Raw genomic sequence first — 144179 nt, forward strand, 5'->3', positions numbered from 1 at the left:
GGAGGAACAAAGGCCAGAGCACGACAGCAACACGGACACAGCCGTGAACTCTTCTGTTATGGATGTTTGGAACGAAGCGGAGGAGGAAGGAGACAAATTCCATCTGGTCATTAGATGCAGGACAAACACAAAGAATGGTTATGTGTGACACAAAAGAACTTGATATGTTAGGTACATACAACACCAATGCTAACATATCGGTGATGTGGAAACAGTATGGGATGTGGAGGAAGGACAATAGAGTCCTCCCCCTCATCTAGTGATGGGTCAAAGTGCCCCTGCTGATCAGTGTGGGGATAATGTAAGTCAGGGAGGATAGAAACGCGATGTAAGAGCCAAACCACTGTTGGGCAAGAGTCCCTACAGAACTAACCCTGTGGTGGGATCCACACACAATGGCTCGTAAAAGTGTGGCCTTTAAGCCAAGATAAAGCCAGCTAAAGTCTCCCTCTAAGTTCCAGCATGGAGATTGTATCTTCTGGTGGTAACTTAATCCCTGGGGTCTCCCAAGAAACCCCAGCTCTGCTCCTGGCCGCTCCCACTCTCCTTTGACCTCTGACACTCAATTGGCTAAAAGCAAGCATCATCCTATGACCAGCACCTCAAGGAGGCTGGACCTCTCAGGTAGAATAAAACCACTGAGACATCAATAACCACTGCTCTTTCTCCCTGCTGAGGACTTTGACCAGGGCCCTCCGGGGCCTCCCAGATGTTCCAGCTCTAATGGGGGTGACATCCACAAAAGTTTGTTTTAGCTTCTCTTTTCTTTTATCTTAAGTCAACACTTATTTTGAAAGACTATTTTTGTTTTAACTTGAAAAGGCCGCGCAACAGGAAGCTTATTCGCCGGCCGAGACAAAGACTTTTCTTTTCCATCAGGGTTTCCCCCAGTGCTTTATAGGCCTGGCGGGCCGCCAGGCTTTTCTCCCCCCTCCGCCAGGCTAAGCGTTGCTTGTTTATTTATAAAAAAATTAAAAAAATTGTTATGCACCAGAAATATGGTACCAAAGACGGCATTGCGCTTTCAACCGCATCTGGTGATATGTTTGAAACCACAATGGCGACATCTTATGGTCAGTATGTGAACACATAAGGTGAGAGGTCCGGTGTATTTTCCATCACCTGAACCTCCAAAAAACCACGACCTGTCTCTACCACGCAACAACTTTCGCAACAACTTTCACGCGACATGTCACGGAGAAACGGTCAAAAAACCTTGGACTCTTTCTTTTCCCGGAGTCGGGGGAGCACTGGAGGAGGCGATGAGGCCGCTCGTTCAACCCCAGGCCAAGCGGAGAGCATCGCCGGCGAGCCGACCGAGCCGCGGCTCGATGATGAGGCAGAGCCGGAGCTAGTTAGCACGGATGTTAGCGCGTCGGATGTCGAGTCGGAGCAGACTGCTGCGAGCCGCGATGGGAAACATCAAAGTAACCCAAAGTGGTTTGGTGACCCTAAATTTAGAGGATGGCTCTACAAGACCGCGTTGTTAAGCATGTTTTGTACTATTAAAATATCAACAATATTATGCTCGCTAATTTCATATTGGTTTTTAATTTTGCTAGGGTTAGCATTAGATACGCTTTGTTTTAGCTTTTTGTGTGTGTCGTTCTTGGGTATGTTTTGCCGGGTGTGTCGTAGTCAGCGGGCAACACAAGGATGCTCAACGAGAACTTTCATCGAAGCTCCTTGTACTACGTACAGGCAAGATGTGCTAAACGCACATATTGGGTCTCTACACCATCGGACAAGCATTGAGATGGCAGCAAGCAAAAGTAAACATAAATAATGTAATTATATTACTAATATGAATAACTACAGCATACCTCTTCAGGCCCTGAGTTCCCTGTTCCCCCTTGGCCATGTTTGCACTTTTTTATTTATGTTAATTTATTTTACTTTTAAATGTGACCAGAAATGGCTTGTTTTTTTTGATTCCCTTAGATTTTACTTGAAAACGAATTGATAATATTTATTTTTATTTTATGTGTTTGTAAACTGTATTATGTAATGTTAATAAGTATTGTTAATACATTTCTTACAATAACACATAATTGTCATAATTTCAAAATTCCTGTCAACTTTCAGCCGTCGGTCGGCTTCTCTAGCGGCCCTACCACCAGGCTTAGCAGAAGAACGACGTCATCCCGTTGAGGAGCAAGACGAATCCGCTCCTATTCGGCCCAGCCGACGCCGCTGCGACAGAGGAACCAGCCACACCAAGTTTGAGCGGCCACGATTATTCACTGGACTTCCGGAATATCCGCGCAACACGCGCATGCAAAACCGTGAAGGTCACAGTAAGAGGATTATTAATTGTCTGGGCAGAGAACTAGTTTAAATACTAAGCGTGTCATTTTATTTGAGTGTGTTTGTTTGTAGATAGCTGATCTGTTTTTTTAACCGTGCTACACGGCGGGCCGAGACGTCACGTCCGGTTCCTTTGTCTACTGTGTTTTGAGAAGCGCGCGGTACAGAGCCGGCGCTTCCTTTTTACGTGTTACCGTCAGAGATATTGTGCGGAGATTTACATCTGTTAAAAGATAAGTCTCACGTAACTGGACTGTCTGCTTCGCTGGAAGTTTGTCTCTGATGATGTTTTGAGAGCTTTCCTGATCTCTCTCTCTCTCTCTCTCTTTTCTCCTAAACCTGTTTTTACACACGTCCCGACCTACATTTATACACTTCATGTTACATGGGGAAATCTAGATTTAAGGAGCCTTTATACATCTCGACGCCATTCGGTGCCAAAACCACGAGATATGAAATCTCTTTGTCTTAAAGATCCCCTTTGTTAAGGTCAGTGACCGGCAGCCATTTTGCTTTTCGCAACGTGGCTTCACTTAGGTAACCTCCATCTTGAAAGTACGTGAATGTAACATCACCTTGAATTCGGCCAGACGAATTCATCACGTGAACTCGTCATTCCGCCATAGCCAGTTCCCCCTTTTCTTTCTCACACACTCACAGACAGCCAACACATTCTTTCTCCTTTTTTTCTTCAGAGGCATACTGTACTTCAGAGATGGCATCGACTACTGAAAGCCTCTTCCCTAACGAAGATACTCCATTAAGAAAGCTGGCCACCCTTCGATGAGGTGGAAGGATGATCAGGATCTGGACCCGCAGGCTGATGAAAGTGATGAATACAAATGGAGGAGGCAAAGTTACAATAAAGCAGACTCGGCCATGAGTAGCAAACAGAGCCATACACATTGGATCCAACTTTTAAAACACAAAACAGGTTGAGAGGGGGTCCTTCAGCAATGCAATGCTGAATACTATTCCTTGGTACAAAACAGTGGTGCATTTTCACCCACAGATATAGACCTGCATTAACAGACAGACACTCTGACTTCCGTCTTCTGCTTTAGAGATAAAACTTAGAAATATCGCCAATGCATCCAAGTTGCCATGCATGCAACAAAAGGAAAAGAGAACAGACAGGCAATTAGGAATGCATTGTGGGTATGCTCCCCCCAGAGAGGATTCCTAAAGGTGCGTCTTCTGAAGGCCATCAGAACAAGTGACTCATCAGGTGTTGCTTTTGTATTCCCTAAGAAATGCTAATCATTTGTAATCATTTTGTGTCCAGAGCTGGAACCATTTAGATTTTTTATGACGATCGTGTTATCTAATTGGTCCTTTGGATATTTTGGGTTTCATGACTTCAGGAATCTGTGATAGCACCAGCTTTTCTGCTCTTTCAAGTTAAGATGCATTTATTTGTCCCAAACACATGCACAGACATGCAAAGGCACACTCATGCAGGTAGGGAAATGTAATCTCTGCTTTTGACCCATCTGGTGCAGGACACACAGAGCAGTGAGTGACCATGTACGGCGCTCTAGGAGCAGATGTTGGGGGAGTAAGGTGCCTTGCTCAGGGGCACTAGACAGGGTAGGGAGACTCTTGGATTTTTGGACAGATCAATCCAGGTTTGTCTTTTAATGTCTCTCTGTGGAGTCGAACCAGAGACGAACCAGAGACCTTCTCTGCCCATAGTCCAAGTTTCTGCCACTAGACCACCGCCTCTCGAGTGCTGTGGTGACATGTTTGATATTATTTTCCCATCTGGGACAAAGAGAGCCGGGCAAGAATGCAGAGAGAAGGAGCTTCAGCAGTTGTGAGTACAAAGTCAACTTGCATCTGTCATCCAAGATGCTTCACCTTTTTGTGCTTTAGGAACTGCCGAAGAAGAAGAAACCCTCACCTGTGTGATTGAGTTAAGGACATTTGTACTAACTTCCTGCCTGTCTTTTGTTGCCCCAGCTCTATTTTCTGTCTTTTGCCTGCTTGCTTTGAATTTGGATCTGTGTCGTCCTAATCAAACTGTGATCTTTTGAGATGTTAAATAATACAAGGCTCAACTGTGATGTATGAGGAGGGTCTGTATGGCAATTGACGATGCCACCTGAAGTCTCCAACACATAGCCAGAGACTAAAGAGTTGCTCTTCAGCATTTTACTTCTTCCTCAAACGGATCTAACATAAATTAACTAAATTTAAAGTTGCCAGCTATTTCTGCTGGTGCCTCTGCGTTAGAGCTCAGCTTGGCTCAGACTCTTTCAGTCTCTCTTCCAGTGTGTGTCCATGTGTCTCTCCGAGCCACCTCCATGCCCACAGTCTGGTAAGCTGTTCGTTAACATTTGCACTAATAGCAGTTGATGGAGTACTCGAGTCTGTTAATTATCTAATTATGGATAGTTATTGGGTGGCAGCAGAGACAACACTAGATTATGGGTCTGCCGAGTTGATGATTGTCAGGTCTTGTACCCAGAGGCAAACATCCATCACAAGAGGTTAAAGGACACTTGATGATCCGTCTCTGTTAATCGACAGGAAGTCAAATAGAATACCGAGATCCAGAGGGGCAAAGCAGGCAGGCAGGCAGATTGTCAATTAGTCAAAGCAGGTACAGGTTGGCACACACAGGGAAATAACTTAAATCCAGCCGCTGCAAAAAACAGAAAGTCTTTCCTCACATGTTCTACTTTCTATTTCATTGACCTCAGACATAATCGTTACATGTACAAAGTTTGGGTGACCCAACTGGCTAAGTACATGGTGGCACATCACAGCTTGCAAATGCTTTGTATAGCCAGCTAAGAATAAGTGTATTTTCAATTTCCACCCATTCCTCCTGCAGATCACAGATATTCTGAGATTGTCTTCCAAGCACAGCATGTTTAGGATCAATCTACAGATTTTCAGTGACGTACAGATTACTGGGACTGGGAGTGATGTGCCAAAAGCCCCAGCTGCCACAACACCTCACATCTGAAGGGTTTAAATTCTCATCATTCTAAAAATCAACAAAATAAAAATTTCCCTAAACTTTTGCATACAGCTAAAAACAACTTGAAACAAATAACCAATAGGAAATTGATTGGAATAGTCTCTCTAAATTCATGTCATATAGTTTATAATCATTTTGCTCACTATATTTGCACCAGCCTAACCTCTTTGCTTCACAGTTCTCCCTTAAGCATGTGTATCAAGGCATTGAGGTTAAAGTGTCAATTTGTCTTCTGTGCCAAATTAATTTTTTTGGGCAACAATGCCAAACTGCAGGACTTATCCATGCTCATTATCCACTCTTCTATTTAAACACTATGCATAATTTATTTGATATCTTATTGGGGAGCTTTTTTTTTTTTTTTTAACGCCTTCTCCAGAGCGTTCACCTCCTCGACTCATCCATGGCGTTCTCCAACCACTCTGCCACCTCGCCCTCCCCTCGCTCCCCTCTGACTCACCTGTCTGCTCCGCCATAATTCCTGTCACCCTTGCCACAGTAACTGCATGGATCAGGGGGACAGCAGCTGTCACATGTAATTGAAAAGAGAGTTACACCCTGTGTGTGTGTGTGTGTGTCTCTGTATGTGTGTGTGTGTAGTGTGTGTGCGGTTGTGTGAGTTTGAGAGCACCACCAAGCAAATCTCTGATTTTAAAGCCACTTTCCCCCTCCACCGTTCTCCCTCCCCAGCCATCGTAGCAGTCCTTCTCTCATCCCTCCATCCTCTATCAGTCATATACACAGCACCTCCCCTCCTACCTCACCTCCTACTTTCCTCCTCTGCCATATAGTCCAACGCTCCCGCCACCAATCTCTCTAAGCTTCCCTCCACCTGTAATGCCCTGGTCGTGCTCTATTGCTCGATTCCTCTTGGTTTATCTTGCCTCCATTTCTGAATCCCTCTATTTCTCCCTTCTTCCTTCACAGTATCTTTACTCCTTCTCCTCCAGTGTCCTCCCCTGCCCTTCTCCTTGCCTCTTCTATCTTCCTCCTCTCTCATCCATTCTTATATTTGAGTTACTCCTCCTTTCCGCCCTACCTCCCTCTTGCCCTGCCTCCTTTCCGAGCTGCTGTGATTTGATAACCGCTTTGTCATGGACTCCCAGTCTCTGTGTCATCTGGCAAGACAGATAGCACCTTTAGCCTTGGGCTGGGGGCCCTCTGACAGATGGACTAAGCTCACCAGCTATAGCCAATCCCTGCTGTCAAAACACACGCACTCACCCAGACACGCACACACATAAAGGATGGGTATCACGGTGTAATATATATCACCTTTGCTGTTACTCCCATTTCCCCCCACCCTCTGGCAGTGCCCACAGTACCAATTTAGGTGATTTAATTGGTGGATTTAGAGTCCCCATCAAGGTGAAAGGCTGTCCGGGAAACAATTTAAAGGACCGTCAGAAGAGAGTGAAGAAAGGGTGAAGGGAGAGCAGGCCACAGTTTTCATAATGACAATTACTTCTGCCTTCATTTGGATCTGAGACACAGTCGCGGAGAGGGGAAAGTGAGATGGAAACTTGGGGGACAAAAGAGAAAACCAGGGTTAGGCTGGGTTAAATGAAAAAAAATTAAAAGGAGGAGAAGAAAACAATCAACAAGAAAGGGAGAGGGAGAGACAGCTGAGAAAAAAGGGCATCAGATTTGTATTAATCCCCCCACACCCCGCCTCTCTTCTTGTCTCCTGCTTTTCCTGTTTTGCAGCAGCCAAATAAAATCAGGCAGCTGCCCTGTCTGACAGGGAAGAGACTAGATGAGGGACAGAGCTCAACACAGACAGGATTAAGAGCCAAAACTGAGGGATTTGTGTACAAAAACAACTTGTCAATCGCTTTAAAGTCTCGATATTGACTTGCACAGAGGCGCTGTGAGCGCTCTCACCTTATTTCGAGACTTTGAGAAACCACAGCCCCTCAGCATCTGTCAATAAAAAGAACACAATAGGAGCTTTCAAACAAGCCTTCTTTAGATAGAGTCGAGACAAAAATACAACTTCTTTTTTTAACACTTTACAAACAGGAAGTCAGGTGAGGTTCAGCCTTTCGTGCAGCGAGTAGAAGCAAGAGGTTGGACTCAAACTGTTGATGCGGCATAGATGTCCTGTGTAATGTCGTCACTGCACTGAGACAGCTTAATGTAAGAACCACTGGGAGGTTGAGTGACAGCTGTCATTCTCTTGTAAAAGCTGACACACACACACACACACACACACACACAACCAGCTCTTTGTGTTGAGGAAGTCACACTAAAGCCATTTTTGCAACACCAAGAACTAACCATCTCATCTGTGATACAATTTACTGGCATCTTTGTGTAAATTACTCTTATTCACTGTAAAATGTTTGTATTTTTATTTGTTAGTTGCTTAATATGAAACATCATAAACAACTCCCTCGCTGTGGAGTGGTCGGACATTATTAAATGTAATATAAATTGGATATTACATGGATTTGGTTCTAGAGAGCTAGTTGGCTGAGGTAAAGTCCATCTGTGTTTGTCCTCACTCTCCATTGCCATGTATATTTCATGCCTCAGCGTGGGTGACAGCCAGAAGCCGGTATAATTACCTCTTTTGGTTGTCTGTCCGGCCCATTCTTGTAAACACAATATCTCAAGAATACGTTGAGGGAATCTCTTTAAATTGAATACAAATATTAATTTGGACTCAAACATGAACTGGGAAGATTTTGGTGGTCAAAGATCACAGTGATTGCATGTTCTTGTGAAGGAGATATATCGGGAACACCCCCAGTGAATTCCATTACATCATTTTGCTTAATGTTTACTTATACACAGGGATTGATTCATTTTCTAGTTTTTTTTAAACAATATAGTTTTCTGACCTATAAATAACCTTACTGGTATTCAACACAGTAACATGGGACCCTACTAGATACTAGATACACAAGTTTCAACTAAGTGTCCATCATGTTTTGAAATGGCAGACAGCTCAGACTACTGAAATACCCATGAGCTGTGGCTGTAAATTAGGAGGCATATGGGCTGAGTTAGAGCAGTAGCTCATTATACCAGTAACTAGCGACCTGAGAGTGGGGAGGGTTAACATTAATACACTCTACATTTTAAAGGTCGACAAGTGAGTAATACATAACGAGTTCCCAAATCAAACATAGGGCTTATGTAGAGCGATGTTTAGTGGTCATTGGAAAATAAGTGATATTGCACATTCATATTGAAACAATTAAATTACCAGATCAGTTTTCATCAGTAGGGATCAGAAGTCCCCCCCCCCCGGATAGAGAAGACACTACACACAGTTCCAAATTAATTTAATTTTGACTTGAACTGTGCAGTTAACAGCTCCGATGTCCAACTCTTACTTTCTTTCTTGCAGGCTGATCAGATTAATTTTTTCAAATCATATTTTTTTGGACAGACAGGGATCAGATCTGACTTGTGCAGGCATTTATGTAACCACCGTCACACTGGATTTGAAGTCGCTAGTGCCTTGTGACTCTAAAGAGACTTAAAAGCCAGTGTGATACATTTGTAGAGATTCAAAATTGCAACCACCTCAAAATGTTTTTTGGATCTGATTTGCAGAAATTGCATTTTATTTGGAGTTTTATTGCGCAGACTTTTTCAAAATTAATCTGGGAATTATCTGGATATTCTAAAAAAGATTGATTTGGGCTGGTAGTCTGAAGAAGAATTTATCCTGCCATGTCCTTGATTTTGTGACTTTGTTCTCTTTGGTCTCATTGGCTCGACCATTTCCATCTAGTTTCACATCCATCTATGCGTTCTCATTCTCCCTACACTTTTGCTTTCTCATGCACCTCCTCTCCGCAGCTTGTCTTGGTTCCCTGTGAAGATTCATTCACTGAGTTACTCAAGCTATGTCCCAAAGACAAGTGGCTGTTTATCAAATACCCTGGCAAAAAGGAAATTAATCTTAGCCTCTTATCCTTCTTGCCAAGAGAAAGAGAGTGAGAGAGTGGGGAGCAGAAAGGAAGGAAGGGAGGGGGCGAAGTAGCAAAACATCCTTCAGCTTTTGATTCTAGGAATTGGATTAATGCAAAACAGTGTGGGAGGCAGCAGATGTGCCTGTAAGCAGCTCTGTGCAATGTGTGCGTACGAACATAGCTGCATCATGTCAGACCAGCAGCCGTTTAATATCAACAACTCTTTCCCAATTTCACCTCTCCACTTTTCTCCTTCCTCTTCCTCCATCTCTTCATCCCTCAACGCGTATTTGGCCTGTTTTCAAACTGCTGCAGGATGAAATTAGACTGAGTGCAGCGTAATGAAGAGCATGCCAGGGAGAGCCATGATATTACATGTCACACAAACACACACGTATGCACGTGCACACTCGACACACACAAACACAAACGCTCACAGTCAACGCACTAAACATAATAAAAGAGGGTGCATGAAAGTTCTGGAAGCATGACAATAGCTTGTTTGTGTGTTCGCTGCGTTGCCCAAATGGAAACCCACTGATTGTCCAAGACGGACTGTGCTCCTGAACACTCGCTCCATTAATCTGATTGACTAAGAGAATCCAGGTGAAAGCCCTGATCCAGTATTGATTTCCCTACCTAAAGATCCATATCAAATCCAAATCACTAGTTGAATTAAAGTCAAGATTGATGAAGATGAACTGGAGTGGAGTGGATTCTGAAACGCTAACACAATCCAAAACAGGATTTGCGGCCAAATTGGGCGAGCTCAATAAAGTAAGCTTCTGAATAATGAAAGTAATCAGGAGTATGGCTGGAATACATCTCAGAGGAACTACTCATGAATGTGGTACGATGCAGGTCTGATCTCCAGGACATGATCACATCACAAAACAACAATGGCTGCAAGAGCATGGAAAAAAAAAGGCAGACACAGACAAAGGAGAAAGAAGTAAGAGGATTCAAAGCAACATGCTGGAAAAGGCTAGAGAGTGCTCGGTGAGGGAGAAGCTCTGCAATTGAAGATGAGAAGCGGACTTGGAGGAAGATAAATGGAGAGGACAGAGAAGCAAGCAGACTGACAGGGCTGAGAGGATCATTTTAGGGAGACGGAGCAGATTGGGAGGGAGAGCAGAAGGGGAACAACGTGGTGAAGATGGATCGAGAGCGCAGTGTTCAAAGGCAGAGGCTAGCTCAAGGGTTAGTGGGGATGAGACGAGCAAGAGCATAAAGGAGAGAGGTGGAGAGAGATGACAGAGGTAGGGGGAGGGCATGAGGCAAAGCAAGAGAGAGAGAGAGAAGGAGAGAATAGAATGATGGATGGATAGACAGTGGCAAAATGGAGAGGTGGGCTTAGTGGTGATGGATGAAACCTCAACCTGCAGACCCTATGTGTCTCCCTGGGTCCCTTTGGATCCTTCTGTGTGTGTGTATGTGTGTGTGCGTTTTTGTGTGTCCAAATGCATGTGCATTTACAGTGTACCGTATAGTGTGTGAATGCCCATGCACAGTGTGGCAATTTAAAGAAGACTAACAGCGAAGAAGGGCCGGTGTGTGGGACAGGGTGAGGAAAAGAGAGATGATGTGTGACATGGTCAGTGGATAGTAAAGGTCACCTTGTCTAAGTGGTCGCTCTAGAACCTTCTTCCAAGTTGTGCTTGTATTGGGCTTCCTGTCTCTCTATGACAGGGTTATGAATGTGAAGTTGAAATGCCACTGAGGGAACTAAACTGAGTTCAACATTAACACTAAGGCTCTCATTGGCTCCATTCAGACCTGCTATTACTATCAGTCCTAAGAGATCCAATCACAAGTCGTCATCTGTTCACACCTCCGATCTCACTTTCCCTCTCTTTATGCAATTAAACACGACTGTCATTTGACTTTACAGATGTGTCTGATGTCACTGTGTTTGTGTGGTTCGTATGTGAGAGAGAGTGAGAAAGAGAGCGAGCGTTACTGAATTAATTAATGTAAGCAGCTGTGAAGAAAGGTGTTTACCACTGTCAGTCATTTTGTGATGTTCAATAAACATATGGACAGTGGGAAGAATAAAATATGTGAATGAAAGTGAAATGGGTTCATACGTCCCAGAACACAATTTCACACCTGTACTTGCTCACCACTTGTGATCACATCAGATCTGAACGGGGTTGTCATGTTCACTCCCCTGTACAGGCAGGACAGCTTGATTATTAACATGCTTCCACGAATCACGTCAACAGTGTTAATAATGATTAAGGAAATATGTACGATTTAGCTTTTGCTCCATACCATTGCACGGTTCACTATACCAGCATCAGACTTCACTCCTTTACCCTCCAACTGTCTACAGCACCACATCTGCTTTTGTTTTTTCTATAGTTTGATCATTTCTTTGCTGAATGGTGAGGCTTGGTCAAAAAGCCTTTGAAACACAAACTGTCTCACACTTTTTTTCCAACTTCTGTTATCAGAGAACGTTCTCTGAAACGAACGTGTTTTGATTTTTAACTGGATTTAGTCTAATTATTTTGCAACAGTATCACCAAATTAAATCACAGCACTTGAGATAGATATGGCATGTCTGACTCTGCTGTGGTCCCATGTGATGCGTGTAGTGCTGAGCAGAGTAGATCTGTAATTTAATATCACATCGTTTTCCACATAATAGAGTTTGCTGTTGCTGAACAGGATACAAGCTCTGTTAACCAAAAGACAACAATGAGTGGGACACAGTCAACTTTTTGCTGTTTGTTGGGTTTGCAGTGTGTCACTCAGTGATCAAGAGTCTCACAGATCCTGTGTCGAAAGTAGAACTGTCAAATGTCAAACAGACGGCAGACACATGGCCGCCAGGGAGAGACAGTGATCAGTGAAGGAACGGGGGAGATGCTAAAGACTGTGAAGGTAAAAAGTCAATTAGTTTTTAGAGCATCAACTTATCAAAATCCAACTTAAAATAGCACTTGAAAAGAAATCCCTGTGGTAAGAACTACCTCAGATGACAAAAACCATCTTGGAGAAAAAGTTAAGACACATACTTTGATTTTTTAGTTTGTTTCATGTCCCATCCAGTAACATGGATGAGGCAGGATCTCTGTCCTATACTGCAGCCAGCCACCAGGTGGCTTCCCTTTTGGGATGTGTCCTGTCGTCCATATGCTATGTGAGCCATTCTTTATTGATCTAACTCATTTATGAACTGTAAGGAGCTATATCATCTAGTTGCCATCACTTGTAATTTCAGTGATATTTATACATTTTTTCTATAAACATGATCGATTAATCACACAATTTGATTTTAATCGAAGGTCCTACAATGAATTTTTAATTATGTCGATTTTTGCACCTCTTTGGCCAAAAGTGGTAGTGTTTCCACTGTCACCTGTCATAAGAGCCTCGGTCCAGACAGCAGGTGCAGGAATGTCCAAACTTTTTTTCCCAAGAGCCACATGCAGAAAAATATAGGAAGGACTGGGCCACTCACTAGACGAGAGGTACACTGCCACACTTCTGATGCAGTACTATTCGCAAGATCGATGAAAAGCAGCTAAAGCCCCCCCCCCCCCCCCCCCCACCCTGGACGGGGTCGCGACCGATGACCAGGGCGGGCTACTGTCAGTATGTCTCAGGCTTCACTCAAGGCAGGGGGGGGGGGGGGCATGGTGGCGGTGTCGCCGGCAGTCTGAGGGACAGCTGGCAGGTCAGGAGTAAGTTAGGCGCCACCTAGTGTTTAAACTAAGTGTGCAATACATTGGGCCATAGTCAATTATAGTTTTAGACTTTGATAGGCCCAATTAAAAATGGATGGCGGGCCGCAGTTGGCCCGCAAGCCGTAGTTTGGACACCCCTGATTAAAATGCTCAACATATCCATATAAAAATAAAGTCACACAAAGACAATTTTTTTTAGAAAAATAACAACTTATTTTACATAACCTTTGAGTATTAAGTACATTTACACAGGTAGTGGAAATACATACTTACCCCCCACTGTTATTTTTAGGCAAATGGAACATCCCACCTGAGAAAATACCAAGTCACTCAATGTGTATTATTCTGATCTCATCAATCTTGTTTGTAGGAGACGTGTAATTGGCGAGGTAAAGGCTCGGGAGCGGTGATCTTTAAGGTTTACCCCTCACCCTAGCCTAGCATGCTTCCCTCGCTTCTCTTGCTCTCTCCGCCTAAACAAAAAGGCTTTTCCAGTCTGACTGTCGTAAATCTTTGCTCTGACCCCTCGGGTAATCCAACCCGACCACAGACATTGGGAAAAGTTTATAGAAAAAGACAATTTTCTCCAGAATTTTCTCATTTGCTGTTGTAGGTCATAAAGAGGCAGCAATATTAAGATAAGAACATTTCATAACCAGTTTCATATGTCCTTGGTGGGACTTAAATCAGTTTGCTGTTTGGTCTACAAAATAATTTATCTATTTGGGCTTGACTAATGACTAACGCTTAATCGACGGTGATTATGAAAATAGTTACAATCTGCTTATCAACCTGTAAATGAATGTAGTAATTGTTTCAGCTCTTGTATAGGTGTGGACCACAAACCTCGTCCAAGCAAAAGATGAACATATTATACATGATTGCGATTGTCTCAGCGGAATATGTAAATATTTAGTTCTGATTTGGACTTCACAAAGCCCTAACAAACAGTGCAGTGGTCTGAATGCAGGTTTGGATAGAAGGGGAGAGGTAACAAATAGCGGAGTAAAGGATGTCAAATTAGAGGGAGTGTCAAGGTAGGTGGTTCAAATGAATGCCATTACATAGGTGGAGCCGGTGCTGAATTACGGGGTCAGCTTGAAAGCTGCTGCGAGAGAAACCAGAGAAAGGGAAGCGAGGCATTAAACAGTGTGGACAAAGGCACCGAGCGGAGAGAGAAGCCTGCCTCTTGTCTGGCTTCCTCAGTGCGGACAGCTGATAGAGATTAATGTCTTGAGTGTGTGGGCGGAGGGGGGGAGAGAGGTCCAGACTGGCAGCGCGTGAACTGGATGCATGATTGATGGAGGGAAGCAACTAAGGGCAAGGAATGACAAAAAAGATGGTGAGAAAAAGGGGTAGTGAGCGGGAAAGGGAAGAGTTGAGAAGTTCAGTATGCGGAGTGGTGGAGTGGGCCGGGAGAGAGAGATGCGAGCGGGGCGAAGGCATCACCGTAAAAAGAGCATCGCAATCCAGCTCTCGATTTTCATGCAGAGCGGCAAAACATCTTGCTGCTGAGTGCGTGCTGGGTTATGAATTTACTCCAGTTAAGAGGAAGCCAGAACACCACACGCACTTCATCAAATTCTTACCATTCCCCTCATATTAGGGTTGGTGAAATGTAAATGTTGTGAGTGTGTGTCTGTGTCTGTGTGTGTAGGTGTGTCTCTCTCACACATACTATTTCCCCCACGCCATGGAGATAAGCAGTAATGAGCTCTGCCGCCACCTTCTACACACCTGTCACAGTCCTGCAGCGGTGTATCTCTCCATTGCCACATTCTGTCCATTCTCTTATCTTCGGGCCTTTCACCTCCATTACTCCTCTCCTCTTTGTCTTTTCCACCCCTCCCTTCCTCTGCTTTTGCCCCTTCTCATCAACTCTCTCCGTTTCTTTTCCTCCTCCCTCTGCTCTTTATCTCCGGTTCAGTTTTCTTTGCCATTTTTCTCCGTTAATATGCATTCCTTTTAATCAACTGAGATACAACCGGAAGGAGACATTCCTCTACACACACATCCCGAAACTGTGCAAGAGATTGACTTAAAGTGGAACATAAGAGAAAAAGTATTAACATAAAGTTCTGTAATTATGTACGATTTTTAACTCAGGTATATAGAGAATCACACTAACTCTCGTCTTCTTATATAAGGGGAAATGGGGAATTATTTTAAATCCTTGTTCGTGAACTAGTTTGCTGGAATATCTCTACAGATCCAATCTTTGTCTTGGCACCATGGACACATGACCCCATGGATGTGAGCTCAGATTGTATGGTTATGAGGCTGCCTGACCTATGCAGGTAAAGTTTGATCAGGAATCTAATGGATTGCTCTTTAGGATGAGACCAAAGTACTGCTGCCTAAATGAACTAGAATTGGGAGGGGTCAATGCATTTAATTGTTTATCTGACAGTTCATACGCATATCCTGATAATAATTGTGTGTACAATATTTGGGAATATTTGCCCTTCTAATTAAGTGTGGGATAAGGAGACTGACACCAGTTTCTGTCTGTGTTTACCTCTTTTACACTGAAATAAGCAGGTATATGCAGGTTTTTTTAAATGCAAGAAAAGGATACTGAAAAAAAAATTGCTGCTGCACGTCTCAATGCTGTAAAAAAAACTGTCCATCGCTATTTAGGCACCAACACCTGGAAGTTCAATGTGAATCGTAACCCATTTCCATCAGAGCAGATATAAGCCTGTGTCAAATTCTGGATGTTAGTGGGTGTTAATGTTTTTTTTGACCAGTGGAAAAGAGGTTTAAGTGCGAAGCTACAACCTGCAGACAGAGAAGGAAATAAATTGAAGTCACGGAGACCTTTCTTAGTGAATCACTATTCCTCCCATATTACCATTAAAGTGTTTTGTTTACAATAAAAAACATGTACATAAATGTAGATGTGAAAAAAAAGTTGTGTCTTCCGTTGCAAGAGCACAGTGTTACTGCAGCTTGCAAGAAACCTACTCATATAAGTTGATGAATAAATCCATCTTCAGAAACAGGAGAGAAAACGTTGCACTAAAATGCAAAGGGGCTGCTGAACACTGTGAACCTGCAAGATGTTCAATAGCATTTTTCATGCGCTAACTATATAAATAAGAAACTTGCACAGACTAAATGTGTGCTTGCAGTGATGCCTGATCTGTGTGCAGCAGTTCGGCACAGGCTGACATTTGCTAATGTAAATGTTAGTTAACTCTGGTCACATAGAATACTGTATGAGTGAAGTCTGCCATTTGATATTTGGTTTATTTGGTGCTCAGGGAGAAGTAGAGTGAGTTTATAGAGCAAAATAAATTAAGACAACTGAGGGTCTGGCTTGCGGCTGGTCAGAGGAATGTTGAAGGCTCCGTCTCTTTGCTTTTAATGTTAGGAGATAAGATGTGCCGAAACCAAGATAAGGTCAGCGCCTTTAGAAAGGTAACCCCCTCTCGCCTCTTTGAGTTGTGTTTGAATTTTGAATGTTTTTCTTAACATTGGTAAAATGTGAATTTGTGAGATTAAAGCATTACAATTAATCATTAAATGAGCCGTATCAAAATGCTGAACTAAATTGCCACAAGAAAATGGCTCAAACCTTGATGTGATGCTTTTGATGAAATGTTTTTTATTAAAAATGACATAGTTCTGTCCTGGGAGCAGGAGCACTGGGATAGACCTGTTACCAAGGTAAGACTTCAGCTTCCATTGATCATATTTTTAACAAGACTGACTGCAACAAGGATAAATATGACTACAGTGAACTTTTGGTTCCCAATCTGCCTGCTGTGATGAATTATCTGGGGGCTTCAATGAAGATTAAGGCAGAAGAACAGAATTTATTTTAATAGACATGAGAATGAACATAGAAAATTTTATTTTCATTATCTCTGATATTGCTCGAGTTGTGAGCAGGAATATGGATATTAAGATGCAACCTATACGTTTCACATTCCCAGGTCAGATGACCCTGCGATAGTCTGGTGTAGTATATTGTTCAGGTATTCATTAACATGCTGACTCTCCAACAAAACACACAGACTCACACAGAGTCTTTAAAATTGACAGAAGCAACAACCCGAGGATGAGACCCGATGGATCAATTTGACCGGTCTGCATGGCAGCTCAGTCTACGTAGGGCTGGCCCTCAATGTTGACGTCCAACTGTCAATAAGAAACAATGATTCTCAGAAGGTTGTGCTCACCACACAAGTGGTTCACTACAGCCAGTAGAAACATCTAAAGTCAGAGCTTCCTGTTGCATTAGTCTGTAGGGTTGTTTCAGGTAGTAATACGTGGAATCTGATCACCTGTTTAGTAGGTTTAGTTATCTTCAGAAAAATCAGCGTATATAAGTCTGACAATTGGATCCAGGTGATGGGACATAAGGGCAATTATGTATTTCTGTATGGAGTTTGGATGCTGTATTTTGAATATCAGGCAATTAGATGTCCTTCTTCATGGCCCATTTGTTATCTCTTTTGGTTTGGAGAGATTTGTTTTCTGTGGACCATCTTTTCGAAAACATCATCCAAAGCTGAAGCAAACGAGAGCATGAAAGTTATGAGGCTCATCAGTCTTCAAAAGACACCACCCAATTGTATCTAGAAACAGACCTTTCACAAATTGTTTAAAAAGTGCTCGTATACCATCTGATGGTATACGAGGTTAAGGTTCGACACAACTTAAAGTGTTTCTCTCATCAGATGGAATTAAAAGCAGCAACAGGGACTTCAGTCTCCTGAGTCTCTACTTCCACTGGCGGCTCAGACGAAAGCCCAGAGCCACTTGAAGTGCTAAAGGTAGCTTGGTTGACGTGATATAATTGTTGTAATTCAAGGGTGGAGGGTCTTAGGTCTTTGTGGAGGTTGAGTGGACTGAACGACTCGATTGACTGATTGTAAAGTTGATTGTGGAGTGGCCATAATGTGCAGTTACTGAAATGTATTGTTATTTGTAAAATGTGTTTGATTGATATAATGAGCTCAGAAGAAACTGAGTGAGTGACTATATGAAGGCCACTTGCATTTTAAAGTGAACAAAATCCTTAAGACTGAAGCAGATTGATGAAAAACAGAGGCAGATTTAGTTACCACTCTTTATGTGTATACTGTCAAATATACATCACTAGTTTTGTCTGAAAAAAACCCATTCATAATTACCTTAGCTACCTCACCTACATAGAGTTTGAATGTAGCTTTAGTTATTGGTGTCCGTGCTGTTTATATGATTCTTTCTGTCCTACTTTTTATATCTGCCTCGTAAAAGAGATTTTCAATTGAAATGAGATCAAGCTATGCGTACATAAAATTAAACCAATAATGACAACGTTAAGGGCAGGGTTTCGAAAGATGGCGCTGTACCATCCGGCAACATTATGCATTTTAATCCAAGTAATCCTCCTTTTCTGTTTGTTCTCCACTCTGCCCCTTTTATTCTTTCCTATCATTATTTTTCCATCTGCTACTTCTACAAAACCTCCTATCACACTCACACTTCCACTGGTCTTTATGCTCTCATCAATCCCACTTACAGCTCGGCTCTCGCTTCACTTCAACCATTTCTGCATACATCCATATCCTCCTTTCATTTCCATTGCCTCCCACTTTTTCTCTTTTTCGTCTAGCCCCTCATTTTTTTACATTCCACTTCAACCCCATCTCCCTCTGCTTGTGTTTCTTTGTGTGTGTGTGTGTGTGTGTGTGTGAGAGAGTGTGGTAGCAGGGAGCTTGTGGTTATTTTTCAGGCAGCAGCCCAGAAGATTGGACTGTCATAATCTATGGTCCTGAGTTATAAGTGTTTCTAACCCAAACCTGGGGACAGGACCATTTTTCCTCTCTTCCTCTTCGCCAACACGCTCTCGTCCTGTTCTCTCTCTCTCTCTTCACCTCCCTCCCTTTCATCCCACAACTCACATCATCCCTCACTCTTCCTCCCATTCCTTGTCACTGCGCGTCATCAATCCATTTTCCGCGGTGACTGCAATTCATTCTCTTGCTATTGATCACCACTCATGTGGACACAGCATCTCACCTAATTTGGAGTTTACTTTTTCAGTATGTGATTGGATAGTCTCTTTCATAGTGGTTTGATGATTAACCCTTTAATGGTCTTCTCAAGAGAATACTTTGTATTCACAGAGTGATAATAGTTAATATTGGCAGTAATGATTCAGCAGATGAATGAAGTCTGATTAACAGCTGACATTGACAGTCCTCACTAATAACTGGAGGCAGGAGACCACACACTTTATCTATTTTCAACATGTGGATGAAACAAGTTATGGATTGGTTGGAAACCATGAAAAGATTTTGACAGCCAAAATCTGCAGGTGTCCCATTCACAGGTTGTTGTCGCTGTTTTACCTGGCTTTATCGCCGGCTGTGCCAGACTAGCCGACAGGCGTTCAGTGTGTGTCATGTGACTAGAAAAACCCTGATGAGGGGAGAGGAGCTCCGTTTACTGCAGGCTTGGGCTTTTTAAATGCCGACCTTTTACATTCAAAAAAATCAATGAAAAAACTGAAAAAAAGCACAGTACGTCTATAATATTTCATCTCTATGGTCTACATCTATCTCTCTGTCCTGCAGTCATTAAGGATTGGGACTGACCACGCCCCTTTACTTGTTCATGGTCATTTGTCAAGCTCTGCCGATGTGGGACTTTTTTATTTTATATCCAATATTAACTATTACCTATTACTGTATGCTTTATTTTAAGCATACAGAGTGAGCAACATGATGTACTGTGCCAGAACGTAGAAGTTCACACTCTGCAGGCTCAGAGATAGTGTGTAAGTGTAAAGCTACAGCCATCGGAAACAGAAGCACCGGAGCCGACTTGTTGTGTTTGAACATTGCAAAGAAATAGAGACAAGTAGCCAGTGAATAAGTCATAAATAGTCCAAGCCACTCGTATCTCTTCCCCTTTTTTTCTTACTCCTTTATTGAAATGGGTTCCTTGCATTGTCTTTTCTTAACCTCTGGATCCCCTGCATCCCTACACCTGCAACCACACACGACCAAACACAAACACACAAAGCCAGAGAGCTTTCAGCTCCTTTCAGGTGATCAGTTCATTAGAAAGATGAGGTGCGTTCCCTCTATTGGGCACTGGAATGGCAACATTGCCTCCCAAAAGGGAAGGGACGTAGAGAGAGAGAGAGAGAGAGAGAGAGAGAGAGAGAGAGAGAGAGAGAGAGAGAGATTTGATTTTTGAAATCTTTATTTTCAAAATTTAAACAAAACTACTGTCAAAGTTTCAACGGCTCTGTACAGTTTCAGCAAGTAATATTAAAAATTAAAACATCAACAACCACAGAATACACTACATCATTAAAACACCACTGTTTGGTGAAGCCATCCATGTCCTTCATTCCTTTAAAAAACCTAAAATCTACCCACACTCTTGTTTTCAGCAGCGAGATAAAAACAGGAAGAGCCTCTTGTCCTGCCCTGTCCTCCACTTTGTTCTTCCTGCTGCTGTAAATTGACATCTTTGCTTCTCCTACAATCCAATTTAAAAGTTTCCATTTGCACTCATTTGTTTTCCTATACCAAACTCCTAAAATGAAGACACTCTTAGACCATGTCTCACCAAACTGTTTAAAAACCTTTGGCATTGTATTAAAAAGGAAACATAGTCTTTCGCAATCATAAAAAGCATGGAAAACTGTCTCTGCTTCTCCACAAAGCGGGCAATTGTTCATGACTGTTGGGTTGATGATGGATATAAAACTGTTAACCGCAATGGCTCCGTGTAAAATCCTCCACTGCAGGTCCCCAGTCCTCTTCCTTAGAGGTGGTTTGTATAAAACCCTCCACACTGGTTTGTCATTGATGTCCAGATCCAGTGTCCTCCTCCACACCCTGTCAGGCCTCAAATCCAGCTTGCTCCTGTTCAAGGTTAAAACACAGCATTCATACATGGCTCTCCCTTTTGCTGTGTACAAGTCCACTTGCTTCCAGTCTGTTTTATTTAAAAAAGGTCCTGAGAGCCCATCCAGATTCGGGTTAAAACCTAGCTCCGGAAAAAGGTTTCGCTGTCATCAGGGGTTTCAATTCCATCTGAGTATTCCTTCAGCATTTCGACCTCCTCGTCCGTGAGTCTTTTAATCCATTCATTCCGAATGCGTTCTACCTGACGCCTGGACCTCTGCCTGATGAGGGTCGCCACCGCTGGGATGTTGGTTAGTCCAGGACCTGCTGCATCGACGATCGTCCTCAGGGTAACAGCTCCGGCGGTGCACAGCATGCTGGTGAGGCCTGGTGTGGAGCTGCCCTGGACATCCAGCCTGGCTCCGTTGACCAGCGGCTCTTCTAAAAGCCAGTGCAGAGAGTTTGTAGGTTCCAGCCTCTTCCATTTAAAAAGGCTCCATGCCTTAAAAAGTGACTGGTAAGAAGGAGATAATCCATACAGTCTTAAAATCCATTAAAAACAGTGCCATGTCTAAAACCAGCCCGGTTGCCCCCCTCAGGATGCTGCTTGTAACCTGTCTCCACACAACATCCTGCGGACCTACGAGATATTTCTGTAAAAACTGTAATCTAAAAGTGGCTATTCTACTCTGAATGTGCACCAACCCTTGCCCCCCTCCTCTTTTGGTAAAAACAACACACACTGGGGCACCCAGTGCAACCTGTCCCAAAAGAAGTCTGTTAAAATGGCTTGTAATTTTTGTACTAAGCCTTTCGGTGGTTCCATGCAGGCCAGTCGATGCCACAGAGCAGAAGCCACCAGGTTATTTAAAATCATTGTTCTGCCTCTGTAGGATAATTGTGGCTTCAGCCATTTCCATTTGCTGAGCCTCCCTTGCATTTTCTCAGCCACTCCCTCCCAGTTCTTCTGGACCATGGACTCATTGCCTACATAAACCCTGTGGTATTTGAGACCGTCTCTCCTCCATGTTAACCCCCCCGGCAGACTTGGTAGACCCCCTTCCCACCTTCCAACTGCCAGCGCCTCACTTTTCCCCCAGTTCACCCTAGCCGCTGACATGGTTTTAAAATCATCGACAATTTGTCCAAGTTCCTGGACGTCCTCCTGATTTTTTACAAAGACGATGATGTCATCCGCATATGCCGATAAAATGTGACTTTTTTTAAAATCACTTAAAATTAACCCTTCAATCTTAGCTCTTATCTTCTTTAGCATGGGTTCAATAGAAAGTGCGTATAACATCCCTGAGAGCGAGCAGCCCTGTCTCACCCCCCTGTATACTTTAAAAGGTGCACTCAGGCCTCCATTTATCTTTAGTACACTCTCAATGTCCTGATACAAAACCTTGATCATTGTTATGAGACCTGGGCTGAGGCCAAACCTCTCCAGAGTCTTCCAGAGGTAAAGGTGCTCAACCCGGTCAAAAGCCTTTTCCTGGTCCAGAGAAATCAGACCAGTTTTTATGCCTAAAGAACTAGAGAAGTCCACAATATCACAAATCTCAAAATTTGTCAAGTCGAGTCTAAAGTCATCAAATTCATGACTCGAGTCTGACTCGAGTCCAAGTCATGTGACTCGAGTCCACACCTCTGGTGTAAATTCCTGCATCGACAGGGGGCCGTCCAACCCAGCGTTCACGTCTTGAGGGACCTTGGGCAGCTCTCCACAGAAGGAGTCAAACAGGCCATTGTTCTCAGTGTATTCAGTTTCATACAGATCCTTTTAAAAACTCACGGCTCTCTTCCGGATGTCTTTGCTGTCGCTGAGTTCCTCTCCTTCAGGAGATCGCAGAGTGTGGATGATTCTGCTTTGTCCATTCTTCTTTTCCAGTCCAAAGAAGAATTTAGTCGGTGCATCCATAAGCGCTGCCGTCTGGAACCGTGACCTGACCAGCGCCCCCTGGGCCTTCGTGCCCAGTAGGTCTGTAAGAGCAGATTTTTTAGACTTGAGATCCTTAATATGATCTCGATTTCCAGTGGAATCTATTAAATTCAGCACCACCACAATTTCCGACTCTAGATCCTCCATAGATCTGGTTATGTCTCTTGTAACATTGAGGGTTTACTGTTGACAGAGCTGCTTTATCTCATTTTTACATTTACATTTTTTTTACATCTCAACCTTACCACAGCTTTAAAGAAATAAAATCATTCTTTCTTTCTTTAAAACCGCTCCAAAAAAACTTAAAAACATCCTTAAAATGAGCATCACATAAAAGAGACGTGTTAAAATGCCAATATGCGCTTCTAGACTTTAGCTTTGAAATATAAACGTTGCACACAACCAGCGCGTGATCTGTAAAACCAACTGGGAGTATACTGCACTTTCTGAAGATGCTAAAATTGTGTTTAAAACAATAAAACCGGTCCAACCTCGCCATGGAAATGAGATTCCCTCTGAAATGAGTCCAGGTGAATTGTCTCTTACTATCATTCCTCCTTCTCCACACATCACACAGATCGTGGGCCTGCAGCAGCTGCCTCAGTGCATTCTGTGAAGCTCTGTGGGGCTCCAGGTGGTTCCTGTCTAAAACATCATCTTCAGTACAATTAAAATCACTTCCTAGAAATAAAAAATCATCAGTTTTTATTTTGCTTAACGCAGTGTCTAAAACCCTTAAAAAACAGACTCTGTCGGGTCCTGAGACCGGAGCATACACATTTATAAAAACAAAATAAAACTGCTCGACCTTTGCCCTCACCACCAGGAGTCTGCCCTCCACCACCTCCTTCACTTCTAAGGACTCCGGTGCGAAGCTCCTGGAGAAGATGATGCCCACCCCCCCACTGGTTGTGCTTAGGTGGCTCAGGAACACCTGCCCCCCCCACTCTCTTTTCCAGTCGTTCTCATTATTAGTGTCACTATGTGTTTCCTGTAGGAAAATGACTTCAGTCCCTTTCAGTTTTAATTCCTGGAACATCAGAGACCTCTTTACAGCATCTCTGGCTCTGTTTACATTCAAAGAACTGATTTTTAATAGACTCATATTGAAAAATATAAAAACCCCACAAAAAAACAGGACTGATTTGTAATCAGGATGCACTTTATTCATCATAATCATCATCGTCATTGTTTTTCTGTTGTCTAATTCTCTGAACAATTTTCTTGAGTCTGTATATCTCCTGGTCGGTGAATCCTCCTCTGCCTTTGCTGCTCATGTGCAGCCGGGCCGAGTTTGAAAACTGCTCTTTATAAGAGAAATAATCCTCTAATTTCAAACCCTTCATATTCTTTGTTTTTTGGAGAAACACTTTCATCTTCCCTGCACTGTAGCTTCTTGAGCTCTTCTGGCTTCCTGTCTTGAAGTCGGAGGATTCACTGTCAGCAGAGTCGGTCTCCATGTTAGACTCGGACTCTGCTGCTCCTCTCCCTCCTTTCTTCACTGTCCCTTTCTTGGCTTTGGAGGTTCCACTGTCGCTTCTGGTCTTTCTTTTAAGACGAGGAACTTTAAGCACCTCCTCGTCTCTCTCCATGTCAATAACACTGACTTGGCCTGTCTCCTCCTGTCTTTCCTCACTCACCTGATCTGCCTGTTGGACCCCCCCTGTCCCCTTCTGTCTTTCCTCGCTCACCTGCTCTGCCTGTTGGACCACCTCTGTCCCCTCTTGTCCCTCCTCACTCACCAGACACTCCTTCGGGATCCCCCCCTGTCCCTTCCTCATTCAACTGAACCTCCTTTGGGATCTCCCCTGTCCCCTCCTCACTCACCGGAACCTCCTTCGGGATCTCCCCTGTCCCCTCCTCATTCACCTGACCCTCCTGTTGGACTCCACTTGTCCCCTCCTGTCCCTCCTCACTCACCTGACGCTCCTGCTGAACCCCCCCTGTCCCCTCCTCACTCACCTGCCTCTCCTGCTGAACCCTCCCTGTCCCCTCCTGTTGTTCCTGAGTGTCAGCTGTTTTATTTCTCTGAGGACACCCTTTAGCTTGGTGTCCTTCTTTCCCACAGCTGAAACGCTTTGTGTTGTTTGAAGACACAAAAATCACATAATCAAACTCCTCCACCCTGATCCTGAACACCAGGTTCAGATCCTTAGTCCTATTATTAAGAATCATAAACAGATGTCTTCTGTGGGACACCACGTGTTTTAACAGCGGGGACTTGCATCCTGAGGAGACTTTCTTAACCTGCGACACGATCTTACCGTGTCTCGCTAATTCTCTTAACAACGTCTCATCTCTTATGAACGGAGGGACGTTGGACAGAGTCACTTTTACCGCCGGTGTGGCGGGGGGGCAGAATAGACACGAACGTATCGCTCACTTCAATCCCGTTCGCCACCACCGTGTTCACCTTATCTACGCTGTCCAGAAAAATGACAACCGCTTTGTTCATCCTCGCAGCGGACTTCACGCTGCTGTTGCCGACTACCCTCCCCACGGCCAGACTACACTCCTCCACGGAGCACGGGAAAGCCGTAGCAATCTTAATACCGTGCTTCCGGGTTAATCTGGCGAGGTCCATGGCGTTTAGCACGCCGGCCCGCGGCCGACTGCAAACACTCACACACACACACACCACCTAACACCTCCTCCGTGTACACCCTAACACCACCAACACTATAATCAACAATACACTATATAACTATAATCAGAATTATCAATAAAGATATCAAAATCGCACAAACCGCTCATTTACCGCCACCGCTCTGAACTCGCACGCACTACACCACCACACAGAGAGAGAGAGAGAGAGAGAGAGGTTGTGTTTATGTGTGTGTCAAGGGAGAAAAAAAAAGACTAAACAATTTATTCAGAGGTGTGGCGAGTACATTGAAATGGTGTAGAAAGAGCTGGGATGTGTTTGAGAGAGTATGCAGCTCTGACATTGCCCAAACACAAGGTAAGTGCATCTTTTAAAGCTCCTCAATTCACCCAAGTGAGTCAAGGTCATGCTCACTTCAAAAAATAAAATCTTAAAAACACTAATAAACAAATAAAATAGAGACTGGATCCGCGGGAGGAAAACAGAAATGGAGAGGAGAGTTTAAAAGCATCTCCCTCCCTTTATTCTTTTATTCTGCTATTCCATCAAGGGTCTTTTTTCTATCTCCAATATTGAGTGTATCTCTTGGTCATTATTTACATAACCTAGGGTTCTGTCTTTCATAGAAGATATTGGTAAACCAGACATTTTTCAGCTTGCAAAGCAAAACAGTTTTTTTTCCCTATCACAAAACAGAAGGTAAAGCAGGCATAATATAGAAAGAGGAATGGGGGATCACCTGGCCCGGAGTAGACTGCACAAACACAACCAGACCCTTTGTCGCTGTCTATCAAATCCAGATTGATAGCGATAAAGACGTGAGGGACATCATAACTCCACTGCACTTGGACATTCAAAGTCCCTGCCCCCTATTAAACCCTGTCAGTGTGACATGATTGTGGAGGGTCCAAATCCAGCTAAACACCAGCCGAGCCCACAACTCTTATCTTACACAAATCAGAACAAGCAACAGATTGGATTCGGCTCTGTTTGTCTGGGCTCTGAGCTCAGCGCAGGCTGGAAGTCTTTTCTTTGACATGCACACATGGGCTCCTAGACACCCCCGAATCTGTCCTACCAATCAAATGTGGAAACATCAGTCAGCAGCACAGGGAGGAGCTGAGAGACACCGTCGCCTCAAAAGTTTTGGTCTTCATTCAGGAAGCAATAAGTGATTATTTTTCTTAGCCCTTATATACTCTTTTAGTAAAGAGTTAGAGATGATATCGGCTAATCTCAAACTCTAATCCCTGCACCTTCATAACAAAAGTGCATGTGCTTGAAAAAAATCCCGCCGGCCATGACTTATCTAGACAATAAAGAGGCGCAAGGGATCCGAAAGGGAGGGATAGGGTCACAAAGACAGAAAACAAAGACCGAAAGGATAAAGCAGGTAAAAAAAAAAACACTGATTTATGAAAGGTTAGAGGGTTTATGAGATTCGGGAGCCACATTTGCTGGGAGAGAGAATATGATTTGCTTTATCTGTGGCAAACAAGATGTTATTTATGATATAAGGTGGTTGTCGTGCTTTGTTATTAGGGCCAGGCGAAAACATGTAGAGATGAGCACTTCTTACACCGGTCTGTGCCACACACTTTCTTTTCTTTCTCCCTTCTCTTCTTTGCTTTGATTCATTACCTGTGTGGCAATACTGTTCAAGGTCAATGTTAAGTCATGCTTTTAATTTTAAAAGCAAAGCGTTTGCAGTCATGTGAAATGTGCTCTAAGACTGGCCGGGACTAGACTTCACTCATTTCAATGCTCATATTTCCTGAATTCCCTATTAACAGATTATCTATGTGAATGTTTGGAAACTGTAGGTGAGGTGCATGCTTCCGCTTCTAGTTTGACCAAATCACGTTTGAACAGGCTTTGGCTGGCCGCAGGTCAGTGTGGAGAACAAAAGAGCTGGAAGACATGGACTGAAATGCTTCAGCTGTCAGCTTGTTAGTGGAGATCAGCCAAAATATCGCCTGGACCTCAAAAAGTATTGTGCTTTGTGTTTTGTGTGGAGAAAGATTTGATTTGCCTCAAAAGGAACTACTTAGAAGTTAACAGTTTACAAAGAGAGTTGGATGGAGGGTTGGACCAGATGTATTGTAGACCGTGTTTTTCATCTCTAAGAATTTGTGGGACCTGTTCTGAACAGCACTCGCATCGGCAGTCTATGGCATGACTCCAAATGACTAAATAATGTCTTGTTTTTTTGTTGTGTAGTACTTGCATGAGCATACTAGCAGATATTTTCTATTGCCTCTGACAAGGTTATGATTTTGTGGTATTAACATTCCTCCCTCTGCCTTATCAGTTTCTGAATATTGATCACTGTGTTTCCTCTGTGCTTGGGATCATCTACATGACCTTACTTCCTGCTACATTCAGCCATCTCTCATTACACTCCCTAGTTAGACACCTGCCAGCCGTCGCCTCAGACTAAACCTCTCTGAACTGCAAATTTGCCTGAAGGACTCTTGTCTACTGTTCCCTGAGGGAAAGCTGTTATTAGTCCCCAATCCTGCGCTCTATAGTTTCTCATGGGAGTGATCGGGTCACAGTTTGGGCTAAACGTTTCATTTCCACCCAAGGCAAAACATATTTTTCGAAAGTTGCAGCATATGGTGTTATTTAAGTCAACAGTTTCAAGAAAGACCTTTCACTTTTTAACATGACGAGCTCCCTGTGCACAAAGCGAAGTCTGAAAGAAATGTTTTTCTCATATTGGTGTAGAGCCCTGACCTCAACCCCATCCAATGATGACAGCCAGTTGGGCTTTGTCACCCACTCTGCCTCACTAATGGTCTGAACACTGAAGCAGTGAGTCTCCCCAGTCTGGTGCAAGAGGCTAAAGCTGTCAGAATATTATATCAAGTCTAACTGTTTATCTTGTGTAGATGTTTGTGCTCTGTATTGGTTGTATATGTGTTTTTCTGCTGACTTTTGTGTATTTGATGGCCCATCTGATGATAGATGTCGCAGATTAGCTAAGGCTCTGAATGTTGCATCATTGGACCCTATAAAATTCTGAAGAATATGTGCAGTAATCTCATTTGCGTGAAATATTTGACTGTCTGCATACTTTATATCAATGAGGAGAGACCTACTTAGACCCATGCAGGAAGTAGATGACCACAGGAGGTGGACTTATGAATAATGGATGTGGGAAACTTCCCCTGGAGCCTAAAACCCCGATGCTGATGAAGGAGACCCGAGCCTGCAACACCTTGATGAGAGAGTAAATTCTGATCAGAAGGGTTTGATGGACACACCGTATATCCATACACAGACGTGGCTCACAATGGTGCTGAAACGACAGCTGAATGACAGCAGAGCAAGCGAACACTTACATTTGACAGCCTGCGAGTTATTGGCTATACAGGAGCTTGTCACATTGTGATTGGAAGAAGACGTGAGTGAACTGGCGGAGAGAGAGACAGCAGGAAAACCGTGCTAAGCCTACCTGCTTGTGTTTTGCAAGGCAGGCATTTGATCATCCACGCACGTTTATCCATAAAGTGTATTTCTTTGAGATTTATAATCTAAACCTTTATCTAGAAAATTACCTAAATTCCAAATCCTCTGTGTGTTCAACTGTGATCAAAAGAACAGGCATCTCTGTCTGTTAGAGTCAAGATAATTCTCACTTTGAACTACATGACGCAACTCAATGAACCCTTCGACACCATCTGTCAGTTTTTATTATAATTTCCGTGAAATTCGCACAGAAAGCTCTACAATGAAATCATCCACATGAGTTGAAAAAGATCCATAAAAAAAATTACACGCACACAGTGTTTGTAGCAAATGCATTCTTACTGCACAACCTTGTGTGCAGCCAAGCAAGAGAGATGTGATCCTTCCTCTCACATTACTGACGACTGCTTCTCGTCTCGTCTCATCTCGTCTTTCCCTCTCTGTCTCCTCTCCACAATCCTTTCCTCTACCCGTGTCTCATGTCTAGCAAACATCAAATGTCGTCCTGTTTGTGAAAGAGAGACATGGCCGTTTTCTCCCTGATTACTCCTCTCTGCCAGGAAGCATCAGGACTAGAGTGTCAGTCAGAGATGGAATAAGGAAAAGAAATGCCACCATGGCTGATGGTAGCATATTATTGAAACTGGCAGAAAATGAAGTGGAACAAACCTCCAGTTTGAAAACGGGCCAGAGGCACGGAGGTGCTTGACATTTAATCTGTGCGTGAATGAGAGCGAGTGCATCATGTTTGCTTGTGCAAAGTCAAAGAAATAGAAAATGCTGACCTCCGCGCTCATCCCTGTCAGTGTCGCCTGTCAGGCGACACTGACAGGGAGTTTCCTCACATTTCCCTGGCAACTAATTCACCTGGAAAACATGCTGACGGACAGGAAAGAATGGGAACTTTTTGATAAAAAATACAACACCAGGGCAAAAAAAGTTAATAGCAGCATGATGGAGCAGATAAAATAATATACATATTGTTATCCTATTCAGCAGGAGCTTGTGCAATAAACATATACAGAGTGAGTTTTTCATCTCCTGCAGCTGTCCTGCATGCTTTAACCCAGATACAGACAAGTGAATAAATAAACTGCATTTAAAGCTGTACAGCACTCAGAAGCTAATAGCAAGAATATCCCTTGACTCTGCAGTTCATCACAGCTCTATGGGGCATTTCAACATCTTTCCGCCCCTTAGTTCTGATTTGTTCAGTCCTACCATTCACATGAGTCTTGTTTTTGCTGAAAGTAACAAGTGAATGTACTTTAAGTTTTGCTACATTCAGTTCGACGTACATAATCCATTGTGTGTTCTTATGCAAATTCCGTTTAAATCAGTTCCAATGGTTAAGGCAGTTTTGTTTTGAACAAAAACACTGGTCTGACGGGATCCGGCTAAATCGCAAGTTCTCTTTAGATCTTTAAAAGTATTTAAAATTAAGACACATTCAATTACAAACTTTTGTCTCACCCTCAATAAACCCAACTAGTGTTTACCCTTTAGAGATGGTTTTCAAAAAATTTGGGACGTAGTTATGCAGTTTCAACCTTCTACTTTATCATCCCTAAGGCTTTGAATTGTCACTCAATGGACTCCGATTAGAATCTGTTTTATGGCCAAGTAGGTTTACACCTACATGGAATTTGCTTTCGGTGAGTTTGTGCAATCTTAAATATAGAAAATATAAAACATTTAAATAACTGTCACCCAGTTAATGTATTTTGGTTGACCACTCTGCATTGAGTTACGCGCCGTTGTATTAGTTTGAAGTTTTAGAGATGTTATATATAGAGCGTCCGATGGTGTGTCTGTCTACCACGAACATCCTTGAAATACTACATTAAATGTGAATAACTGTGTACTATGTATCAGCATGTCTTCTTTGCTTACTTTTGTTCTATTTCTGTAAAATGACTTGATAAACTGAACTGAGGGTAAAGAAACTTTAGCTGATAGATAAAGAGTGGCAGAAAGCTCCACTGTTGATATTACACAAAAATCCACACAGCTGCTGAGGAGATATTGTGTGTGTGTCTGTGTGTGTGTGTGTGTGTGTGCATGTGTCGTCTTAGTGTGTATGAGTGTTTGTGTATCTTCGTAGTGTTCATGCATGCGTGCATTCAAAAGGCATGGAACCCAGCCAATTGAGTCACAGTGTTAAAAGCTTGTACGCATTTGGCAGCCTTTGCTGGCAGGTAATCCAGTCAAGTGAAGTACTGAGCCCGAGAAACGGATTGGCTCAGTATAAAAGGATGAGTAAGGAAGGAAAAGAAGAGAGAAAATGTCAGCGACATAAGTGTTAGTCTAAGCAGAAGGAGTCATTATGCTAATCTGCATACAACGCTGTAGCATGTTTCATTATCTAATATGATATGTTGCTGTAATTTAAAGAACAAACCAGATGCCGCGACACAACATCAAGGCAAACACAAGGTATAATCGGAGGCTATTCGGAGAACTGCCAATGCAGCTTATTTGTCACAGAGATAACAATACAAAATATACAAGACACCTTTATCGGCAAGGTCAATTATTACTCCAAATACTATTTTAATCCATGAAGGTTTTTTACTTTACTTGTATTACCCTCACAGAGGTGAGAAAAGCTACTGTTATTCACATGCTGTCATTCTAATGTAAAGTCTATGGGCCGAGTTGAAACATGCATGTGGAGCCAGCAGGACAAACATCAGTGTTTGGAGTACACTAATAACAACGTTAGAACGTCTAGCACTCAGCCAATGTGTCTGAGACAGGCGGGGGGCAGCAGAGGATTGGGGACGTCTCTGATTGGTTGAGGATGTGATGTTTCAGAGTTTTATTTTCAGCATGAATAGGAAAATGGCCGCAGCTTTCCATATTACCACTCAGGAGCCCACCTTTGATTACTGATTGAATATGTGTGGTGACGTCCAGACATCCCAAACACTTGACTCTAGGTAAGAATTGGCCCTGCAAGGTTCGAGACAGTTTGAAAGACTAGGAGGCGTTTTGAGCCATGTTTAACCCGTACATGTACATTGTTAATTATTTATTTGGTAATAAATGTGATAGTAAAAACTGCATTTATGTATTTCATCAAACAACAGTCATATGATGTCGTTTATAGCTAAAAAAAAACAACCATTTAAGTGTGCATCTGTTAAAACTTCCTCGGCAATCCCTGTAACAATTATTAAGATACTTCTGTCTGGACCATTACAGCTTAGTGTTATATTCCTATAAACATGTTTATGAAGTCATTACATTCAGAATTATTACATGTGTCACATTGTTCCAGTTGCCATCACCTGTTCTGTCTGATCTACCACAGACTGATTACGATTCTTATTCAAACACCGCACCATTTCATTTTCTCCTGATTATAACCCAACTGGGCTAAAATAATTGGAAACTGCGGTCACAATCAACTCTATCATTGACGTTACAGCAAATGGCAGAACTTTCAGAGTGGTTGTGGGCTGCTCGGAGAGTTGCAGTTGTTCGTGGTGTATGTGGACACTTTTCTAATTTGGTCTGAAAATAACAGACATTTACTTTCCTGAGCATTCATTTATTTTGCAGATCACAGCTTGTCATTTCACTTAAACACAGGGTCACAGGGATGCATTAAGCCAAGTGCTCTCTTGCTGGAAATTAGTTAATAGCTAGTTGATGTAATAATGGTTTCTAACATTTGATTTGACATTCTGAAACATTATGTGACATTGTACAGACATGGCCACTGCAAAAAATCTCCATTACCCAACCATTCAGCTGTCTCAGCCTCTTATTCTCTTTATCAGTGCTCATGGATTTCCTCTCGTCACATTTACAATGAGTCATTTTCTTTCTGACTTTAATTTATTTTCTTTAAATAAATCCCATGTGTGTGAGCAAGTGGACATTTTTTAAGATTATAAAACTTGCCAAAGTGAGAAAGAAGGAGCAGGAATGTAAACTTGAGGACGTGTGTGATTGTGTTAACTTGCCATTTGTTTGTTTGACATGCACAAGAAGACTGGGTTGACTCTGTGTTAAGATGGTGACAGAGTAAGGCTTATTTCCTCCAAGTCTGAGTGTTACACAACTTTTTAAAGTCCTGAAACTAATGTGGTGCTGATGAGCCAAAAGATTAATTTTGGGGTCCTTTGTGAAACCTATACCAAAGTTGAACAAGGAGCTCCACATTCCTCATCTAAACGCAGGAGACAGATCTGATATCCCCCCTCTCAAATGACACTTAGCCTACAACTATGACGTTATTCTCTAAATAAAATGTACTTTCTTTGCACAGTACTACAGCTTTATCCTCAACAGATAAGGGGAGTCATTCTAGTCCGTATTTTTCTACATTTACAGTGTGACATGTGGAACCCTTGTGATACTGCAAGTAGATAGCAGCCTAAGAGAAACACCTATGTGTCTACTGCTATTATGTCTGCCAAAGACATTCCCTGCTTCTCGTCCATGAGTTATAATAGCGTCCACAGTTCACAGGAAAACTACTCCCTCTGTAAATGTAAATACTTTTACATTTTTACTCATCAATGATGACGGGTTGCTCCTTGCACTTTAGACATTTGTAGTTAATCTAGCCGGGTGGCTGTTCGGGGTGGCAAAGTCAATCGCTCCACCGTTTTGAATGAGAAGGCTGAGGAACTAAAACTAGGATCGTGACAGGTGGAGGAATCTTGAAATGACTCTGATGATCCCCTCTCCCTGTCACCAAACCTCCAACGGCTGTTTGCTGCAGCCTTAGAGAACATAGCTCTGAGACTGAGTGTGACATAAAGCTGCAGAACAGACAGCAAAATAACAAGCCGAAACTTACTCCAGGAAAAACAAATCATCTGTAGTTAGCACTGTTTACATTTAGGTTTTGTCAGATAAGCTGAGAAAGATATGGCAGCGCTCATTTTCTCCACATAAATGCATTGTGCTGATATAAAATGGTTTCATATCTATGTAATTTGCTAACAATGCAGTGTAGGTTAACGTGCATGATAGTGTGGAGCAGGGTGGGAAGACTTGATTCTTGGTGTGGTATGAAAGCAATCTGACACAGATTGGAACTGTATCTGTGAGATCAACCCTCCTATCCAGAGAGAAACACTGGCCCTGCTACGTATTGCTTTTGTAATAGCCTATCATCAGTTTCGTTGTTTTTATTATTATTTTTTTGTCTCGGAACTGATTGTAATCTCACATAAACGTGATTTATTCAACACAGCAGCAGTTTTCTTTTGGCGGGCCAGGTACTGTGTACAGAACAATAAAAATCATGATAACAAAAGTACATTTGTCATTTTGGCCAAACCTTAAACAACCCCATCACCATGTATTACACTTCTTCTCTATCTTCACACGCACTTACATGCACACACACACAGAGCTATTGTATTCTATAATTTGTGTTACGTGAGATCAAAAAAACATAAATATGGGGGAAGGTTCTGTGGACAGCCCAAATGATGAATGTGTGTTACTGTGGCTTTCTGTCTGATGTATCTCAGGTGAAGAAAGGCACCTTAACTCAGCAGCCAGACCTATTACTTTCAAACTGTACTGCTGTATCTCAAGCTGCGTTGTATCACACTTCTATTAATTTACTAGCTGTCGGTGAGATAATCAATAGGATTGTCCACGTCTGACAGAAGTAGACACTTGCATCAAAAGACAGCGTGACATAGAGTACACTTCCACAGCAATGGGGTGAGAGCGTTGCATGAAACAATTATTTTCTTTTAAATGCCAGAAAACATCAATGCTCCGATTCCAGTTAATCTTCTTGGGCTTCAATACATGTATTGCTGGTTCGACTTGTTATGACAAACTGTTCAATATTCTTTGTTGAAACATGCTCTCCTAGCAAGCCATTAAACCATTAAAGGGAAAGTAGAATTGATGTATCTCTTCGCTTGCCTTAAATCACTACAGGAGTCAAACTGTGGGGGTGACTATCGCACACTACTAGTCAAAGTCAGGTACCCGATGGGCAACCCACAAATAAGTTGTGTAACATACAATATTTATATAAATTCAAGGGTATGGGCAGAGGTAAAACATTTAATGAGTGCAGGCTAGCAGTTGGTGAGAACTAAAGAATCATATGTTTATTTCCTGGAAAAATCCAAACTTCATATGATTGGTATGTAAATAAGTTAATATGAAGCCTGGTAAACTGTGCATGTCTATGACATCATCTTTGACCCCTCTACTCTGCTCAAACAATGGTCACTACTGACACTAAACAAGCTGCAAAATCGATATGTATCATATAAAGTGGAAAACAGCCAGTGGCTGGGCTGCTTGTAAAAAATGGCACAATGTATTAGCTTTTGATACCCACAAGCTACAAGCACGTCAGTGCTGAGGAGACACATTAACAGCTGCAGGAGCACAGGTGCTGCAACAATTCACAGATACTTTAACAAGAACACAACTCATCCACGAGAGGACAAGGCCATAACCCAGTTGATTTGAGCGACTGTGTTTGTAGCATGTGTGTTTAATGACTTGTGACGCAGGTTGTCATATGTTAACAGGTCCGGATTTGACTTGGAGATAACAGCAGTAAAGGGCTTAGGTCCATTATTGAGCTTTGTCCTTCAAAGTTCAAATCTCAAGAAACCCTAAAGGCCCCTGAAATGTATACTTGACCAAACTAAAATCTCCTCAAGCAGATGTTGGTGCCTGTTCTCCAGCTTTCATAAAGCTCCCTAATTGTTTTACCGTGCCAGGAAATATTTGTCCTTTGCTGCATTCATATGTCTTCAAAATGTTGTCAATATTGCACCAGGAGTTCAAGTACCAGAGAGCTATACAAATTACTTACTGAGGCAAGGCAAGGATAAGTGATTAGAATGGGACAAGCATTAGATTAAGATAGGTAAGTTCCTCTAAAGGTCTCGCCTTGTTGCACTGAAGCATCGGGTTTCAACAAGGAGATGGAAACAGCAACTTTCTCTACTGAGAGTCTTTAAGCATCCGAGCTTCTGTGACACATTCAAGCTGCAAATGACCATTTCTGAGTGAGCACTCAAAGTGTCCTTTTAGCCTCTTGTCACACCGCCCACTAAAGAGAAACCACACACATTCAGTAAATGTCTCCTGCTGCCATAGCCAATGTTCAGTAAATGCTGGCAGGGAATTTGATAAAATACAGGTCTCGGACAACACAGCGGTTCGGCCTTAAAAGTCAAACAGTCCAGGACGGATATGTGCTGTTGATCTCCAGAGCCATAACCCAATATAACTTTAAAAGAGGAGAAGAAATGCTGGCCAAGTTGAACAAACCTCTTCCTATGTTTCCTACCATTATATATCAAGTCTACAGCGTCCACAATCTGACCCCTATTAAACAACCGCACATAAGTTACTTTCTTCATGGGCTCTGCACCGTTAGGGGAATCCCTATTCCTGTGCTGCACCAGAGTCACGTCTGTTCAATTTGGCCCCCTCCAGGGCTCGCCTTGCTGTCACAAGCTGTGTCCAAATTCAGACCTCGGACGACACAGTCTATGTGGACCATGAAGAAGGCGGTGTTCATGGGGTGCGTAGGTGGAACCAAAATGAGATGGTTTGGTCCACAGAGGATTTCAGTGATCTGCTTCAGCAGCCTGTTCTGCCCTTAGTGCTGTCTGGGGTGTAGTTGGACATATCGTGAATGTTTGAATGCCTCTTGATGTGTTTAGCATGTGTACTGCTGAGTTGAGCAGGTTAAGCGTGATACTCTACTGTAGTCATCTTGTCACTTAACAGCACCATTATTTTTGTCTTAGCTGCAATGACTCCTTGGTTTGCTTTGGGTTAGGAGGATTCCACCCATTTGAGCCCTTGTTCCTTGGGGATGGATGGACACACTTGTCGGCCTCTTTTGAAGAGCCTTTGAAATGGAACTGTCCCTTAATTAAGAAAATTGTGTGTTTGCCACTTTTCTGTTACCAATTTGAAGCAGTTTACTTACAATGTAATAGAAGCCGATGCAGCGGCAGCATGTAGTTCAACCTCAACAATAATAGTAGAATCATTATCTCTCGGATACATCAATGAAATTAACTTGGTGTTTATTACACGTGTGTTACTGGACAGCATTTACAATGTGGCTGTTCTATTTACTGTTGCTCTGTCACTGAGGGGGCTTGTCGAGTTGCTGTCCATGGTGCTGATAGTGAATGAGCCAGCTGTTCACATGAGAAAGGAACCACCTAATTATTCAATCATATTCTCTACCATACTTCTTTATCTGGGCTCTCAGAGGCAGGCTCTGCATGAGACTGTAAACTATTTTCATAGTGTTTGTCTTCCTTCAGTAAAGAACTACTTGAATGAATAATGCACAGTTTCTCTGCTTGTTAGTCGCCAAGTGTTAGAGTCAGTTAGTCAGTTAGTCCAGCCTGTCTTGTTTGGCAGAAATACTTGTTGTTTTGTCTGCTGTATCCGGTCCATGTTTAAAAAATATTTTATTACAAATTTTAATAAAACATGTGCTACAGTGTGTATTTGTACCTGGGGGCAATTTCCTTTTCCGTGGCTGCAATTACAAGGATTATGCAGTTTTGAGTCATTCTAGCTAAATGGCTCTAAAGATGGCAATATCCGTCTGTTGGAGAACAACTCTACACAGGAACAAGTCAACAAATAATAGAAAACCTGCCAGAGAGAGTTCACTTTCCCCAGGGGATGAATCCCACTGACATAGATGTTCTGCTGACTTTCTCTGATGCCTCTACGTGACTAGTGGATGATTGCCAATAACATTTGGTGTAGATGTTAATAGCACCAATATGAGGAGTTTGAATGACTTTATTGCTCCCCTTTGCCAATTTTTCAATTATTTTTTTTAGCAAATTCGGTCTCAATCTCCTCTAGATGGACTGGAAGATCATTTCCAACTGACGATGATTGTTTGTTAGGGTCTTGTTTACGAGTTAGGAGGAGGAGATTGAAGGTAAGATTGACAGGTGGTTCTAAACGCTGTTATTATTCATCTGGGCGTTGGACCAGACCATTGTGGTAAGGAGGGAGCAGGGCCACAAGCCGATCTCTGCCACAAGCTAAAGTGGCCAATATGAGTTTTGTCCGTCGGCTGGACTCTGTTTTAGAGATAGGATGAGGAGTTCAGCAACCTGGAGGGAGTTCAGAATAGATTCGCTCTTCCCTCACGTCAAACGGGGACAGTTTGGCCATCTATGCCTCTTCAGTTGGAGGGTTACTGAGCACATCCAACCGGAAGGAGACCCCAGGGTTGACCCAGGACTCGCTGGAGGGCTTCCGATCCCATCTTGAGAATCAGGTGTTGGACAGCATGGCTAGGGAGAGGGACGTCTGGGAAACCCTCCTTGGCTTTAGTCCTAATGGTGAGTATGGGAAGTGTTTAACCTTTTTAACATCGGTATTGTCATTGTAATCAACCTTCAAAACTGACTTCCTCAAGTCACAGCTTGGTCCAGCCACTTGCATTGCAATATATACACTTAGCTTTGTTAATATTGTCACATAGACCTAAAGAGTTGTTGATGGCCTCATCGGAATTTGAATGAAGTTTGAAAGTCTAGAAACTGTGAGAACAAAACTATCCAATGATGATAGAGGTGATAGAGACATTATGTTCCAGTAAAAATGTAATTGTATATTTTTTTCTGTCTATTTCAACTTCCATTTCTATTCACATGTGATTTATTCAGCTCCGTCCCTCAAGTGCTGAAGTTCTAATCATACCCCTGATATAAAATGGAGTTTGATCATGACTGATGGATGTGGAATGAACATTGCTAGCTGTCTCTTCTGCTGATGAAAACAGGTGCTTAGGTGCCGAGAACGGACATACAAACAGGCACCCCTCCCCCCCACACACTGATCAGATTCACTTTTTTAATTAGAGGCAGAGCCGCCCTTCGTTGTTTTGTCTCGCGCGGCCTCCACTTGCGACTCCTGGCAATCTGTTCATTGTGCCATGATATTAGTTGATTAAAAATCACCATATTGGAAGATGAGGAGAGGAGAATGAAAAAAAATACATAAAAGAGAAAGAAATGCCGTGGTTGTTTGACCGGCACCTGAGATGAATACTGAATGTGCCAAACACATCTTGCCTGCTATTGATATTCTAAGCAGCTCGCATGTGGTGAAAAACCCTCCATAAAAATAAGAGAGCAAACAGATAAACAAAAATCACAATAACAAGCCCCATGTTCTAATCTATTGCTTAGAACAAGCACAAGATTAGCTGGTAGCCACTTTGAAGCCTGGTGAATGGGTATTCCTCCTGTGTGGACGCACTAACAAAACCCCTCTCCTGCTCACATTGCACAAACAACAGTGGGGACTCAAAGGATACAAACAGTCAGACTTTGACGCTAAAGAAAGGGTGGCGAAGTGTGTAAATTGATAGGATTCAGCAGGTGTTACTTCCAAATTGGCAAAGGAGAAATAATTTATTTCCTGTCGTCGGCGGATAATGAATTCGCTATCATCCACAGCAGTAATGTGTATCCTAATGGACTCAGAGAAAATAAGTCACAGTGGTGAGCCTGCATCTGTACAAGACCACAAATACAACAGACCCTGCACAGTGGGGACAGCGAGCGCTTGTTAGCGTTCACGTAAACACACATGCGATGAGGATGATGATGATGGCGATGATTGCTATTCTAGTCGCTGTGAGTCAATTATCCTGAGTGTGTTTCCTGTGAGGACGGCAGGCAGGAAATTGATGAAAGCCTAAGCCCGACCCAGGTTCCTCAATTTGCATTATACTATCAGTGCACTGTAAGCAACACAAAAGTATACACATTGAGTTTTAACAGACAACACACAACACACACTGTATATCATTCTTATCTTTTTCAAGCAATTGCTAACATATACTGTTGATTCATACCAACTGGTTAATTAAGTTGTATTGACGGAGGCTATTAGTTACAGCAGGAGACCTGAAATATAAAATCAAATGACAACCAATGTTTTTCAATACTCATTCATGAAATATTAAAACTGCCTCTACAGTTGTATGACTTCAGATTGAAATGAGCTGTAATGTTAAAACGGTGATATGGCTCCACACATTCAATTCAGAAGTAACATGCCTGTGTATTAATTCAGATGCAGTGCTAAATTAAGTCAAGGTGACCGAAATAGTGATTTAATAAATTGTATCCCTCCATAGGATATGTGTAATAATACATTTTACTTTTACTTATTACCTCTGCGTAAGAAGCTTTTGTTTTTGCTCTTGTCTGCTTGTTTGTTTTTTAAGCGAGATTTCCCCAAACACGACTGTAAAGAAATACCCATGAGACCTGCAGCCTGATTGAATTTAAGAGGACAGCTGAGCCTTGGTGGGGAGATGTTACACTTTGTTTAGGAAACAGACATAACTTAAAACTGACACCACAGATAAGTATGTTGATGTGCAGCCACTCCATACTTTAGCCTGCAGTAGTGATAAGCACTTTGCATTGTCTTTATTGGCCAATTTGGAGGAGCACAGAATTAAGTAATAACAGCACTGACATATAATCACCTAATTAAGTTGTTCATTTTATTAGCTGCCTATTAATTCAACAGACATGCTCCACAATGTTCACTGAGAAGTACTAAGTGTGTATGTCTGCTGTTTGGTGCTGGGCAGCTAGCTAGTGGGTTTTTACATTGTTCAAGCTTTTCGTGAAAAGAATCCCCTCCAGCATCTGGAAGTGGGGTTGATGAAAATAAGAGGGACTAAACCAAAACGGTTAAGTTATGTTGTTATAAAATCAATACACTCAAATCAAAGCGGTGACAGATGCTTAAGAGGGGCCTGCAGCCCTCAAGGATGACCCTGTCACACTGCAGAGCATTATCAACTGAACCATAAGGGGAGGGGGAACCATTGTTTAGTACACTAGTATTTTCAAAAGATGATGATCAAATAGACCTTAGTTTGAGGTCTATTACATTTATTAATAGAAAAATATTTAAGTTGAACTAATCATAGACTGTAAATAAAGGTGAACGTGACAGCTCCCCAAAAGTGAGGCTTCATGCTACTTGCTCAATGCTATAAAAACAGGCTTCAGTTGACGTCACCAGTTTGTATGACAGGATGAGGACATCCATAGTTTCACACAGTCTGTAGCTAGTAATATTCTTGTTTAACCTCAAATTATTTAAATGTATTAATGAGTGATCAAATGACTAAACCGTGTCAACGATAACACATCTTCCAAGAGGGTTTTGGCTTCTTTTAGCTCATTGTTTTGATTTAGTGGCTCATAACTTTACTGACTTGGTTCAGTATCTTTCATATCGACGTCACTTTCAGCAGCCGCAGGTATTTATTTTAAGAGTTGTGATAAACCCACGTTATGCTAAATATCACAGCACTTAACCAGTCAGTTAACATCTAGGTGGTGAAGAAAGACTGGATAAGAGAAGAGGCAAAACAAGAGAGGACAGAAAAAAAGATTAAACCAAGTCAAAATAGAAACCCAAGTAAACTTGTCGTGTTTGTGTGTGTGTGGTGGCGGTGGTGGTGGTAGTGGTGGTGGCGGCGGGGGGGGGGGGGGGGGGGGGGGGGGTATTGTATCACATTAAGAAGAACAAAGAACAAAGACAGAGTGGAAATATGCCTGTTCCTCTGACAGCCATGTTCCCATGACAACTGTTGTTCTGGGTGACATAGGCGGAGACATACTCACAAGTCATATAAACACCCATGCACGTGCACGCACACATGCACACAAGTACAATCCCTCACTCACAGCTTGACTCTACGCGTTTTGCACAAAATAAAAAAGTATTCCAGTCGTCCCCCTGCAGCCCACCTCAACCCTCCACCCGTGTTTGTTCCTTCTCCTCTTTCAACTCTGAGGGGTGGGGGCGGGGCAGGGGTGTTGTCATTTCTAAAATTCCCACAAGTAACCTTTGTGATTTTTCAAACAGCTTTTTGTCTCAGAGGCGGCCTCCTTCTGTCTCCCAGCCTGCTCTTTCATGCCCCCTTTTTCTGTGAGTTGCTCACTTTCTATCCTGCTTTCCTTCCTTCTCTCTCTCTCTCGCTCGCTCTCTCTCTCTCGCTCTCTCCCTCTTCATCTTCTCCAAACACTGAAAGGGATTTAATCGACAAGCGGTGCTCAATCAGCCAACAAATCAGCTCATTTGTCTGTTTGCGACTTTGCCCTGAGTCTTTCTCCTCGGCTGCTTCAAACTCGATGTGGTGCTTTTCTGAAAGCCCAGTCTTGAGACCCCTTCACACAAACACACGCGCGTGCAGCACGTTCCATAAACCGCTCGCAGGCAGAGGAGAAAGACAGTTTATAAAGTCAGTGATCTGCTGCTTTTTTTTTTCAAAAGGATTATGACAGCTTTCAAATCTGCAACCATTAGCACTGTAAGCATTTGAACTACCATTAGGAGATTCACAAAAGAGTGGAGAAGAGTCTCTTCTCAAAGGATTCATCAGGTAGAAAAAAGGGTCTGTTGGCACATCTGATTCTGGCTTATTGCAGGTTCAAAAGTGATTCTGTATCTGTGGGAAAAACTGCTTAGTAAATAAATCAGTGCATATTCTCTGGCTTCTCTTCCAATGAATCTCGTCTAAGTTCAGTTATTTTTAAATTTTTTTTGCTGTGTGCATAACTTTGCTGAGAATTTCCCTCCAGTTAGGGTAAAAGTTTTGTCTGGCGATAGTGACGCCATATGTTATTACTGGATAACAGCAGTAAAATAAGTGTTTGTTTTTCAGCAAATATTTATATTTGTATTCATTGGCTTATATTGTCAAGAGATCACAGCTTCGTGAAGAGAAAACCACTTGCAACTAGGATTAAGGTTGTTTTCCTCGGCAAGCGTGGTGATGCAAATATAAAAACTAAAGGATGAATAATCAGAATCTTGTCATGCTAACATATGCCAAGAGCACAGCAATCCAAAGTAGGGTTGTTTTTTTCCCAGGAAAGAAATTCATGGCTCTGGTTGAACAAATCCGACATATTTGGGGAACTGATATCTATGAATGTGTGAAATGTGGTGCAGTCATGGCAATGCTAGCTTACTGAGGTTCTGCCACAAAAGACAAACATTCAATACACATTGCATCAGCTTGAAGGATGTTTTTGCTTTGATGTATCAAATGTTGAAAATGTTACCAGGCAGGAAGTGGAAAGAAAGAACATATAAACAGGTTGTCAGTGACAGTCTTATTTGCAGCCAACATCCTATGAGTCAGACCAGTATGGTGATCATAGACTGTGAATAAAGATGAATGACGCATCTCTACTTCCTCCTACTATCCAGATAATAAGTCCAAATATCTCTGACATGAACGCTCTCAGTTTGCACCTTTGAAGCTACAGTCTGCACAGTCGTGATCAGGGGATGGAGCTGTGGTGGCGAAGTCCCAACGATATATGCACTCAACCGATTGCCATCTTAGTTATAAATCATGACGTCTCAACAGGTTTTTATAGCATCAGAACATCTATGACATTTTAGTTTTGGGCCATGTACCATCCACATGGAGGAGGCGGGAATTATTACCTATCCTGCAGCCAGCCACCAGAGGGCGATGAAAACACATTGGCTGCACTTTTGGGAGGCCTTCATTTCATCTATTTGTGAAGGCTGAAACGTCATGATCGAGAGCTGAGACTGACGCCTGATTGGTCTGGCATGAGTATCTGCATGAAGGTGCCCTAATGGCTGTGGGGTTTAAGGTCAATTTGAGCATCTGTTTGCTTTCCCGCCTACTCAACTTTGTGTGCTGACAGAGAGAAAAACAAACCTGGCTCGAGATCCAGTCTGTTTGAGAGCTGCACATGAGGACCAGGAAGTCATTCTAAAAGATAATCCAATAAGCCGGTGCCATCCTGTTCCTGGCAGGGCTGCGTGCAGTGTAACCCGGTGAATGAGAATAGTAGCTGGGGGGGCTGGGGGGGGGTGACAGGAAGAGCGTCTCCTCACCTCTCCAAGCCTTACTGGCTCCCCACAGCCACAGCTACCGCCTCCTGCCAAGTCATTCATTAACCTCAGCAGAGGGACTGCGGGAAGGGAGAGGAAGATGGGGAGCGGAAGATGAGGATAGCAGTGTCTCTGTGGGAGAGAATGAATAAATAGATAGAGGAGATAAAGAGAGAGCGAGAGAGAGAGAGACGCTTAAGTAACCAATCTGTCCAAACACAGTTAAACAAATACTATTCTTATTTATACATCTTGTTGCCACTGTCATCAATCACAGTTTCTCAGTTCTTCCTTAAATCAACTAATATTTGAGTCACATTGTCGAACAGACTTGAGCACAAAGTCAGGCTGGAAAGGCACTCGCAGCACTGCAGTGAAGAGAATTCAAATGACTGGTCAAAATACTATTCAAAGTTTCTCAGTGAGAGCTGTATTTATGTGGGTGAGTCTGGATGGAAGCTGCATCTTATAATTCAAGCTAACAGTGGAGATACGAGAAGAGAGGCAGAGTGCAGAGAAGAGGAGTGTCAGTCCCAAAAGAAAAGCTGAGAAGGATGTTGAAGTACGGGAGGAGAACGAAACTTCTGGGCCGGCAGTGACTTTGGAGGGGAGAGCAGAGAAAAGGGGCAGTCACGGAGGAGGAGGGGAAGGAGGAGGGTGGGAGAGCAGGGGAGAGGAGGCTGCAGGGGAAGAGAAAAGGCCATGTCTGTTCGACAGGAGAAGTATGGTATTTTAGGTGTCGGCCAGAGAAGTGAAAAGCCAAAAGAGCACACATGCATGCAAAGGCACAAACACAAGGCTACCCCCCCCCCCCCCCCGCATCGTCTCACCTTTATGGTGTGTCTATTGTGCTTCTACACACACAGACACACGCACACACAAGCACACACGCTCAGAGGAAACTCTCTGATCACTGTTTGTTTCTGGCCAACTGCTCTGTGCTGCTCTACTCCCGAGTAAGAGCGGGCTGTAGATGGCACTGTAGTACTGCAGAAAAAAAACGTGTGTTGTCATGCAAACACACACACGTTCAAATCCAAGCACACACACAGAGGAACAGACACACTGTGCGTGGAAATGTGCACCCACGATCATGCGTGTTTGTGAAAAAGAGCTTCCAGATACAGACAGAAGATGTTCCAGTACTCAGAAACAGCAGTGTGTGTGCGATCAAACCCAGCATGTGTGTGTCTGTGTGTGTGAGTGTGGATGGTTCATGTTTCATGTCTGCATTCTTCTCTGGAGATACAGAGAAGGTACAGTATACAAGCTCATTGGCTGTTTTGAAATGTCACGGGACAATATTGCAGAAATTATCTTCTTCGTTTCTCTCCGTGAGTTCTGACATCAGGGGATGGGACACGGAGATCCATGCACACACACACACATGCAAACTTGAGTGCATCAGAAACGCATGCTTGTGTTACCAGTTCCACTTTCTGATCGTTGTCGCAAGGGGTATATTAAATTACACTTTATCTGTCTACAGCGTCACTATCTGCAAAATGTCACTCATGCCGTTGGAAGCAGACACACAGTCAGCGTCCCGCTCTTCCTCCCTCGCCTTCTGTTTCACGAGCAGACGCGCTCAACACTCACGTTGATACAACATTGAGATTAACAGGAAAAGAAGAGAAAAAAACAGAGGGATAGATGGACAGATTCTGAGAACAAGTGTAAGAAAGTGTGAAATGCAGATAATGTGAGAGAGAAATCTACACTGAGACATGCTGAAATACGAGGCCTGTCCCTCTCCTGCCTGGAGAGCTGTGTTCAGAGGCGCTGAGTGTTCTGTGGCGTTGACTAGAGGAGAGGGGAAGGTTGCTGAAATAGATGACTCGCTCAGGGCTGTACACACACTCAGAGCAGATGCAACCGCAGCACTTCCTTAATAGTGTTCCTCGCACAGTAATAGTGGGAATACATCTGCAGGGTGAGCGTGCGTGCATGTGCGTGTGTGTGTGTGTGTGTCTGGGTGAGTGACTGCATTTGTGGATATTCAAGCTCTTTGAACTCTTAACTTCTGAGCCCAAAAGGAAGTTGGAGTTTTCTGATGTGCAGGTTAAAGGATTGAGGACATTTAGGGAAAACCTGAACACTATGTGTGTGTGTGTATGCGTACTGTGCACATTCATATTTAAAGAAGGTTTGGCATTGAGGGATAATTGAAAATCTCTTTGACAAGGGATAAAGTACAGCAAAGCCTGTTGGGTAGGTCCTCTTTACCTGTGATACTTTAATACCCACTTGAGCACATAACATACTACAAATATAAAAATGCGAAAAACACATTTATTATACTCACTACTTACTTATATAGTATATGGTACACCATACCTTTAACTCCTCTGATTGGTTGATTTTGTGGCTCAAAGGTAAAGCAACGCCATGCTGAGTTGTGTTTCCATATAGTGGAGCCATTGAGAGGGAGAGGTGAGAGAGTGTCTGTCTGTCTAACAGCACAAAGCATTTGTGTAAGTGTTTATGAGTAAAACATTCATCCTCGCATGTTATATGGATAACTGTAAACATGCATAGAATAGTTTTTCTGTGCATTTTTTCTTTCTGCGTGCTAATCATTTATCTTCAAAATATAATTTATGTGCTCGAAAAATATATCATTCCCTCCACCAAATCTTAAATTGCATAATGAGGAATGAGGCAGGAATATAATTCCGTATCTAAAAGGCTGCCTCTACCAACCAGGTCCCAAAACATCACTACAACATGTTGTGCCTCCTCTGTTAAGCATGTTCAGAAAGGGAAGAATGAATTTAGTATTGGTGAACTGACTTTGTGAAACCTCATTGTCATCAAAGTGATTTTGCAGTGTCACACAATTGTGCCTCACATCACTATTTAATGTGAGTTGATGTAGTACCTTGTGTGTGTGTGTGTTCAAAAAGCCACACATATAAAGGTGACCAGTATCTATCTTTTCATATCAATTCAAAATAGAATGACAGTCCATCCAATGGTTGCCGGCCAATTATGACTGACAAGTGCGTTTAAACATATACACAATACACACACTTGACTACAGATCCATAAACAGACAAAATGTGTCAGACAATGATGATGATGATGATGCTGATGATGATGATGATGATGAAGAACCTTCTTCTTGTCTTATTCTGAGATTGTGGCAAACAGCAATACCTTTTTATGATGTATAGCTTTTCCTCCAAGCAGTGAGTTTAAATTCTATTAAACAATTCAAAACATCGATTAGCTGACGAGGTTTGGTTGAGAATGATTGTGAAGAGGTCGGTTTCCCTGCATATCAAGGCCACCATATGCTTTTGAAATAATCATATACAATAGCATGGTGCCAAATGAGGGTCCTTTCCTCACAATGACCCATTAGTTAAAGTCTCTGATTCGAAAAAAGGATGCATGATTCATGAGCGGGCTGGAGAGCCGATCCTATTTTTAAGTCCACACTGGACCAGTCATTTCCATAAATTTCCTTGGTTTGAATATGAGTGCAGACTGTTGTGAGCCTTTGCCAAAGGGCCAGGGGTGGAAGTGGTCCACTTGTATTGAAAGACTCTCGATGTGAAAATGGCTCCTCTTTTCTTTTTTTTTCATCCATTTCTCCATCACATCCCTGTCTCCCATTCCAAACCTTGGCCCCCGATTTGCCCTTCCACCTGCACATTCTCCACCTGCCCCCTCTTCCCTCCCTCCTGCTGTTACACCTCTATCAAACACCACTCTCCTTTTTCACCTCCTTCCACCTTTCAATCTGTCCATCCTCATTCCACTGCATCTTTTTCTCACTGCCCTCACTTTCCCCCTCCGAATACTTCTTCATCCTCAGCTCCTCTCCCTCACTCGATCCTTCCCTCTTTCTCTCGTTCCTCTCGTTCCTCTCCTTCCTCTCCTTCCATTTTTATTTTTAGTCCATATTCATGTACTTTCTATATGGCAGCATGGGGCTGCTGTTAGGGACTGTTACTTTGTGTTAAAGGTCTTGAAAGCCTGCCTGATTTACAGTAATAACTTGGGATATATCCAGAAATACCATTATCGCAGCATGAGTGCACACACACACACGCACACAGAGAGAGAGAGAGAAAGAGAGAGAGAGAAGGAGAGAATGAGAGAATGAGAGAATGAGAGAATGAGAGAGAGGGAGAGCGAGAGCTATTTCCTACCTCCTACCGCCTTCTGTCTTCAACCTTAGTTGCAATTTCCACTGTACTTCTAAGGCTGAGTCCATGTAACAATCAAGCATACAATTCAACACAAAAATGACTTTTGATATATTCCCAGCAGAGGTCTGTCGGTTTGTGTTTGTGCATGGCTTTGTGTATTTCTTTTGTGTCTGTGTGTGTATCCGTTTTCTTTGCACTGCGACGTTTGAAGCTGTGAGGTAAATGGGAAATGTTGATGTTAAAGAGCCATCAATTCACGAAGCAAAGAGGGAGAATTGATTGAATTGTTTCTCAGAGTTACAGGAACTACACAGATACTGAGGGATAAAAAATCAAAGCTGGTTTGATGCACGAGGTGTCACTGCCTAAGTCGTGTAGTGAGCCACAGGGAGTTGATACAAATGAAGAAATTGGTTCTGAACAGCACAATTAACTGTTATCACCGGGGATCTCATGATTCAAGTGATCATCGCCACTGAGGCCAAACAGCTGTCACACCAAACCATTTAATCAATAATGTATCTGCAGTTTATGCACACATACTGTATACATTACACAGTATGCATGTGAGTCGGAGAGGAAGACAGAAATAAGATGTACAGTTTCCTCTGTTAACCTGTCCTCATGGGCGAAACCTTTAACACTCAGTCACTGCTGTGTGGCTCCATCTGTCACCTGCAGTCATCTCATCATTTAGAAGTTTTCTTTGTAATTTGACAGAACCTTACTATTTCATACTGGCTTGCTAAATCACAAACCAAGGTGTAGGTGTAGGTGTGCATGTTCCCATCAGGTGTTCTCATGATTCAACCACTTAAACACCAAGTTTACTTTATACACGACTCAGGTTGAAACCACAAGCTCATGAGTTCCATTTAAGGCTGCTTGTCAAGTTAAACAAACCTTTTTTTATAATCGCGTACAATGAAAGCTACTTCCTCATTAAAGAGTGCGGCCCCACTAACCAAACACAAAAAAAGCCATTGCTGACCAGTGAAGTTTTGGCAGTCCTCCATGCCAAATTTGCATCCGAACACAGAGAAGCCCCAGTTCATTAGCAAACTAGTGTGTTTCCTTTTGAAAAAGTTAGCATTAAAATGTATAACATGAGATTAATACAGTGTGTATATCAGTCTTAAAAAATATATGCACACTTACACTTAAATTCCACACTTAAATAAAGTATGAAGTAAAGGACAGGGTTGGGATTGGTACATGACGATGCCTCAAATCTCATGGTAACAGTCAGCCTCAAGCTCTTCTAAGCAATTGACTGAGCTTCTGAAAATGAAGCGAAATTGTGCTGCAGAAGAAAGAGGGGATATAAAAAGATCTCAATGTATTTCCGGCTTCAAATCATGACTGAAATAATGTGATTAAGAAAAATAAATAATCAGGACTACAGCGAGAAAAGAAGAAGAACTTTCAGATAAAACCACACATCTGCTGAACATAGGGAAAACAAGACCAACAGAAGGAGGCAAAAGATAAAGGAAGGTTTTGTCTGACACCGGGCTAGTGGCACTGTCACCGTGCCGCTTCGAAAGCACAAACATGCTCTACACAAACAAGTTACGTGAGGGGAACCTTTCATATGAACTGATCATTAAAGTCATTATTTGAAGTCTGAAATGCATCCTGTGGAGAAGGCAGAGTTGAATCAGAAACAAGTGCTGTGGACAGATGAAGTCAAAGCCGAGCTCTTTGGCCACAATCAGCAAAGGTGTTTGAAGAAGCATTCAATGAGTCAGCACTTTGCCATCTGTCAACCATCAGGGTGGAGGTCTGCTCTGAGGTCGTGTGGCAGCCAGTGACACATTAACACAGCTTGGATAAATAGCAGTGTGTCCTGCAGTCCATCAACACATGAAACTGAAACTAAACTTTTTCTACAGCAGGATTATCTAAAGCAAAATCCATCATGAACCACTTCAAGAAATATAAGCTGAAGCTTTGGGAAATGCCCTCACAGTCTTCTGACCTAAAGACCACTGAGAGTCTGTGGGTCGATCCTACACCTAAAAATATATCTCAGAACTTGATGTTATCTGCAGGAAGAGTTGTGGAAAATCATGGATAAAAAAAAATAACTTTGCTCTGTAGAAAAAGCTTTGGAAAACTTTAAAAAATATTTCACTATTTTTAACTTTTCAATACTTGTTTGCCTCTGATATTACGTGATTTCACTTAAAAAGTCAAGTGAACCTAGAAGTCCTCAGGGGGGATCGAACAAGGTTATATGTGTTTAACTGTAGATTAGGTTGTTTTAAGCTGTATCTGTACTTGCCAAAGACAGCTTAGAAATTCATGGAAGGTATTTCTGGTCCCAGTCTTCCCTGAAGTCAGGCTAAACACATCCTTTACATCCACAAGTCAAATAGATATTGATTTTACCCTGTGACTTTGTTTTTGAGGGGACACAAAAGCCCTGAAGACCCCCAATTTCCCCAAATGTTTGCTTCTTTATTAAATCTTTCTTCATATAACCTCAAGGGGTGATAGGAATACGTTATCAATCAACAATGTTCTTTTGCTTGCTCTTCCTGTTCTAATGTTACTCCAGGGATATTTTGTACCATTGGCTGCCCAATGGCCCCTAAGCGAGAGGCCCAAAAAAATAAACTTTCACCGTGCTCCAGCAAATATACTGACCCGATGACCCTTTTAGCTCAGACAGTTTACTGCGGGGGCCCTTTGAATTCCACCTGCAAGGAAATGCAATAAAAAAAGGAAAAAACCTGTTAATACATTTCTCCCTAATCGACGTGACTTGACTGTTCTACTTTGTTCTAGGTACCGCGAAGAAATCAATGCAGGAGCCTTAAGATGGTGCTAGCACTAAGACAAAGAACGTGAATCCTATCAATGCAGCTGTCATATCTTTACACTACTTGTCTGTCTATCAGAGAACTGATTTGAAAATACTGCCCATGGTTTATAAAGCACTAAATAGTTTAGGTAGCAAAATACATTTATGATCTCCTGCTACATGAACGGTCTCCACTCCAGAGCCCCCAGGTCATCGGGGAAAGGTCAGATCTCTGTCCTGAGACTCAAAACTAAACATGGAGAAGAAGCATTCTTTTTTTTCTACTCCACATAGCTGGAGCCATCTCCAGAGAACTGCAGACCTGCTGCAAGTCACTTCTTACAAGACTGTGTGCCACTGCTTCCTCTCTTACACTTACACTAGGCTAATGGTAAAGTTATCCAGGGCTATTCGGATTCAGTAACTTGCCCAAGGACCCAAGCATATATATATGTATGTATATATATATATATATATGTATATAAGCCATACACATGGATAGTAAATTTAATTTAATTTCAGAATCCAGTCCGTCAAAGGTCACTTTAACAGTTTCAGAAAAAAAGCTGCTAGGGAGCATTACCACAGGTCAAGCAAACAGACACGTGTAGAGCAGGCACTGCACTCGTCTTAACATGAATATGTCTATTCGCTGCGTCCAGCTAAATAAACTTGCCTTTTGCCTCGAAGCACATTCACAAGTCTCAAAATTAATATTTCAGATTATAAACCTGAGGGGCTGTTCCACAGTACATAACCATGATCATCACAATCAGAGACTGAATGTGACTTAATGGTTTTGTGCACAGCTGGAGGCAGCGGGTGACCACTTTCCTCTTTCATGCACATCTGCACTTCAGACTTTGTAATTACATTACATTACTTTTCATTCACCGACATGAATGAGTATAGATTTATTAGTTCGTTGTTGTTGGACTTTTACCAGATAACAATGTAGTTACTGAAGTGGCCTCTATAATATTACAAGATTAAGACTAACCTTATCTCTGTTTTAAGATGATTACACAAGGGTCAAATACTTGTTCTCGCATTTCCATTGTTGCATTTGAAATAATTAAGTCAATATCTTAAGTTCTAATATTTCCAGGCTCCATAGATTGTAATTAGTAAAGTTTAAATGTTATAATGAGACTGCTGAGCTGCAGCAGATCTGCCATAGCAGCTTTAAGTGGCAACTGCAGAGTTTCATCCTGCAAAAAACCTTTTGCTCAAACAGCTTATTTCTCTGAATGGAGCAAAGACCTGTACTTTGCTACCTGATGACTCGAAATTTATTGCAAACGTCATCACTTTTTAGAAGGCCACTGAGGCCAGGGCCAATCTGAAAACCAACCTGTACTCATGTCCAGTTTTCTGTGGCTATGTGTAGCTATTACTACAAATTGTGTGTTTAAATGAATTTCAAGCGACTCAGTCTCTACCTCAAGGGATGGATTTTGCAAAATTTGCTTCCAGTCAGCAAACACTCTTGGAAATATATGTATATATGTTTACAGTCTGTATAATTCCACATCAAAGAAGCCATAAATCATAATAATAAATTATGTGTGTTATAATTCAAGGCCTACATCTCTCCATAATACCCTCATCCTAATGGCACTTAGAGAGGAAACCTGATCAGTCACTGTTGCGCTCTCTGATTCATCATGAGACTGGACACTTATGGAATTATTCCCATAATAAACAAATGAAAACTCAAACTGAAATGTCACACTGGAAGCTAATTGAAGCCATTAACTTGCACTTTTAATTTATTATACAGAGCATTATAAATGAGCATAATAACCAGTGATTTTCTCTCACATATATGTAACTATGTCTGTGCACAACGGTGCATTTCCACACATTTATTCCCTTGGTACTTCAGCTCCTGCTCCTGACTGACTACATTCCTTCTGCTCAGATGGCTTCCAACAGTAAATGTTTAATGCCATTCTCCACCACACTCACGCCCCCTGAGCAGCCACCACACTATGTGAATTTTTAATGAGTGGTGCTTAATTAAAATTTTGTTGAATATACATAAATACAGTGCACCGACCTTTCTGTGAATTCCCACAATTCACCTTGAGAATCCAACTTTAATGGTGAAGTTAACTGGAGAGGTCAAAACGGGACAAGCAGCCAGAGATTCACCCTGACCCGCGACTCTGAATACAAACATATTAGGGCATTATACACACAGACACACACACACACACACACACACACACACACACACACTCAAACACATTTAAGGGAAAATAAAATACGGTGAAAACAAAAAGTGCTTCTTTACACCCACACAATAGCTAAGCAAACAAAAAAACAGGCCAAATAAGTTGAGTAAGGAGTCGTCATCTGCTCCCCAACAGTTGAGACTCAATTAAAAGTTTGGTCGTTGCTGCTAATGACAAATTACATCAGACGAGGGAGTGATTGAAAGACAGAGAGGCAGCCTCAGAGTCCCTGATTGCTTTCTGAATGAGGATAGCTATCAGGGCCAGTTTGGGAAACTGGCTCCTCCCCTGCACACATGTCGTAAGTCCACTCACATCTTTGCTCTCTTCGCGGAACACAAACACACACACACACACACACACACACACACACACACACACACACACACACACACACACACACACACACACACACACACACACACACACACACACACACACACACACACACACACACACGCAACCATCCACTTGTCACTGTAATACAAGCCTGTCCTGCTAACAAGAAGTGGGGGTGTGGTGTGGGGCTGGTTAAGGGCACAAGCACGAGGGATTTAGAAAATCAAGGGTTGAGAGAGACAGATAGAAAGACAGCAATCCCCTAAGCAGTAACGAGTCCTCCCATTGTTTCTTTTTTGCATTCCTTGTTTCCTCTGCTTCATTTCCTCCTGATGAAAAGGGGGACGGTAGACAATGGAAGCTATCAAGGACACACAATGGGAAATGGTTATTCTGGTGTCATAAAACCCCTACTGGCTGAGTTGATATTTAAGTGGCAGCTGCGAAAGGCAAAACCTTAATCTATCTAGCCTTGAGTAAAATTACACCCTGCAACACTTAGACTTTTCAAAGGAGAGAGGAAGACGGCTGGTGGAAATGATAACACAGAGAAAGAGGAAAACTCTACACTCACTAGACGTAAAAGCAGAATTTAAGTCAAAGGAAATCTTTTGGAAATCACCTAATCCCCTGCAGTTTGTGACTGTTTACAGAACGTGAGTTCCGCATTCTTCCGCTACGATAACCTTAGGGGAGCAGTGTAAACAAACCGTAACAAACTGTACCGTTGAAGATATTGTTGTCACTGGATTATTTGTTACATCGCCGCATTTCTATGTTGTGCACTTAACTCCAAACATAAAGGGACCCTTAATTTAACCCTGACTTAATGTAAGGCGTAGACTAGCATCATCTAAGAAGGAGAAGGCAGCTAGCAGCTCTGCAGTCTACAGCTGATGCATGAAAGTATTGTGGAGATGTGGTTAGTAAAGGTTACAGTGTTGTCTAAGGATCTGGTTTCTGACAAACCTTAATTTGTTTTTAGTTAATATTCTGGCTTAATATTCAAGCAGATTTGGCATGACCCTATGGAGTGCTGTCAGCAAGTATTGTAATATTTTAGGGACTATGTAACATAATGTTAACATCCTGAGGCCCTTCAAGTAAAAGAGACAAAGCTTCTCCATATACGCTCAGATGCATGACGAATCATTAACAGTCATAACAGACAGAGCGCTCCCTCTAATGTTCTTTAATTACGAAACATCACCCATGTCAATTGCATTAAAGACAAAATTTAAATCAAAAAAACCTTGATGATCAAAAGAAAATGACTGATGGAATGATTGAAGCTGCTGATGTGATCAAATCAAAGAAGCACACAGGCTGGTTGCAAACTAAACTGAAGTGCTCAGTGGATTTTTGTTCTTAGTTTTTCTTGTTGTTCACACACAAACAGCTGCCAACTGTAGCTTAATCTTGGACGATAAGATAACATTCTTAACACCAGAGACTGTTTATAACAATGTCAGTACTTCAAGGTTGGAATTTTCCATTTAACACCACAGCGCAGTCTTTATCACATGTTGATGACTTTGAGCAGTGTTCAAAAGACAGAGAGAGTGAGACAAGACGTGAGAGGTTGTCCGTCCAAAGGAGACAGCATCAGCATGACGTATCCATCCGCACAGAAGATCAAATAACAAACACACAACAGGAGGTTGGCCACAGCAAAGTCCACTTGCAGGTGTCAGAATGAGGTTTCGCACGTTAATACAGAATTTCTGTTTGTTTCCGCATTCATGTTTATTCTGTCATTAAGTTTGAAAGTGATAACAGTAAACAACACCTTACAAGTGCTTCACAGAGAACATAAAAATATGCATACAGACATAAAGAGTATGTACATAGAGAGAACAGTAAATAAGAACAAAGCTTTTACACACATAGGGACACACACACAAACACACACACCTACAGTTACTGATACTACACAAGGATGAACCTCTCAGTGTCAATCCATCTGATTTCAGCACAATGTGACCGTGGGAGGGCTGCAGCTATCCTGGCTTCCAATCAGAAGCCCAGCACGCAGCACAGAGAAAACCCTCAGGTCAACCTCCAACCATGATCGCGAAAGAGAGGGAGAGAGAGAGAGCTATACACAGAGAGGGAGAGCGAGAGCGGGAAGGGATCGCCAGATAGAGGAGATAAAGGAGCATTACTCTGTATCAGCAGTTACAGCCTCAGGAGTAAAAAAGAACAAATACTTAAGATGTCAGCACACGTAAAGTTCAGACTCTCATGGTGCAGGAGGTACTTCAACGATAAAAGAGAAGGCCCCTGAGCTCATATTGGGGCTGTTGAAGGTTTACTCCTGGGTCTGATTGGATTTGAAGATATTCTCAGCATCTGAAAATTGCAAACGTGAGACAGCTTCTGTCTTTGCAAACTCAGGTTGGAGCAGTGGATCAAATTCTCGTTTTTGATTAATTGAAAAATATCAAAAACAATTTGAACAAGCAATGCAATGCTTTCAAAAAAATGTACAGAAGTAGAAAGTACAGACAATTGTTGATTCAAATTTATTTAAATACATTTTGTAAAATGACATCTGTGGTTGCTGGCCAGGTGTAAAGTCAGCAGCCCAACATTTAATATATCCTGAAGGAAAAAGGCAAAATACCTCAAATAATCCACTTATTTAAAGTGCAAATACATTTACTTGTTGGCAGTAATGGGGAGTTGACTGTCGAAAGTCACACCCATGTTCCTTGTGGTCTGGGTGGGGGCAACCAGGGAGTTATCAATGGTGAATGTAATGTCAAGGGTGGAAGAGCATTTCCCTCGAAGGAAAAGTAGCTCGGTGTTGTCAAGGTTGACTTTCAGCTGGTGTGCGGACATCCACTGAGAGATGACAGTCAGACAGGCAGAGATTCTTGCTTCTGCCATTGTTTCAGACTGGGGAAAAGAGAGGATTAGTTGGATGTCACCTGCTGTGGTAGGAAAAGCTATGTGAATGAATGACAGATCCGAGAGAGTTGGTGGGGAAAAAAAGAGGGGACCCAGGAAGGAACATTGAGGGACCCCAGTGGTGAGAGGACAAGGTTCAGACACAGATCCTCTCCAAGGATGAGAGCAGGGAGAGAGCAGAGCCTGAGACACCCAGGTCCTGAAGGGACGAAATAAGGATCTGGTGGTTCACTGTGTCTCACACAGCAGAAAGGTCTATGAGGACAGAGGAGAGAGACGCTGCTCTTGCATTGTGGAGTTGCTCAGAGACAGAAAGAAGGACATCCTCAGCTGAGTGGCCTGCCCTAAAACCAGACTGGTGAGGATCAAGAAGATAGGAGGAGAGTTGATTATAGATAGGATGCTCAAGTGTTTTGGAAAGAAAGGGACAGAGAGAGACAGGTCTTTGGTTGCTTACTTCAGAGGGGTTGAGGGTGGGTTTCTTCAGTAGAGGGTTAACTCTTGCCTCCTTAGTAATGGGATTGTGGTAACACACTGTTGTGGTGCTGCTTCTTAACTGGGTCAAAAGCCATGTAACTATGATAGACTTGAATCCTTGCGTTGTAAGACATCGAGAAATTAAGTCTTTCCTGTGCTCTGCATTATTTATGTTGCCTTAAAATGAATCTATGTAGCCTGGAGCTGGATTTCACTCCCGTGTTCCTGTTTGGTATTGCAGATATCAGACTTATTTGAAGCTTTACTGATTATTTTAAGCCTTATCATAAATGTAATAACAGTTGTTGCTTCAAAAGCCTTTTATAGGTGAACCAGTTTGAGGCATTTATTGTCAAGCAGCTAAAAGTAAGGCAATGCATTTATCACCAACATAGTAAGCTTTTCTAACTTAAAAATGGGTTTAGGTATTATTGCACAGTTTTGCAGGCCGGAATAGCACAAGCATAAACTGCCACAGTGAGATGCAGTGGCCTGCAGAGACTTTTACACCCAGGCGAGCTGAGTAGAGGAACCATCTACAACCCCAATACACCAAGCTCGTTCCGGTGTTCAACACACTGACAAGATGGACACAATATTTCATAACAGCAAAATCTCTTTAATTTAGATCCTGTCCTGTCTCCTGACTCTGTGCTGCCTGTCTTTCTTTCACTGCAACCCAAGCTGTATCTAACTACGGGCTGCATCCTTTTAGATGCTGCATTTGAAAACCAATTGCATCTGGACTGTCCCATTTTGAAGGCTGAAAAAGCTGAACCCTTCCCCGAGTGAATCTATCTAAGGATTCATTGCACTTTGGCACAAACCCTTTTTTTAAGAGATAATGGTTCCAGCAAGCAAACGGACATCCAATGCTTCAGTGTCATACTTCAACTCAACTCATCAGTTATTGTTACACATGTCAGAAAACTGAGGGGCAATTCAACTTTCTCTCCATCTCCAACTGCAGTTCTGTGAAAATAATAAGGGCCAGAAAAGCTAGTGACTGTAGACCGTCTGATTTGGGTTCTGCCTTCATGGTTTACATGGCCCACAAAGACTGCCACCTTCATGGGCCATGTAGACGGTGTCCTCCAATGGAGGCCAACCCTGGTATGGGACACAGCTACTGAATTATAAAAAAATAATCCAACACAATTGTACATATTTAAGTAATCTTCATCTGGATTGACAACTATGCAAATAACAGTTAACAAAAGAAATGTCTACATACATCAGCGATATTCTACGTCACTGTCAACTTCATGTGAATAGATGCTATGTCATATAAATTCAACTTGATAACAACTTAAATGTTTTACTTTTGACTTCTTGATTTTAATCTGTCGGACGTAGTTGTTTGGGTCCAACAGCAGCACAGTCCCTTCAGTACCGAGACGAGAACAGAGCCTTGTATGATAGTGACATCTCACACACAACTACCTGCATGAGAGACCAAACACCAGACTGCATTCAAAATAAGAACAGGTGACTGAAGAGGGCAATTTATTCTAGAGAGGAAAAGAAACAAGAATGATCTCTGAAGAGTTCAGAGGAATCTTTACAGAAACTTTCAGTCGATTGTCTAAAGTCCCAAGATAAGATTCTACCATCTGTTAGTGAAGCTTGGACAGACCAAAGACAAAAAATAACTGCGATGATCCTTGCCCCCTGTGTGTGGAAAAGGAAGCTTTAAGCTTTGAAACTCTTGGAGAGACAGTTCCCCTCACTGAGATCAAAGTTGGTTATTGTCATTGAAAAGAAAGAAGAGGGACTATTGATCCATTCAAGTTGCTGTTGGATTTTGGATTGTAAAGCTAAAAAATGTGTCTACCTCATGTCTCTTTGTAGATACAGTTATTGTTTAAATGAAGTCTTCATGCAGGATCACTGGACACAATTTATGATTAATAGAGTAGTTCAGCAATTTTACACCAAGCTTGCCTAAATCAAAGCTTCTACATCAATGCAGCAAAACACAAGTACACAACTGAGGGTTAGAAAACTACTATTTCTTTGAGTGAATTAGGATTGAATCGAATGTAGAGCTCCATTGATCCACCGGCTAAAGTTGATTGCACTCGGAACTAGAGATGTCATCTCAGCTAAAAAAAGCAGAAAAACATTTTATTTCTGTTTCCTTTCAGTCAGGGCTGTGGAAATAGTTTACCGAACTGTATATTTTTTTTTTAAGCCATTTTAGAGGTGCTTATGGAGGCACTTTGCAGCTTCAAAGGTGGAATTCTATCTCAAGGGCAACCATAATTTCAAGCAGACACACATGCACACTCACCCACACAGGCATACACAGTTCAGAGCACTATAATGGAGGGTTCCCTTTGCCAGATATATACTGTTGTTGCTCTTTCTCTTCACCTCCATCGCTCATCTCCCTTTTTTCCTGTTTTCTGGGGCATCAAACCAAGGACATTTTAAATGAGAGAAAGAGTAAAAAAAAAACAATATAGAAAAAAAGTAGCAGAGAGAAAAGAAATGGGAAACTATCAAAACCCTGTTGAGTGCGAAGGTACAGATGTGATGGAGCTGAGAGGTGAGAAGTAGAATAAAGGACGGAGGAGTTGGAGGAGGAAGGAAGCAGAAACGTGTAAAGTCACACAACAGAAGGAGAGGTTTCATCCAGCAGGTGAGAGATTTGTAGTCAGAGGGGCAGGAAGCTGGTGAGAGGAAAGGGAGTTCTTCTGTTGACAGCATTTTTGGGACAGGAATATGTGAGACTTGAGAAGCAGCAGGGTGAAAGTGAGAGTAATCTGTCACACAGATTACTTTGATAACAGTAACACACTCCCTAGTCATAGTTTTGTGACTTATTTAATTACAGCTGGGGTTTTTTCAACATTAACTAGCCATTTATGATAATTGACTGAACTTTTACAGTTTTCAAAACAAAAATCTCATTGGAGGCTGACCTATTACACCTATATTAATATCCTTCCTGATATTTTATTATTTGGCAGTTTTTTTTCCCTCTAGTTTTTCTTAAAAACTGATAAAATTCCAGATTTTTGTTTTCCTTTTTTTAAAGGAGATTTTATGATTTTTTTTACAACAAACAAGGCCAGAACCTGCTGTTAGTGTTCCCTTACATGACATGTGAAGAAAAAAAAAAAATTTGACATATACCCCCACACCCAATTTGTGTGTTTGTGTGTGTTTGTGTTCATTATTTTCATTTCAGGAAGATGGTAACTCTTAGCACAAACCACGATTTGCAGTGTGATGTGTGGCTCCTTTCTTTCAACCACAAACCCTACAGTTCCTGACCCGTGCAGCAATGTTGTATTATCGTCCCGAATGCTCTTGGAACGCAATCTTTCATTTCACAGGAAACAGTGTAGATCATCATCACAACATCCGTTTTCTTCGGGCAGCGTACCCTACATTATTCAGCCATGTCAAGTTCTGGGTAGAGTAAATCTCAGACGGCCGCTTCATGGGGAATTGTTGTACCTGACCTCTGATTGTGGAGGGCAAGTTTGCTCCTGTTGGCCCTCCATGTGGAACATTGAAGGGTTGGGGTCAGAGGTCGCGGCTAAGCTCTCAGACTGGCAGAGGGAATGAGGCTGTGATTGATGTGGGAAGTCAGAAGGGTCAAGCCCTACCCTCTCCATCATGAGCTTAGACTGAAAGTGTTATGCAGTATAATGTACAGTATATACACACAATTTATCCACACATGTAACCGCTCCACACACATACACACACACTTCTTCTATGGCGAGTAAATCTGTGTTAACGAAGGCTTTTCCAGCACCCTTCAACTCACACACCCCCTGACCAAAGTGTCCATCTATCCATCTGTCTGCTGCTGACGCTGATCAACTCTGACAGCCATCACACACCTTGCTTTTCCCCCTTTCCCTCTCTTCATCCTTCCATCTTACTTAACCTCCTCAGCCACTTTTTCTCTCCTCATCTACCTCTCCTCCTCCTGTCCTTCTTCATCCTCGACAGCCAATTAAATCGGAGAAACTGTAAAGATTATTGATTTTCCATATCACTATTTCGTGGCAGCAGGAAGGGGATGTCTCGACGACTCAATTAAAACAGAATTACGAGCTGGCTAACAATCAAAGATCTTATACAATAACTGTCGTGTGTTTATTTCTATGTAGCATTTGCGCCCCTCTGTGCCATTCCTTCTGTTTCATTCTTTGCTGTGTGCGAGGGAGACAGTGGGAGGCACAAACCCCACTCAATATCAAACAAAGTAAAAATTGCCTGGGTGTGTACACTCACAGTGGTACATCAACATCCAGTGACACATGATACAGCACTGTACAATGCAAGTGTTTCAAATCAGCCAGAGCATCAGCTGCAGAGCAAATTTTGAATGGTTTAAAAATAAAAAATTACAGTAGTTTGTGATTCAATAATCAAGATCTTTTGTAGTCATGCAACCTGATCTGGTTGGTTTCATCTTTCCCCCACTTCATCCTTTTTTCTTGGGTTTCTCTTTCATCTTTTTCTCTTCTTCTTAACCTTCTACCTCATTCTCCCCATCTTTTAATCCCCCCCCCCCCCCCCCCCCCCCGATTGCATTCGATAACCTCTTATTAGGAATTACAGCAGCAGTGTTATTGCTGCAAGGGGTTAATAGCCATATAGACCTTGACCAGAGGTCTTAATGGAATCAGGAACAAGTTCAGCAGAGGCGAAGGGACTCAGAAGAAGCCTTGACACCACTTACAGAAGTGCACACAGCAGGAGAAGTGCATGTACAATTAAGACCCATTTTCATTTGCAGACCTTCAGTTCACTCAGCCAATAATACCTGATTGAAAAACTCAATTTGTAGGAAGCTTCCTGCATATGAAGAGAAGGAAGGAAATTAATGAAATGTATTTTACTTATTTATCTCTCCTCCACCCACCGCCTCCCTGCCTCTCTGCTCGCTTCACCAAGCTTCAGACCGCATATAAGTCGATCCTTGATGACAAATTTAGTTTTCTTATGCCAGTCAATGTAAATGTGCAAAAAGCAAAGTTTGCATGTATATATTCGCAAACAAACCACACGTGCACACAAACACAACGAGATAGAGCTTCTCTGACTTCCAATCCCCATTTTCTCCACCTTCACTTTCCTATGTGGAATGAAAAGTTAATTGAAACAACGTCTACAAAGAGATGTGTGATTATATGTGTGTGAGTGTGAACTCTCTGTGTGCCAACGGATTTAGGAGCATTTCCCATTGCTCTCCCAAAAACGCATGTATCTATCTTTTGAGGGTTCATGTTTTTGTGTGTGTGTGTGTGTGTGTCTGTGAGTGAGACTGTCACTGTGTGATGCTGAGTTAGAGAGCTCAGGCTCAGCAAGGGAAGTCATTAATTTGTATCTGCTCTGACGATTCAACTGTAACTTAAAAAAGCCCATGCAAACTATCTCTCTTGCTCTCTCTCTTACACACGTACACGCACATGCAAATAAAGCCATCAAAAACAAAATTATATTTTATTTTGAAAATCAATTCTAAAAATGATCAGTTGAGGTGCAGCTGAGGTCGGGCTGTGTTAATGGTCAGTAATTGATAAGTTTAGATACATTGATTAAAATGAGATTGAGACCAAACGTAGTGAATGATCATTCAATTCTGAAAAGATTGGGCTTTACTCTTCTTTAAGAGTAAAGCCCAATCTTTAAGAGTAAAGGCACGTCACTCTGTGTTGTTGTACTTCCGTAAGGACATTTTATTGTATTGTAATTTGTATGGGTCCCACATGTTACAGCTAAATTATGAGACATTTCAAAGAATTTCGAGTACATTCGCGGGACTATATGTTAGCCATGACAAATCAGTATGCCACGTCCAAGAACAGGTTACACAATTTGTGACCGGTCATACCTGCGATTGTTAAATAGTAACCTTTTGTAATCTGCCAACACAACTCTCCACATATGGACTGCTGTCTTTTTGTAATGGTAACCCTTACTCTGGCAGTGCTGCTCACAAGGCTCCCCACATTCAAAAGCCTTCTCCAGGTCCACAAAAAAACATGTAGAGTGGATGAGGGTGCTTCAACAACACTTCTAGTAACCTTGCAACAGTAAAAATAGGCCCATTATCCTGCTTGCTGGTCAGAATCTGTGTTGCTTCCCCTGGATCTGAGGATAACAGGTCAGTGGCAGCCTCCTTACCAGCACCCTGGCATAGGCTTTCCAGAGGAGGCTGAGCATTGTGGTAGTAATGGAGCATACCCTCAGCTGACTCTATTAAGTACAGGAACCACTGTCCGGGTCTGCCAGGCAATGTCCCCGACCTACATGCAGCAATGAAGAGATGTGTCAGCAAAGACAACCCAACAGCATCCAGAGCCTTTAGCATCTCAGGGGAATTTCATCCACAGCTGGCACCTTTTTAGCTTTTCTTGTCTACCTCACAACCTCTGGTGGAGATATGTGTAAGGATTTCCTTGAGTTCTTGAACTGTGAGCCCTCCTCAGGGGACTTGTTAGCCAGATTTAGTCGTTCCTCAATGAATTTCCTCAGCCACCTGATGATATCACCCCAATCCAAGTCAGCAGTTTTTCAATGTCGCCAAAATGTAGCCAATCTTGGATAATTTTGCCCTTAAACTGTCTGTGGGCATTAAATTGGCTTCATGAATAATATTGAGATTGTTTCTATACCTGATGGACTGAGATAAGGTACATTAGTTACTTGTACAGTGTAAATCTGATATAATGATCAACCGTAAATATAGAAGCTTGGGACAGGATCATTTACCTAAATTTCTGGGAGTATCATTCAGAAGTAAGTAATCAACCACTTATAGTGATTGCTTTGGGACGAACATGGTCGCTATAAGTGGTTTCCCTTTTATTACCATTAACTTTTGTTGTCCATCTCAGTGCCATGGTGTATATACTCCCTCTGTAAGATATGCCTTGATGACCACAGAGTTCTCTACCGTCCAACACCATGCAACACAGGACTAGTATGCAGCAGTAGCAGCCTTTTAAAGCAGTAGCAGCCTTGCTAACTCCCAAGGCCTCAGCAGCAGCAGTAGCAGCCTTGCTATCTCCCAAGGCCTCAGCAGCAGCAGCAGTAGCAGCCTTGCTAACTCCCAAGGCCTCAGCAGCAGCAGTAGCAGCCTTGCTAACTCCCAAGGCCTCAGCAGCAGCAGTAGCAGCCTTGCTAACTCCCAAGGCCTCAGCAGCAGCAGTAGCAGCCTTGCCAACTCCCAAGGCCCCAGCAGCAGCAGCAGCAGCAGTAGCAGCCTTGCTAACACATCAAGGCCCCAGCAGTAGCAGCAGTAGCAGCCTTGCTAACGTCTCAAGCCCCCAGCAGCAGCAGCAGCCTTGCTAACATCTCAAGGCCCCAGCAGCAGCAGCCCTGCTAGCATCTCAAGGCCCCAGCAACAGCAGCTAGCATAGTAAATTCAGTAATTTAAAGACAATGGCATTATTCTTAACTTTAGTATGTTTGTTGACATTTTGGGACCTGATTTCAAGGAATTGCCCCTTGGTGAGTAGCTATGTGTCGAGCATGCAAGACACTTACTATAGTGGCACTAATGCTAATGTTGCTGGGCATTTTCAGCAACCACAGTCTGATTTGGTCTGGGCCTCAAACCTGTGGTCGGACCCACCTAGGGACTTACCTAAACTTCTACGTTTTTTTACATTATATAATCTTACTCTTTCCCTTAAGGAAAGGCATTGCCTGGCTTTAAAACATAAAAAAACTGCTTCAAAATGTAATGTGAGACGAGCAGTGATAATTGTACTACTCTTACTTCTGTCTGGAGCATGTGCATTCAAACCCTGGTCCTGAATTGCAATGTATCCAGACTCGCGCTGATTTTAAATCAATGTCTGGTCTCAAATGTATTCATCTTAATGTGCGCAGCTTAGTACCAAAGATGGACATGGTCAGAATTTGGGTTAGATCAACAGATGCAGACATTGTGGTCATCTCAGAAACTTGGCTGACAAAATCTATTACAAATGAAGACATTAGCATACTCGGATACAATGTTTGTCGTAGTGATAGGCCCAAGAAAGGCGGTGGTGTAGCCATTTTCGTTAAATCAAGATTCAATGCTTCAATTGTTCTGTCTGAGTCTATCTCTAAGCAATTCAAATTTTTGGCATTGAAGGTGGAAATAGCAAAGTCCCTCTCTATGACTGTTGTCGGGTGCTATAGGCCTCCATCTGCCACAAAGGGGGCATTATCGTCATTGCAAATTAAATTATAATGAGCTTTTAATGGCTGGAGATCTGAATTGGGACTGGCTAAATGCAGTTTCGGATGAATTTAAATCCTTCTGTGACTCTATTAATCTTATCCAGCTGGTCAACCTACCTACAAGGCCAAATCTTAAAAAATCAGAAAAGTCCACTTTGATTGATCTTATTCTCACAAATGTTCCTCATAAATTCTTATCCTTGGGAGTTTTCTCCAATGATTTGAGTGATCTTTGTGTTGTTGCTATTTGCAGAGACACAAAGATCCCCAAACGTAAGCCACGCATTATTTTCAAGAGGAATTTAAAAATGTTTAATGAACAGGCTTTTCATCATGATTTGTCTTTGGTAAATTGGGGACACATAGGTCTTTTGCCGGACGTGGAGTTAGCTTGGACATTCTTTAAGGAACACTTTGTGAAAATTGTAAATAAACATGCCCCCATCAGGAAATTCAGGGTTAAGGGACGAGATAATCCGTGGTTTTCCCCAGAGTTGTCAGATACCATCCATCGACGTAATGTGGCATGGGCCAAAGCCAGAAAAAGAGATTTTGCCTCGGACTGGTCTATTTTCAGGCAACTTAGGAACAAATGCTCTACTCTTATTAAAAAGGCTAAATCTGAATATTATTTATCTGTCACAACTGAGAACCTTAATAATCCACAGAAATTTTGGAAAGTAATTAAATCTATATCTGTAAGTAACAGTCCTCCGGCTCTTCCGATATTTGTTCTAAAAGATTCGGTCCCAGTCTATGATAGAACTGAGGTTCTAAATTGTTTTAACAATAATTTTGTATTATCTGGTTCTTTGTTTGATTCTACGGGAGCTGCCCCTGTGTTTCCCTGCACAGAAGCTCCAAGGTTTGGAAGTCAGCTTTTGTTACCCCCTTATTAAAAGGAGGTGATCCAGCAGCTTTAACCAACTACAGGCCAATATCAAATATGTGTGCCTTGTCAAAAATTCTTGAATCTCTTGTGTGTGATCAGTTAAAAGAGTTTCTAACTTTTAATGATCTTCTCTCAAAACTGCAATCAGGCTTCAGGAAAAAACACAGTACCATCACTGCAGCTACAAAAGTGATCAATGATATATTCTTGATAAGAAGCAGCACTGTGCTTCACTTTTTATTGATCTGTCAAAGGCGTTTGACACTGTGGACCATGCTGTTTTAAAGCATAGGCTTTTTTGCTTGGGTTTGTCAAATCATGTTGTTTCCTGGTTCACAGATTACTTGAGTGACAGGACTCAGTGTATTAAATATGATGGTCTGTGTTCTGAATTTGTGAGTGTCCACAAGGGCGTGCCACAGGGTTCAATTTTAGGACCCCTCTTGTTCATTATGTACAGTAATGATTTGGGAACAAACGTGTCAGATGCTAACATGCATTTTTATGCAGATGACACAATTATTTACTGTTTTGGATCAACTCCTGTTAGAGCTGCTGAATCTCTGCAGAAAGCTTTTGATGCAGTCCAGCACACACTCCTGCAACTAAAATTAGTCCTCAACACTGATAAAACTAAACAAATGTTGTTTTCAAACTCTAAGAAAGTACCTCAATCTGTCCCCACAGTGTCCACTCTTGAGGGAAATGTCATAGAGGTGGTTCATATCTATAAATATCTTGGTGTCTTGATTGATGATTCCCTTTCCTTCAAACCCCACATTGACAATCTTGTGAAGAAATTGAAACTTAAATTGGGCTTCTTCTTCAGGAACAAATTTTGTTTCTCTTTTGAGGTGAAAAAGCGGCTTGTCACTGCAACGTTTTTATCCAGTTTAGATTATGGAGATTTGATTTATATGAATGCCTCAGCTAAATGTCTATGTAAGATTGATGCTGTTTACCATGCTTCTCTGAGGTTTATCACTAACTGTAGAGCCCTGACCCATCACTGTGAATTGTATTCTCGAGTGGGTTGGCCCTCTTTGTCCACCAGGAGGCTGGGACATTGGTGCACTTTTATTCATAAGGCCATGCTTGGGCTACTGCCGTCATATATTTGTAATTTAATCACAGAGAAAAGTGTTGCTTCTTACAGTCTGTGCTCAAACAATCAGATGCTTTTGTTAGTTCCATTGGCCCGCACTGAATCAGGAAAAAGGGCATTTGTCCACTCTGCTCCCACCACATGGAACTGGCTGCAAAAAGATTTTAAATTAACCGAAATGATTTCTTTGAACGCTTTTAAATCTACGATGAGAGCATTTCAGACCACTTCTTTTACTTGTAGATGTTTTTTATGAATTTTAATTTACTTGTAATTGTTTTTTTATCATTTTAATTTCTGTTTATATGTTGTGAGTGTAATATTGTGAGTGTACATATGTTATTTGTTGCTGCCTCTTGGCCAGGACTCCCTCGAAAAAGAGGTTTTTAATCTCAATGGGACTTTCCTGGTTAAATAAAGGTCAAATAAATAAAAAAAAAAAAATGAACAGTGACAACAATGGAGCTGTTATTTGTTTCTCCTCTATCATCTTCTTGGGATGGCCATGGCTTCAAATTATATTGTAGGTGCAGCTCATAGTAACTTGAAAATCCTTTTTATGTTCTTGTTTGTATCCTCTATTTTGTTGAAGTATTGATAAAATAAATCCTTGAAATATGTTTTCATGATTGTTGTGCTTTGGCGTTTTTCTGCACAGTAACACTGTATGCAATTCCTTCTCCTGTCACAGTGTAAAATGTTATTTCTAAGACATGTTGCCATCATGGAGGTCTCAGTGCTGCTATTGTATTGTTGCTCTTCATGGCTGAGGGAATTTATTGCAAATGTAGCCTCTATTCTTGTCTCACTGGATAAAGGTCTATGAATTGTTGGACTGAGAGTAAATTCTGTTACTATATACTGAATAACCTTCAATCATTTAAGACAGCTTGATTCACAGTGACAATATAACTAGGAGAAATGTGGAGGGATGTTGTGACTGGTATTGTAGGTGTTATGACCTCCACTATGAGGTTGTGTTTTCACTTTGTCCCTCTGTAAGTTAGAAGGATTACCACACAACTGGGTGGAATGATGCTTTGTGGTTCAGAAAAGAACCTTGTAGATTTTTGGGATTCAAATCAATCAGCAGATTGAGGAATTTAGCTTCAATTTCTCTTCAGCTTTTCCCAAAAATTCATCAAATTTATGATGGTAACAGGGTGCACATGCACGTGCAACACTTCATTCTCATGAACAACAGTTTCCGTGTGATAGAAGGGCCGTATACATGGGCGGCAGCAACTTAATGGTTGATAACACGACCAAGTATGCGGCAAATAGCGCTATTAATCAATCAATCAATCAAATTGTATTTGTATAGCCCATATTCACAAATCACAGTTTGTCTCATAGGGCTTCAACATGGTGTGCAATCCTCTGTCCTTAACCCTCAACAAGATTAAGGAAAAACTACTAAAACCTTTTTAACAGGGTAAAAAGAACGTAGAAACCTCAGAGAGAGCAACAGAGAAAAATAACCAACCTAGAGATCTATAGTGCTATTATAAGAGGTGTAAACAAACAGTTTTGGTTTATTTTAAAACTGTAGCAGGCCGATTTAGAATATGGCAGGCCACCACAGTCTAGATCACTAATTGGAAACACCAAGAAAGACCATTAGCCTTGGTGAAGGAATGTGCTTGCAGACAACCCAAAGCGTTATATAGTCAATGAAATTATGAACTTTTTGCATTTATATAACTACGGAAGCGTATTGCATTTACTTATTCTACTAAATCTTGGGAAAAAAAAGTTTTTGGGGAAAAAAACTCTGTTTTTGTAACTTTTTTTTTTCCTGTTTTCACGAGATTCAAATCCTGTTTTTCTAACTTTTTTTTAACAAGATAAAGATCCTGTTTTTCAAACAATTTTTTTTTTATGGTTTTATTTTGAAAGTGACGTATAGCGTCCATAGACGTAGCGTCGCTTTAAACGGTCAGACTCTCCTTCTATATAAATAAAAGTGAACTACAAAAGACTAATGTAGCCGAGTGGTTAGTTCTCTTTAACTGTCTGGAGAGAGGACACAAGAGATGGTTATGGGATCGAAACATCTCACCCGTTTATTTTCCTTCAGACTTTTCTCTATCCACAGAACCCCTTTCCGTTAGAACCCCTTTCAAAACAAGAGTCCCACCCACCGAAAGTATGGGTAAAAGATGAAGATGGGAGACAAGTGACATGATTTGATCATCAGTCAAAACTTGAACTGATACACAGGCACATTAGCCACAGATGGAGTGTGTTTAAGTGTGTGTCATGAAAAAGTTTGGATATACTCTCAGTGGAACAACACTGTCTGTTTGCAGCCACTAAAACATTGTCTGAAAAATCACTGCATCAATCTGATGAGAGTGAAGAAAGAGACAACATTTTACGTTGTGTTGTATCTGTAGGCATCAATACAATGCTGTTGGTTTGTTTGTGTGTTTACAGATCTTTGTAGCTGTAGCTGAAAACACAGTTATCACTGCGTCGTCCTGGTACGAGAGAGAATCCAATGAAGGTAACACAACAGACGATATGATACTAGGAAAATAAATCACATGTGGTGTACAAAAACCAACCTATGATGATGAAACCTCACTCTGGATGTATGATAAGTCTTGCAATATAGTAGAAAGGTACAAAATTCCAATAACCACTGAGCTATAACAGCTATCAGCTATTTCAGTTTCCCCAAACTTTGGCTCCGGATGAATCGAGGGATGGACAACATGTTTAAAGTAACCAGGATAAAATAGACAAACTTCTTTCAGCTTTGGCCTTCACCTTCTCACAGCAGGCGAGGTTACAGCTTCGCATCTCTCCATCCTTTAGAAACCAGGAGGGAGAATCTGCCATGCCTTTAGCTGTAGAGATAACTTAAAGTTCAGATTCAGGGGAAATCTTTGACTTTATTTATTTATTTATTTCTCGGATCTGCAGTCTGGATGTGTTTTTTACATGTTCCACGCTGATAAAAATGAGTGAGGGGGTGATTTCAAAGGCAGAGGGAGGCTCGCAGCCTTTAAAACTCTTTTTGAAAGTCCCTCCCCTCATCTCCCTGATCTGAGGGGAGATGAAAGCCGCAGCCTAATGCTCGCTAAGTGACATTTCTCCATCTCAGATCTCAGTCCCTCATGCAGACAGACAAGGGAATGAAAACAGAAAGTTAGAATCACTCTGTATGTTTTTTCTCTCTCTCTCTCTCTCTCTCTCTCTCTCTCTCTCTCTCTCTCTGTCTGTCTCGCTATATTCCTCCACTTTTTACATTTGACTGCCTGCAAACCCTCATATTCCAAATCTGTTACTTTGCCTAAATCAGATTGAGTTTTTTCCAGATGTAAACTCTAGAAAAGTTCCGGGTAATTTGCATAGCGTTTGTTTGCGCCGCCTGCTTATCTTCTTTGGTTCATCACTCTGTAACCTTGAGATAACGATGAGAATGACACTGGATGGTGTCGCTGTGCAATTAATCACACAGGCGCACTCTCGTACACATACAAAAAGGCAACTGTGCATGTGTGCGTGCGTATGTGCACTCGGGCATACACAATCCTGACGTGAAATCTCAGAGGGACATTTTGTTTTGCAACAACAGATTATGACACGCCACCACCGCGTATCTCGCAATCTTATAATGAAATGTTTATTCATGAAGCGGACAATAAAGGCACATTCACAGGTAGGGAGACACAAATACACACACACACACACACACACACTGACACTCTGTCTCTTCTCCTCATCACCATCTGCATCACATATCGCAGCGCTGCCACCTAATCAGCAGGAGTCAGCTCCCACAGGAGAAATAATTATATTGTCAGGTCTCTGTCACAGTAACAAATCTAGCAATAACAAATCACTGGAATACTAACCAGGACACATCAGATCCCCTCCTCAGCCCGTAACAAGGATGCTGTAACATCTCCACTGTCATCGCTCTCCCCATTTATATTAGCCCAGCAGTGACGGATCCAGGCACGCAGAGGTGTCTGTCTCCTGCCGAGGTCTCTCATTTCCTGTTTATTTCAGCGGAAATGTGCAGATTCCTTTTTAAGTCTGTATCTTTTGACGAGCATCAGTGTAATTCAATGATGTGTTTTAATCCAAGGTGTAATTTGTATTGGTGTTCACATTGTCTTGCACTGACACCTGGGCTGATATAATAATGTTGAAGAGGCCTGATCGTGTTCGAAGGGAATGGTTGGCTGTAGAGGTGAAATAAATGCATTTCGGGTAATTGCTAGGAGAGAGCGGAGTCAGCGTGTTGATTGAGCTAGCCATGGCATGCAGCCTCTTTGCCTCTCCACCTCCACCCACTCTCTCATTAAAACCGCTCTCTATCACTTTCACTCAACAACTTAACTCTACCTAAAGCTAATTTGGCCATCTCAGGCCTCTCTCTTGTTATGCCTGAGGATTTTTGTCTCACTACCTCTATACTGCTTTTTTTAGTTTGCAATTTTTTTTTACATCTGGGGCAATTACAGTGTGTGTGTGCATGTGCGTGTGCGTGTGTGTGGGAGGAGACACTGAGCAAGGGGGAGAAGGCGATGGGTACATTTATACCAGACAATTGAGGGTTGTCAGTGATTGGGGAGAGTGGTTCTGCAGTGCTCCCCCACAGGTGAATCTGGCTCCATTTTTAAAAGCGTGCTAAAAAATGTCCGTCGACATGTTTGTCATTGCTGACTATCTAGTTCTGGTACTTAGCAATGATGTCTGTATTTAAAGTTATCATGCTGAGTTTTTACTGCCAACAAATTGTGCACTTTCACAGCTGGGAGATACTATCTGCTTTAGGAGTATTGGAACGGCAGGGCTCCTTTATTTTGTTGGACACTGAGGTGTTTGCGTTTGCATATTCGGTTGTATGATATTTGCCTGGGACCCACCGACATCCCAACATTTCTGCATTCTGCATTTGTGATGCTTTTTAAGCCTTTAAAGGGATAGTTCACCCAGAAATAAAAATTCACTCATTATCCACTCACCACTATGCTGATGGAGGGGCGCGTATTTAAGTCCACAAAACACTTCTGGAGTTTCAGGGGTAAACAGCGTTATAGCAGAATCCAACACAATTGAAGTAACTAGTGACCAAAGCTTCAGATGTAATAAAATAACAGAAAGCCTCCACCAGCCTCCATACTGCTTCTGTGGTGTCATCTAAGTGTCCTTGAAAACAAGGTCATATACACCGTGTGTTTTGTCTAAATGTCCACTGATATCTTCTGACGAGGTACGCTTAGGGACCGTCGAACATGCTAACATGCTAACCGCTAGCTTAGCCACTTCTGGCGGTGTATGTAAATTAGCCGTTTCAAGTCAAATATGAATTCCAGTCACCATTAACTTCACTTGTATTGGATATCTAACACTGAGTACCCTTGAGGCTCTTAAAGTGTTTTGTGGACTCAAATGCCGGGTTTACACCGTGCAGTCACCTGGCTGTTCACACCTGACAGGCTTTTCTCTACGCCGGTCACCCCGGGATTCTGCTTTCTCCGCTTGTTGTTGTATGTAACCTGTTCAATGTAGGGGTTCGGGGGTAAATGATGATGGTCTTCATAGCCCCCCCAATCCTCTCTTTCTCTCTCTGTCTGTCTGCTTGTGTGCTCATAGTGGATGGGCAGATGGGGTAATTTAATAATGAGATGGAGAAAATAGGAGAAATTGTAACTCCATTACAACAGAAGGGGAATCCAAAGTATGGGATGCATATTTGATTTTTTATATCATATAAAATATGTCATTTAAATGGTTTAAAATCATTTTTCAGTCTGTTTCATGACACGATATGCTCGCGGCGAGTGAAAAAAATAGACTTGATGCGGAACCATCGGTGCAGGGCGTGAGGCGCTGTAGTGGCCGTTCCACTAAGTCCCAATACGATGGCCACTTGCTTGTGTCTGAGGAGTAATTTCTCACAGCTGACTCGTGTCCAAACATCAGACCCCGTCCCGCTAACCCAATGTGAAACGAATCCAGGAAGCTGATTACACTTGAAGTGATGGATTTTATTTTCCTTTCCAGCTAAGTTCAGTAACACCATTCAAACGATCCATTATCGATGATTGGCGTGCCTTAACTCCAAACTGGTTACAATTTCACTTTATTCTTTATCACTGACGTCAACAATCACTTTCCCATCAGCTTCACGTAAATGTCATTCACATTTTACGCACAGTCCACATAAATGTCACGTATATTTCACGTATATTTCACGATCAAAACTTGTTTGAGTCTACTCCTACAGACTCCTCACTCACCACTCTTCATGCGCGTCAATAACCACTCGCGCTGGCTCCACCACGCACCTATATGAAGAACCGCCTTATGGCCTCTTCAAATTGTTGCAAAAAAGACGCAAACAGCGCTCAAAACAGAATATACTTGAATATAGAAAACACAATATACAAACTATAATTCAACTGTACAAATCTGAAACTACAAAACCTGGACAATATAAGAAAATATCAAAGCAACATAAATATTTAACTATACACACACACTTGCTGCATAGTGGCTCTTACAATTGCTAACGGCGCTGCGCGTATAACAGTGGGGCGGAAAGGAGGCGCATGGCTTTTCTTGGCGCTGCACAGAGCGGCGCAGCGTTTCCGCGTGCGGTGTAAACCCGGTGTAACACTTCACCCACCCCTCTTTCAGCTCTTGAGTGGGTTCTCTAGAGAAATCAGAACAAAGGAGATAAGTGATTTTTTCTGAACATTAGCACATGTAAACCACAATATTCCAAATCAAAATAATAAACCTGAATTATTGAATAAATTGCTAAATGCTAAAGGTTTGTTTTGTTCTAAACTATAGTGTGATGGGTTTACTGATTGTTGTAGGTGCTGAGGTGAATGTTCACTTGCTCAAAATAGGAACAAAGGTCATTCACTATAAATCATTGAACTGATCTTAATGAAATGATTTGAAAGAGCATGTAAACTTCCACCAAGGCACGATCAAAGTTTTATTACGAATTTCTTGAAGCACGCGGATGACTTTCTGAGGGTTATATGGAGATTGTGGTCTTGGTTAAATATTATTGTGAGCTAAAGTTTCCTCTCGCCGGAACTAAGTGAGTTGAAGTTTCCAGTTCAATGGTGTCCTTAATTAGTTTCCAGGACTAGAGTGGCGCATCGGCACAGCAGCAGACCATCTTTGCAGCACTCACATCTAAAGGTGGGTCACTGCACCTATACACCAAGGTATGGTGGAGAGCCCGGGAGACTGTGCTGTCACAGTCCTGCTTTGTACACTCACAATCCACCCTGATCACAACTTTTGTATCTTCCATGAATATTATTATTAGTTCTAATTTCTACTTCTAATATTGCCAGGGAATATAATCCAGGCAGCGGTATTCTTTCCCCTCAAAATGAAATTGGCCACACTAGGAGTATACAAATGGACTTTCTGAGAGGCAGTGCTGCCTGGAGTTAATTTAAGTTTGACCTTATTTATGGGTCATGGTAAAGCCCCCCTCTTGGGGTCCATATGTTAACTGCATATTTTATTGTGCTAATGAGCCACAGTCATAATATTACCATGGTGAAGCATCCCCTCTTACTCTTATTGGACTTTGTTGCACCTCCATTGGATAGTAACCTTTCTCATCGATAAGTTTTTAATCGAATATAATCAGCAAAGATGTAATATAATGTATAACATAATCATGTCTCTAACCTTATATACATCATTCATGGAATTATTTTAAATTCTCCGTCTTAGACTGCATTTCTTACATTTCCTTTCTCTCCGCTCTTCTCCATCTTGTTTATATTTCCCTTCCTTTTACCCCCCCCCCCCCCCCCCCCCCCCAGTCTCTCCGGCTCACTACTCCTCCCTCCTTTTAATATAGTTAATCAGGAAGCTCATATCCGAGAAAATTACCACCATGTTCAATATGCTTCGGCTCACATAACTTTATGTCCAACAGGGATCAAATGAGCGAACTGAGTGAATCTAGCGAACAATTTGTCCTTTTGGCGCAGCACGTATAATCTTTATTAGATTGAGCCGTAACTTGGTATTGGCAGCAATTAGGCCCTGGAAGGAGGCACTGCTGCAGAGGTTAATAACTGCAGTCTGTCTGCGTGTAGCTCTGTTATGATAGAAAGGTTAGCTGTATTAGTGACGGTGGCGCCAGGCCAAGAGAGGGAGGGTGGTGCCGTGAAATCTTTCCCACTGGAAATGTTCTCTTTCCACTGAGGAAGACACAGGGCCGGTCTTTCCTACAGGCGACATAGGCGGTTGCCTAGGGCGCCACTCAGAGGGGGGCACCAAAAACTGCGCAGAGCAAAAAATAAAATAAAATATAATTTTTTTTTCTAGGCAGAGTTTTTTGCGCCCCCTTCTCTATGTGGTATGGCCAAAATATTGTATTTAATTACTCTGACAGTAATTTAAGTAGTTTCATTAGAGAAATCAGTTAATGACAGCAGCACTCAGGTGGAACGTTTGGCACGGGAGCAGTTGCACCCCGTACTGTCAGATGCAGTCTGGATGAGGAACTGGATGCTCCGTGTCGTTCCTGCTGCTGCTTCCATCCTGTATTCTACAGGTTAGTAGTGGGTGAGAGTCACCTACGTTAGCTCCTAAAGCCTCGCTTGATCACCACGGGTGTCATTGAGACGTGTTGACTGGTAAAACTTAGAAACTCTGCTGGGCAGTGAGGAGAGACACTCGCGCACTAGGTGGGCGGGGCTACATTCGCCTGTATAGGTGTTTATTTTACCTGCACGTCGTCTGGCAGGCGGGTCGCGATAGTATATTGTTTACTTTACAGTGTGTAGTTCAGCTCCGACACACACAGACTCTGTAATTCATGTATTGTTATTGTGCCTTATAAAGACCAGTTATAAGCTAATGTTCAATAGATCTATATTGTAAATGTTTATATTTCTTTATGAGTGATGATGTATATTAAGATGTTTGGAGGAAAGAGACACCATAATAATTGAATGTATGTTTTATGCACTTAAAAATCCAGTTACACTCAAAGAAATGCTTGTACTTGAAATTGTGTTTAATTTGAATAAGATGCAGTCTGGAACTGAAGGCTCCGTGTCAATTTTGGGACCCATAACATATCTCCAACCAATACTTTGACATTAAAAATTAATCTAACATTAGGGTAAAATGAGGCACATTGAGGCTTATGGTTAGAGTGTGTGTGTGTCCAAGCAACTTCGACGAAGAAAGAAATAATTTTATAATAAGTTTTCGTGTGGGGGGGGGGGGGTGCCAGGAGTGAAGCTTGCCTAGAGCGTCAAATGTGCTAGGGCCGGCCCTGGGAAGACACAAGAAACTCAGGTGTCTGGTCCACATTCTGTCCACAACAGGTTGGTCTACAACACTAATAGAGTGTGGGATGGGTTTTATTGAGTTTTTACATGGAACATAATGCCTCTTAAAAGTGCTGGTCATTGATTTTGCAATAAACAAGTCATAAGGAGTTAACATAGAAATAATCCTCATAGGATGTAAAACAATAACATTACGGAAAATGTTTATATCAATGTATTTAATGTGAGCTGAGGCATTAAACATGTTTTAATTCACTTATTATCTACTCACCAGTATGCTGGTGGAGGAGTGGCTGAAGAGTTTGGAGTCCACTAAACACTTTTTTCAGAGGTAAACAGTGTTACAGCCAAATCCAATGTAAAGTAAATGGTGACCCCTTATTCAAGCTCCGTATAGCTATTCCAAGCAATTATCATACAACCGAATATTCAATGTTGTTTAACAGAAAAAAAAAACATAGAATGCCTCCATACTTCTCCTGTGGTGTCATTCAAGTGTCGGTGAGCCCTGATATTAAACTTGACTCGAAACGGCGTCATATGCGTTTTTAGCCTAGTTGTATATTGTGTGATGAATACTTTACACACATAAAACATGTACAGTATACATATTTTAGCCCTACTGTGCATGTAAAAGTATATTTAAATTCAGAGCAGAACCAAGGGAAGTTTTACCACATTTTTTTTTAAAAGTCCACAATGTTTGGATATAAAAATACTTATCATTCTTCTATAAATTCTGAATCATCGTTGCTTGTGTTGAACTTGGCAATTCAAGCTTTCTCACTTTGCATAATATTTACTTTGCATAAATCATTGTGGATCTCAGTTGTCCCATGTGTTGCCTTTATTCCGTACGTGTTTCTCACAAGCGAGTGATTTGAATTGTTTGCAGACCCTCTCTATCAGCCCCTGTGGTTTTTGTTTGAAACCAAACTATAAAAATAGAAGCATTAAGCTGGATTCAGAGAAAACCACTGGAGAGACTACATCCAATCGTAACATAAAATGGTGTCGATATCAAGACAATAACATTTCTGAGGATATCATATATTTCAGCTTCTCGGCTGCAGCCCCCTACAGCCATGCTAGTGGTGTGGTGAGAATATACTAAATGATGTGTTCAATGTATAGATGATAGAGATGGATAAGATGCCCATGTTTACAACTGCAGTCGGTCCAGTCAAGAAGACGGTGGAATGCTTACAGTGTAGGTTGTCTAAATAAAAAATACCATACACTTGCAGTTGAACAACATATATAAACAAAAATGTTTCTTTGTTTTTAGTTCTTAAACACTATATTAAGTCAAATCTACCTGAGCTCTGAGAAAAATTATAAATTTTGAACCGACCAATCACCATCTACCAACATCACACTTCTAGCCCCGTGCTGCTAGCTTGACAAAAACAAATAAATGAAAGATCGACTTAATGTTTTTTTTTACTTTTTTCAACATTGTGAGTATTTTTTTTTACATTTAAATTAATATATCAAAGAATAACTCATAGATCTTGAAAAAAAAATGTGTGTGAAAGTGTGTGAAATTCATGTAAAAAACAATATCTAGTGAATTTCAACTTCAGTTTCACAAGGAGACTGTTGGGCCTTAGCAGAAGTATGGACTCTACTCAGTGACAATCTAGATATAATATATAAATTATTATATAGTCAGGTAAAGTCAGTTCAAAGCTAAAATCTTTATTCGAAGTCTAACACAGGAGCAACATTGATCATGAATCAAACACATTCAAACCAGACTAAAAGAAACAAGTGGCGGACTACAGAGGTGAAGATCTATGAGGAGTGTGGAAAGGCTCTATTCACTAGATATCAATAATGAAGGCATGTCGTTTAAGCCTGTGAGCACATCTTCACAAAGTCAATTCCATTTAATTAACAGTCACTGCGTCGGTGTGTAAATTAACAGAGCGTGAAGATGCATTAAACAAACATGACAAACTCGCCAAGCATCTCCATTCATGCTCTCTGGTGCAGACAAGCAGCTCCGCAAAGAACTTCACAAGCCCTTTGAGTTGCGCTGAGGCCACTCTTTTAGTTTTGTGAGTTACAGAGTGATGCACTGTGACTGTCTCAGATGCAAAGAGACCCTCGGTAACGGTGCCATAGACAGCTACCTATCTGCTGAGTCCATTTGAAGCTGGAGTGTTATTTCCAAAGATGAAATCAAAGGTTCGCCACCAGGATGGGTCAATCCCTCTGCCTCGGCTTGAGCTCACACATGTACACATACAAACAAACAGACCAAAGACACACGTACATCACCTGAAACAAATAAAAAAAACGGGATGAGACCTAATACGAGTGAGGGGCACGGAGCAAGAGAGAGAGAAGGAAGCTGATCCATCTGGTAAGACTACGTCTTGCTTCATCTTTCTTGGCTGTTTTTATTTATTTAGTCTGACTAGAATAAATATAAGTTTTGAAGAAGTGAGAGAATTTTTCTCCCTTTGTCTATCATTTCCTTATTTCAATGGCTGCCCCACCGACTCTTTTTGTTGTGCACCTCTATACATACCCTTTGAATTGAAACCCTTTCTTTCTGTCTGTATTGGTGAGTTTTGAAAGGAATCCAAAGAGAATTATTAAGGACGAGAAGTCAGTTCATGTGTAAGCTTTGTGTTTCCACCTTGTGTGGCTACCTCCAATTGCCTAACTCACCATTAAAATGTAACCTAAAGTTTTTACAAAGGTGCATATCCGGAAAAAAGAGATCTGTGAGGTGGGGCTTAACACGCCTATACCTAAACCCCCCATCTATCTCTTCCCATCATAAGAACACAGACATCATAAAGACACATACACAATATATGGGTTGGCTTAAGTTCTCCAGGTTGTCTTGGACTCCAGTAGCCGCACAAACACTTTTTTTTTACACACAATTGTGTAAAGAAAAAAAGAAAGCAAGGGCTTCTTGCCTCCAGGACTTTATCAGCCAAGATCACTGATGTCCAAAATGGTTTGAAAAGCTGGGCGGGACAGTAGCCTGTGAGAGAGGGAGAGGAGAGGAAGGGCGGTGTCTGGTCGACTAGGAGTCGATATTGTTTCAGCATAGATTTTAAAATGAGCTTTACTTTCGATAGGTGGCGGGGGGGGGGGGGGCTTCCCATCTTTGATTGGAGCTAGGTTACTTGGTTAATACATCAAATGTTATGATTTAGAGACATTCCACGTCGCATTATGAGCAGTGTTCAATCCATAAATTAAGATTTATTTTCATAGATTAGACAACAAATATGATGACAGAGAACAGATGTGTAATTTAGGTTACAGCTACAAGTTTGAGTGTGTAGTCTCTCTCTAAGCTATAGATTTGTATGTGTTTTTGAGTTTAAGATAATGTTCCTTTATAAGTATATTTCCAGAACTTCTGCCTCGTTAGTCACCTGGTATATGATCCGATACCATCCCACAAATAAAGTTGTATCCTTGCTGCAGAGGTCTATGCTCAATTCCAAGCCCTTTACTGAATATCTTCCTCTTCCTCTCCCCTGCCTTCCCTTGTCTATCTCCGGAATCGCCATCAATATAGCAACATCAAGGCATATCCCATTAAAATACGTGATCTTTGGTAGATGATACCGTGATATCTCTATAATATTTAAGAATAACTAAACCAAAACAAATTAGGTTCTTAATCCATAATTTTTTCTTATTGGGTAAAAAATGGCTGACATAGTGGATTTATTGTATCATTTTGAAAATATATAAACTCTTAATTCATTGAAAAAAGACAAACACTGTTATATATGTTCAGTGTCTAATGGCTTCATAATGTTGTGGAATTTTACACATTGACAGAAATACATTAGAGATCGGCTTCTGTAGGAAAATGAAAACCAATTTTATTTGCTTTAGCTCGGTTAATGGGTGCTGCTTCTCTACTGCTACTGTAATATATTGCTACTATAAATAACCCGTGAAGAAAAGATATCCAATCTTTTTTCACTGCAGCGACACCATAAGTAAGTATAAGGACCCCAGTGATATCAATTGCAAGTTGAGAAAAGTAAGAAGATAAGAAAGTAATAAAGTGCTTGTGGAAATGTTTCTCAAATGTCTCATCAGACAAAGGGAACTCTGAGACAGGATTAAGATTATTACCGGAGAGGCGGTGGTCTAGTGGCAGAAACTTGGACTATGAGCAGATAAGGTCTCTGGTTCGTCTCTGGTTCAACTCCACGGAGAGACAATAAAAGACGAAAAATCCAAGACGATTCTCCTTACCCTGTCTAGTGCCTCTGAGCAAGGCACCTTACTCCCCCAACATCTGCTCCCCGGGTGCCGTACATGGTCGCTCACTGCTCTGTGTGTCCTTCACCAGATGGGTCAAAAGCAGAGGTTAAATTTCCCTTCCATTGCATGAGTGTGCCTTTGCATGTCTGTGCATTTGTTTGGGACAAATAAATGCATCTTAATACATGTGGGTTCGGAGACTGGTTGGATGTTTCTCTTCTTGTTAATCTTTAAAAATTGAGTTTGTTTTCTTTTGATTGTGGTTTTCTAATCATGTGTTTTCTTAGATTTTTCTTTCCTGTGTTATTGAAAGCACCGTGTGACTTCTTCAATACTGGTGGTGATGAAGCCCATTGATGGAGGTTCCTTCACTGCCCTCCTCCTGTGGGTTTCCCTGCCATCCTCCCCCTGTTAACTGTTGAGAATATCCACATTTTAGAATGATATTTATTGGTACTGTGTGATAAAATTATTGTCTACAAACTTGATTCAATCACACCCATTTGAAATTAATTATCACCCTTTTTAACTATAAAACAAAGTTGATCCCGTCTCTCTTCTATTTCCTCACTAAAGACCTTGTGAAGTATTCGGAGGGTGAGAGTGGCGTTTTTGGATCTAGTTGTCCGGGGCCTTGTCAGTGCCCTGGTCTCATAAGGGACTGTTTAGTAACAAGTCTGTTATATAGACTTTGAAATCAAAGACATGTGCATAATGTGTTTGCAACTTCTGACTGACAAAAAAGATCTGTAATCGACGATTTAAATACACTTATTGGTCAACTAAAGTAAACGAGAACAAATGCCTTTTTTTTCATGAAACAGATTTCAGTACTTCTCCACCTCTGGGATTGTTCTTATCTTGTGACACATTTCTAAGAAGACACATATGTCTTGTTGAGTTAGTGTGCCACCCCTGTAACCGCCCAGTAACAACCTCTCTCCTCCCACAGTGCACCTCTGGGGGAATCTTGTCCGATGTGATTGGCCTGAAGAGAGACTAGGTCAGTGTCTCACGCATGCACGCACCGAAGAGAGAAAAGGCCGAAGAACATAACGGAGAACTAAAGACGCAAAGAAAGATGCAAAAGATATTGAGTGGGCGGAGATGCATGTGTGATTCAGTGTTAATGCTGCATCCATACATCTCCCTCCCTCTCACCTCACTTCCATCCACGGTCCCCTATGTGGACGTCCACCATAATGAAAAAGGATGTCTTTCGTGTGTTTGCGCACACCGTTGCATGCAGGTGTACGCGTGTTCGCTAAACTGCACGTGCACACGCATGTGTGTGACGCGTGTGGTAATGAATAAGGATGTGCTGTGTGTGGAGCTGGTCGTTAATCACTGGCAGTGCTGGCAGCTAACAGATAAGCAGATTGATCCAAGGCCACCGAGGGAACGCCGCCTGGCACAGGCCCATTCATCACACACACACACACACACACACACACACACACACACACACACAACCACACACAAAGACTGTGAGAAGGCTGGTCAGAGTATTTGAGCTTAGGATCATCTCTGACCATACATGTTAACATCTGTGAGCGTTACCAGAGTACACAGTGCACTAAGAAGAACGAGAGACAGAAAGACAGCACACACCTGCAACTTCTCGACGACTGCTCACCTGTAAATATGTTACTGTCTCAAAACACACAGAGACACAGTCACTTACACACGCCTAGGAGAGAGATAAAGGTCTATTGCTTTGGTCAGCCAGAAGTCCCACAAGGGGACACAGAGACTGGGGAGCTGGGGGCGGGGGGCACAGATGGATGGATGGATGGATGGTAGGAGAGAAGACAGGATGACAGGATGGCAAAACAGAGTTAAGGACTCGCTTCAGTACTAGGTGACAGCTCGGCGGGCTCACAAGGGACTGAGGGAGACGAGAGGAAGAGAAGAAAAAAAAAATAGGGAGAGGGAAGCCAGAGAAGCGAGAGGTCAAACATCTGTGGTTTCTCTTCTCTTTGGCTTCCATCACATGGTCAGTGATGGGAGGAGAGACAGTGGGAGTCCGGGATGTAGAGGAAGAGCCAACCAGGCAGCAACTCACCTCACATGCCATTTTATTTACAAGATGAGGTTACTATAATACTATTCTAATCCAACTGAATCCTATAAATCTGTACCAGGTTTATTCATTTAACGGGACAGAACCACTTGCTTTAAGAACTACATTGGCTCTGTGTCATCCTCTTAAAGTCATTATGGAAAACCTGTTCCCACGCAGTCGTCTATTTAGTTGGATTGTATGACAGAGGTGTCTATGCTTCTATTCCCAGGGAGTACACTGAGAAAACCAAATATAAAGCTCAGAGCCATAAACCTTGAACATTTTTAATATATCTACCTTTATCTCAATTATTGGGTTAAGCACTTTGTGTTGTGCATTTCTATCTGCAGTAAGATTTTTTTATAATCTTAAATTCCTCTCCTCAGTTCATATCAATTCTAATGGGAACTGTTTAAGTTAAAACTTTTTATTTCAACATGCGACTTCTTTCTTGGGATTTAGACAATATTTCAGCATGGGGAAATAATTTATGCTAACAAAAGACACTCCAGCATAACAACAATCATCATATCAAAACCTCTCAAACACATATGACGGCTCAATATCAATGTCACAAAATGTATTTCTTCTAAACTTAAAGGTAGTGTTGATTAGTTGTTCGGTTCTAATAACATTTTCTTGGTTGAAATCACCTTTATGTCCCAATAGCCCAAAATTAACAAATTTGTCTGGAATAATAAAGAGAAAACGCAGGTGTCTATGGCCCTCACAGGACTGTAATAAACACAACCAATCATTGCATTTGCAACATATTGTTTGGCCTACCTGTTTGTCATGAACCTGGCCTTCCTGCCTGTGTGCAGTCTGTTTGACTTCTCACTCAGCATGAGTGTTCAGCCAGAGATACCTACACATCTGAAGGAGAGACGATGTTCAGAAGTTAGCAAGCAAGGCACGGATAAGCGGACTTGAAGCGATTGTCTGTGAACTTTAATGTTTTTTGGGGGTTTAGCTTTGAGGAGAGGGCTGATGTGAGGGGATGGGATGTATTTTGTATTGCTTCAAAGTGTAGCCAGCTCTTGCAAGCTTTACCTCGATCACCAACCCTGGTTTAAAAATAAAATGGGATCATAGTTGTCCACATCCATTTCACGTCTTGATGAGGATCGACATACAATCAAAAAAATAGAACAAACCGACACTTGTGTGGTATGTGATTATTTCTTCTGTGAACAGATCCAGTTTTTTAGTTTAAAGTGACCTGTGCACTGAAGGATTGCTGTCAGGTCAAGTATGTCAGGTACTTTTGGTCTTAAAGTGGTTCAAAGAACATCACAGAGGTGACTGTCAGTTACCTCAGAGCTCCGTCAGCTCTGGCTCAGAGAGGGACAATGTTTGCTCACATACAGTATGTCAAGTCAAATAAACTGAGCATCATGTTGGCATGGCCATAGCCTATTTATTTCCTAACCCATGTGGGCGAAAGTGACTTTGAAGTCACCACATTTAATTTGAATAAGCTTTAAACTGCACATCCTTCCGTCCTCCTCCCACGTGTTGTGCAATAGTGCTTAAAAAGAGTTACCATAGAATGGTGTGCCTTTAGGCACTCAATACATTTGGTCTAAATAAACCTAAGTAAAATGTAAAACATTAATATTTAAAATATTAATATTAAATCATAACTTTAATTGGTTAAAGTTCTCCCGGGGCACCACCCTTCCTTCATAGAAGGGAAAAGACAGCCAATTTATTGATTAAGATCAGTCTCATTTAGATCTAGTTCAATTAGAAATCTCAATATTTTACCATTAAAGATTATATAATGAACAATGAAGGTTATGGGGTTCTTAACAGTGTAACGGTTCGCAAGATTCACTTATGCAATATTAATGACAGAACATTTGTGAAAGAAGAACATTTATTATTAACATAATAAAGTATAAAAACACAGGTTACTAAACAATCAAACTAACCAACTAGGAGGTGTGTGAGTGTGTGTGTGAATGCAAATGCTAATTTACATGCTTTAAAGAATGCTCCCTAAGATAACCCCCCCCCCCCCCCCCTTCTTCTGAGGTTGCCTCACGGCACAGGGGGAAGTTTTAACTAGGTGAGATGCTATGCGTGTCTGTGTGTATGTTAATCAGATAATGATAGTCAGGGACAAAGCCTGTGGCGAGCCTAACTATTAACCTTCCTTTAACTTATGCCTACAACGAGCTGTGTGCTCAGATGCTGGTTGAAGTTTTCCTGCAGGACATCGCGTCGCTACGAGGAGTTTGGTAGAGCTTGAAGGGCGAGCTGTGAGCTGCACCTCTGACCTCCGGTTGTGGGTTGGATAGAGAAGGAAGCTGGATCAGCCAGGCCCCCCCCCCCCCCCTTGGCGATGTAGGAGAAGAGAGGCTGGACAGCCTGCTGGCCTTCGAAGGATTGTAGAAAGAGAAAGATCTTGGGGAGACCTCTCCTTATATTGGCCCCGGTGACCTCACAGGTCTTGGACCAGAGTGACCAATAGGAGTTGACCCTGGTGGCTCTTGACACCTTTGTGTGATATTGCACTGACCCCAGGACATGCAGCATCCTGTTACATCCTCTGGGAGACTGAGTTCCTTGACTTTCAAAGATCGATGGAACCTGTTGCATCTTGGGGGATTGAGTCTGCTCCAGCACATGCGGCATGTTTGTAACAAGTTTGACTGAAAGGAGGCCTGTGGTTTGCACAAAAACCATGTCTCAACACACGTCAACAGAGAGGACAGGTTAATGTCATCGTAACAGCACTGGTTCAAGTCTGTGATCAGTGGTTGTAGAACACTCACATTTTTACTCATTTAGAAAGGACATCTCGTCATTTGGTAAACTTTCTCAATGAGCTGGATTAATGTGCCGCCATCGCTGTTTTGCCTCATGACAACTGACCTCATGTTTTCACACATTTCAAGACATTAGCTCCTCCTTTCCATTCAATTATTTGTTTAACCTTTTTCTGATGGCAAGTGAGAGGAAATAAAATGGATCTGCCAACCACTCCTGCGCTGCTCAGTTCAAAAAAGGCTTTGACCTTTCTATTTAGAAAAAAATATATTTATTTCTCATCTCAGAAGCTAGAACCACTTCAGCAAAGTGCAATACAACTTGGCCAGTGCACGTATGAGTGGCTGATTATGTGCCTGTATCACACGTAAATTCCTGACAGGAGAACTTAAAAGCCCTTGAGAATTAGGCACTCATGAGACCAAGTGTCTTCGCTGCAGTACTAATCACATCACCCAGCTGAGCTGCTCTGGCACACATTGCTTCATGTGACTGATATTCCCATATTGTGATAGTGAGAGTGTTCACTGTAGGATTTAATACAGTCAGTGGACCAGCATGGTAACTCATCCTTGCCTGCTCTCCACAATAGTCTCACTAAAGTTAATAAGACGTATTAGTAGCAGCTTATGGTAAGAGTTAAGTGTGTGTACCTGTCCATCACAACATTCACTCCCTCTCTCCGTCCTCTCTGGCCTCATCACGACAGGTGCACAAGTTCTCCCAAGCTCTGTGGTTGTCTGACTCAGTGCGTGATGACAGAGCCAATGTGCGAGCACCAGAAGGGAATTGGTGAAAACCAAAACATCCTGAAGACTATGGAGGGCCATACATGACTTAAGTATAAATAAATAAATAAATGTATAAATAAATACAAAAATAAATAAATAAATGTCTTAAATATATTTGCACTGATTTATTTTTCGATTTCAGTGTCCTTATGCTAATGAGAAAGGCGGGCCTAACCGCAGTCTCATGCAGGATTGCTCACAGGAGTGTAATGATCCAGCCCTACTACTTCTGCCTCTCAATGCTGACTGGTGTCCAGTAGCTGTCTGCAGCGTTGCGCCAGTTCACACTTAAAATGAACTAGATCAAGTTCAGAGGGTTAGATAAGGTTATTTTTTATTGGGATGATTTAGGTGTCAGTAGTCCTGACTGTGAGCGTCACGTCTCGTGTTGTACTGAGCACAATGAGCGAGCAGAGAGGAGGAGGAGGAAACAGAAACTCCAGCTCGGTACAAACCACCTGCAGCTTCTGCTCTGATCATGAAGCCGCTGATCTCTGAGCAGATGTGACCAGAGAAACTCTGGGTTTCCACTGTTTCCACTGTTCTACAAAGTCACTGAGCGGCTGTTTCACGGCTACGAGCTCAAGTCTCAGTCACTGCCCGTGTCTCTGAGTGAGTGTGTGGCGGTGTGGGGAGCGGAGCCACGGGGCCTTTGTGTGTGTGTAGCTCAGTTGACCAATCCTGCTCGAGACTGAGGTTAGGCCCGCCTTTCTCAGTGGCATAAGGACACTCAAATCGAACAATAAATATAGAACGTAGAACTGAAACACAAGGTTGGTATAAATGTTCAAAGAGTACAAACATAATCGTAAACAGTTGAATCTATTGCACCTTTTTTAAACCTAGTTAGTCAATGATTTAACACAGTCTTTCTGGTCACGCAGTAGCCATGCACACAAAAAAACTCAATCGTTACACTGAGGCTTTTGGAAAAACTTTGGAATCTGAGCTGCTATAGGCCAATCTTTGAACAACTTATCTTTTGCCATTAAGTAAGACAAAATAACAACTTTTGTCTGTAAAGGTAACAATGGAAAAGTCTATACCCTGATATATTTTGACGGTTGGGAGAAAAGGCAGGCACATTATATCTGAAGAGAATCAGGTTATGTATTACAAATAGAGAGGAGATATGTTTGGTAAGATCTTGGAGCCAGTACTGAAATGTGTAAGTAAATCATTGAATTGTGTCCAATTTACAATACCTATTTATTGATGTGGTTTTTGTTTCACTTTTTCAAGTAAAACACTCTTCACTGTCTAGTAATGTGTCCTTCTCTGGTTTGCTCAAATACATTGTACAAGAAATAAAACACAACTAAATAACTGAATATAAATTAAGGTACTGTAGTATGCAGTAGTTCTGATGACCTTATACTGACTTTTGTATTGTTGGGAATCTTCAGCAGTTCCTAACATGTCATGCCAGGTAAATATAGCTGGGAGGCTGTTCAAAAGCAAAGGTGCATGAAAGTGTTCTACTGCATGGCGACTGTTTAAAAACAAACACTGCATAAATTCAGAGCCCAGTCACTCTGCTGTATTTTATAACTAAAAATTAGCAAGAGGGCAGCGACATAATAGTAAGAGAAGAAAGTTGACTATGTTACAGACAACATTTAGAAACATCACATTCAATAGACTATGTGTCACAGGGTGAATTATATGGAATACTAAGATGTGATTACTCATCAACTTGAGTGAAAAGGCTAATCAGTCTGAGTGTAGCATCGGCGTTAAAATCAGGTGGTGCTATGGTTGAACGCAAAGTAAGCTAGAAAAAAAGGGAAAGGTAATAAAATTCGGGCATGTTGTCCTGTCAGATGACCCTGTTACGTAGTCTAATGTCTGCTTGATTTGTGAAGCACTGTACAAATATTAAACAGTTACATCGAACCAAGTCTGAATTCATGTCAAGGACGCTCCACAGCCGAGCAATCCCACTCGAGTGCCATCAAATCAGCTCTAGATGTCACCATTCACGAAAAACAGATGTCTCCTGCAGAAGTGTGAACATATGGACAAGTCTGTAGACGTCTGCTGCTCAGACCCACACACACTTTTTCATCATGTCGGGTATGAAGCAGCACAGATGACATCCATGGAACTGTCCATGGTGCTGAAGTGGCAGCCAGATTTGTGGGTTGTGCCTTTTTTTTTCTTGATCTGTTGTGTCTTGGATCTATAATAATACGACACAGGGTCAACAGTAAAAAGACGAGGAAAAAACGGTCTGCTCAGCAATGAAATTAATGCAATAATGGAATGAAAAGAAAGCAAAGCAGAAAGAGTTTACTATTAATATTATAATATATCTCAATTCTATTTACATTAGGGACATGTATATGTATAGCTATCTATGTGTATTTGTATGTAATTAATTCAACATTTTCCAGAGGTGACACAAAAAAAGGTGATAACAGGCAGGTAAGCACTCTAGTAAACTCTAAACTATATATCTTAAATACTCATTTATGTTCTATATATTCTGTTACTACACAGCTTACGAGAGAAAAAGCAACAAATTGGTCTGTAGTTTATTCTTTAGACATTCAATGTATACAGGGAGTCGAGAAGGTAGACTTATACAATTAATATGCACTGACTGCACCACACTCCACTTCTACGGTTATATAAGTTCAGGTCATTACATTTAAAATGGTCCTGGTTAAAGCCTGGCATATTGGTGATTGAAGACACCCCAAATTAGAAAAAATAGAGTTAGCAGGAAACAGTTATGGCATAATGAAACAAGGGTAAGCAGGTCGGTTAGAGGGGCATATGTGGGTGAGGGAGGCTCTAATAATCGGTTTATAACCACAACCCACACATTGCTGAACCCTGGTCCCACGTATTGAGGTCCAATCCAAAATCCAAAGTTATGAATCACGAATCGTCTTCACCTTTACTTTTTCAGTGTTGTTTTTTTTAGTTACTTTCCTGCTTTCTTCCCTCACCTGTTTATCATTATTTTATCTATCACCCTTAAGTGTGCAATTTGATGATGAGATTGAGTCCAGCTGTATCACTGACATAAAAAAATAAGTTTGACCAAAAACACATCATGTCTCTGACAATGCTCTCGCAACACAGTCATGAAAAAATGAACAACCAGAAGCACTGTGTACTTATCGATCGCATCCTCTTTTCTCAAAAAGGACCACAGCACCTTGCTCTACATTGCCTTAGAGTTCAATGATCCTGAGATGATATTATGGCTTTAAATGCTGTAGGGAATATGAGGCAAATCCAATGCAGACTCTCAGCCTTTTATTCCTAGTGCTGGTAAATTGTCATAACTCATCTTACCCTACAGCTTCTAAGGATTCAGCAGTGAAGGGATCACACAATCCTGCTCTGATGATGGTCCACTGAAGAGGAGACTGGGAGATTGAGATGCGTCTGACAATCTCAACCTTGAAATTCTTAACTGTAGAGGCAGAGCTGGAACTGGAACTAAAATAAAATAACCGCTATATACTATTACTTTTGTAAAGTAAAATGTGTCTTCTGCAGACTTTGGACCTAAAAGATGAAACTACAGCTTTTCTTCGTGTTTGTTGAAGAGGCTCAAAATGAGACTTTGTATAAAAATAAGGCAGAAATAAATTTAACAGGGACATATAATTAAAGACCACAGAAAGGCTTATTAAGAAAGTAGTTGGCGAGTGCTTATGGAAAGCACTGACATTCTGGGGCGAAATATGAAAGGCTCTAACTGAGAGCACCATGCATAAAACAGGACGTTACAGGTAGAGGGTTGAGGACTATACCCAGCAGTTAGGTGATCACTATACATGAATGGCTGGGAGAATGGATGAAGGGATAGATGGTAGGGGGTTCAACAATGAGGAGGGATGAGAAAAAAACGTTGTTAGCAAACCATGAGCTGTAATCATTCAGCAGGAACGCCAGGGTGCTCCTCCATTATTCATTTCTCCCCCATTCTCTCATCCACATCACACATCGCTATCTCCCCATATAAGTTTCTGTCATCACTGTGAGACAGAGAACATATGAAATGGCGAGGTTTCAGTTTCTGAGAAAAAGTATTACACTTTTGCTCGAGCTACACATATTGTGTCAGTTTATCAATCTAGTCTTTGTCTGTCTATATGTCTGTGTGTCTGTCTGTCCTTCCCTTTGTTCATCCATTCATCAATCCATCTATTCGTCCATCAATCAGTTTAGCCATCTCTTTGTCCGTCTAATTGTCCATCTATCCATCCACCTGCCTGTCTCTTCATGCATTCCTGCTGTCGTTGTTTGTTTTCCAAAAAAATTGAATAGATGAAGTGCAGCAAACCTAGGGACCAGAAACGAATTTGTAAACCAAATTAGGGTGGTTGTTTTTTAAAATTTCTTGTGAGCCAACCTGAGTAATTAAGCCTCCCAGAGTAGTTTACTTTTGATACGCCTCACATGAAGAAAACATCGTTAAGTAGTCGTGTTGCTCTGCGGGCCTTCTTTTGTGCCCCATGTCAAGCAAAGCCTTCAATGTGCCAACGCAGTTCACCGCGGAGCCACTGTGGGGTCAAGTTCCTCATGCATTAAACGATCCACATTAGAATTTTAAACGTAATTTAGGTGAATCATACCAACAGTGTTGTCAAGAAGCACATGATCCTCTGACCTTGAATCAGCATTATAGAGCTGCAAGAGGTGATGAGAGGGAACATGTAATTAACATGTGGGTTAGTATGACCTGGATTACTCTGAATAAACCATCAGCACCCGATTAAGATCAAACGTGCACTGAGACTGTTGTGCATGTGTCTTAAGATGTTTATTCGGAGGGTCGAGGAACTCATTCCATTGTATGTGACCTCATGTTCATTCCCAAGGGTTGGTGGTAGGAGGCTCTTAGATTAAGTTTCTCTCACTCTCCCTCTTCTTCTGACGGTTTCTGTGTGTGTGAAGATCTCCACAGAGACCTCAGAGATCCAGAATTACAGGCACATGAGTACAAAGAGAGCCCGGGTCAGCGGAGAGAGCCCCTGATGATCACAGGAGGGTGGTTTGGTAGATTAAAGGCCAGTAAACCCAATCCAGAGGCTCCTTAATAATAGAGGGAACGTAGGAGGTACAGACAAAGTAGAGATGGACTTTGAAAAGAGACAACAGGATATGCTGCATGGTTTCGGTGGAATAAAAAGAAAAATAATGAGCAGAGAATAGAACTTTGCGGACAATTTTAGCTCCAAGAAATGACATATTATTGCATTGGTAATCCAAAAAGCTTTACCTTCCATAGCTCTAGCCATTGCTTTGTACTATAAGTGAGAGGCACCAATTCCCATAAGTTTCAATATCCGCAAACCTATTTCACACCAAGTGGGATATTACCAAGGAGTCCACGGTCAAATTTACATTAGACACAGTAAAATAACAGTCCGCAGAGAGGATTCTTCTGCCCTTAGAGTCCATATTTCTGTGATATTAGCACATGAAGAAAAGATGAATGTACTCTGAAGATGGATAGATCACCTGAAGAAGGGGTCCCATTTATTTCAATTGTACTGGATTTGGCTGCAACGCTGTTTACCCCTGAGAGCCCAAAAGGGTTTAGTGGACTCCAACACTTCGCACACCCTTCCATCGGCGTAATTCCGAGTGGATAATGAGTCAATTTTCATTTTTCGTTGAACTAACCCTTTTAGATAGGTAACCTTGATCTGTAATTATTTATCAAATAGGGGAATAACAGGAAGTATCCTTGTAAGGCCTTGGACCATCACATGCTTTCAAAAAGTCAGTTGCACCCTGTCTGGATTAAGTCTATAGATGTGCTGTTTTAGTCTTAGTCTTTACTCATGTGTCCATAGTTTCCCCTGCCTTTCCTTACCTTTGTGCCTATGCGTCTGCATTCGGTTGCGTATTTTGTTATCCTGTTTTTACTGATTGTATCAGAAGGAATCAGTGTCAGTAACTCCATGTAGGTACAGACTATGATCTGGGAGACTGATATTTGTGTCTCATTTCCTACTGACTGTCAGCAGTTATTTTAGCAGTATCCACAAAGATGATGCTATAAAGATGCGTTATGCGTTAAGATGTTTTATGATTTATAGAGGCTTCTGGAGTGACAAACATTGAGAAGAAGAATCACAAAAAAACGTGTTACCATGTTTTAGTCTAGTTGCGACAAAAGATAGCGGCTTCTCCTGCACATGTATGTGACGCATTAGTGTGGTTAGGGGCTCACGTGACCTTTTCGTGGACCTTTAAGTTGATTCAATGAATCTTGCAGTAAAAGTGTTGACCATGTTTCATATCCACAACAAGATTGAAGCAACAAAAAGGAATATGATTGGGAAAAAGGAAATAAGGTCAAATCCACCCTGAGGAAGCTGCTCGGGAAACACTTCCCTGAGCTCAGTGAGCCACACAGCTGGATATGTAAACTGTTTGTCCGCCATAATGGGGACGCCCCTGCAGCTTTTAGTGCCAGAGCCTTATGGAGTTAACCGGTGACACTGCTTTGAAACCGATCTTCATACAGAAACCCATGGCACACTTTTGGACGGAATGTTTACTCTGAATATACCGACCTGTCAAACAAGGCACTGATTTGTCTGATGAGGTTTGCCACCTTGTGTCTGTGTGAAGCTGGATTTGACACAGTTTAGGAATTAAGTGGAAGTTTGGGCCTGATCTCTCCTTAGAACTTGGGTCCATTCAGCCAGACATCAAGACTTTGGCATCATCCCTCTCATTAGGTGAGTTTCAGATGTTGACGTGTCATGTTAACCGAAATCGGATTGATTTCTAGAGTTGCTTGTGATCGCAGACACCGGAGAATCTTCTTACCAAAGTTACTCTATGGAAATGTGAGCGTAAATGACTCGTTTTCTTCTATTCTTGGTTTGTTTGAACATTCAAATTATATTTTCCGTCAGTTTTTTCTTCATGTTGACAGAGGATTATTGTTAAGAGTTTTACTATCCAGTGTCAAACAGCTAGAAAACAGACTTAACAATTCACTATTTGCCCTTAATGTGCTCTACAAATTGCTGTTGATGCATTATTAATTTGCACTGCACTGCCGTAGGACCATGTTTACATAGAGTCATATATAGGGAAACACTTCATCTTAGTCCTGTTGATCAAAGCTGTGATTAAACGATTAGGTGAGCTGCATATGATTTGCTGAGGTTAAATTGGGCAACAACATTCTTAAGTTGGGAAAGACTGATGGTTCATTTGGAAATTACAAATCAAACAATTATCGCCTTGTTTACAAAATTGTCAGCATATCATAAATTCATGAACCCTTATATTGAGACCCTTATTGTTAGTGCACCTCACATAATACGATCTAGTTAAATTTGCAGAATTTAATGAGCAAAGGGTCATTCTATTTAACCCCACATCTATGTGCTGAAACGCACTTAAACAGAAGTAAAAAAAAAAGTAAAACAAATACTACAGGCAGTACAAGGGAAAAGTTTTAAGAAAGGATTGAGGAAACTCTGACAGTGGGAACAAGAACATGTATTACCATAAAGCACTGGAGTATGAGTGGAGGTGACTTGAATGTAATCCGCGTCTTAGTGAGAAATGGGAAAAAATGGATTTCACCGTGTTTGCATCTAAATTGTTAATATAATCCATGTACATCTGGTCTGAATATGAAAAGGGTGATAATAGCAGGTACGACAGGGCTTTCTAATTTGTATGGTCGCCTCTACCTCATACAAATCCACCCTCGGTGTCTTTCTTCTCTCTCGCCCACATCCATCAAACAGACCCGGGCCTTACAGACGCCAAAATCGTGATCATCAAATCTCCTATCAAATCCATGTTAACACCACTTCCGTCCCCCGTGTCCGCCCCAGCTCACCTTGCCCTCCGAGGGTCAAGTCTTCTAACAAGGCACACCGGAGTGCATCACGTGTGCACTTTTTAATCATATCCTCCAGGTTTCCATCACAGATCCTGTGGAGCCCTTCACCACCACCACCTACACACTCAGGAGAGATGTATTAATATAGATTACATCCTCCACGTCATTGCTCCAACGCTGTTAAAGACGCACAGACTTGGAGAGAACAGGCTGTAGAAGAGAGTCTTCATCTCAATGAGCAGGCCACATCCTGCTTATTGAGATGAAATGGGATGCACTCACCACGTCTCAGCTGAATCCTCATCATGTATTTACAGACATTCATGCGGCAAGAACATAACTCTAATAGTTACAATAACAGAGTAAATGATCATGTGAGTTTATCAATTGTCAACATTTTCACACATACTGAAATGTTATAGACCTTGATGCAAAAGTAAAATAAAAAGTAGATGGAATATAGGATGGAGTGAAGATGGAAAAGAGAAATAACAGACAATGGGGAGAATAATACAATTCAAACCATATCTGCAGCTCTGGGGTTTCAACTCTGTAAATAGCTGATATATGGAGAAAAACAGGGAATAGAGATGAGAGTGATGTTAGGAAGAGATAGGCCGTGTTTAGAATAAGAGAATTACTAGACGCACAGACACCCACCCACACATACACACACACACACACACACACACCCACACACACACACACACACATCTTGGTAATGATTTAGGGCACTGGCCTGGCATCTCTATGACTTTCAAAGCAGGCAAGAAGCGGAAATGAAAAAAGATGATAACATAAAATTATTCACATGCACAACAATGCACGTACAATCACACACAGACACTTTCTGCTGAATGTCACTCAGCTCTGGTCATATTGAAGTCTGGTTGCGTGGCATTTCCGCAGCAGACGGCAGTGACTGGCGGTCTGACTTCCGCTGTGATTTACATGACAGCCTGGGATAACCCCCCTACCCCCCATATTGGATGTACACACTCTCACACTTGCTGTTCACTATGGCACACGCAGGTACACACACACACACACAAAGACAGAGAGAAATCTTCAGTGATTGATGATGATTATTAACGGTGGGCATTTTGGGCTGTTATGGTCATTGCAGTCTTCTTTCTGTCTGTGTCTTGTGTGCACTTGTGTGTGCGTGTGTGTGTTTCTGTGTGTGTTAAATATAGTTCGTTTGACTTGACATGTGATGAGTCATTATCATACATTCACTCTGATTAACATAAGATTTGCCTTGCAGCAATAACCCAGGACATTGGCAGGTTATTATTGCCTCAGTTTGATCGCAGGCTATAATAAGGATTTTACTTCAATGTCAGACTGGGACATGAAATGTGTGTCCGTGTGTGTGTGTGTGTGTGTGTGTGTGGTCGAGGTATTACTCACGTTGTTGGAACCTTATCTGTTATTACAGTCATATTAATGGGATTTGTCTCCTTATGAGGACACAAAGCAAATACCACCATTCTAAAATCATTAAAGTTTAAGGTAAAGGCAGGTTTAGGGTTAGAGAAAGACTCCAGGAAATATAATTGAAGTCAATGTAATGTCCTCCGTTTGTGTGTGTGTGTGTGTGTGTGTGTGTCTCTCCTCTGCTGGTACAGGATTGGTAGGCACATCGGGTGGGCCAGCAGCATTGCAGGGAGCCATGAACACAGCTAATTACTGTCTGGATCAGTGGCGTTTTTGGTTGGCGTCGGTGTACATGGGTGTGTTTGTGTGTGTGTGTGTGTGTGTGTGTGTGTGTGTCACCCTGATGAGGGGAAACAAAGACAAACGCTGGATGCTACTGTCGCTCCCTCTCTTCATTCACGCTGTCAGTAATAGCTTGGGGGCAGTTAACGGTTAAGTCAGAGTTTCTAAACTTTGGAGCAGGGACTGAACAGAGGATGTTTGATGTGCAGACATGGTGATTGGAGATTTGGTTTTAAAAAACACAATTTCTACATCATCATTTGTAATGCCTCAAGGCTGTAGAATTAAAATTAAAAAGTGCTAACAAAAAAACCCGTACCTCTCTAATGAAAGTGATACTCTCTTGTCTGATGTTAGCCTCACAGCCGCTCAGGCTATTACTTCCTTTTTCTACAAAAAATTTTTAACTGTTCTTAAAAGTTGGAAATACATTTTCAAGTAGGAATTCCAAATTCACAGTGTATAAGTGCATTAAACTGGGTCTTGTTGTCCGGATATTCACAGTCCAACTCATTCAATCCGTGTCCCGATGCCTTGTCAGTAAATGAGGGTTCTTCTTTTAAACTAATGCATTATGGAAAAGCAAGCCGCTCTGAAGGGATAACTGGATAACCAAGCCATCAAACCCTCTAAGAGGTAAAGTGGGGAAGCGTTTTGGATTCGGCACAGATGGAAAAATTGTGAGTAAATGTCATGGCTGCTACCTCACTCTCTTCCCTTTTCTTTGGTCGGAGTACGGCTTAGCAAATAAAAAAAACTGTTGTAGGATTGGCTGTTAAAGGGTAATGTGTAAGTTGTATAGGTTTGAATTAGATTTTTTGAAAACGTGACAGCCCTATTGCCTGCAAAAAAGTGTCCTGTGGTAACTTATTCTGCTCTACAATGCAAGAAAATCGAGTTAGATGTATTTATAAGAAATTAAAGGATTGAGTGTAGCATGCACATTCATTTTAGAGCATATCAGGGAGAAGAGGTTGGTTTTACTTGAAAACAAAAAAGTAAGAGAATAAATCATCACTCTGTCATTCGAGTGTGTAACGCCTGCATGAGACACGTAAGAGGAGTGGAGATCATCACGCACAAATAAAATCATTTGCTCAGGTCATCCTTAACCTCTTATCTCTTCACTTAATGGAAGTAAAGCGAAATATTGTTGTGATGTTCAGTGCAGGAGAAGGCCAATCGACCCACAAAGGGACGAGGGGAGTAAGCAAGTACAAGGAAAAACATAAAAGGAAGCTTTTCAATAAGCAATGTTATTTACTCTGTGAAAATTAGTATTTGACAAAGAAACATGCATGAGAGATTCACATATAAATACAGTGATTGCAGAGAAGATGTGAAGTTGTCAGTTGCACAGTAAAGTATTTTTAGCAGCAATATTTTGAGAGCCCTTATCCATCGGCCAAGGTTTTTAAAAGTGAAATAAGACCAGGGACACACAGAGGTGCAACACAACAATAAATTGTCATCCACACAAAAACAATACAGACCCCTTATCTAGTTTGCAAAAGAGACAGAGCATCTTCCCTGTAGGCGGGCACTGCTGTTAAGAGGTTCATATTCTATATTGGCAGCTGAATGGGTCGTTTGGGCCTTAAAATCTCTTTGCTATGGATTTGAACTTTATATCTGTATTTATTTGATATTGACAGTGCTCATTAATTAACAGAATAAAAGGCTGCACATAAGCCTTCATTTGTATATCTGCCGTCCCTATACACAGTTCCAAAGACACATGACAATATGATCTTTCAGATCTTTCTTCACAATTGGACAGGTCCCTATAGTTTTCTGGCCAGAAGTGTTTACTTCTACACCTACAAAAGGCACTGTGTAGTTACACAGTGTCAAAGTAAAACAACTCAACACGGGGGGGGGGATAATAGAACCATTGTAACAGAACCTGTGCCAGGAAATTTTTTGCACAATATTATGTGGTTTGAGAACACTTTGTTTTCCCAGGTTTTAGAAAATGCTGCTTTTTGAAGTTTGAGGTCACTCTATCCTTTCTGTCTGAAAAAAGGGAACACGGATTCCTCCGCGGAGCCCAAAAAGTAGTATTGCCATAGTAACAGGACTACTGAGAGAAAAGATCCTTGATCCTTAACGTGTTCTGCTAAGAACTGTATACTTGTTAAAGTGTAAGTGAGTTTGTACTGAATCCTGCCCCCTGATACAAATGTAATGGCGGTTCCTTGTCCCTTTGCTGCATGTCTCGCCCACTCTGTCTCCCTCAAGATAAATAACCTTTTGCATGAAGTCGCGGTTTTGTGTTTCACAATTTGGCATGTTTCAATCTCTTCCTAAGCGTCAAATAGACATGAGTTACTAAAAATGACTGGGCCAGCAGCCTTTGACTGTTTAGTTTTGTTGCCAACATTTTGATTCACAGCTCCAAACAGGACTTTGTTTCCATTACAATATCTCATCTGAGAAACTACTTGACATTTAACACACAGTATTGGACAAAGTCTAATTTTTCAAGGGCAAACAACTTGATTGGATCTTGTTAAATCTGGAGAATAACACAATAACCTGAACCATATTCAGGCGGAGATGTGCAAGTTATTTGTTTTGATTGATTTGATTGGTAACGTGGTGACGAGTTTAGACATTTTTTGTAGAAAATATGAGTCCACACCCTAACCCTTTACTGAGCTGTAGTGTGATAGGCCATTAAGAGCCCATAGATCTTTTTTCTATTTTGCATTTTATTTCACTGAACCTCATAATTTTTGCATTTTTACTTTCCCTTTTTCTAGCTCTGTTTCATTGGACTTTCGAGTTCCGTGAATGTAACTCTTTGATGGTGTCTCTTTGTGGTTACTATTTAGATCTCTTCTTTCTGTTGTATTCTACACGCCTGGTTGTAGGTTTTACGTGGCAAGAGACAGCACATGTGCTAATGAGAGTACTGGATCAGAGGATAACAGAGAATGTAGTTGGATGTAGAGTGTAGATAAAGACGCTTCATAGTTCTTCCCATTGAAAACAATTTATCTCTTCAGTTCTTACCGCTGTGATGCTTAAAGTGTCCTTGCAACCCTCTCTCACACAAGTCGTCTCTGTGAATGGATTTCTTTCTATTTATTGGCTTGTTTACCATTGGAGTGAACACGAGTGAACACTCAATCAGCATAATTATAGCTGCGACCCTGCCTCATCTTAAGTTTAGACCTCCCCATTTTCCCACCTCCTGTCGACCAATTTCAACAGAGGGAACAAATGTTAGCGTGACCTTTTTAAATTGATAATACAGGCTGACACCCTCTGCCTTTTCATCAGACATGTACTGATTGCCAACTCTAAATCTTTGCTGCCATGAAGGATTTAGCACCACCAGATGCTACCTAACTAGCTGCCAGTGTATATTGAAGAGCAGGATTTCAACAGAGTCACTCAGTGCATACTAAAATGGCAAAAACAGCAAACTCAACAAAAGGTGCCTTGCAATGTTAATATATATATATATCACATACAGCTTTCAGCTTGCTAACCATTAGAGTACAAGCCCTCAGCTCACACCAGCATTGTTAATGTACATTCAGATGGTCAATTTACCACTTTATGACAAGTTAGTTGAAGTACTATTTTGTTTTAATGACAGTGATTTAACTGACCCCACTTCCTTCAAATCTGACTGAAATCCATTGCATGAAAAAAAGATCTGCATTTTCCTTTTAAAAACACACACACATTATTTTAAAATCCTGCGAGTAGTGACAAGGCATGTATTTTTGGACTTCTATGCTAGAGGCTGTATTAGGGCACATTTCCTTTATATGCTGATGATGCACAGTTTTACCTTTCATTGAGCCCTTGGTTTTTTGTATGCCTTAAATGTGAATGTCTTTTTCATCTGGTAAAAGATGATGATAAGCTTTTCTTCGTTAACCTAGACCAATATTGCACAGTTCAATATTACCGCATCCTGGTCTCTATCGATCCAGTTACCAGACTCTTACAAAGATATTAAGTAAAGTTTTGTTCAACGCAAACAATCCTGGAAAACATACTACAGTATGCTGATTGGTCCCCTGAAGCCACTAATGGTTAAATGAATGCAGTCCTTTAACCCTTAATCAGCTTGTACTTAAATGCAAAGACCTTTACAATTAGCGTTTATTTATCCATTCATAAAAGACTGTCATCCTATATAAAACAAGTCAATAGCTCATTAATGCAAGCAGCTTTTTATGATGTGGCTATGGTTTATTGTTGTGTGACCTTTAATGGGTCATAGTAAATATGTCAGGAGCAAAGGAGGAAGTCAGGTGACGCAAGCACAAAATCCATGCAAGGAGTTGTGATGGATAGATCACAAGGGTGTTAATCGATCAACAATCTTAACCACAAGGGCTTTTGAGCAAGAACAAAACCAAACAGTTATAGTTCCACAACCTAACCGTGTCTATGTCTTTGTAACTGTGAAGAAAAGGGTCCGGCATGCCTATCACCAATACGCACCAAAGGGTTTAAACCAATGGCAGGGACAAGCAACCTGAATGATAATTTTCGGGAGAAGGACTTGTTTATTTCATGCTACCATGAGAGATAGCGATCTGACTTCCTGCAACATTTTTAACCTGATGCAAAAATGAAGGGAGACTGTCCTGCTTTGTAGCTGTATTTGTCATGATCAACCCAAAATACATTTCCTGTGACATTTTTACATTAAAAGACATTCCGCCATGTTTCACCAGGTTAATTTCAAGCAACATCATTTGTATATGTTTACATTTACAGAAACCTCGTATGCTTGTGATATGGTGAAAACCATAACAATGAGATGAAATCCCACTGGGTAACATGAATGCAAGGAAGGATCATTATGCATGGGCAGGGAGTCTGAGTTGAGTGTAGGGGATGACTCTACCAAGAGCAACTATGATATAGTGCAATAATTACCTCATGTAAATAAGTTGGTATTGCACAAAAAATGCTGACTTGAATGGGATCAAAAATGGAGTCTGATCTCATTTATCGCTGCAGAAAGAGCCAGAGGAAAAAGCCGGGGGATTAGCCATGACACGCATGCACAAACAGACACCTATATTTGGATGTGTGTTTCTTAATATTTTCCTGTTTTCATTTTTTTTTAGGCGTAACAGAGCTATTTGTGCGCCTTCATTTTCAGTAGCAAGACGGGTTTATTTTTAAAGGGAGAAATTATACATCTGCATATATATTGTTTCTTATATTTGCTGTCTGAGTAGTGAAAGTAACAAAACATAACAAATAAGGTTTATGTCAAAAAAATATAGAACTGCAGGTCAAAGAGCATATATCCAAAAGTGAAAGTATGACTTTTACAAATATAAAAAAAGAAATGTACATTGCTATTTAAATGAAGATGCTGTCCAGTTATGTGCAGGAATGTTTAGATAATTCACCAGGGAATGAGCAAAGGTTTGTTGTGTAGATTAAAGAAACAGAAAACTGTTCTTATGGCCTGCGGTTTTGTTCCTGATGGACTGAGAAAATGTTAATTTACTCCAACTGGATACTTGCTAAGGAAAGTAACACTTGTGCTTCTAGAGAAAAAGAGAATCGTGGAAACTAAGAAAAATGATAACATTTCACATAGACAAATGCTCACACTCATTAGGCTGCAAATTTTCTACGAAACATGTCATTAAAATGGCTTTGATCATTACTGAATTGAATTGACAAAACACTGGGTGGTTTTGTAAAAGCTTCTCCTAAATGACTAAATTATTATTATGGAAATTAGACAATTGTTTTAGAAGAGTAGTTCCACATCAGACAAATGTATAATTCATAGTTTACACTTTAACACTACTTTCATCACTTTTATCATCTACCTGGAAGTTTTCTTTGTGCTCCTCTTTCCCCTTTTCTCTCTCTGACACACACTCTCTTTTCCTTCGCCTGAAGCTGCACATTTATCCGCCTGCCAATCAAACGCGGAAAAAACATGAGCGACAAAACCTAATTAAAATATCTGTGTACCTTTACTGCCAGGCAAATTCAAACTGTGTGCATCAAGCTCTGTGTTTAGAGAGCCTTCTCCGAAATTAAAGTTCCATTTCAAATAACCCTGTCAGCTCCAGAACAAGGGGAAAAATACCTACTTATCAACATGTAGAAATAGGCCTAGATGGAAAAAGGAGCGCTGCAGGCGATGGGAGAAAATAAACAAGTTTCATACCAATGCACCCACGGAACTCAGAGTGTGGGGGAATGTAATCAAAGAAGGGGAAGAAAATAGAACTTTAGATGATAAAGGGAAACAGCATAACTTGCTCATACTTGTTTACTTTGGTGGTTGTCTTTGGTCGTCCATATCACAGTGCTGCGTAATGGAGTTCAGTTCAAATGTGTCAAATGTTGCAGGCTTGGAAATAACTTCCATATTTGAAATCAGAGGATAAAAGGTACTTGCCTTTTGCTTTGTACATGTTTCTGAAATGAAGGTGGTGAAACATAAATAAAATCAATCCGTCTCCAATTTTTTCCAAGCCTTTGTAATCATAAAAGAAATTGTAATGCCTTGTGTTTTACCAAAACCATTGTAGCCCACATCGTGAACAAAGAAATCAATTAGCCCCAGAAGTAGAAAGGCTCTGCTTTCCAAAACAGTATGCTCCCAGTCATCCAACATACTGCAGAGCTGCCTGCAAATTAAGCCTCAACATAAATCCCAACGACCGTAGTCGTGTTGAAAGTTGTGTAGTGTATGGAGAGTATATTGCCATCGCTGCCTTTCTCAAGTGTAAAATGACTATAGTGTTGAAGATGAGCTGCCTGCCCATGTGTTCCGCTTGGCAGTTCCAGGAATACAAGGGAATCTTGGGAGATAGAGCATCACAGTGTGAAATCCATTTTGTAAAGAAAGATGAGGAGCGGTGGTGGGGATGTGGTAAAACATGAATGTATGTTGAGGAAGTAAGCAAGATATAATTACTGCCTGATTTCAAGGCAACTGTACAATCAACCTGGTCCGTCTTCATAAAGCAGCTCTCGGCTTGTGGACAACAAAGCAAATATTATAGCCAATTACCATATGTTTTTTCTTGATTTGCCATTTTTCAAAGTAGGAAGACAGGTATTGCAGCAGTACAATGATATGTTAGCGTGATAATTAGGTGGATAACAGGAACACGGCAGACCAACATTCAGGTTGACTCCCGAACCTCTTTATTGTTCCCTGCCACATTAGATGTCAAAGGTTCCTACCCACATACAGTGTCTGAGAAACCTGACTTAAAATCTGTTTAACATGAACTTAAATGCCACATGTGAGCCATGCCTCAAAGCGGGCTAGTGGCAGAATAATTGGACTATGGGCAGAAAGTTACGGACATCGGACTGCAAGGTCGCTGGTTCGATTCCTCGCGCTGACAATACAACATAACTGCCAGGACAACACCCGGATCTGTTCCAAAGAGCACTCTCCCTACCCACCTTACTCCCCCAACATCTGCTCCCCGTGCCCACTGCTCTGTGTGTCCTGTGATGTTCACCAGATGGGACAAAAGCAGAGGACAAATTTCCCTCATCTGCATGTCGTGTGATTGTGTTTGGGATCAATAATAAGTATCTTATCTAAGCTTCATGAGTCCAAATTTCTACAGCCAGGTTCACAAATCATGTTGAAAACCTTCCCAGTAGAGTTGAGGCCAAAACAGTAACATATTAATGTCCATAACCTTGGAATGTGACAAGCACATATGAGCGTAATCTAGGGAGAAAGGGAGGAAATAAGGCTGCATAGCGTTTTCTCATTAAAAACTGTAGCAGGCATCCTTGTAAATACTGACAGTGTTATTCAGGAACAGATTAAATAGACTGTTTATAATTATCCTTCATGAAATTGCTTCATGCACACATCCACAATGGACAAAATCCTCATGTTAACAGTACAGTCACCATGCATCAACGGTTTGCAAAGCTCAAGCATGTGATTTGCAGCTGTATGGATGTAACGATTCACCCATATGAATCGAAAATTGCTTTTCACAAGATTTAATTATGTTTCGCTTTCAAGGCAACTAGCCTGACCCCGGGCTGGTGTAAACCTGTCGATGGCCAACTGTTAGTGTTATTAATCAGTTGGTTCGTTGTGAGAGACCCTTTCCATTCTAGACTTTGGACGTTGTTTGAGCAAATGATAGGTAACACCTGTGTCATATACCAATAACTGCATATGTGTTTAAATTAACACGTATGATGGGTATTGTGTCATTAGTTCCCAAATGTGTTGCAACTTGTGTCCTGAGAGTTTCACTTTTTCTTCGTGCTAGCGGCTGTACCACATACGAAACAATGTATGAAATTGAGTATAAAGTTGGAAAGTTTGTTGAGGAACAGCTGTAAACAACTGCTTTCGAAGGAAAGGCCTGCTTAAATAGTTGTTGACCCTAGATTACACAATACAGAAATTAATTAGTTGTGATGAAACTGTGTCTTATTTATATTCTGCTGGGTGCCAGCCACTGTCTGCCCTGTATCTGTTTGCTTATCTCCTCCAATTCAGCTAATACAGCTGAATTCATAATAGAGCTGTTCTCATTTCCATGTTTTTCTGTTTCTGTTGTTAGACAGTGGTTATTAAAACATTGTGACTGAAATGCTGCCCATTAAGACAGCAGGTCAACAAACAGTCACCTCCAAGTCAGTCAATTGATGCACTGAGAGGTACAATGCAGGTGACTCTCTGTTACATAAAATAGCTCATCCCCAAGTCATTCAATTTATTGCTCGATGTTTTCTTTTGTTTTCTGAACAGTTGGTAAATCTATCGACATATTGACACAGTCTGATACCAACCCCTGACGGCTACAGCACTTGGTTGTCATCATTCAGTCATGCAACATTTGGCCGATCTATAGTGTCCTATTGGCAGCCACTCAGGAAGATTTGTATATAGAGATGGTTGTTAGATTTCGCCATCTTGTGCATCTAGAGCCAGAGTTTGCGAAGAATAGCGGTCTGGTAATGGAGCCGCAGTATCAATGTAACGCTAAAACATTGGTTTGACCAATCTTCAGTTTCAGCTTTTAATCACGACGCTTCATCCCCTTTTATTGCATTAATTAACTAATCCAAATCAAACTCAGTGGGAAATTGAACACAGTCAAACATCAATGTAGTAAAAACTACCTAAAATGACAGAAACCTTTGACATATACTTTGAATTGTATTTTGGTTCATGTCCCTTCCACTAACAAGGAGGAGGCGGGGTTCACGGCCTTCACTTGTCAAGCCACTTGAGCTTCACTTTAGGGAGCAGTCATGTCATCCATCTTTGTACACATGGCATATAAATATATGTTTGGTTTGTACGACTTGTTTTGGCTTAAGTGGTTCAGCCCTAAAAATAGGAAAGAAAAACAGAGGAAAGTACTGGAGCTGCTGCTAAGTTCTCCGATATGTCAGAGTTCACCATGAATAAAGCATGGCAGATAGTCACTTCAATCTGACCACTTCATCAGAAATGTGTTTGTTAGTTCTGGTTGCATTTCACGGACAAAATGGAAAATGGAAGCAAGATGAAGCAAAAGAACACTGAACAATAGCAAGAGCATAAACTCCCACTCCCACTCTGAATCCCAAACCACCAGTTTCCATGGGGACCTGCCAACCAATAAAGCAGGAAGAAATACAGTAGTGTAACTCTGCGCTATTATGTGTTGCAGGCAGTATATGTGTGTCTGTATTAATGTGTGTTTGTGTGTGTGTGTATGTGTGTGTGAGTGTTCATACCTGAGAGGGCTGAGCCTGTAATGAAAGGCCTTTGTTTGAGTTAATGAGGACCAAAGCACTTTGATTTAACAGACATTCACTTTAATTAATAATTAGCCCATGCTTTAGCAGTCAGGAAGCAAAATTGAATCTATGTGTGTGTGTGTGTTTGTGTCGTGTGTGATATAGTGTGAATGTCTTAAGCTTTGATCATTCCATCCATAGCAGAGATTGTGACTGTGATGCGCTTGTATTTCATGCTGTGAGGATTAAAGTGAAAAGTGTTTGCTGCTCCATCAGTTTCTTTCTTCCGCTGGAAGATACTCTCTCAAGTCACACGCTCTACTGGTTGTGACAGGGAGGAGCCATTCACACTGTATCAGTGCACAGACGCACACACCTCCTCATGACTGCACATGGACGTGTGTGTTTGCAAAAAAACTAATAAATGAACCCATTGTAAACACCCATTGACATGTTAACTATGATTAACACTCGCTGCATCCTCTTTTTCTCCTACTCTCCTGTTAGCATCAACAAGCTCATTCACTCACCGTAAGAGTAACCACACTATCAATGCACATTTAAAATGACCCAGTAAATGAATGTAACACGCACATGTACTTCAACCATTTCAAAAGACAGACACACTAGTTTTGCACAGTTACACTCTGTTAAATGCATTTAACTGTATTAATAAGGCCTCAGGGCTGTATCTGTTAACTGTAGGGTGGGGGTGAAGAAATATAAAAAAAGCAGAGATGGTGAACGAGTTTCGTGCAAACAATCTGTGCTGTGATTTCCAGACATTCATTAATGTACTGTATAGGATTGATTACAATCGTTTGTTTACCTAAGCGTGCATTTGCATAGAGCTCTGAGCAAAGCAAGAGAGTGAATTAATACCACGAATGCTCTGAAATAGATTTCTCCTGCAACGCTGGCTATACTCAAACATTTCTGCCTTTTCTTTCCTAAGCACATTCACACAGAGACATACGTTCACACTCTGACACATCAGCACACAGACACACAGCCTGAACTACGTATAGCCATAGGGAAATTCACCTATAGTGTTTCAAACAGTGAAACATTTATGAATATGAAAAAATGATAACTCAAGACAAAATGTATCTTTTCATTGCTCACAGGCTGGTGTGGTACTTGTCTGTCATGCATGCCTCATTTATAATCAAAGTGCTGTTATGCTGTCCTAATCTCGGGGCTTTTAAAGTTTCAGCACTGAGCTTCGTGAAATGTCAACATAATATATGTGTTGATACTTTAATACAAACCTTTGGGTTTTCATCACACTTTTATTATAAACAAACTTTTCTTTGTTTTTTTTTTTCTTAATCTACACCTGAGTCACCTTTAGAGCTGAAGCCACATGTTACGTAGGCTGCAAAGTATAGAGAAAAGGATAACTTTATAATTCAGTAATTAGGCTAAAATGTTGCCAAATCCCACAGACGGTGTGATCTGGGATCAGCCCACACTCCGATGCTCCTTTGAGCCGTCAGGCAGTAAACAAACCTGTTTACTATTAAGCCCTGTCCCAAAGTGCTGAAGTACGACGACATGATCAAATCACGACAGCAAAAACTGAGGTGAGATGAAACCTGCTTTCGGATGATCCAACTGGTTGTAAATAAACCAGCGGTTAATCCAGATTATATAAAACATTAACTTTTAGTTGGGTTTGATTTCTGGATGTATTTGTGATCGGGATCAATGCTATTTGATTTCACAGACAACAATTGACTGAAGCATTGTACAATTGCCGGAAATAACCAGGTTCTACAAAAGATCCTCCCCAGTAAAATCTCCTAGCCCAACCCTCTCTCTGTCTCTCTCCCCCCCTCTCGCAATAATACATACAAACATGTTAAAAATTGATCCCTCTCTTTAGTTAGACTTTCGTTCTAATAACCATTTAATTAGAACGTATGTCTTCATGTGTGTCTAGACCTCATCTACTCACTTTGAGGTAAAGCAGGCTGAAAAGTGCTAGCTATGTTCACACACACAAAAGCATGCACACACGCACACACACACACACACACACACACACACAGAACTGATGAGCTAAGGCCCTGGTCCTGGACTACATTGTGAGGCCTTGTAGAGACAGGAGAGTTCCATTAGCTAAAGCAGTCGAGCATGGCCACTGCTTGCTCATCACTATCTGCCACACCATCGAGTCACACTTCTGGAGATGTGAGAGAGAGAGAGAGAGAGAGAGAGAGAGAGAGAGAGAGAGAGAGAGAGAGAGAGAGAGAGAGAGAGAGAGAGAGAGAGAGAGAGAGAGAGAGAGAGAGAGAGAGGTGGATAGAAAATGAAAGTGGGAGACGAAAACAGCAGCGAGATAAGTTCTGAGGAGGGAAACAAGAGCAAGAGAGAAAAGAAAGGGAGACGGAAATAAATCAGAGAATATCACTTCACACATTACCGTCAATTTGGTCAGCAGATGATAAGTCAGCATGAAGGGTACAAAGGAGCTGAGGGACCAATATATTTACCATCAAAGCAGTGGTTTAATGTTTCACTGTGATTTACGAAGATTTAAATAGCACATCATTCCCCATTTACTCACCATATTGTTAACAATACATCAATGCTACTCCACTCTTATTGGAATCTAACTACTCATACAGAACAATTAGTCATGACGCTACAGGGCTTATTCTCTGGATGCTCATCATGCTGGAGTTGATTAAGTCAGAGAATGCGTTTGCCTGAATGTTTGTCCATCTGCTTCCCCAACAATTAAGCACATGCCTTGGTCTCCTCTCCTCTCCTCTCCTCTCCTCTCCTCTCCTCTCTGCTAACCTCGCCCCCTTGGAGCTAACTTCTCTCCCTCCCTCCTCATTTCTCTCCCACTCCTGCTCTCCTTTAATTCCCTGCCTACAGAGCACTAAGGAAAGTGCTGATGAACAATTAAACATGGTCCTTCCCCAGGGAGCCAAGGTCAATCATTGTGTGTGAGTGCGTGTGTGAGTGTCTGTGTGTGTGTGTGTGTGGGAGGGGGGGTGGCAAGTGCAACAAATGTGTGTGTGAGAGAGGGAGAGAGAGAGGCTTGGCAGAGCCACAGCTGTATGTCAGACAGAGGGTAGAACGTTGAACAGTTTATATAGGCGTGAGAGCTCCAGTGTAGAGATTTTTTGACCAGGTAGTAAAAGACGCACAAACCTATAATTCAGGCTGCATGAAGTGTCATCGGGAAAAAAAGAGGGTTAATCACTGATCATTCCTGTGAGGATAACTGTGAATCAGGAGCAAATGTAAACAAGTGCATAATTAACCGTACCCCCCACTAGGATCATACATAATGTCTTCACTTATGGTTGAAAACTTCTTCTTCATGACAAGGGAGACCGTGAATCACATTAAGTACGTCTTTTGGTTGAATTAAAGTCAAGTGGGTTGATATGAGAATAAACAGGCCACCAATGCAAGACTGATCCACATACAATATATCAACAGCTGCAGTGTGTGATGAATTGAATCGAACTTTATAGAGACGTTTACCATGACGACCTCGGAGTAGTGTTGGAGACAAGGCTTGGTCATTTTAAGGGTAATGACTGAATTGTGTCGGTGCAGACGAGCATCGATTCACATTAAATCAAACAGTGAGAGGGTAGGTAAAATCATCAGGCTGAGAGAGCAAGAAGAATCTATGGAGAGCCTTTGTGTGGAGGGTGTGCATCAGGTTACAGTGTCAGTAAATGAAGGGGTCTCAAGCATGTTACACTTTCCAAAGTTGACAGAGACAATGCTAGCTGCAATATTTGTATTGTGAATTGCAAAGCTGCCCGTGGGTCAAACACACAATCTAAAAAAACTAACCCCCTTCTCTTACCTTCATTTCTGGTGCAATCAGCAGACAGATACTTTTCGGCCTTTGGAGAAATGTTTCGACAACTATTGAATTGATGACAACGACAAGTTTGGTGGCCGTGACTTCCCACTAAATGTAGTGCACTGTATAGTAATCAGGGAATGTAGTGTTACACTTGTTTCATTAGCTTAGATTGGCATGTGTTGACCTGCGGACTTAAGGGTGTTCTCATCCATGTTGGGACATTTGTCAACATAGCAGAAGAACAATGGACTGACCAAGGAGTATTGTAGGTCCAAACATTTGGACTGAGCATGTTTCACTTACTGACGACCAGACTGAAGAGAGAAATAAAGGATGCACACAAGTAGGGAAGATGGCTGGACTGCGACCTATCAGATGGAGATGGAAGTGTCTGGACATTACAGATGCCACAAACTGCGAAGGATTTCTATTAAACATGATGACTTTCCTCACAGTCAGAATCCCTGAAGGGTTTTGAGAACCATTTCGAAACCAATATTGCGCTCAATGTTTGTTCATCAGCCAAAGGGGAGAAGGGTCGATGAACAGTTGCACAGATGAACAATTGATGTACTGTAGTAAGGTTTTTTTGTGTACACCACTACACTGCTCTAAAACGATTGATTATCATTGTTTAGCATTTCATTAATACATGCATTGGTTTTGTTCTCCTAAAATTGGGGGCACTATGATATTTATATAGAGAAACTGACTAGATATCATGTAATGTCAAATTAGTACAGTAGAGTATAAGTGCTGTACTAACTTGACATCTGCCTGTTTTTTCTTCTTCTTCAAAGTATGTCGAGTTTAACGGTGTTTTGTGCCAATCAAAACAGAAACAGATGGGTTTCTATTTTTAAGACAGAAAGCCCACATTTTGAAACCACATAAGTAAACAATTTCTGTCGAAGATGGGCAAAAACACGCTCCTTTAATAAATGAATGACATCACTGAAAAACAGCGAGGAGTCAATCATGGCCGTCCTGCGGTGCCGCTCACCGTCCTCCCTTGGGATTCGTCAGCAGCAGGGGAGTGGGTGGAGTTCAAAGCCGAGTAAAAATAAAGAAACAAAATGTAAACCGAAGAACAAGGCATTTTGGCAGTTTCCCCTCAATCTCCGTCTGGCAAACCATTATTAGCCGCGTCTGTGTGTGGGAAATCATTAATTTTAGACAAACAAAATATGTCAAGTTTATCCCTGGGGCCAGCGACTATTACTGTGCCATCAAGACGGTTAGTGTTGAATGCAGTGATATCCTGAAGGCAATTTGATATTTATTAAATTCCTCTCATGCATTTAATTTGAGCTGTGGTTGGAAAGGGGAGCTCTAATTTGTGCACAAATACATCGTTTGTTTGCAGCTGAAAAAAACATGTTTTAAAATGGCTGCTTTTAAGGACATTTATGCAACGATGTGTGTTTTAGGGCGTCACCTCAAATTCGGCATCACTTCACTAAAATGAACATAGATTACTCACATCTACTATTACGTGTGCTTCTTGTGATGTCATGTAAAGCCTATCTGTTTGTTTCTATGATTACACCATCTAAGTGCCAGCCAATAGTCTGTGTGTTTGCCCATACACCATCCTGTCGTCGCTGCTGACCAGATGACAGTTACTGCTGCCCCGAATGTCAAAAATCGAGTACAACTCTAAACCCACAGTCCAGCCACAGTCTGGTACTACAACTACAATATCAGACCTTCCTCCCACTGGAGACTGTGTCCAGCTCCTCCCTCAAGTTAGTCATCTGCTGTCTGGGCCGCCGTGACTCCCTGGGTGGCCACACTCCTACCAGCCCTTACAACTCATCCAGAACGACGCAGTGCGCCTCGTCGTCAGCCTCCCCAGACCCTCCCTTGTTTTCCCCCTCATACAGTCCCTCCACTGGCTGCTTGTGTGGAATACAAAATCCTGCTGCTGGCAAACAAGGGTGCAAAGGGATCCACACAAACACACCACGGGGCCCCTGTCCAGGTCTACACACACAAACACACCTTCTCTGCCTTCCTGTCACAACTGGTCATTCTTATTCTCCACCCTGACTGTGTTTCCCAAGGTTCCCACTGGTTTTCTCTCCTCATATTCTGCAGATACTCCTCATGTACATTATTTTCATAACTATTTATTGTAATTCCTTGGTAGGATTTTGCAAATTTTTCTGTTGCACGTAGATTAAATTGCTCAAAATGACAGCACAAGTCAAATTAATGAAATGTGAATCTGCTCGTCACCGTTTTTTCTCTCTCTCTTCTCTTGTTCATGAATATTTGAGCATGTTGTGGCAGAACTAAAAAATATATCCGAAGATCAAACTTTGTGTGACATGTGCTCTGTGAGGCTACATCTTGGTGTTGGTATGCTTCCCACCCTCAATGTGGTATACATGTGTGTCCACGGGTGCATGCAGAGTTTTAAATCAGTCGCATTATCTCTTGTGACCTGTGTGAGGACTTGTTAGGGATGTGAAATGTTGTACATGGGCAGAACATCAACACATGGGTTGAAGCACAATAAGGTGACCATACAACGTGCTTGCTTCCTGCACAATGATCTTGAGATGGTGTTGGCAGAGAATCATTTGTCTATCCCATTTGCAATTTCTATAGATTTCTACATGAAGGGAGATTCTTTGTTTTCAGAGGCGATAACTGAATAAACCTATTTGACTTGGGGTTCTACTTTTTTACGTGATGACTCTATTTAGAAGGATTGGGCCTGCATGCACCCCATGGGTTACCAAGAGCATTTAATTGGTAAGTCTACCACGGAAGTTTTAAATATTGAGAAATAATCAATCTCTATTCAGATAATTATTGGGACTTGACTCCCAGAACCCCAATGCTGACCTTAATAGGCTACACCTTCCTCTAATCGGCATGATAGCATTATCATTATGGACACATTGGCAAGCATTTAGCTTAAATTAGTACAGTTGCCCTCAGAGTTGTTGACATTGTTGTGGTGACTACTGCATTTGCTGGAAAGAAGTTAAGTAAAAAAAGAAAATCTCTGAGATCATCTTTTTCCTTGAGTTTAAAAAACATATTCTGTTGCTCAGCCAAAAACATAAATGCTCTCACCCCCCCCCCCCCCCCCCAACTGTTTTCTTCTCGGTCCAACCATGTTGCCAGTAAGAGAGTGAAAATATGATATGGATAAATGAGGAAAGAAATAAAGATGGAGACAGGTGCAGATAGAGAGATGGAGAGATGGATCGAAGATGGGGAGTGAGGTGAAAGGGGAAATGGAAAGATGGATAGAAAGATGGACGCATGTTTAGGTGTGAGTGTGGGGGAGCAGCAGCCATAAACAGGTGAATGAATGGATGCATGGCTGGTTGCTGGCTGAATGAGTAGATGGATGGATGGATTGGATAGTTAAGTTGAAAAGTCTTGAGGTAAGGATAGATATTAAAAGATGAATGAACACAGTGCCACTTCCTCTATGCACTTCTCCATTTTCTTCCCTTGCCGCCAGCCCTACCCTTCCTCTCTGTCCTGCTTCTGGTCTCTGTCTCGCTCCGTCATTGTTTCCCTGTCTCTGTTATGCCCTCTCTCCCTCTCTCCCTCTCTTTTATTCTGACCAGATGAGTAATAGCTGTGGCACTGTGGCCTGACTGATTAATGCACTCAAAGAGCCCAGGGAGGTGGAGCACAATAAACAGACGGAGGAGGGACGAAAAAAAAAGGAGTGAGAGAAAAGATTGCAGAGAAAGGTAGAAAACGTGTGTGTGTGCGTGTGTGTGTGTGTGATGGAAGTCGCTGCATCAAGTGGTTTGATTTTCAGGGGGAGGTACCCTTCCCCTCATCAGTGGAAATGTTCTCTCTTTTCCAGTTTGGAACAATCATACCCACTCATACTGTATGACCAATCACCCAGCAGTGGGCTTCCTGTGAGGGAATGGATGGAGAGATGCTCAAAGAGAGGGTGTGATAAAGGAGGAAAACAAGAACAATACGACAGAGAAACCTATTTCATCTCTTCCCCACTATATCTTCTCTCTCCTTCCTTCCATCTCTATGGCTTGTTTCTCTGTCTGGTTTTAATTATGAAGCAACGATGCATCAAACAGAGAATCAGACCCCATTTGATGATTGTTTTTTTTTTCCCTTTCAGATCATAGAAAGGCACGTCATCCTGAGCCTAAACAGGAATTCCAAGAATCAACATAATTAGACACTTAAGCTTGAACTAAGGATTCTCATCTCATTTTCATCCGCTTATCCGGGGTCGGGTCGCGGGGGGAGCAGCTCAAGCAGGGGGCCCCAGACTTCCCTTTCCCGGGCCACATTGACCAACTCTGACGGGGGGATCCCGAGGCGTTCCCAGGCCAGTGTTGAGATATAATCTCTCCACCTAGTCCTGGGTCTTCCCCGAGGTCTCCTCCCCACTGGACGTGCCTGAAACACCTCCCAAGGAAGGCGCCCAGTGGGCATCCTTACCAGATGCCCGAACCACCTCAGCTGACTCCTTTCTAAGTGAAGGAGCAGCGGCTCTAATCCGAGTTCCTCACGGATGGCTGAGCTTCTCACCCTATCCCTAAGGGAGACGCCAGCCACCCTTCTGAGAAAACTCATCTCGGCCGCTTGTACCCGTGATCTCGTCCTTTCGGTCATCACCCAGCCCTCATGACCATAGGTGAGGATAGGAACGAAGATCGACCGGTAGATCGAGAGCTTTGCCTTGCGGCTCAGCTCTCTTTTCGTTACAACGGTGCGGTAAAGCGAACGCAATACCGCCCCCGCTGCTCCGATTCTCCGGCCAATCTCACGCTCCATAGTACCCTCACTCGCGAACAAGACCCCAAGGTACTTGAACTCCTTCACTTGGGCTAAGGACTCATTTCCTACCCGGAGTAAGCAATCCATCGGTTTCCTGCTAAGAGTCATGGCCTCAGATTTAGAGGTGCTGATCCTCATCCCAGCCGCTTCACACTCGGCCACCAGCCGATCCAGTGAGTGCTGAAGGTCACAGGCCGATGATCCAATGAGGACCACGTCATCTGCAAAAAGCAGTGACGAGATCCTCAGACCACCGAACTGCAACCCCTCCCCACCCCGACTACGCCTCGATATCCTGTCCATGTATATCACAAACAGGATTGGTGACAAGGCGCAGCCCTGGCGGAGACCAGCATCCACTGAGAACGAAACTGACTGACTGGCCGAGGACGCGAACACAGCTCTCGCTTTGGGAGTACAGGGATTGGATGGCCCTGAGGATAGACCCCCTTACCCCATACTCCCGCAGCACCTCCCACAGTTTCTCCCGGGGGACCCGGTCATACGCCTTCTCCAGATCCACAAAACACATGTAGACTGGATGGGCATACTCCCAGGCCCCCTCCAGGATCCTTGCGAGAGTGAAGAGCTGGTCTGTAGTTCCACGTCCGGGGCGAAAACCGCATTGTTCCTCTTCAATCTGAGGTTCGACGATCGGCCGAACCCTCCTTTCCAGCACCTTGGAGTAGACTTTACCAGGGAGGCTGAGAAGTGTGATGCCCCGGTAATTGGCACACACTCTCTGGTCCCCCTTTTTGAACAGGGGAACCACCACCCCAGTTTGCCACTCCTTTGGCACTGTACCCGACTCCCACGCGATGTTGAATAGGCGTGTCAACCATGACAGCCCCTCAACACCCAGAGCCTTTAGCATTTCTGGCCGGATCTCATCAATCCCTGGGGCCTTGCCACTGCGGAGATGTTTGACCACCTCAGTGACCTCCACCAGGGAAATTGACGATGAAACACCATCAACCTCGAGCTCTGCCTCCAACATAGAGGGCGTGTTATTCGGATTCAGGAGTTCCTCAAAGTGTTCCTTCCAACGTCCGACAACCTCCTCAGTTGAGGACAACAGAGTCCCATCCTTACTGTACACAGCTTGGATGGTTCCCCGTTTCCCCCTCCTGAGGTGCCGGATAATCTTCCAGAAACACTTTGGTGCCGACCGAAAGTCCTTCTCCATGACCTCTCCGAACTTCTCCCACACCCGCTGCTTAGCCTCCGACACGGCAGCAGCTGCAGCCCTTCGGGCCTGTCGGTACCCTGCAACCGAGTCAGGAGTCCTCCAGGATATCATATCCCGGAAGGCCTCCTTCTTCAATCGGACGGCTTCCCTGACCACCGGTGTCCACCACGGTGTCCGAGGGTTACCGCCCCTTGAGGAGCCTAAGACCCTGAGGCCACAGCTAGCCGCCGCAGCTTCAGCAATGGAGGCTTTGAACACCGCCCACTCCGGCTCAATGCCCCCAACCTCCACAGGAATGCCAGAAAAACTCCGCCGGAGGTGTGAGTTGAAGATACCTAGGACGGGGGCCTCCTCCAGACGTTCCCAGTTCACCCGCACTACTCGTTTGGGCTTACCAGGTCTATCCGGAAATTTCCCCCACTCCCTGATCCAACTCACAACCAGATGGTGGTCGGTTGACAGTTCCGCCCCTCTCTTTACCCGAGTGTCCAAAACATGCGGCCTCAGATCAGATGACACGATCACAAAATCGATCATTGATCTTCGGCCTAGGGTACTCTGGTACCAGGTACACTTATGAGCACCCTTATGTTCGAACATGGTGTTTGTTATGGACAATCCATGGCTAGCACAGAAGTCCAATAACAAACGACCGCTCGGGTTCAGATCAGGGAGGCCGTTCCTCCCCACCACGCCTCTCCAGGTGTCTCCATCGTTGCCCACGTGGGCGTTGAAGTCACCCAGCAGAACTACGGAGTCCCCTACTGGAGCCCCATACAGGACTCCATTCAGGGTCTCCAAGAAGGCCGAGTACTCTGAACTGCTGTTTGGTGCATACGCACAAACAACAGTCAGAGTTTTCCCCCCTACAACCCTTAGGCGCAGGGAGGCGACCCTCTCGTCTACCGGGGTAAACTCCAACACCGCGGCGCTCAGCCGGGGATTTATGAGTATCCCCACACCCGCCCGACGCCTCACGCCCTTGGCAACTCCGGAGAAGAATAAAGTCCAACCCTTATCCAGGAGTATGGTACCAGAGCTGAGACTGTGCGTGGAGGTAAGCCCCACCAGATCTAACTGATAGCGCTCCACCTCCCTCACAAGCTCCGGTTCCTTTCCCCACAGCGAGGTGACGTTCCACGTCCCCAGAGCCAGCTTCTGCCGCCCGGGTCTGGTCCGTCGAGACCCCCTACCTTCGCTGCCACCCATGTGGCTGCGCACCCGACCCCAACGGGTCTTCCCACAGGTGGTGGGCCCATGAGATGAAAAGAGGGGGGGTGCCACGTAGTTTGTTCGGGCTATGCCCGACCGGGCTCCGTGGCAAACCCGGCCACCAGACGCTCGCCATCGAGCCCTCCGTCTGGGCCTAGCTCCAGACGGGGGCCCCGGGCTTCCTCCGGGCTGGGTCCCATCTCCTCTTTCGTCGATATTCATTGAGGGTTTTGAACCATTCTTAGTCTGGCCCCTCACCTGAGACCACTCTGCCATGGGAGACCCTACCAGGAGCACAAGGCTCCAGACAACACAGCCCTCAGGTTCACGGGGACACGCAAACCTCTCCACCACGATAAGGTGACGGTTCAAGGAGAAGAAAGGATTGATGAACCATAATCAAAATGTATGCGTCACCTACTGGTCACCTTCAAAATCACATTTTATTCTACAAATCCAGCATTTAAAGGCAAAATATATAACTTCAGCTCAATCAACACTATAAAAAAACACCAGTGTGGGATCACAGGAATGAATCGTCTTGGCGATCCATTACAAGTGACCCAAACCAACATTGGAAGGAAAAAACTGGCAACTGACTCGCAGTGTGATTTCTCTTTGTCATATGTTGTTTACCCCTGAAGTCATAGAAGACACAAGAGGGCACTGGTAAAGTGAATATGACGCAATTAAAAGGTGACCAAAATGAAACGTCCCGTTACCTTGACTAAAAATGGGGCTCGAACAGTGTTGAAAATATCTTTGAAAGTGTAGGGACACAAGTCAGCTTAATATATAACACAGGTCGTGACATTTTACTGAAGAATTGTTACATGTGATATATTTAAAGTTCTTTCTGCTGAATTAAAGATAAATGTCATTCCGAATCACTGCGTACCGGAATAGCTTCCAAGATAATAAAAAGCAAAAGGTCTCAAATGGTTTCATTACATGTCTGCGTCAGAGGATATGGAAATGTTTTAGTGAACGTCTTTCAGACAACCCAGAGGTTTTAGGAGGGTGTTTCAAACAGTCCATCATTAGAATAGATTATGGAGTCAGGTATTAAAGTATTAATTCAGATTAAGGACTATAAAGTCTCACCCTGTGCTTCATTAACACATGCTTAATGCATTACTGTTCCTGTGTTTTTGAAAGAATCTTAGGATCAGAGGCAATTTTTGGATTAATTTATTGTCATTTCTTCTACATAGCATGAAAAGCTTTTATCCTTTAGTTCTTCCTCCCTTCATTTTATTGCCCCTGCACTTTATTTTAAGACTAATTAAAACATCTAGACAATCCAGTTATCCTGCGGTCTACATTTAATGAAATTAAAACCTTTTCTTTCATTAAAAACAGAAAAAAAATGATGGAATTTTTCAGAAGAAATTAAACCCATAAATGTCTTTCATTACTTACCGTTAAAATAGAAACATTTGTGCTTTCATGATGGTTATGTCTCATTTTGACTTACTGATGGATCGATGGGGAACAAAGAAGAGGACATTCCCAAACTGAAATGTACTGTATTGAAGAGAATCATGGAAGTCACAGTTTTGTGTGTGTGTCTGTGTGTGGGTGTGTGTGTGTGTGTGTGTGTGTGTGTGCCTTGTAGCCCTGTGGTGGATGATGCAGCTGTGGCACTGGTGTCTCTCAGCTTCGGCTGGATGTTGAGTTGCTATTATTTTGAGCTTAGTTTTCTGATCTTGCTTGACTTTTTCTGTAGTCATGCGTCTCATTGATGCAGCACTACTCCACTCCTCTGTCTTACACTGTTTCATCTAAGGATCCCGTTTTACATGCACTGGTTTTTACTGTTATCCTCCATTCTCAGACTCCACAGATCCATCACCTCTCTGGCTATGTGTGAGCGTAAAGGATGAGAGTTTACAGTCATGGCGTTTCAAAGGCCGACGTGATCTGACAGACCACTTGGTGGCACTGTGGTACTTGGAGTCAAACGACAGGCAATTTTCCCTCTTTTATTTTCCTATTTTGCTGAGTTTTAATGAAAGGGCAGAAAATTAGAAGAAGGTGCGAGAGGGAGAGGAAATGCAAGGGGGTGTAGGAGACAGGAACATTGAGGTGGGTGAAGAGGGATGGAAACTGGAGGAATGGGGACATTTGGCATGTGGCAGGTCTGACAAACCAAGAGACACGCAAATAGAACAGGAATTGGGAGACATCAGACATTTTGCAACACAGCCTGACTCTCTTTTTCATGGTTAAGCCCCGGTTTCTAATTAACAGTAGAAGGAATGCTGAAACCTTGGGTTATACAACATAAAAGGATCACATCACTACCCGCTTTCATAATGCCAAGTCTCTTATAAGAGCATATACTAAAGCTCCCTTTTATTTAAATTACCGCAGAAGCAGTACCTTGCAATTAGCTGTCATTCCTTCTAGGTCTCATTTCCAAAGAGATTGAAAACGGCGATAATAATCCTCCATGAAGACTTATCACATTCGTGATCAGTGAGCAAGATTTCATCAAATAAAAAAAAGAGTTCAAATTAAACTTTCACCTTTTTTAAGTCTGTATTTATCTATTTAAAAGTTAAGGGAAGAAGAAATTCACTCTCGCTCAGTAACAAAAAGCAGCCGACTCGCCTAGGCTGTAGTTGTGTAGGCTGTTAACACTCATCAACAAATACTGCCACAGTATTACTAAATTGCCAAAGGGCAAGCAGTTAGAGGAGTTCAATTCCATTTGCTCCAGAAGGCAGCAGTTTTCAGTGTTGTATAATAATGCTGACAATAAATAGTATTTTAATTATTATCGTTATGGAAACGTTATGTGCAACTAAAAAGGAGACGACCGAATAGGCAATAAATTAATAACAAAAGGACCTTTTAATTTACATGCACCTCACATAGAGTTTTCAATACCATTAAAAGACACAGAGCAGGAGCCAAATGAAGCGGAAAAAACTTTGCTGGGTGTTCCTCATTGCATTTTAGTGTCCTTTATGGTCGGGCTGCAACCTCTCTGACACACACTCACACACACAGTCAGCGAGAAGTGAATGTTTTACTGAAATTGAAAGCAGCTATGCTCAAAGCACTGTACCCTTAGTGAGTAAAGAGCCAATGAGAGTCCTCCGTCACACCACCAAGCATTCAACACATTGGGAAGTGATATTCTCAACTGCACTTAAACCACAGTAGGCTTGTTAAGGTAATTGCCGACTGATATGAACAAGCTAAAGCAAAAAATATAAAACACTTGACTCCGAGCTTCATTTGCCACATGACTTTAAATTTTTCCGAACTAGTAGCTGCGACCTAAAGACAGCAGCCCCCCCCACCCCCGGCAGCATAACCTGTGGGCCATGAATCCACATGAGCAGCCGAGCGAGGGGATGATCAGTGGTGACTGATGTCTGTTGTCTGTGTTCTTTATTCAACTCCACTCAGGGTTTTCATGTCATGATTATTCAGTTAACTGACTTTATGAGATATTTAATGGTAAATGGTTTTGTATTTATATGGCGCTTTTCTAGTCTTGATGACCACTCAAAGCTCTTTACAGTGCAGTTTGACATTCACACATTCACACATACATTTATACAGTGCATCTATTAGCAGCACTTTGTTGTTCTATGAGTGGCAATTCCAGGTTCAGCATCTTGCCCAAGGACACTTCGGCATTTAGATGGGGAAGACTGGGGATCGAACTGCCGACCTTCAGGTTGGAGAAAGACCGCTCTACCCCTTAGCCACAGCCGCCCTATGTAAAGAGTCTAAGTCTATGTACTCTATTGATTTAGCTACTGTTAACATTACTGTTGCTGCTCTAGATAATAATTTAGTTTCTCCTTATCTAATCTGGTCTTAATGTTATATACATTTTCAATAAAAGGTGAGAAGAAGAACCAATAAGAATGTTTAAGAACTGGTCCAGGCTCTTGTCATCTCACTCCTTGACTACTGCCACTCCCTCCTGGCTGGTCTACCTGCTGGAGCCATCTGACCTCTGCAGCTCATCCAGAATGCAGCAGCTCGACTGGTCTTCAACAACCTAAGTTCACTCACACCACACCGCTCCTCCACTACCTTCACTGGTTACCAGTGGCTGCCTATATCAGCTTCAAGACACTAGTTCTTCCGTACTGCGCTGCAGCCCACCCCGCTCTGCATCGGCCAATCAGCAGAAGTTCTACACATCTTCTGCCTGAGGCTAAAGACACATCTCTTCCGACTTCACCTTGGTTAAGAAGATGATGACCTGATAACCATTGACAACTCTGTTGTTGAAAAGAAGAAAAAATTTATAAAAAAAAGTAAGTTGCACCTTTATATTGCACTGACATTGAGCACTTTGTAGTTTGGCATAATTTAAACAAATGTATTTACATCATTCTTTCTGTTCTGGGTGTATACCCTCATGGTTGAATGCACTTCTTGGAAGTCCCTTGGATAAAAGCGTCAGATAAATGATATGTATTGAATGGGTAAGGTGTATTGTACAAGGTGAATGAAACACTATAAGGCTGCACCCTGGTGAGAGAGAGAATCCCCACTGCCACACACTCAGAACAAATGGAAACCCTGCTTTCACTCGCACAACATTGACACTGCATAAAGGTGTTATAGCTAGCATGATACCAAGCAATTGCTATGCACAGCCCCTAAATGTGAAGCATCATTATGTGTCTGAAGAAATAAACTTGTGAATTGTGTCAAACTCACTCTCTGATGAAGGTTGTGGGTTTATGACAGATTTGTCACTAAAAAAAGCTACCTGCGCGACGCAAGTAATAAAGACCATACCTCAGGGGCACATATTTGGTTCCTGCTCTTCGACCAATTCTTCTTGCTGATTACTCTAGTTGCCTATTGATGATGGCTCAAGAGAATGAGATGGGGAAAATTATAGAAAGTCTATGTTATCCATTATCCAATGCTTGTGGCAAAAGAGGCAATCGTTACAGAATCATAAACAATTGTCAGGCAACACAATCTCACTTAAAATATTAAGAAAGGGACTAAAATCACATACAGCACGGAGAGAGATATGTGAGGCCATTCAATCATTGTTATTTGAAAAAGCTTTAACTTATTACTCATACTTGTATTAGACTTGAATAGAAGACAAAACTTCTGACAATTGTAGTAGAAATAGATGCATTCGATTGGAGAGGCGGTGGACTATCGGCAGAACAATTGGAGTTCCAAAGAGCAGTCTCCCTACTCCCACTTCCTAAAGTGCCCCTGAGCAAGGCACCTTATTCCCCCAACATCTGCTCCCCGGGCGCCGTGCATGGCTGCCCACTGCTCTGTGTGTCCTGCTGTGTTCACCAGATGGGTCAAAAGCAGAGGACAAATTTCCCTGATCTGCATGTAGTGTGACTGTACATGTGTTTGGGATCAATAAATGTATCTTACTTATAACGCTTTGCAGCTACTGAATAGAACACCCACAACCAAGACACCATTTACCTTGAAAAAAGTCAATGTCCCTGCATTGCTGTGGTGAAACTTAAATAATCAGCAAATTCCTTAAACCAACGAATCAAACATACACTATGCCAACTCTAACTAAACATCTGGTCCTTTAAGCAAAAAAGACAAGAAGCGACAAACAAAACACCCAAATCCACATGAACCAGAGATCAGTGGACCCTGGGACTATACGTGAATGCTGGGATCCTTTTGTCTGTGTGACACTGGCTCTTCAGCGTCAGTGTAGAGATGTCATATGCTAATGGGAACAAAACAGATGCCAGAGCGACAGAAAATAGCAGACGAAACTCAAAGGCAGACACAGCTTTAGCCGTGGGCAGGATGCTGTTTAGAGAAAGAAAGACACCACGTCAACATAAGAAAAAACAAGGGGTGGGGCATGAACTTAAAAAACGAACTGAGAGGGAGGAGGGCGGGAGCAAGGACTTTGCTGACTCAGGAGAAAAAGTTATGTGCTGTAGTTTGTAGATTAATGATTGGAGATGCACAATGGCCGAACCCGCTAACCCACTCCACCCCAGCTGTGGGGGACAGCTTGAACTTTATTACGCTCTTTAAATTAATATCTCATATTGACGGATAAAAATGTCAGATTAGATCCTAATATACAGAGAACCATTTCCTGGTACATTTTGTTAAAGGGTGACTGTCTAATAGGCTTCTCGGTCACAATTATAGTTTGATTTCCAATAACACTCACTTTTTTACAGATTAAACATAGACACAGTATGATTTCTCTCATTGCTTTTACTGTACATACAGATAATATGAAGGTGGCTACAGTTGCCTTCTTTGTCCACAGCTTTCAAGGAGAACTAGTGGGGATTGATGGGAAACATGACAACAATAAAGGAATGAGACACTGTGAACAAGAAGGGCTATAACTGCAACTGACAACTGACAAACATTGTCTTACATTGCAAACTCAAAAGTGCTGTGTCCCAGCCCATGGAAGAAAAGGTTTAATTGATACATATTGATGTACTTATAAACTCTAATCTGAACAACTGACTCTTTGAACCTTCCTATGACCTGCCCTGTCCATTTGCAAGGCATTGATTGCTACCCCTGAAAAAACATGATAACCCGATATTCATAACCACCTGAATATCCTATATTTCATGGCCAGCTGCACCCATCTTATTTATCCTCCTGGATAAACACCAATTACACATAAAACACTGATGAATCCCATTAGGCCAACGCACGCTGGGGCATTAATCATGTGTTTGGCCATCAGAGATAATTTATGGCTTCTCTGTGTTTCTAAATGATCTCTCTCCTGTCCCTGATTGATCCATGATTTGGTTGTAAGCAGAAACATGTTTGCCTCATCAATCATATGAAAAATCGCAAATAATTGCCCTGACAGCCGAACATAATATAGTGTGTTGGGGGGGTTGTGTCGGGTGCCGTGAAAAGATGATGGGGGACGGGGCGTATTTTTTTTTCTGTGTATTTTTCTCTTCGGTTTCACAAAATCAGAGAAAAATCCGGTCAAGTCACCTGACTGCTAATTTTAACCCCCCCCCCCCCCCCCCCCCATCCTAGTTCAAACACACTGAAAGAAATACAACAAAAAACATTTTGAAGAATTGTTTGTTGTCCCTGTTGTAGTAATCTCTTTGGGGTTGTTGTTGTTGATCTTTTGGGTTGTTTTGTCTCTCTGAGGTTGTTGCTTTGCATCTCTACATAATTGTTTTGTCTCTTTGAAGTAGTGTGTATGTCTTTTTGAAATGTTGTCTCTTCTGAGTTGTTTTTGCAACTCTGTGTTGGTGTGGTATAATGTTTTGCTTCATTCTCTGTGGTTGGTTTGGTCTCCTCGTAGTTGTTGTAACCCATTTTATTGTCCCTTACCTTATCTTTGTGGTTTCTCTCCCTCTGCGGCTCTTTTATGTCTCTCTGCAGCATTACGAGCATTTCTGTGGGCATGTTTGTGTCCCTTTATCCTAGCATTTGTCTTTAAGTAAAGTGTTGCGTTTTCAGCCCTGGCGCCCTCCTGACTCCTTTGGCCCTGGGGCCTGTGCCTGATCAGTAATCCATCCATGACTGTCCGCTACCCAAACGGCACTTGAGCATGTAGCATTTAGAGTCAAGAGACGGAGATTAAACTGAGAGCTAATTGGGTCAGGAGTTGAACAAAATTGAGCTTGTGTCCAGACATCGTGACACCGTGTCCAGCCTAACAACCAACAAATGCTAATGCGGCGCTATGTCTGCAATGGACAACAGTTTGAAGATGTGTTAGGAATAAAAAACTTTATTTGAGTCTAATTTGACAATGTTGTGTTCACAGCTTTTATAAGCACAATGCGAGCTATCTGCATAGCATCAATTAATTGGTTTGGACTGGAGATGAACCCAAAGCTAAAACACACATGGTCATTGGCCACAAACACAACTCTTTTGGGAGGGAAATGTTCTTACAGGTCAGGTTGGTTGATATTGTGCTGGTTGTTCATTCATCAGCCTGTTTGGAAGGTTTTGCTCACCGCTCTAAAGGCCAAACATTGATTAATACAGCGTGAAGACCCTTCCTTCCTCTGAATGTGGTACCAGCTGAAAGTGTTCCTCATGGCCTGCCCCTTTCATTACCTTCTCTGTGGCTCGCTGTCCCAAAGCTAACATGAACAATCTCCATTCCTCTTTTCTGCTTTTCTCTTTCACTGTTGCCTCTCTCCCGCTCTCCTGCCTCCCTTTCTCCCTTTCTGCACCTGCACGCTACCCGTCTCCCTTTCTTCTATCCATTCATGTCCGTTAGGCAATTACCACCCCCAGTCCTCCTACCCATTGATTTTTCTCCCCTCTCCCTGTTCGCTTCTTCCCTATTCCATTCCCTCGCCCTCGCACATCCATCCTTGCTGCTCCCTTTATGCCTGACTATCTGTGGGGTTTCAAGCCCGTCACCTGTCTGTGTCTTTTGTGGGGTTTGTGTGCACTACAACAGACTCTGGTCTATTATTTCTTCTTTTTCTATCTATTCTTTTTTTATTTACCTGCCACCAGCTCCACCCTACCCCGTGTCTGCTGTGAGGTCTCCGTAGACATTAGCTGTCTCCATTCTGCGTGAGTGAGCTAAATTATTCCACAATAAGTCACTGGGCTAATTCACTGGCATAATCACCTCATGCATTTGAAATTTAAATGATTTCATGGGAGCCCGCACCGCTCCCTCATTAAAGAATCCCTCTAAGGACTCAAACAAGCAGGTAGGGGCGCACGGGAAAGGCGCGGTACAACTTTCACCTGTGGGCGCACGTGTGTGATGGCGTTGTGTATTAGTGTGCGTGTCCTCCTTTGCTGTCGAGCCAGAAGGAGGGATGTATTTGAAACTGACAAGCATGTGTATTCCCAGCACCGTCACAGCCCACCAATCGATCAGTATCAGTCTACTTCTTGATTAACTGGCTTTGGCTTAAGCATGGTTGACTTTTGGCCTCCAAGGTCAGAGTGTGGCTGCATTATGAAGATGTCCTTCAGTAGCCGACATCCCTCAGGCCTCCTGGTGACAGCTTGACTGGACGGCGACTCATGGGAGGTGTGGCATTGATTGGTGTGTGGATGTGGCACCCAGGCAGCAGGAGGCTGGCACGCACACAGACACACACACACAGACACACACAAAAGTAAGTTGTATTTATAGACTTCCTCGTAGAAATGCACACACTTGGATCCAAAAGACGACTGCTAGATGGAAGGAAGTCACGGGGGAGAAAGACGTTGAGGCAGCAATCAATTTAGCAGCTGGATAATTATGTTCTGTATGTTTGAGTGTTAATGGGAGAGGGAACCAGCCAGTGGTTTACACTACTGGAAAACATCCAAAAATGTGCCAATGATCAGGTTACACACACACACACACACACACACACACACAGCACCAGATAAACCATTAGCCTAAACAGAAATCTATTTTGCAGGGCATATCAAATTTTCTGAACATCAACCACAGTCAGGGAGCACAAAGCCCTGTGTTGATGGGTTGAAAGGAGGTTGGGACATTTTGCCTCCGGATACATTGTGACACTGCAACTGCTTCATGGTCTTGTTTGTCAAAAGAAATAGATGAATAAATTAGACTGTTTTTGCATATTCTAAGATCTTTTACCAATGGACCATTCCATGCTAACAAATACAATTTGATGCCCTATATTTTATTATTAATTTACTCTTTCAGAATGTTTTATTCATAATATTAAATAGTTGAAGTGTCTTCTTCAGTTTAAGTCATTAAGCATGGTACTATGACGTTTAATTACAAAATATTAAACATTAATTAAAGGCATGTTCAATCAGGGTAAAACAGGCTCAAAACTGCTATTGCAGACAAGCTTTAGACTGAATTCAAAACAGCCTAACGCCTAATTATGGAAAAGGAAATATCAGACTCTTACTGCAAAAACTGCATCCTGTCTGATCAGGGCCTATAACAACAGTAATTGCATTTGGGTTTACACTTACAAGGACTACAATTCCCACCCTGTAGCTGTATCCTTCCCCAAAACAATGCAGTTCAAGTCAGTTTCCTGACTCGTATGAGGTTGCCATGACCTTTGACCACTGACTAAATTCCCCACAGGCAGATGAGATATCATGTTTAAAAGGCAAAAAAACATTTGTATGACCTTTGACCACCCACATATAACCAGCTTATCATCTAAGAGAAGATTTGTGCACATTTTAAAAGATTGTAGAGAGGGCCTCTTTAAAACAACACTTTCACAAGGCAAAAGAAAAGGTCAGGTGTCAGTGATGTTGACCTCCACATTCTAACCCAAGTCCATGTGAATGTTTGTCCCACATGTTATGGAATTCCCTCTGGGTGTTCCCAATGTATCATGTTCAGAAGAACATGAGGTCACCTTTGACCTTCAATCACCAACATCTAATCATTTCTTCTTTGAGTCTTAGTGCAATTTTCACCTTATTGCATAGCTTGTTCAAAGGACGGATGGAAAAACAGATTGAATGCATAAACAGACAGACAACTGAGACACTGAGACATAGGAACACTTAAACACAGCTCAAAATATGTTAGTTCACCCCAAAATTGAAATGCATTCATCATCTCGTCTCCAATATGCTGATGGAGGGGTGGGTGAGTGTCTGAGTCCGCAAAACACGTTTGGATTTTCAGGGGTTAACAGCGTTGCAGCCAAATCCAATACAATTAAGTCAACTTCTTCGAACGTAATAAAACATAGGAAAGGAAAAACATTAAATGTCTCCATCCTGTTCGTGAAGTGTCATCTAAGTGTCTTCAAACCCCAACATTCATATTCGGCTCGAAACGTACTCCTTTACACCATATTTTAAACCTGAATGCCCTCTGTTGTCTTCCTCCTAGTTACTGCTACTGTACCTGTGTAATCACGCAAAACGAGATCAGCACGTTACTGCTGCAGTAACTAGCACGAGGACGACAGTGGACATGTATTTACGAATTTGAATAACACATCCAGTCTGTAGGGGGCAGCTGATGGCAAATCTTGCAGTGTGTCACTTTAATAGACTAGGATAGCTAAAATCATAAGCAAAATTGTATACCACAATCTCTCTGCTGTACTCTCGGTTGCCCCACAGTGCTATTTGGCTACCGGGTGCAGTCATATATGGATGACTGAGCTGTATTATTTACTCAATAGATAACACACTACTGAATCAAATCATTATATAACACTTTCATTTAATTACCACCATAATTGCTGCTGTATAACATCACATTGTAATTTAAAAGACATTAATTAAAATGTAGTTCATCGACTGTGTGTGGGGTATAAGTAGCTCTGTGCGGAGGAACACTAACATGTGCTTGTGGTGGTATTTTACATCAGCCTGGTGTTGGATGTGAATGACTCAGTCATGGTACCGGCAATGGGGCATTATGTGTAATGGCATGGTGCTTTTGGATTAGAGGCTGCAGATGAAACACAAACACACACACACACACAATGTACACTGCAGAGATTTAATCCACTGAAGAAGAAGGCCTTTGCACAGTGTGAAGTCAGGAGACAGTAAATGGTAAAAATCAGGCTCCATACACAGCTGCTTTTGTGACATTCTGTGTGAAATTTAATTATTATGTTTCCATCCTGTTTTTCTTTGACTGTCGAAATTAATGTACTGCACAGGTATGATTACAGAAATCACAAAAAAGTCAACCTATTTTGGTAAAAATAGGTGCAAATTATACAAGTGAAGTTAGGAAGCCTGTGTTCACCTAACCAGAACGCATGAACAGAAAAGTGATAACCAAAGCACATTATGCTTTCTGTTTATGATATATCCCTGTGCAACAACAGAAAAGGATTTAGTTTATATTAGGGCTGGGCAATTAACGGAAAATGTATTGAAACTTATAACCTCTAACCGACTTAATCCTGTTCATGTCGGTTAATACCAATGCGTGCGTGCAGGAACTGTCAGGTTTCCACTTTGTTTATTTTGTAGTGGCAGCCTGGGTACCTGCTGTATTACCCTGCTGCAAGTCCTCCCTGCACTCCCCCACTGATCTGCGCTCCCTTTACACGATAGCAATTAACACAAACTCTAATAATGAGTTATTAGGACATGTACAGGACTTGAAGTTTACTTTGTGTTTGTTTGATTTGCTCTAGAGTTAATGAGACACATATTTAGACGCACAAAAAAAGACAAATATTTGAGATGTAATGTAATTCACACAGCCATGACATCAGGGTTAAATTAACTGGATGACTGACGGGCACACACGAGCTAGCGCGCACACACACATGCGTGCACGCACAAAATAGGGTGAATTAGAGAGAGATTCTAGCCCAAGCTTATAACTCAGCAGTGTTTTAACTTAATATTGACTTGAGTTCCTATCACCCCAACTAAGTTTATGTGTTTTGCTTACATTTTAATTTGCACAAACTATAAAGCACTGATGTTTTCTTGTACCTATTTATATTTGTATAATTTACTTACATTGATATATTGTTCAACTCTTAAAAAACACAGTATTCATAGTGGAAGGCAAAAAAAGAATTTTATTGTACAGTGACTGTACATACAACGATAAACGCTTTGAACTTGCACTTGGATGCCTGACTATATGTTTAGAATTTGCTTCATATAATGATCATTTATTTGCAATTGAACGGTTTTGGTTAAACAGTTAGCCACTGATATTATAATTGTATCTAATCAGACAATAATTGAACTAAATTCATTATTAGTATATCTTTATGTCCTGAAAGATTTAACAGACATGTACGTGTATTGTTGCCACACACACATGTCACTGTCACAAACAACAGAGTCAGAGTGACAAGTACACAGAGTAAAGAGTGAAAGACAAGTTTTCGTGTTATGGAAAACTGTAAAGCATGCCACTTGTGGGTTGGGCACAAGTGCAGCTTAAACTAAGACGACTGCATGGACAGTAAAAACTTTTTCGACGATAGCACGAGCGAGCAGGCGGCAAATAGTGCTGCACATAGCTATATATTGCAGTAATTAAGCAAAACCCCTGGTTAGAGAAGTCTCAGGGCATCACAGTCTAGATCATTAACGGGAAACCCTGTTGTAACATGCAAGATAAGCAATTAGTGTTGGTGGGCAGAGCGGTTTTAGTTTTGGTGATGTTGTTTTGTAGATGGTTATTCATATTCTTCCTTTTTATTTGATGCCACTACATTTTCCAAAACTAGCCCACTTTCGTTGGACATTTCTTAGATTTGTGTTGATAAATCTCCTTCACTCCACAACTGCTCTGACTCTGTATACACTTATACATGGTAGAGAACCTGCAAAGCTCTGTTAACAAGTGGTGCCGCCATGGCTCTAGAGAATATGCACCCACTGCATGCAAAGCAGAGCAGAGCCAGACACTCTCCTCAAGTCATTCCACTGATGCTGTGGAAATGAACGTAGGTGTTTTTACAATGGTGTCATTCAGCACATACACTTGATTTTCCAGAGATGGAGTTAATTTACCATTTAATCAATACTCACCCATTTGGTGTAGGGCACCAGCTGTTCACTTTGTTGTGTTATGTTATTTGATCTTTGACATAACTGTCTTTTTATTCCAAAAGTCATGGAGAAAGCAAAGGGTCCAAAGAGCAAAGCAAATCCAAGAGCAGAGGAGAAATATGAGAACAGGTGATTCACAAGCGCACAGAAAGCAACTCAAGTGCGGAGGAGGGCAGAAGCTGGAGCTCAGGAAATCCGTGCGAGCAACAATGTATCTGAGTACAAGCACAAAGTGTGAGCAAAGTTAAATTGAAGTGCCATCAGGAGCTATTTGAGTGCAATGGCAGGGTTTTGATGAAAGTTAATACACAATCTAAACATTAATTCAACAAGTCATGCTCTCAAACTGAAAGACAACCCTCTTGAATAAAGATAGTAAAAAAGCTTGATAGAGTCTGGGTTTCGCCTATCGACTACATGTGGTTCATGGCAAAATAGATGCATCTGTCAATTATTTCATTTCTGTTCCATTCTATTCAATAGTTTTAACAGGCTTTTTCAAGCCTGTTTCTGAAGGACTGGAGGATGCACAGATCACACTGTAGAGTCCTGGCATTAAGTTGAGTACATAGACCTACTTTAATTCAAGGAAATAAAGTTGTCATACCAGAAACCTTGTGGAGCAGCTTCGCAGCAGACACACTTCCTATGTGAACCACAGACATACGCAAGTTGCACCCCATCAGTGACGCAACTGTCACATGCTGCTCGTGTGGCTGAGTCATTAACACTCACCGAACTGAGGATCCACTCTCTTACTCTGATTCTATGATTGGAATCTTAACCATATCTACCAGCCCAAGACACACCTATATTTAAGCAGCTAAGATCACTTGGTGAAGGTTCGAGAACCGTCTGGGTTCAACTGAGATGTTTAGCAGGTAGCGTTTGCTGATGTTTAGAGGTTGTAAGGTAGGTGCACCTCTTCTGCCACAGTGTTTGGCTACAGCTATAAATAAAAAAAAAATTAAGAACTGCTCGTTTCCCCACCCCAGCCAATGCACAATTCCCTTGCAAGCCGATACACAAAGCAAATTTGGCCCCAGAAAGTTGATGGCTTGATGCATTTGCTCTGGGAATCGCTGGAACGTTGGTTATCTGAGCGACAGCGAACGTCAGAAGAGCTGTCATTCTGTCCTATTAGTCGGTCAAGACTCAAAGACAGTTTGTTCATCCTGTAGACCATTAGCCTTTGACAACACAGGCAGCTGCACAGATAATCAATTGTGTGCTGTGGCACATAGACAAATGACTGCTCATGTAGCTGAATATTTGAATTGAATATTTTCAAGGAAGCTCATGGAAACAGTTAAAGTGTATGACACCCTGGTGTTGTACGAAGAAGGGGAACTGATTATTTAAGAGGGTAGTCTTATAACCTATTCTACCACAGCAGTCTGTAAAACTACATAACATTAATTAGTGATTGACAGGCCATATCCACAGCTACATATCTGAGTGCCATGAAATAACAGTCCGGCACATGCATGCTCACAAAGAAAATCAGCCAAGGGAGACACAAAACGCGAGGCAGCAAGAGGAAACAAGCAAACGCGTCGACCCGCTGGAACGCAACCGGCGGCACTGAAGCTTGCTGAAACTGAGTGGCATGTGTTTACCTTTTTCGTTCTTTCCTCGATGCTCAAATTGCTCCGTTGTTGGAAACAGTAAGAGCTCCCCAAAGCACAGAGGCTGAATATGTGCATTTTTATTTTCCATAACCGTCTCTCCTGACAGGCACGAGCGCACCTATTTCAGAGTTTTTTTGGGGGGGGGATATGTTTTATACAGGCGGTCATGTCATGTCTCTCCCACCTTGTTGCATTTGATTGGCAAAATGCAGGTGTAAAATAAAAGAAGTGGAACAGTGGAAAGTTCTCTTGCAGCACTTGTTGGTAATGTTTGGTTCTCTGTTTACAGAATTCAAAGGAAACCTTTTTGTTCCCTATTTATTTTTAATGAAAAACATTTTGAATAAAACTCATTTCACTTTTTCAACCATTTCAAATCAAATATGCGTCTGTTTTAGTCGAAAATGTAGAACATTGTAAAGTTATGACTGTAACCAAGGCCTCGGAGACGGACTTTGTCTCGCTTAATCGCACACAACCTTGATTAACGTTCCCCTGCAAACAGTGACTGAAAGGTGTCAGAAGTGACTAAAAAGTGTCACCAGCACGGTTAAAGGGGAGTTTTGATTTTTTCGTTTTTTAAGTGAGTAAGTCTCCGGGAGAAAAGGGAAAAGGTAGATTTGGGGAAGAGGAGAAGAGAAGGATGAGAGGAACAGACTGATTCGTGAAACCCTACAGCTGCCCTCAAGCTAAAATCCATAACTGTTCTGCCGTGCGCTCGGCTGTCATAGCGCTCGGTCGTACGGTCGCAGACATGAGCACACACATGCACGGGTGGCCATGTGCACACAGTCTAAGTGCACACATCCACAGACTTCTACAGTCACACGCATGAAGATAGATGCAATTACATTAACTTATAAGATCACATATTTGATTTGCAAACATGCAAGTGCTGACAAACACAACTGAGCAATATTAACATGAGCATATTTGCATTGAATAAACTACAGTGCTACTTTTCCTGTTCATTGTACCCGTGTGTGTGTGTGTGTGTATGTGTGTGTGTGTGTGTGTGTGTGGGTGTCTGTGGGTGCACCCTGTTGGTCAGTGTCCCGTCCCTTTCTGCTGTCCCTCTCCACGCTCTACTTGTGGCCTTCCAAACGCCTCAGGCCATGCCTCAAGCCAATCAAAGTTAAAAGTCCTCACCATGACAACTGCAGCAGAGGCGCACTCCCCTGTCTCATCGCCCTAGTGACCACCCTGGGTTTGATTTCTTTTAAACAAAAAAAGACCCAGCACCTTTGGAACATTACGTTGGTGGCATCAATGAAAGTACATTTGAGTCAACATTCATTTCTTTGGAGTGTGTGTTTATATGGGGTCAGAGTGAAAGAAAATAGGAGAGTTTGTGTACACGTACTGAATGAACCAGATGACAGGTAAAGCTACTTACTGCATACCAAATCAAAGTTTGAAGAGAAAACTGAGGACGTGCACGGCATGCGTATGACCGCTCGTCGTCCAAAACAGCCGAGACATTTGGAGATGGAGTGATTAAAGGATGAAAGAAGAGGGGATGAAAGGAAGGGAGAGAGCTTGTCAGATCAAGGGGATGCCGTGATTGGATAATGAGGCATTCAAAGTCAACATGTGTGCGATTTTAGCGCCTTCGTGTGTCTACAAAACTTTGAATTTTCACACACTGTTCCCATTTAAAGACAGAATTAGGGAAACGTAGCAGGGAGTCAAAGCGTCGTGACGTGATGTTTACCTTTTCTTTAAATTTAATTCTTATTAAAAAAAAAAGCTGGGGAAAACAAATGCCAGACAAACAACTTCTAAATCGAGCTGCAAATGATGATGATTTCTATGATGGAATAACTTCTTTTTTGAGTCTACAAAATATTATTAAAATAATGGGAAAAAAACTGGATCATAGTTTTCAGGCAGCAGTTTGTTTATCAAAACACCTCTAAACACATCCTGTCAATCATCTAGGGGCAGACGGACCAAGCTAAGACACTTGACACTGTTCTTCAAACAACCAGATATCGTTGTCATTTGCATTGAATGACTGAGGTACTCAAAGTCCACTAACTGCCTGACACAACAAAAGTAAGATATAGGGGAATGACATATTTTATCAAATGTTTCGTACATGGGAAGAGGGCACACAACATTTTGACGAAGACTTTCAGGATTTCTTTTTTTTTTTTCAGACCCGTTCTTCAGTTCTTCATAGAAGGCCCTTTGGCAGAACTTACATTCTCTAGTCTCCTTGGGTAAGTCTCTTCAGGCTTTGAATGCCTGGATTGGGGCAGCTCATTTCATTCTTGCTGGCAGAACCTCTCAAACTCCATCAGAAGCCAGTAGCCAGTCAGATTTACCTTTAGCCTCAGCGTATCCTAAGGTTCGGCTTTTAAGGTTCCTGCATTTATAAGGTACCAGATGACGCCAAGGTACAACTGAAGATTATTATTGTCATTATAACACCCAGTCTGACAGAGCTTAAATATGATGGTTACACAACTGTTCCTGGTCTCTCTCCCCTCTCTCCCCCGACCTCTCTTCTCTTTCCCGTTTACCTCCGCTCACCCCAACCGGTCAAGGCCGATGGCCGCCCTCACTCAGTCTGGTCCCCCCCAGAGGTTTCCTACAGTTAATGAAGGAGTTTTTTCTCTCGCCAAAGTGTTTGGTCATTGTGTGAACCGTTTGATGTATCTATGAATTTTAAGGTCTCCACATCAATATCTGCTTAAAACTGTACTGAATTGACTACCATTTATTACATATTACTTTTATTCTAAAAAATTGCACTGAATTTTGTGAAGCACTTTGTAACATTGCTATACAAATAAAGTTATTATTATTACTTGTCCTTAATCTTCTTCAGCTTTGTTGCTCAGGTCTTGCTCAGGTCTTGCTATTAACCCCTTCCGACAATTCTGACCTGTTTACTTGTAACTGCTGCAAAATGCCACTACCACCAAGATGCTTCGGTTTAGGATTTTTTCAATCCAGCGGTGTCTGGTGTTAGAAGTTATGTCATATGTCTTTAACCCAAAGTGGCTTCCGCTCCTGCCTCTCAACCAAAAAGGCCTGATTGATGAAGTGCTGCTGTGATGGAGGTGAGTCTGGATTGATTATAAAAATTACAAAAAAAGATTCATCCACCCCAGTTTTTTTTTTGGCAACAAATTAAAGTTTGCAAAATGTGAAGGGACCTGATCTTATTCTGACACCGCTGTATATCAATGAATAAAAGGATCACTGTGACATTCGTCACTAAGTCTGACTGACTACAGTTCCATCAAAACAATACAAATTTCGTTTTCAGCTTAATGTTTAATATTGAAAAAGTGTTTAAGGAGTTTTTCACATCATGATCATCCCTTTTGGTGTATGTTTTGAGGTATGGTCAAGGCAGGGATGTTTGCTGTTGGATGGATGAACTAAGAAATAAAAGTGTTGTTCACCAGTGAGGAGAGCTCCTTTGCCAAAAGTTATGGATTCGGTCCATCCTGGTTGTCCAATGATAGAGACAGATGAGAATCAGCAGTGGGAGACCCCTGAGTCAACTGACATCCTTCTCCATCCATTGTTTGTATAGTTCAAACAATCATGTGGCCAGTCTATTCTATGATGTATAGCCCCTGTCACCCTGAACCCTACTGAAAGTGTTTCATAAAGTAAAATTCATGAAACCTGCCTCTTCCATATTAGTTGATAGGACAGGGAGCACACTGAAAAGTCATGTTTAGTAAATGTCTTCTGTTCATATGTGTGATGTCTGTTAAAGTGTCCATTCTTCCAGTCGGTTTAATTCAGAGTCAGAGGGACCTTGATACCACGTCCCCATCTAACGCTGTGTAGACTCTAGCTCCAAGATGGCAGCGTTTGTATTCAGGGGATTTTGGCCTCAGATCGGATGGTTAGGAACGACCCGAATACCGAACACCGACAATGACACCGGCGACCACAGAGTGACTGTAAACTGACTGATGCTTCTGTGAGGTTGGTTGGTTCCTGGTTGAAAAGTGAAGTTCTAGTTCCTCCTCACCCCACACATATTGACCTCATGCAGGTTGTGGAATATGGCGAGCTTTGACCGCATGGTTGAAAAAACATAACATTCATGTTGTATAACAGGACAGATTCCGTTCTGTTTTAAGCGGTGTATTTTTTATCGAAATGTGGTCAAACGGAGTTAACAGACTTGCCGTAGAAAGCATGTGGCGATGCAGCATGAGGCTGTGACACTGTTGCTCACCAGCTGGAAGGAAATCATCTGGAAACTTAATGCTGTTTACTTTTAAGCCGCTGGAAAGTGCAAGCGAAGGTTTAGTAACCACGCCTTCAAAAACACAGGTTCCGTGTTCCGGACTACTTCCACAAAGTATGAGGCTAAAGTGGCCGAACAAAAAAAAACAGCGACGGAGGAAGGAAGGAGGGGAGAGAGCTGATAGATGATAGCTTCCATTGCAGCCAGATCACGGCGTTTATGCTGATGTAAACAAGAATAATGACTCTGTTGTGGGAGTAGAAAAGATGAAGGCCCAGTCATTCATCCTCCATTCAGCTGCAATAAAAGAGCGACAGCAGAACTTTCAACTACATTTGCAAAAACATAACAAAACTGGTATTTTTTTGACTCCTCACAAACAAGCACTGCCTTCCTGCTGCGCCCCGGGCCACCCCCCCCCCCCACCCCCCACGGGCCCCTGATGTTACAAATCCTGACACAACCACCGCCCGCTGAGGTTTTCCAAATTATTTACCACTACAACTGCAATCTCTGGCACTGATTGTCATTTCGCCGCAGCCCGACGAGAAATTAAATGGAAATGTCAAATGGTAAACAGTCGCTGAACACACTCCCTTACACACACACACGCCGTACAGTGTAACCTCATGCTTGGTGCCCCTCATGCAATATGAATTTCCATTTGTTTAGCTCGCTCGGCGCCGTGTCCCAGGAGAAGTTTTGAAGCGGCTAATGTTTTATTGATGGGAGGCGGGAATTCACCTGGACTCTGCAGTTTCTTTCTGACATGAGCACGCCTCTCGGACAGATATGCAACAGTGGGATACGTTTTCTGTGTTTAACGACGTCAAAGCCAGGACGCCTAATTCCTGTTGCTCGGGGTAAACGTGTTGGTCCCTGCCTGAAGGAATGTAGTTATTGCTTATTTATTTCTCTATTTTCCTCTATCTTTTATTTGTGTGTTCCTCGCTTCCCTCTTTCCACCGTCTGGCACCTGCAGTCATTTACCTGCATTCTGTTTCTCCACCCGGCGCCACCTCGCTCCACCCAGCCCCCCTCCATCTCCTCTCTTTCGCCTATCTCTCCCCCCCCCCCCCTGTCTCCAGCAGCCGTGCGTGCATCCCAGCAATGGGATATTGCTTTTCTAATCTTGCTGACACCGGATAGCATTTATGTATTGTTTTTCAATATCCATTTCGCATGCCTACATGGGCCCTGGGTTTAGACTGGACACACACAAAAAAGCCTGACAGAAACACACGTGCACCCCCTCCCCCTCTCCTGTCCTGAGGAGTTGTCTGTTATTACTGTGCTTGCCAAATTTTCTCCTCCACCTATTTTTTATTTTTCCTCGTGGAGGGCAAATAGGGGACAGGGAGCTGGGTACACAGACTCCATGGAATGAACGTTTGGGTGAAATAGGAATTATAGCCAAGAGCAGCCGTGGTATGGAGGCGGTTCACATGGCAGAGCCAGGCCTGATTGGTGCTCGGCATGATTGGAGCTCGGAGACCAGTACACAGAAAGCTCCAGCTCCCTGTGCTGTGGTCTGCTTCCAGGATTTGGATTTCTTTTAAGCCTCGCTCTCCCCCTCTCATTCTGTCTGTATTTCTGCCGAAGGCCATTGTAAGTCCTCTCGCAGTGTCTGTCAGCACAGTTTGCCAGTGTCCCTCCAGACCTCTCACCCCTCTTCCCTCTCGCTCTTTCTTCCGCACAGTCCCAACACCCTCCTCGCCCTCCATTCCAGTCCCTGGGGCTCTGACCCTGGCCAAATGTCTGACAGCTCGCTAAACAGAATGGCCTCGTGATCGGCATGGAGATAAACAGAGGCACGCACACACACAGAGCACACAAGTGCAGATGCCGAATAAGGCGAGTAGACAAACAGTATGTGTAGTTGGAGGCGATCCTGTTTGCTGGAGTGTATGTCCTTTGATTAGGTGCTTTTTAAGTCCGGAGTGGTTCTCCAAAGCTGCAACACTTGGTTGGTTATTGATCCTAAAAAAACACATTGTTTCTGAAGGAGAGAGATGATATGAATGACATCACTGTGCATGCGTCCTTGATCCACTCTGCAGTCGTGCAAGACTTGTGTGTGCCATGATGCCATCGTGTAAACAACAAAAGCTCCTGCTCGACAAAACGCTTTTTTGTCTCGCACACACATAAACAGGCGCGTGGAGCAGGCACAAGCTAAATGATCCATAAACTATGATTTATGAGACGAGGGGGGAATGTCAGAAGTAGGATGTGAAATATTCAGCAGTCGTTCCATATTCAAGGCAGACTTAGAGGTGCACGGCTCCGCTACAAAGCAGCTGGTTATACACACACTGATGCACTCTATCACCCTGGAGATTGAGGCGTGCATGTTGGCTTGTCAAACACTGGCTGGGAGGAAGGACTCATATGTTGCTACTGCATTATAGCCGGCGTCATCAGTTTTTACACAAGTTTAATCACCCTTGTCCAGCCGCGTGTAGGTTATGCAGGTTTTGAGGCAAAAATGTGTGACAGGCAAACTCGCACATGCATACAAAAACACAAAGAAATAGACAAGCGAAAATCCGCTGCACACATGTTTATGCAGGCTCCGTACACACACACACACACACACACACACAGTGTCACACATGTTCAGCCGCATCGTTTGATGAAATTGAAGTGAAGGCTGGTAACCATGTTTTTAAATTGTATAAAGTATTGAAGAGTCGGCTCCTCTGTGGGATTAGAGGCATTCAACAATCTTTTACTTTTATACGCTCAACTGCCAGGTCTGATTTTCTCTGCAGCTCTAGTAGATACTGACGGAGATACACCAGCTCCAACACACGCAGAACCACACTAAAAACACACTTTCATGGCCTTTGTCTGTGTGGGTGTGTTTTTCTCTCATGGTATTCCAATTCGTTTTTAATCTTTTCCCATACATTTATCAAAAAGAAAAAAAGAAACGCTAAATAAATACTGCTTGGTAGTGGTTGTTGAAATTAACTGTTGTGCTGTATCTCTGATCAGATTTCATTCAGTACACCTCCATGTGCAATGTGTGCACAACATACACACAATGTGCATGCAGTCCCAAATCCAACGTCATTATGTTCTCATCAGAAATGACAACCGCAACATGAATGTCCTTTGACTTGCTCAACAACTGTTTATCCAGTCTAAAAAATTGGCAGTTTTCCGAGAACCTACAGGATGTGTCGACCGTTACATTCACTGCTTTCTATTTAAGCGGTTGACGGTTAGAAATACCAAAACACAGACATAAAATAATGATTAATCAACAAGAATATGAGAGGTGACTTTCAGCTTTATCAGAGGCTCATTAATGACCCAAGCAGAAGTGTTGATATATTCTTCACCTTCCCATGATTCATGAATACAAGTACTGGTAAGTTTGGAATGCAATGTATATAATGACTTAAAAAAACGCATTTCTTGCAGTTTGATAACGCGCCCACCCCCAGGCTGTTTCAAACATATACATAAGAGGCTAAGTGACTCACTTAAACACCAGACTTGCGTCTGGTGCTAAGTCAGGAGAACACCACTACAAGCCTCCACATCACCATGGATAGGCATCACACCTCATGTCAGGTAAACCGACCCATGGAGGGAAAATGAAGGTGTCACCCACAGTTAGCGAGTTGGAGCCAGACAGCTGAACCAGCCAGTAGCAATCTAACTCGGAGCATCAGGCTTAAACAATGCTGACCTGTGTGATGTGGCAGTCATTCGACCACAGCAGTTGGCCGCTGAGCAGCACAGTTTAACATCAGTTACCATCCTGGTGCCAAGTTGTTCTCAGCCAGGCTGCAGCCATCAGAACCATATGCAGGATTTACTCAAACTTCAACTGAGTGCATTCTCAGAGTCTCACTTACTGAAGAATTAACCAAAGACATTGTGCATATGTTATGACCAAGTTACAGATGGAAACTTACTGAATTAATTTGCATAGGAATTTTTGAAGGGGTGGAGCCAAGCCTGACCCAAGGAAGAAGCCATACCATTTTGGAAAAGATAAATAGGATGAAAAGGCTTTACTTTCTTTAACATAGTATGATAGGGTGCGAGCCATGTTAGAGGTACGTGCTCTCCAAGCACCCACTACCACATCTTTTAATTCAACTGGGTGAATTAGTTGAAGGTAAAAAGCAAAAAAGGCATATTATGAAGATTATTAATTATAAATACCAATGTGTTTTTGTTTTTTAAATAATTTCTAGAATTTGTTTTGACAATTATTCAGCGTAGATAGCTTGACATGTTAGGTAGTGGAATATACTAAAAGTGTAACGCAAAGCACTGTTATTTGTTTAATACCCTAATGACCTATTTTTGAAGTGTTAATTTGACTTTGGCAGGTGCAGAGCTATAGGAAGTTAAAGAAACTGGAAAAGTGTTGAAATCAACTCTGTGGGAGTTCATTCTTTCTCTGGAGTTTGGGCTGTGAGGCCACGTTCAGCTACTGCACCGCTCTGACCTGAGAGTAAGTCAGGTCTTCAGGTGAACCTTTGGCCAGCAAGGACACATTATCCAGTCTCCAGACAGCACACTGTGGTACATGTTGTCCGTTTATCACACCCGCTTATGTACAGTCAAACAGCAAAATGACTGCAGAGCAGCATCTGTTTTAAATTGTCTTTTATTTCTGTCATTGAAAAACAATTAGTATTATGTCTTGCTCCTAACCCCCTCTCATAATAATTGTAATGGTTACAAGAGAGGTAATTTTGCCTAATTTTATTAAAAGATGTTTCATTGTAAAAACAAGTATGTAATGATTGTTCCTTAATAAACTCAAAGAGCCCCCTGTTTGTCTAATTTAACGGTCTGTCTGAGCCTACAGGCATACACCAACAGTCCATTGTCAAGTGTATTGGAAGAGCCATAAGTGCAAGTGATGCATTGACAGTGGATGTGCCAGGTAATCTGAATTTATGGCCACGAAGAGGACATCAATCGCAAATCCTGACAGTGAAAAGCACTGGTGTGACTCAGCCTTTCTGTCTAGCATCTCACTGCCACGCTACGTGCACACCCATAAACATAATGCAGGGGGGGAATCGCAGAAGTAGCCTGTCCAAACTAAACTTGGCTCAACAACATTGCCTCTCAGCTTGAAGATAGGGTTGGCAAGATATCCCCATAGCCACCAATAAATAAAGTCGTCTGGAAAAAACAAATGAGAAAAATACCCTTGCCGAACTTTAAAGCTGCTTTCAGACATGCCCTGAGCTCCGGATAGTTTCCTCACATTGTCCAGAGGAGAGAGAATTTTTTGAGGGAGGTCATGTGAGAACATAGGAGCCATCAGGTAGAAGACACCAATGAAGACGGTGATGCTGACTTTGCCTCAGTTGCATATTTTCAAAGTGTTGCCCGCTCTTGCAAGCCTTTCCACTTAGCTAGCTGTCGCCAGCCTCTTCTGAAAGAGGTGGCCACTTGACAAAGTCAAAGTGATCAGGGAATGATCCTAGTGCATCCCATAATACATACCATGCAACAAAGGGACCTCAAGACTATTGGTATGTGTTTAAAACATTTTTATGTTGTTTCAGTGGTCACATTAGTTCAGTGTTATACAGCATGACATGAAATCATTCCAGATAGAAACACAACTGATATTTTAATTATTTTCAGGACACGATCTGGATATATTCCATCTGCTGCTCTTTCTAAAATAACAAATAATAAATAGGTACGAAACGTTGCAGATCGAGCAAATAAATATGCAGCCCCACATCTTGACTCTGATTTCTCAATGTCCTTAAATCCTCATTGGTTTACTGTTTACACTTTGATTAATGCCAGAAACTACTGATAGAAGGAAGGGACAGCTTTAAGGGAGCAGGTTCTCATTTGTTCATTACATGCAACTTGTAAAGTTTGCAAAGTTTGATAATTGGTCATCAGGGATATCTTGAGAGTTGGAGGTTTCTGAAGGTCTCTGCCGTTTATTTTCCAAACCAAAGCTGCCCACGTTTATTAATAAATGTTATTAATATGATGCGTGCAGAAATTCAGACATTCATATGTGCGTTGTGTTTCTACGTGTTAGTCGTGTGCATGTGGATAACAATTCACAAGCCTGAGTCAGTTATTTAAGATACCACAGCCAGCTGAGCTTTGGACATGTGGCTGCAGCATGATGTGACTTGTCATACTTGGCATTCGAGACGCTCCTTAGAGTCAGTGTGGGTCAGACGTGTCTGACATGAAGGCTTAGGCTGATCTGTAAAATTTCTGTGAAATCCTTGACCTGGTATCTGCCTCCACGTCTCTTCATTAAACGAAGGCTGGTACAGAGGGGTTTCTGGTTTTGTTGGCATCAGTCCTGACCTGTCCAGCCACCCCATTCCCTTTTTCTAAAATACTGCTGAAGGGAAGAACAGGAGTTGGGCAGAACTGCCACAGGGGTGCTCAGACCATGACTGCGGAGCGAGCGTCCACAATGACTGAGGGGCTGCGGGTCATCCATTAAACGAAAGGTCGGCTGTTCAATCCCCGACTACATGTCGAGGTGTCCTTGGGCTATCCTTGGGATACTGAACCCTAAAATCACTAATGCATTTGAGTGTATGTTAAAGCAGAGTATATACTGTGTGAATGGGACCTGTATTGTAAAGCATATACCAGATTATAATGGTCCCAATGCACATGTATCAGTGATGGAATTAACATACGCAGTACCATCATGGTTATCATACTTATCCCAGTTGTGATCATATTCTGGATATGGTGTTCACATGGAACATTGAGAAACCTGGTTATTTAAATCCCCGTGTAAATGATAAATACAAGTTACCCTATTACTTATAACCGTGCTGTTGGTGCAGGGACCTGTGATGTGTAAAGTTACCATGGTTAAAACAACACTTACCTACTGTGCCTATCTAACTAATTTTGATTGCTGTAGGGTAGCTATTGAAAATCAGGCCACTTTGGCTTATAGCTGACTTTGCTCTTTTAATGCCAACCCCACGTTGCGGATTTGATAATGCTTATGTTCTCCACTTTTGACAGTGTACCAGGGAGCCGTGGATAAAGATATGCTGTCACACCTGATGGGATCAGGTTAACATGATAGAGTTCCATGACATAGAAGGGGGGCAACATTTCCAAACCATGAGCAGGGCATCCTTTTACTGGCTGTTTATCACTGTTGTACTGAGATCGGAGGTAACAACAGTCTGAAAAACCGGTTGAAGCCCCGTCTGTGCAGGTAGTCTGCAGTGGTCAGTAATCAGGATAAGATGCATACATGTACCAGTATCCTGGTTACAAACTGGTTACCAGTTTAGGGGTTCCTCCAGGATACTGAAATTGGGATGACGTCTTCATGCTTAAACACAAAAATGGCATACTTTAAATAAAAATACACAGGATACAAGTGTGCATGTGAACTCAGTCAGTATACTACAGAAGCCCTGAAGGGCGATGCTAAAGCTGGGCCACACCAATAACACATAATGATGTTCACAGGAACCTATGCAATATATAGTGACATTGCACCATTGAATTAGGGTCATATTGCTGTTGCAACCAGCAGCAGTGTGTATTTGTCTCCGTAATATACACCAGGCGTGAGTGGGCGGGAGCAGGAACCCAGCGAGGAGGAGCTGCAGTCTGGAGTCGTGATGCAAAACAGTCAGCACGACAGATTTGTATCGAGCTCAGAAAGTGAATTAGCCCAAATGACTGTGTTCTATTACTTTGCTCAGCGCTGCATGCAAGAAGGGATGTGGGTTCATATAAAGGGAGACATTTCAGCACTCCATTACGCTCAGGAGTCGGGAAACAGAGAGAGGCAGAGGAAACACAACTGCAGCGGGATTTCCAGTGAAGCCAGCACCCGCAAGATATGTGGCTCCAGAGACAGAGGCCCTTTTCCACTTTACTACTGTTTGCCACTGAACTTCCACTTCACAGTCCCTGACACAGATTCCACTGAAAGATGCACAGCACTGATATAAACACAGTGGCGTTTTCCCCAGTGAAAAGGGGTCGGGAATGGAAAATAAATGGCAAATTTCCGTAGAGAAGCAAATCATCTTTTTCGTTAAGAGGGAAGCTGTGATACAATGACTTAGAGAAACATACATATATACTTCCCCCTCTGCATTCCACCCCTACGCACATCCATCCATGTTCTCTCAATACCAAAGAGAGCAGGCATTCTCAATTAATCAACCTCAACCTGCATGGATTATTAAGATGCTCGGTGTCTACCCCCGTGTTGCCTCAACATGTCAGGATTCTGTCACGAGCTCAGCTTTACAAACCTGAATTAAAAATGTCAGCAGTTGACCTTCATAAAAACAAGGTGGGACATGAACTTCTAACCCCCCAGGTACATATTGTGTGTGCTGCATGAGGTCATATCTTATTTATGACAGGGAGGAGTAATGTTAGAGTAGCTCTAGAGTTTCTTAATTATGCTTTAAAAA

The sequence above is a fragment of the Platichthys flesus genome, chromosome 5 (genome assembly GCF_949316205.1).
Source record: "Platichthys flesus chromosome 5, fPlaFle2.1, whole genome shotgun sequence".
NCBI classification, from domain to species: Eukaryota; Metazoa; Chordata; class Actinopteri; order Pleuronectiformes; family Pleuronectidae; genus Platichthys; species Platichthys flesus.